This window comes from Ranitomeya variabilis, chromosome 6 (assembly GCF_051348905.1).
Source record: "Ranitomeya variabilis isolate aRanVar5 chromosome 6, aRanVar5.hap1, whole genome shotgun sequence".
In the NCBI taxonomy this organism is placed as follows: Eukaryota; Metazoa; Chordata; class Amphibia; order Anura; family Dendrobatidae; genus Ranitomeya; species Ranitomeya variabilis.
The window spans coordinates 415,631,925-415,776,103 of record NC_135237.1 but is presented as its reverse complement, the minus strand read 5'-3'; the positions used below and the strand labels follow the sequence as shown (position 1 = coordinate 415,776,103).

Below are 144,179 nucleotides of genomic sequence, written 5' to 3'. Positions count from 1 at the left end.
TTTACGTTATGTACACAATTGAAATCAGTAGATCTAATACGTAAGCCAAATCATTTTAGTGGGCATGGAACAAATATTTTTTTTCTCAGAAAATCTGTGCCAAAAAATTATGAAAGAAGGGGTCTATTCAGCCTTCTCAGGATTTTGATGGACTTCTTTCCTTAAGATTTCCAGCTTCATTTGACAGCTAGGAATTTTTAATCTTCTTTGTAGCAAAACCAGATGTGAGCATTTTGGACTTTGGACAATTATAAATTTCCAAATATAATTTGTGCAAGTGATATATGGAGAACGTGACTGTCTTTTCAATTAGAATATTTCATTGCTCAACATGATTTTGTGAAATGTAGATTGAAGTATCTGGTCTTTGGTGTCCTAACTGGAAGTATTTCTGTTCTTTCACATTATTTTACCGCCCAGTTGGCCTTTAACGCAATTTTTTACTAGGCTGTAAGCAAGCTGGACCAATCACTGATTCATTTTTATGTAACATTAATAGGTTAATAGGGTTAAATTGATGATCCGAATTTAGCAAATTATTAAGATTTTATAAAACTAGATGCATAGTCTTTCCCATGGATATACTTATTGGAATCTCTCCATTTACATATAGGAACGATCACTTAAACGGGATATCCTCGACTTTGTAAAAAATAAGTACCCAAGCACTAATGGGTAGGTAGTTGCAGCAGTACCTACTGTTTTTTTGTGCTTGTCGCCGTTCCTTGCAGGCACAGAGCAGTCATAGACCGCTTTTGCCAGAGATTCAGCTGCTTCTGCTAATGTCATGTCGACAGAGTGGCAGCTTCTTTTCCTCTCTGCTCTGTCAACGGAGCATGACTTTGATGTATTCTGATTGACAGTCAGTTTCTTCAACTAGGCAGCGAGGAGCAGGCTGTCATTCAGCTCGACATTGGCAGCCCCACCCTGTCAGCAAAGCAAAAGAAAAGCCACTGCTCTTTTGACAAGAAGTCAGCAGAAGCAGCTGAATTGTTGGCAGGAGGATGTCTGTGCTCGCTCTGTGCTGGTAACAACTACCTACCTCTTATTGCTTAGGCACATTTTTTTAACAAAGTCTTGGATATTCCTTTAAATAGATGAAAAGCTACAGGTTAATTATCTTGTGCTCTTTGGCCTAGCTAAGGACTCTCAAAATAAGAGCAGCTCAGTCGTGTAAGACCACAGGTTACTACTCATATTTTGCAGATAACTTTCCTCCTAGTTTCCCAGTATCTCCATAGTTCTGCTCACTCATTGCTATAGTTTTGAATAAGTACCTTGGAAAATATGAAGCTAAGAAGATGAAATGTAGTGACTCCAGGTCAGAAATTGTGCGGATCATGTCTCATCCTTCGTGTGAAGGTACCTCAATAGTGGATGTAGGAGATGATTGCTCTGTTACTGAAAGTCTCTATATAAAGACCAACATGGATATTACTGCCATATAGTCAGTGGTAGATGGCAGTCCTGCAAAACATATAAGTGATTACTTACTGTGCAGTAATAGATGGTGACTTACTGCTGACATTCTTTCTGATGGAGTCACTCATTTTTCACGTCTTTTTAATCAGGCCCAGACCAACATGACACCTTCTTCCAGACAGGACTCAGCTGCAGAGAATACAACAAAGACACGTTTCACGTCTCATATTTTCAGCCCCTTCACCATCTATTCCCAACCTGCACAAACTCTTCATCCTGCTGATACCCAGATACTGAGCTTGTTCTGCCGTATGTGTCCCTATTACTGCACCTACTGTGTGGTTCTCTTTGTCCTCTAAATTCTAAAGCACCCCTCTATAATATAGTAATGCCGGGTGCAAGTGCCCTAGAAAACAGCCCACAGTTTGTCCCCTGGAAAGTAATATTGCCCTGTGAGCCCCTTTGACAGTCACAGTAACCTGAGTTCCCCTATAACAATAAGTGCCCACTTTCCATTTAATAATATCCCGTGTTTTCCCGTGTACAGCTCCCCTATACACAGTATGATGCTATCTTATACACAGTATAATGCCCCCTCGCTGTATATATACTGACCCCTTAGTATCCCCCAAACTGTTTGATGGCTCCAACATTGTATGATGGACCCCTCACTGTAATCTCCACACTGTATGATGGCCCCCTAGATAGCCTCCATATGGTATAATGCACCATAGTCCTTAATATAGTATAATGCACTCCCCATAGGCAGACTCTCTATAGTATAATTCACCCCCCATAAGTAGACTTTATATAGTATAATGCACCCCATAGGCAGACTATTTTGTATAATGCATTTTCCATAGGCAGACTCTATAGTATAATGCACTACCCATAGGCAAACTCTATATAGTATAATGCACCCCCCATAGGCAGACACTATATGGTATAATGAACTCTCTATTGGCAGACTCTATAGTATAATGCACTCCCCATAGGCAAACTCTATATTGGCCGCGCAAGGCCGCGCTTAGTAACCCGATGTTTACCCTGGTTACCATTGTAAAAGTAAAAAAAAAAAACACATACTCACATTCCGGTGCCCGGCGTCCGCTTCCCTGCACTCCTCCTGCATCCTGTGTCAGCACTGAACATCTCCGGCATCTCCCACAGAGCAGAGCGGTGACGTCACCGCTCTGCTTTATGGCCGGCACTTACACAGGATGCAGGAGGAGTGCAGGGAAGCGGACGCCGGGCACCGGAATGTGAGTATGTGTTTTTTTTTTTTTACTTTTACAATGGTAACCAAGGCACAGGAAACTTGGTCAAAGTTGAAGGAAAGATGAATGCAGCATGTTATCAGCAAATATTGGAGGCAAATTTGCACTCAACAGCCTGGAAACTGTGCATGGGATGCACTTGGACATTTCAATATGACAACAATCCAAAACACAAGGCCAAGTCGACCTGTCATTGGCTACAGCGGAACAAAGTGAAGGTTCTGGAGTGTCCATCTCAGTCTCCTGACCTCAATATCATTGAGCCACTCTGGGGAGATCTCAAGCATGCAGTTCATACTAGACAGCCCAGGAATTTACAGGAACTGGAGGCTTTTTGCCAAGAAGAGTGGGCAGCTTTACTGTCATGAATCCCCAATGGCTAGGGATAGCACAGGACAAGCAAAGTACAAATAGATAACGGACGAGCTCTAGGGTGATGGAACCTGGGCTGACCGCTGCCCTACGCCTGACAAACGCAACTAGAGATAGCCAGGGAGCGTGCCTACGTTGGTTCTAGACGCCACGCACCAGCCTAAGAGCTAACTAGTACTGCAGAGAAAATAAAGACCTCACTTGCCTCCAGAGGAATGAACCCCAAAAGATATAGTTGCCCCCTCACATGTATTGACGGTGAAATGAGAGGAAGGCACACACATAGAGATGATATATATAGTTTTAGCAAATTGAGGCCCGCTGTAAACTAGAAAGCAGAACGATACAAAAGGGGACTGAGCGGTCAGCAAAAAACCCTAATCAAAAAAAACCATCCTGAGATTACAAGAACCCATGTGCCAACTCATGGCACATGGGGAGAACCTCAGTCCACTAGAGCTACCAGCTAGCATAGAGACATAATAAGCAAGCTGGACAAAAAAACCAAACAACTGAAAATCAGCACTTAGCTTATCCTGAAAGATCTGGGAGCAGGTAGGCAGGAACCAAACAGAGCACATCTGAATACATTGATAGCCGGCAAGGGAATGACAGAAAGGCCAGGTAAAATAGGAAACACCCAGCCACTGATGGACAGGTGGAAACCAAAGGCCGCAACCCACCAAAGTCACCCAGTACCAGCAGTAACCACCAGAGGGAGCCCACAAACAGAATCCACAACACTTTACCATCTGAGAAAATAAAGAACCTCATCCACAACTACCGCTCTGTACCAGTCTGTCACTGTAAACGATATCTATAACCGTGCATGTAACCCCTTTCTCATGTACAGCACCATGGAATTAATGGTGCTATATAAATAAATAATAATAATAATAAAGCTGTCATTGATATCAGAGGGGGCAATGCACGGTATTAAAAAATGGGGTGTCTAAACTTTTGATCAGGGTAATTTGGATGTTTTTGGTTGTCATTATGATTTAAAAAGAGAAAACATAGTAGTTTGACAATAAATGGCTTAACCCAACCACTAACCATGAGTGGAGAAAAGGTTTTGGTGTTATCTGTTGTGAATTTGCTTTTTGCTCCCTCTAGTGGTTACTAGTTTTTTGACTCTGGTTTTTCTGTCATTCCTTTTATCCGCACCTGGGTCGTTAGTTAGGGGTGTTGCTATATAAGCTCCCTGGACCTTCAGTTCAATGCCTGGCAACGTAGTTATCAGAGCTAGTCTGCTGTGCTCTTGTCTACTGATCCTGGTTCCAGTTATATCAGCTAAGTCTGCCTTTTGCTTTTTGCTATTTGTTTTGGTTTTGTATTTTTGTCCAGCTTGTTCCTAATCTATATCCTGACCTTTGCTGGAAGCTCTAGGGGGCTGGTGTTCTCCCCCCGGACCATTAGACGGTTCGGGGGTTCTTGAATTTCCAGTGTGGATTTTGATAGGGTTTTTGTTGACCATATAAGTTACCTTTCTTTATTCTGCTATCAGTAAGCGGGCCTCTCTGTGCTAAACCTGGTTCATTTCTGTGTTTGTCATTTCCTCTTACCTCACCGTCATTATTTGTGGGGGGCTTCTATCCAGCTTTGGGGTCCCCTTCTCTGGAGGCAAGAAAGGTCTTTGTTTTCCTCTACTAGGGGTAGCTAGATTCTCCGGCTGGCGCGTGTCATCTAGAATCAACGTAGGAATGATCCCCGGCTACTTCTAGTGTTGGCGTTAGGAGTAGATATATGGTCAACCCAGTTACCACTGCCCTATGAGCTGGATTTTTGTATTCTGCAGACTTCCACGTTCCTCTGAGACCCTCGCCATTGGGGTCATAACAGTTTGCCAGGCCAGTATTAAATGTTTAATGCATTGCAGAAGAGGGATTATAAGAAAGAAGATTCTGAGTTTTTTTTTTTTTTTCTTCTTCCCCTTTACCTCAGAGTGGCTATGCTTGCTGCAGACATGAATGTCCAGACCTTGATTACAAGTGTGGACCAGCTGGCTACTCGTGTGCAGGGCATACAAGACTATGTTATCAGAAATCCTAGGTCAGAACCTAAAATACCGATTCCTGAACTGTTTTCCGGAGACAGGTTTAAGTTTAGGAATTTCGTGAATAATTGTAAATTGTTTTTGTCCCTGAGACCCTGTTCATCTGGAGATTCTGCTCAGCAAGTAAAAATTGTTATTTCGTTCTTACGGGGCGACCCTCAGGATTGGGCTTTTTCGCTGGCGCCAGGAGATCCGGCATTGGCTGATCTTGATGCGTTTTTTCTGGCGCTCGGTTTACTTTATGAGGAACCCAATCTTGAGATTCAGGCAGAAAAGGCCTTGCTGGCTATGTCTCAGGGGCAGGACGAGGCTGAAGTGTATTGCCAAAAATTTCGGAAATGGTCCGTACTGACACATTGGAACGAGTGTGCACTGGCCGCTAATTTTAGAAATGGCCTTTCTGAAGCCATTAAGAATGTTATGGTGGGTTTTCCCATTCCCACAGGTCTGAATGATACTATGGCACTGGCTATTCAAATTGACCGGCGGTTGCGGGAGCGCAAAACCGCAAATTCCCTCATGGTGTTGTCTGAACAGACACCTAATTCGGTGCAATGTGATAGAAAAACCGCAAATTCCCTCATGGTGTTGTCTGAACAGACACCTGATTTAATGCAATGTGATAGAATCCTGACTAGAAATGAGCGGAAAATTCATAGACGCCGGAATGGCTTGTGCTACTACTGTGGTGATTCTACACATGTTATCTCAGCATGCTCTAAACGTATAGCTAAGGTTGTTAGTCCTGTCACCGTTGGTAATTTGCAACCTAAATTTATTCTGTCTGTAACTTTGATTTGCTCACTGTCATCTTATCCTGTCATGGCGTTTGTAGATTCAGGTGCTGCCCTGAGTCTCATGGATCTCTCATTTGCTAAGCACTGTGGTTTTACTCTTGAACCATTAGAAAATCCTATTCCTCTTAGGGGTATTGATGCTACACCATTGGCAGCAAATAAACCGCAGTATTGGACACAGGTTACCATGTGCATGACTCCTGAACACCGCGAGGTGATACGTTTCCTGGTTTTACATAAAATGCATGATTTGGTTGTTTTAGGGCTGCCATGGTTACAGACCCATAATCCAGTCCTGGACTGGAAGGCTATGTCAGTCTCAAGTTGGGGCTGTCGTGGTATTCATGGGGATTCCCTGCCTGTGTCTATTGCTTCGTCTACGCCTTCGGAAGTTCCGGAGTATTTGTCTGATTATCAGGATGTCTTCAGTGAGTCTGAGTCCAGTGCACTGCCTCCTCATAGGGACTGTGACTGTGCTATAGATTTGATCCCAGGCAGTAAATTTCCTAAGGGAAGACTGTTTAATCTGTCGGTACCTGAACATACCGCTATGCGTTCATATATCAAGGAGTCTCTGGAGAAAGGACATATTCGTCCGTCTTCTTCCCCTCTTGGTGCGGGATTCTTTTTGTGGCAAAAAAGGACGGATCTTTGAGACCTTGTATTGATTATCGGCTTTTAAATAAGATCACTGTCAAATTTCAGTATCCTTTACCGCTGTTGTCTGACTTGTTTGCCTGGATTAAGGGTGCCAAGTGGTTCACCAAGATAGACCTTCGTGGTGCGTACAACCTTGTGCGCATTAAGCAAGGTGATGAATGGAAAACCGCATTCAATACGCCCGAAGGTCATTTTGAGTACTTGGTGATGCCTTTTGGGCTCTCCAATGCGCCTTCAGTTTTTCAGTCCTTTATGCATGACATTTTCCGGAAGTATCTGGATAAATTTTTGATTGTTTATCTGGATGATATTTTGGTTTTTTCTGATAATTGGGATTCGCATGTGGAGCAGGTCAGGTTGGTCTTTAAAATTTTGCGTGAAAATTCTTTGTTTGTCAAGGGCTCAAAGTGTCTCTTTGGTGTACAGAGGGTTCCCTTTTTGGGGTTCATTTTTTCCCCTTCTGCTGTGGAGATGGACCCAGTCAAGGTCCGAGCTATTCTTGATTGGACTCAGCCCTCGTCAGTTAAGAGTCTTCAGAAGTTCTTGGGCTTCGCTAACTTCTACCGTCGTTTTATCGCTAATTTTTCCAGCATTGTGAAACCTTTGACGGATATGACCAAGAAGGGCTCCGATGTAGCTAACTGGGCTCCTGCTGCCGTGGAGGCTTTCCAGGAGTTGAAACGCCGGTTTACTTCGGCGCCTGTTTTGTGCCAGCCTGACGTCTCGCTTCCCTTTCAGGTTGAGGTGGATGCTTCGGAGATTGGGGCAGGGGCCGTTTTGTCGCAGAGAGGCCCTGGTTGCTCTGTTATGAAACCTTGTGCCTTTTTCTCTAGGAAGTTTTCGCCTGCCGAGCGAAATTATGATGTGGGCAATCGGGAGTTGTTGGCCATGAAATGGGCATTTGAGGAGTGGCGTCATTGGCTCGAGGGTGCTAAGCATCGTGTGGTGGTCTTGACTGATCACAAAAATCTGATGTATCTCGAGTCTGCTAAACGCCTTAATCCGAGACAGGCCCGCTGGTCATTGTTTTTCTCCCGCTTTGATTTTGTTGTCTCGTATTTACCAGGTTCAAAGAATGTGAAGGCCGATGCTCTTTCTAGGAGCTTTGTGCCTGATGCTCCTGGAGTCGCTGATCCTGTTGGTATTCTTAAAGATGGAGTTGTCTTGTCAGCTATTTCTCCGGATCTGCGACGTGTGTTGCAGAGATTTCAGGCTGATAGGCCTGAGTCTTGTCCACCTGACAGACTGTTTGTCCCGGATAAGTGGACCAGCAGAGTCATTTCCGAGGTTCATTCCTCGGTGTTGGCAGGTCACCCGGGAATTTTTGGCACCAGAGATCTGGTGGCCAGGTCCTTTTGGTGGCCTTCCTTGTCAAGAGATGTGCGGTCATTTGTGCAGTCCTGTGGGACTTGTGCTCGAGCTAAGCCTTGCTGTTCTCGTGCCAGCGGTTTGCTCTTGCCCTTGCCTGTCCCGAAGAGACCTTGGACACATATCTCCATGGATTTCATTTCTGATCTTCCGCTATCTCAGGGCATGTCCGTTATCTGGGTGATATGTGATCGCTTCTCCAAGATGGTCCATTTGGTTCCTTTGCCTAAGCTGCCTTCCTCTTCCGATCTGGTTCCTGTGTTTTTCCAGAACGTGGTTCGTTTGCACGGCATCCCTGAGAATATTGTGTCAGACAGAGGATCCCAGTTCGTTTCCAGGTTCTGGCGATCCTTTTGTAGTAGGATGGGCATTGATTTGTCGTTTTCGTCTGCTTTCCATCCTCAGACTAATGGACAGACGGAGCGAACCAATCAGACTTTGGAGGCTTATTTGAGGTGTTTTGTCTCTGCTGATCAGGACGATTGGGTGACATTCTTGCCGTTGGCTGAGTTTGCCCTTAATAATCGGGCTAGTTCCGCCACCTTGGTTTCGCCTTTTTTCTGCAACTCTGGTTTCCATCCTCGCTTTTCTTCGGGTCATGTGGAGCCTTCTGACTGTCCTGGGGTGGATTATGTGGTGGATAGGTTGCAGCAGATCTGGAATCATGTGGTGGACAACTTGAAGTTGTCACAGGAGAAGGCTCAGCGCTTTGCCAACCGCCGCCGCGGTGTGGGTCCCCGACTACGCGTTGGGGATTTGGTATGGCTTTCTTCCCGCTTTGTTCCTATGAAGGTCTCCTCTCCCAAATTTAAACCTCGTTTTATTGGGCCTTACAAGATATTGGAAATCCTTAATCCTGTATCTTTTCGTCTGGATCTTCCTGTGTCGTTTGCTATTCACAATGTATTTCATAGGTCCTTGTTGCGGCGGTACATTGTGCCTGTAGTTCCTTCTGCTGAGCCTCCTGCTCCGGTGTTGGTTGAGGGCGAGTTGGAGTACGTGGTGGAGAAGATCTTGGATTCTCGCCTCTCCAGGCGGAGGCTTCAGTACCTGGTCAAGTGGAAGGGCTATGGTCAGGAGGATAATTCCTGGGTGGTCGCCTCTGATGTTCATGCGGCCGATTTAGTTCGTGCTTTTCATGCCGCTCATCCTGATCGCCCTGGTGGTCGTGGTGAGGGTTCGGTGACCCCTCACTAAGGGGGGGGTACTGTTGTGAATTTGCTTTTTGCTCCCTCTAGTGGTTACTAGTTTTTTGACTCTGGTTTTTCTGTCATTCCTTTTATCCGCACCTGGGTCGTTAGTTAGGGGTGTTGCTATATAAGCTCCCTGGACCTTCAGTTCAATGCCTGGCAACGTAGTTATCAGAGCTAGTCTGCTGTGCTCTTGTCTACTGATCCTGGTTCCAGTTATATCAGCTAAGTCTGCCTTTTGCTTTTTGCTATTTGTTTTGGTTTTGTATTTTTGTCCAGCTTGTTCCTAATCTATATCCTGACCTTTGCTGGAAGCTCTAGGGGGCTGGTGTTCTCCCCCCGGACCGTTAGACGGTTCGGGGGTTCTTGAATTTCCAGTGTGGATTTTGATAGGGTTTTTGTTGACCATATAAGTTACCTTTCTTTATTCTGCTATCAGTAAGCGGGCCTCTCTGTGCTAAACCTGGTTCATTTCTGTGTTTGTCATTTCCTCTTACCTCACCGTCATTATATTTGTGGGGGGCTTCTATCCAGCTTTGGGGTCCCCTTCTCTGGAGGCAAGAAAGGTCTTTGTTTTCCTCTACTAGGGGTAGCTAGATTCTCCGGCTGGCGCGTGTCATCTAGAATCAACGTAGGAATGATCCCCGGCTACTTCTAGTGTTGGCGTTAGGAGTAGATATATGGTCAACCCAGTTACCACTGCCCTATGAGCTGGATTTTTGTATTCTGCAGACTTCCACGTTCCTCTGAGACCCTCGCCATTGGGGTCATAACAGTTATCATTCACATTCTCTGAAAAAAGGACAAGAAAGCAAAATTTCTGCAAGGGTACGTAAACTTTTAAGCACAACTGTATGAGAAACCGCCAACAGACACCTCTTCTGGCGGTTAATGTCTGGGAGAGCAATGCGATTAGTAGTCCACAATCAACATCTTCTCTGAATATCAGTTGGTTGTTGCCCCCATACACACTTTGTCCATACATGATCAACTGAACCTCTTGATATGAGCAGGTTTGTAAGAATAGTCTAATGTTTATGGAGGTCTCTAGTTTGTGGGTTTAATGTGATTGTTGATTTCCACTAAGTTTGTATATACATGACAGTACCTCACCAAACATTTTGACTAAAATGACTATGCATGTTGTTCTAGGTAAAAACACCCCAGTACACAGTAGTTAGTTTGTCTTCCAAAGAGTTCAAGTTTGGCATTTTACAGGATTCTAAAGAGTTCTTTATTTCGGCTTTCCAGTGACTGGAGCTTTTCTAAATAATTTGATACCTAGCCAGAGAAAACAAAAAAATACACGATGTAGAGATTGGTAGCAGCCAATACATACTGTAGATTTTTCAGTTTATTACACTGGATAGAATAGTGCGGATTGCTTGGCTATTTTGACCGTCTGAAAAAGGTTTGACTGCTGCGCTTGCCAACAAAGGTTTTACCACCAAGTATTAAGTCTTGTTTGCCAGAGGGATCAAATACTTATTTCTCACTGCAAAATGCAAATACATTTATATAATTTATACAATGTGATTTTCTGAAATGTATTTTTTATATTATATCTCACAATGTTAAAATTAACCTACCTTTAAAATTATAGACTGTTCGTGTCTTTGTCAGTGGGCAAACTTACAAAATCAGCAAGGGATCAAATACTTATTTCCTTCCCTGTATAATTGGTCATCAATTGTAAAAGGAGCTACCAACATCAGATTTTGTGCGCCCAAGTGCATTCAGAGCAGCAGAACATTCCTCAGATAACCATTAATAACCTCATTGATAAGATGCTAAGGCATGAACACTGAATAAAATATGACTTGATACTGAATACATTTAGATGTTTTGAATTTATTTTGTTTCCAATGTTTCTTCAACTGCACATCATTAACATGTCTATTGATACCGTGATTTTCATGCCTCCACAGCTTTTCAATGTTGAGGAGTGTTTTTAATGTAATTTTAGTATTTGTTTTATTATATTTTTGTTTTGTCTTTTTCACCTATAATAATTTTCTTCTCTTTAGAAAGCTGTAACTATTCCTTTCTACATTGACCAGTTTTGCTGTTTTTTTCCACTATCTCACTATAACTTCTTTACAGCTTTTACGCTTCTTTGTGGGGGCAGTTTTCCTATAAAATAACTCTTCCCAAGCGTATGCTCTAGATTCTAGGAAACACTGTCATTTCTATATCTTCAACAAGCAAAGTATAAAAGAACACTGGTTGACCTTCCAAGAATCAGCATTTTACATCTGGTACTGATTCTACAAAAATGTAGGTCTCCCTTCAATTATCAACCCTGCATAAATTGCAATGGTTTTCTTAAATACCATAAATTCAACTTCATATTAGACTATTCTATAATGAAAACTATACATTTCTTACAAAAATGATAAGGATACCTGAACAGTTAACAGTATTATTCCAATTCTTTCATATGTAGTTGTGCTCAAAGTTATTCAACCTCCATCGCAAATTAGGTTTGTTAGAAAAATTTACAAACTGTAAATAGCTCAACATTAATTTAACAAATGGTTTATTGAAATTCAACACAAAATGCCATTTTTTTTATGACTATTGTAGTCTCTGAATTATTTAGCTCCTTCATAACAAGCATCTTTATTATTTAATAGACCACATTTAGGTTGTTGCAACCTGCTGCAAACAAGATGTATAGCCAGAAACCAGCTTCTGGCAGCGTTCCTGAGCCATCATGGCTCATTCAAAAATGAAAAAGACAGCGCCTCTCATGTTGGTGAAATAAATCACGCTTTATTCTGCCTTCTATGGCGAGTCACGTTTCGATCCTAAAGATCTTTATCAAGCAAGTGCTTGAAAAAGATCTTTGGGATCGAAACGTCGCCACAGAAGGCAGAATAAAGCGTGATTTATTTCACCAACGTGAGAGGCGCTGTCTTTTTCATTTTTGGATACTGGACTTTATGCTAAAAAGGACTACTTGGCTGAGACGTGCGCATCATGTATGGGTAATGCTGACCCTGTTCTCCCCATAAGGTGCTGTGTTCTAATTTCTAAGTAATATCTTGGCTCATTTGTCATGGACAATAGCTTCCAGTCCATTAATATTCTGAGGTTTGCCTGCTGTATCCAGATGTCTTCTTCAAATCCAAATTTTTGGTTCAAGTCAGGAACGTGTAACAGTCACTCCAGAAACTTTCTGGGCTCTTTCTTGTTGGACCCGAGGAAAGCTTGTGATCATTGGTCTTTTCTTTGGTTCAATGACGTCAAAGCTTCAGCTTCCCGACAGAAGGCGAGAAGTTTTCTCCTAGGATTTCCTGAAACTTGATTGAATCCATCTCCTCATCTATACACTGCAGGCAGGGCCGTATTTAGAGTTTCTGCTGCCCTAGGCACTTTTAGTGCTGCCTCCCCCTTTGGTGAGTATGACACTATCGGCAGTGATTTTGGCAAAAATCGCTGATGTGAAAGTAGCCTTTTGCAGCAGATCCGGCAGTTTTTCCGCATCTTCCGTGTAACGGATCACTTACAGCAACACTGCGTTCGGACTCATTCATTCCCTATGGGACTTGCGGCACTTGCTGTGATCCGGCAAATGCGGTACCATACCTCCCACTTTTGAAGAAGGGAAAGAGGGGCAAATTTTATGCCATGCCTCTGACCACACCCATTTCACAACTAGTCACACCCATATCCACTCCCCAACCACACCCATTTAGTACTGCTGATCACACTGTTTACTAAACAATAATTATAAGCAAAAAAATATGGCCACACAGTGCTCCATACTGTATAACGACCCCACATGATGCTCAATCTATTATATAATTGTCTAAGGGTCACTTCCGTCTGTCCTTCTGTCTGTCTGTCTGTCACGGAAACAGCCACGACCAATCAGCGACGGGCACAGTCCGGCGGCAAAATGGCCGCTCCTTCCTCCCTGCAGTCAGTGCCCGTTCCATACTCCCCTCCAGTCAGCGCTCACACAGGGTTAATTGCAGCAGTAATGGACCACGTTATGCCGCGGTGTAACGCACTCCGTTACCGCTGCTATTAACCCTGTGTGACCAACTTTTAACTATTGATGCTGCCTATGCGGCATCAATAGTTAAAAGATCTAATGTTAAAAATAATTAAAAAAATAAAAAATCGTTATATACTCACCGTCTGTCGGCCCCTTGGATCCAGAACCGGCCTTTCCCACTCCTCGCGATGCTCCGGTGACTGCTCCATGCATTGCGGTCTCGCGAGATGATGACGTAGCGGTCTCTCGAGACCGTTACGTCATTATCTCGCGAGACCGCAATGCACTCTTGGGTCCGGAGAGCCCGAGGAGCGTCGGTAACCGCTTTGCTTGGATCCGGGGCCAACGGAAGGTGAGTATATAACTATTTTTTATTTTAATTCTTTTTTTTTAACAGGGATATGATTCCCACATTGCTATGTACTGCGTGGGCTGTGCAATATACTACGTGGGCTGTGCAATATAATACGTGGGCTGTGCAATATACTACGTGGGCTGTGCAATATAATACGTGGGCTGTGCAATATAATACGTGGGCTGTGCAATATACTACGTGGGCTGTGCAATATAATACGTGGGCTGTGCAATATACTACGTGGGCTGTGCAATGTACTATGTGGGCTGTGCAATATACTGCGTGGGCTGTGCTATATACTACGTGGGCTGTGCAATATACTACGTGGGCTGTGCTATATACTATGTGGCTGTGAAATATACTATGTGGCTGTGCTATTTACTACGTAGGCTGTATTATACTACATAGCTGGCCGCGAACAATCAGCTGAATCCTGTGTATTCAATGTATTATTCTAAAATCTTCATAAATAAACTACATACATATTCTAGAATACCCGATGCGTTAGATGATGCTGCTTACAGTATAATGGCCACACAGTGCTCTATACTGTATAATGGCCACACAGTGCTCCATACTGTATAATGGCCACACATGATGCTCCATACTGTATAATGGCCACAGTGCACCATACTGTATAATGGCCACACAGTGCTCCATACTGTATAATGGCCACACAGTGCTCCATACTGTATAAAGGCCACACATGATGCTCCATACTGTATAATGGCCACACAGTGTTCCATACTGTATAATGACCACACAGTGCTCTATACTGTATAATGGCCACACATGATGCTCCATACTGTATAATGGCCACACATGATGATCAATACTGTATAATGGCCACACAGTGCTCTATACTGTATAATGGCCACACATGATGCTCCATACTGTATGATGGACACACATGATGCTCAATACTGTATAATGGCCACACAGTGCTCTATACTGTATAATGGCCACACAGTGGTCTATACTGTATAATGGCCACACATGATGCTCCATACTGTATGATGACCCCGCATGATGCTCAATACTGTATAATGACCCCACATGATGCTCCATACTGTATAATGCCCCCCTCCCATCTTGTATGCATGGCTCATCTCCCCCCTCCCATCCTGTATGTATGGCTCATCTCATCCCCCCTCCCATCCTGTATGCATGGCTCATCTCCCCCCCTCCCATCCTGTATGCATGGCTCGTCTCACCCCCCTCCCATCCTGTATGCATGGCTCTGCTCCCCCTCCTCCCATCTTTGTATGCGTGGCTCTGCTCCCCCCTCCTTCCATCCTCGTATGCATGGCTCTGCTTCTCCCTCCTCCCATCTTTGTATGCGTGGCTCTGCTCTCCCTCCTCCCATCCTTGTATGCGTGGCTCTGCTCCCCCTCCTCCCTTCTTTGTATGCGTGGCTCTGCTCCCCCTCCTCCCATCCTTGTATGCGTGGCTCTGCTCCCCCCTCCTCCCATCTTTGTATGCGTGGCTCTGCTCTCCTTTCCTCCCATCTTTGTATGCGTGTCTCTGCTCCCCCTCCTCCCATCTTTGTATGCGTGGCTCTGCTCCCCCTCCTCCCATCATTGTATGCGTGGCTCCATTCCCCCCTCACCTCCTTGTATGCATGGCTCCGTTCCCCCACCTCCTCCCATCCTTGTATGCGTGGCTCCATTCCCCCCATCTCCTCCCATCCTTGTATGCGTGGCTCCGTCCCCCCTCCTCCCATCCTTGTATGCGTGGCTTCGCTCCCCCATCCTCCCATCCTTGTATGCGTGGGTCCGTTCCCCCCTCCTCCCATCCTTGTATGCGTGGGTCCGTTCCCTCACCCTCCTCCCATCCTTGTATGCATGGCTTCATTCCCCCACCTCCTCCCATCCTTGTATGCGTGGCTCCGTCCCCCCCTCCTCCCATCCTTGTATGCGTGGCTTCGCTCCCCCATCCTCCCATCCTTGTATGCGTGGGTCCGTTCCCCCCTCCTCCCATCCTTGTATGCGTGGGTCCGTTCCCTCACCCTCCTCCCATCCTTGTATGCATGGCTTCATTCCCCCACCTCCTCCCATCCTTGTATGCGTGGCTCCGTTCCCCCCTCCTCCCATCCTTGTATGCGTGGCTCCGTTCCCCCCTCCCATCCTTGTATGCGTGGCTCCCCCATCTCCTCCCCCACCCGTCATAGTCACCCTCCTCACAGCTCGCTGAACGGACTCTTCCTCTTGCACCTCTGTCCCGACTCCGAAGCTTCTTCCTGTGTGAATGGTCACATGGTACCGCTCATTAATGTCATGAATATATGTCCATATTCATCACCTTAATGAGCGGTACCACGTGACCGCTGAGCACAGGACTTGCTGCCGGCGCTGAGACCAGGCACCGCTGGAGGAGGGTGAGTATATCGTCTTCAAGGAGGTGGGGAGGAGGTGGTGGGGGGATTAGGATTGAGGGGGGAGGGTTGAGGGGGGTGGGCGAACCCCAGCTTTAAAAAAAAAACCTTGCTCAGGTGCCGCCCCACGCATCCTCGCGCCCTAGGCACGTGCCCTCACGTGCCTAGTGGCAAATACGGCCCTGACTGCAAAGTTCCAGTGTCAGGGGAAGCAAAGCAGCACCAGAGAATCAGAAAGTCACCACCATGCTTCACTGTAGGCAAATGTTCTTTCAGTGTATGTTTCATTCTTCCTTCAGACTTACCACTGACTGTAGGCCTGATAAGTTCCAGCTTTGCTCCATTGCTCCACAGAACAAAAACTTCTGTGGCTTATTGAAATGGTTTTCTTTCGTGTATAAGGCTACTTTCACACTAGCGTTAACTGCAATACGTCGCAAATGTGTCGTTTTGCTGAAAATACGCATCCAGCAAAAGTTCTTGCTGGATACGTTTTTTCGTCATAGACTAACATTAGCGACGCATTTGCGACGCATTGCCAAACGTTGCGTCCGTTTTGCGACGCTTGGGCGTGTGGTAGCGACCGTCGGGAGAAAAAAACGTTACATGTAACGTTTTTTGCTCCCGACGGTCCGCTTTTTCCGACCGCGCATGCGCGGCCGGAACTCCGCCCCCACCTCCCCGCACTTCCCCGCACCTCACAATGGGGCAGCGGATGCGTGGGAAAAATGCATCCGCTGCCCCCGTTGTGCGGCGGAGACCACGCTAGCGTCGGGAACGTCGGCCCGACGCACAGCGACGGGTTGTTCCCGACGCTAGTGTGAAAGTAGCCTAAGAGTGCTATTTCTGTCTTATTTACAGTGTTTAGTATGCTCCTTACTGTGCAAACTACATCTCAGTGCCTGTTGCCACCAAATCTTGCTGCAGGTCTTTTACTATCACTTGAGCGTTATTGACCATCTGCCTCCTCAGGCAGTGTTGCTTTAACTTTGATCTACCTAACTATGCCTTTAACTGTATATAGTGGGGAAAAAAAGTATTTAGTCAGCCACCAATTCTGCAATTTCTCCCACTTAAAAAGATGAAAGAGGCCTGTAATTGACATCATAGGTGTCCTCTCTTCCAGCACACCTCTACCCGCTGATGCACCTTACCATCTAAGATGATAGTCACAAAATAAAGGACTATTCATTCAGGCTGCTATGGTGAGTGCTGCATTCTTTTTTCTGAATCATTCATATCTACATGTTGATATATGCTGAGCACCTCCAAATTGGACATTTATGCTGATAAAGGCTCTATAATTCAGCTCAACTCCTCCGTACAAAGGATTATATGTTTTAACACTGGTGCCGCTATTCACATTTCTTTGTGGCTTAGAGAAAATAAGTATTTGGTCATTAACAAAAGTTCATCTCAATATTTTGTTATATATCCTTTGTTGGCAATGACAGAGGTCAAACCTTTTCTGTAAGTCTTCACAAGTGTGGCACACACTGTTGGTGGTATGTTGGCCCATTCCTCCTTGCAGATTTCCTCTAGAGCAGTGATGTTTTGGGCCTGTCACTGGGCAACATGGACTTTCAACTCCCTCCAAAGGTTTCTATGGGGTTGAGATCTGCAGACTGGCTAGGCTACTCCATGACCTTCATATGCTTCTTACGAAGCCACTCCTTCGTTGCCCTGGCAGTGTGCTTGGGATCATTATCATGCTGAAAGACTTATCCACCTTTCATCTTCAATGCCCTTGCTGATGGAAGGAGGTTTGCACTCAAAATCTCATGATATATGGCCCCATTCATTCTTTCATGCACACGGATCAGTCGTCCTGGTCCCTTTGCAGAGAAACAGCCGCAAAGCATGATGTTGCCACCCCCATGCTTCACAGTAGGTATGGTTTGTTCTTTGGAGGAGACAGAATGCTGAGTTGCATCCAAACACAAAGAGTTTTGTTTCTACCAAACAGTTCTACTTTGGTTTCATGAGACCATATGACATTTTACCAATACTCTTCTGGATAATCCAAATGCTCTCTAGCAAACTTCAGATGGGCCCGAACATGTACTGGCTTAAGCAGGTGGATACGTTTGGCACTGCAGGATCCGAGTCCCTGGCGGTGTAGTGTGTTACTGATGGTAGCCTTTGTTACGGTGGTCCCAGCTCTAGGCAGGTCATTCACTAGGTCCCCCCGTGTGGTTCTGGGATTTTTGCTCACCATTCTTGCGATCATTTTGACCCCACGGGTTGAGATCTTACGTGGAGCCCCAGATCGAGGGAGATTATTAGTGGTCTTGTATGTCTTCCATTTTCTTATTATTGCTCCCACAGTTGATTTCATCACACCAAGCTGCTTGCTTATTGGAGATTCAGTCTTCCCAGCCTGGTCAAGGCTACAATTTTGTTTCTGGTGTCCTTTGACAGCTCTTTGGTCTTCACCATAGTGGAGTTTGTAGTGTGACTGTGTGAGGTTGTGGACAGGTGTCTTTTATACTGATAAGTTCAAACAGGTGCCATTACTACAGGTAATGAGTGGAAGACTGAGGAGCCTCTTGAAGAAGCTATAGGTCTGTGAGAGCCAGAAATCTTGCAGGTTATTAGGTGACCAAATACTTATTTTCCACCATAATTTGCAAAATAAATCTTGCCAAATCGGACATGGTGATTTTCTGGTTTTGTTTCCTCATTTTGACTTTCATAGTTGTGGTTTACCTATGAGGTCAATTACAGGCCTCTCTTTTTAAGTGGGAGAACTTGCACAATTGGTGGCTGACTAAATACTTTTTTTCTGTACTGTATCTAGGAACATTTAATACCATTGTCATCTTTTTGCATCCTTTTCATTGCACAAGGTAATGATCTCCTCTCAACTTTTTGTATCCTGCCTCAAGAACCCAAACAATGGATTGGCTAAGACTCCTCAGGAACGCTGCCGCATTCTCGTTTGCAGCAGCTGAAAACCGTCAAAGAATCTCTACTAAGTACTAAAGATGCTTGTCATGAAGTTGTTGGATAATTATGAGACTGCAGTAGTCATTCAGTCGTATTATGTGTTGAATTTGGAGAAACCACATGCTATATTAGTTGTGTTGAGCTATATAAATTGTTCTCATTTGGTTTATTACAAACAGTTTGTAAATTTTGCTAATAATTTGCAATGGATGATTCATTATTTTTATTGTAACTGTATTAACTGATAGATCTTCGTGAGGAGAGTGGTGTTTTGGGAAATGCAATGCAAATATTACCGTATCATGATGCTAATGTGTGTGTGTAATTTTTAGGTTCATAAGAGTGTCTGGATGAGCTGTGAAAGACAATTCAATGACAAAATGGCAACATTTAAAAAAAATAAATAAATTCAACCCCCTCAAAAACTCTCCTAAATGTCCTCAGAATGCATTATCAATAATAAACCAATAAAACTTTAAGTTGTACATAGTGGGGAAAATATGTATTTGATACGCTTCCTAATTTGCAAGTTTTCTCACCTACAAAGAAGGGAGAGGTCTGTAATTTTTATCATAGATACACTTCAACTGTGAGACAGAATCTAAAAATAAAAAACACATTGTATAATATTTACATAATAAATTTGCATTTTATTGCATGAAATAAGTATTTGATACAATAGAAAAACAGAAATTAATATTTGGTACAGAAACCTTTGTTTGCAGTTACAGAGATCAGACATTTCCTGTAGTTCTTGACCAAGTTTGCACACACTGCAGCAGGGATTTGGCCCACTCCTCCATACAGATCTTCTCCAGGTCTTTCAGGTTTCGGGGCTGTCGCTGGGCAACACTGACCTTCAGCTCCCTCCAAAGATCATGGTCATGATTAAGGGAGCTTAGTCTCCAGAAACGCGTTGAGATTCTTACCCGTATGGTTTGTGCTGAAGTCTGTATCCCCTAAGTTTAAAGATTGTAAATAAAGAAAACTCTTTTTTACGGATTCGGTGAAGCTGGACATTCTCTTCTTTTTCATGCTTGGATAACACCTTATCCAAGCACGTTCGCTCAACACTATTTAACAGTCATTCAGAGTCCCTTTAATTTTTGCATGGGTCTAAAGTAAATTTTTTGTGAAAAAAGTTAAATGTTAATTTTTTCCTTCTACATTGATTTAGTTCCCGTGAAGCACCTGAAGGGTTAATAAACTTCTTGAATGTGGTTTTGCGTACCTTGAGGGGTGCAGTTTTTAGAATGGTGTCAGTTTTGGGTATTTTCTGCATACTGACCCCCCCAAAGTCACTTCAAATGTGAGGTGGTCCCTAAGAAAAATGGTTTTGTAAATTTTGTTGTAAAAATGAGAAATCGCTGGTCAACTTTTAACCCTTATAATGTCCTAACAAAAAAAATGTTTCCAAAATTGTGTAGATGTAAAGTAGACATATGGGAAATGTTAGGTATTAACTATTTTGTGTGATATAACTCTTATTTAAGGGCACAAAAATTAAAAGATTGAAAATTGCAAAATTTTCAACATTTTTGCCTAATTTCTGTTTTTTTTCATAAACGCAAGTCACATTAAAGAAATTTTACCACTAACACGAAGTACAATATATCATGCAAAAACAGTCTCAGAATCAGTGGGATCCGTTGAAGCGTTCCAGAGTTATAACCTTATAAAGGGACAGTGGTCAGAATTGTAAAAATTGGCTTGGTTATTAACCCCTTTCTGACATTGGACGTACTATCCCGTCGAGGTGAGGTGGGGTGGGGTGGGCCCGTATGACCACCGACGGGATAGTACATCATGCCCTTTAATGCTACACCGCAACTTAAGTCGCGGTGATCACATTAAAATTCTGACGCCATCTTACCTTACGGAAGATGGCCTCAGCATCTTCGGGTATGTCGCCGCCCCCCCGGCCTCCCGCTCGCTGTGATTGGCTGTTCAATTCTGAACAGCCAATCACAGCCTCTCTCATTGTTTCAGCCAGATTGGCTGAAACAGTGAGGTCCCAGGCTAGGATCGAGTACCGATGTACTCGATCCTGGGGCCGGTGCCTGGCAACGCCAGGCATCGGCCAAAACCCCCCGGATTGGCGCGATCGACGATCACATCGATCGCGCCAATCGCAGGGCACAGCGGCAGTGTTACCGCGCTGTGCCCTGCCGGTAACTACCTGCTCCGGAGCCTTTAGGGTGCCTGCCTCCTGTGCCCTGCTTCTGTGCCCTGCTCCGAAACCTGCAGCTCTGATTGGCGCAATCGATGTGATCGTCGATCGCGCCAAACACAGGGCACAGCAGCGGTGTGACCGCGCTGTGCCCTGATGGTGACCTGCTGGTGACCTGCCTATGATCGGAGCTGTGAGCTCCGATCATAGGCTGGTGCCTAGCAACACCGGTGTCACCAGGGCCTCCTCTGATTGGTGGGATCGATGTGATCATTCGATCCCACCAATAACAGGTCACAGCAGCGGTGTGACCGCTCTGTGACCTGTCTCACCTGCCCCTGACCTGTCTGACTGCTCTGCAGGAATCCTCACACTTGGTGAGTATTCCTGCAGAGCAGTCACGCCGAAAGAGATCCCCTCCTGTGCTGAGACTTGTGGTGCCACAGTAGCCTGTGACACCACAAATCTTGCTAAAGAAAGAAGACAGAAGAAAGAAGAGAGACTACAACTGTAAGTGTTCATCCCCGATCCCGGCCCGATCTTACTTCACCCCCCCCTTCCCCCTCCACCCCCACTTTGCGCCGCATCTGTCCGTGCCCAAATTTAGCAGCCGCCGAGCGTTGATTGGTGACGCAGTTCACCGATCAACACTTGTGCTCACTTTTTTTCCCACATCCCCTTGCGCGCACCCAGCAGCCGCGTCTAAACCCGAGCCTTTAGTTTCTTTTTTTTCACATCCCTTTGCGTGCACCAGCCACTGCGTCTAAACCCGTGCCTTTCATTTCTTTTTTTTTTCCCCACATCCCCTTGTGCGCACCCAGCCGCTGCGTCTAAACCCGTGCCTTTAGTTTTTTTTTTTCACATCCCATTGCGCGCACCCAGCCGCTGCGTCTAAACCCGTGCCTTTCTTTTCTTTTTTTCTCCCACATCCCCTTGCGCGCACCCAGCCGCTGCGTCTAAACCCGTGCCTTTCGTTTCTTTTTTTTTCCCACATCCCCTTGCGCGCACCCAGCCGCTGCGTCTAAACCCGTGCCTTTCGTTTCTTTTTTTTTTCCCACATCCCCTTGCGCACACCCAGCCGCTGAGTCTAAACCCGTGTCTTTAGTTTCTTTTTTTTTTTTCACATCCTCTTGCGTGCACCCAGCTGCTGCGTCTAAACCTGTGCCTTTCGTTTCTTTTTTTTTTTTTTTTTTTCACATCCCCTTGCGCACACCCAGCCACTGCGTCTAAACCTGTGCCTTTCGTTTATTTTTTTCCCACATCCCCTTGCGCGCACCCAGCCACTGCGTCTAAACCCGTGCCTTTTGTTTCTTTTTTTTTTCCCACATCCCCTTGCGCGCACCCAGCCTCTGCGTCTAAACCCGTGCCTTTCGTTTCTTTTTTTTTTTCCACATCCCTTTGCGCGCACCCAGCCACCGCAGCCAAACTTTGATAAGTGACGCGCTTTACTTATCAGAGCTCTCGTGCCTGCCTTTTTTTTTTTCACATCCCCGTTCACACACCCAGCAGCTGCCGAACTTTAATAAGTGACGCAGTTCACTTATCAGAGCTAGGGCCTGCTGTTTTAGACTTTTCCTTTCACAGGTATTTTTTTCTCCCTATTTGCTTTTTTTTCCCTTTAGCTTTTTCTTTTCAGAATAGTTTGCACCAAACACTATCCCCCCCACACTTACACATAGTTACCAATAAAGTACACCCAAGCACCATACTCACAAAAAAAATGTCCCGTTCGTCCCAGCAGCGCTATTCAGCGGAGGCATATTCTTTCCTTGCCTCCGACACCGATAGCGAGGGAGAGGATCCCACATTCCTTTACTCTTCAGATTCTTCATCCTCTTCCTCATCCTCATCTTCCTCCTCGGGTCCTGCGGAACCGCCACGCAGACGCCCCAGGACAGAAGATGAAGCAGCGCCCACTCCTGAAGATGAACCAGCGCGCCCCTCTTCTGACCCCATATGGACCTCGCCCCCCGAAAATTACGAGCCACTGATTTCTGATTTTGTGGCAGAATCAGGAATCAAGTTTGACACCACCGGCCTCACAGAAATAGACTTTTTTAAAGTCTTTTTCTCTGAGGATTTTGTTAACCTCATGGTGGAGCAAACTAATTTGTATGCTCGGCAGTTTTTGGAGCAAAACCCCGGTTCGTCATTTTCTAACTGGTCTCCTGTAGACGCAGTTGAAATGATGCAGTTTTGGGGCCTGGTCCTTCACATGGGGATCGTGAAGAAGCCAGAAATTCGGCAATATTGGAGCGTTGATTTTTTTATATAACACTCCAGTGTTCCGAATGGTCATGGTTCGGACGCGTTTTGAGGCCATCCATAAGTTCCTGCATTACAACGATAATGCACGGTGTCCCGCACGAGATGACCCCAATTTTGACCGTCTGTTCAAAGTTCGGCCGGTCATCGAACACTTCAGCAAAAAGTTTGCTGAAGTGTACGTGCCCAAAAGGGACATCTGCGTGGATGAGTCCTTGGTTCATTTTAAGCGGCGGCTCAGATTCCGTCAATACCTGCCCAGCAAAAGGGCCAGGTACGGAATCAAACTCTACAAGCTGTGTGAGAGTATCTCAGGGTACACCTACAGCTTTAGAGTGTACGAAGGGAAGGACAGCAGGATTGAACCACCTGAGTGTCCTTCCATCCTGGGAGTGGGAAAATTGTGTGGGATTTGGTGCACCCACTGCTGGATAAAGGTTATCACCTCTACACCGATAACTTTTATTCCAGCATCCCACTCTACAAATCCCTCTCTGCGCGAGGTACCGCAGCCTGCGGTACTGTCTGCAAAAATCAGAGAGGCCTCCCGAAGATGCTACTTGGGCAGATGCTCAGAAAAGGTGAGAGCAAAGCCCAATGTAGCGACCACCTGCTGGTGGTCAAGTACAAGGACAAGAGGGATGTCCTTCTCTTGACCACCATACACGGTGATGGCAGTGCCCTCAGCAGTGTACGGGGTACCTCTACACAGGTCAGCAAACCGGACTGTGTACTGGGGTACAACAAAAACATGGGGGGCGTTGATCTCTCTGATCAACTCCTCCAACCATACAGTGCTTTGAGAAAGGCCAAGGTGTGGTACAAAAAGCTGTCCGTGTACATCGTACAAATGGCAATGCTCAACGCTTTCCTGCTGTCACGATGTGCACGCCACACCGATACGTCGTACCTTCAGTTTCAGGAGGTAGTGGTTAAGGCCCTGATGTTTGGCACGAGGGAAGGAGCGGGCCCCAGTACTTCCGGAACTGAGGGTGCTCGTATCGTACCAGGTCAGCATTTTCCGGGGGTGGTCCCGCCAACTGATAGAAAAGGTAAGCCACAAAAAAGGTGCCGAGTGTGCTACAAATGAGGAGTACGCAAGGACACCATCTATCAATGCGACACCTGCCCCGACAAACCTGGCCTGTGTATGAAGGATTGCGTCAAATTGTACCACACCTCCATGCACTACTAATTTACTTTACAGGAACGAGTAGATTAATTCCAAACAGGGGGCACATCTAAGTAAGTTCCTTGGGGGTCTAGGTTCCAAAATGATGTCACCTGTGGATTTTTTTTATTTTTACTGTTTAGGCACATCTGCATTCCATATAGTCACTGCTTCCCTTCTGAGTCCTGAAGTGCCAAGACATTTTTTTCCCACATATGGGGTACCAGCGTACTCAGAACAAATTAGACAGCAACTTTTGGGGTCGAATTTCTCGTTACCCTTGGGAAAATAAAAAATTGGGGACTGAAAGATAATTTTTGTGGGAATAAAATAGAATTTTTTATTTTCACGCCGGGCGTCATAAACTTTAGTGAAGAACTTGGGGGTTCAAAATTCTCACCACACACCTAGGTAAGTTCCTTAGGGTGTCAAGTTTCCAAAATGGGGTCACTTATGGGGAGTTTCTACTGTTTAGGCACATCAGGGGCTCACCAAATGTAACATGATGCCCGCAGACCATTCCATCAAAGTCTGCATTCCAAAACGTCACTACTTCCCTTCCGAGCCCGAAGTGTGCCCAAACAGTAGTTTTCAATCACATATGGGGTACCAGCGTACTCAGGACAAATAGGATAACAACTTTTGGGGTCCAATTTCTCCTGTTACCCTTGGGAAAATAAAAAATTGGGAACTGAAAGATAATTTTTGTGGGAATAAAATAGAATTTTTTATTTTCACGCCGGGCGTCATAAACTTTAGTGAAGCACTTGGGGGTTCAAAATTCTCACCACACACCTACATAAGTTCCTTAGGGGGTCTAGTTTCCAAAATGGGGTCACTTGTGGGGGGGTTTCCACTGTTTAAGGCACATCAGGGGCTCGCCAAATGCGACATGGCGTCCGATCTCAATTCTAGCCAACTTTAGATTGAAAATGTCAAACGGCGCTCCTTTCCTTGTGAGCCCTGCCATGTGCCCAAACAGTGGTTCCCCCCCACATATGGGGTATCAGCGTACTCAGGACAAATTGGACAACTTTTGGGGTCCAATTTCTCCTGCTACCATTGGGAAAATAAAAAATTGGGGACTAAGCGATCATGTTTGTGGAAAAAATAGGAATTTTTATTTTCACGCCCGGGCGTTATAAACTTTTGTGAAGCACTTGGGGGATAAAAGTGCTCACCACACATCTAGATGAGTTCCTTAGGGGGTCTAGTTTCCAAAATGGGGTCACTTGTGGGGGGTTTCCACTGTTTAGGCACATCAGGGGCTCTCCAAACACGACATAGCGTCCGATCTCAATTCCAGCCAATTTTAGCTTGAAAATGTCAAACGGCGCTCCTTTCCTTCTGAGCCCTGCCATGCGCCCAAAAAGTGGTTCCCCCTCACATGTGGGGTATCAGCGTACTCAGGACAAATTGGACAACTTTTGAGGTCCATTTTCTCTATTTACCTTTTTTTACCCTTGGGAAAATAAAAAAATTATTGCTGAAAGATCATTTTTGTGACTAAAAAGTTAAATGTTTATTTTTTCCTACCATGTTGCTTCACCTGGTGTGAAACACCTGAAGGGTTAATAAACTTCTTGAACGTGGTTTTGAGCATCTTGAGGGGTGCAGTTTTCAGAATGGTGTCACTTTTGGGTATTTTCTGCCATATAGGCCCTCAAAGTGACTTCAAATGTGAGATGGTCCCTAAAAAAATGGTTTTGCAAATTTTGTTGTAAAAATGAGAAATTGCTGGTCAACTTTTAACCCTTATAACTCCCTAACAAAAAAAAATGTTGCTTCCAAAATTGTGCTGATGTTAAGTAGACATGTGGGCAATGTTATTTATTAACTATTTTGTGTCACATAACTCTCTGGTTTAAGAGCACAAAAATTGTAAGTTGGCAAACTGCGAAATTTTCAAATATTTTGCCAAATTTCCATTTTTTTCACAAATAAACGCAAGTTGTATCGAAGAAATTTTACCACTGTCATGAAGTACAATATGTCTCGAGAAAACAGTGTCAGAATCGCCAAGATCCGTTAAAGCGTTCCAGAGTTATAACCTCGTAAAGGGACAGTGGGGGTAAAGGGGTTAAGGTCAAAATTGGCTCGGTCACTAAGGGGTTAAATAACTACCACCGCTCACAATACATCATGGCCTACTTAACAGGGAGCTTATTAGCTGCTTATCATATCACCGTGATCCATTTTCCATGTTTGTAAAGGCAGATTTCTTGGCTAAATGCTGGATTGGTTACACCTGCGTTAATGGGACCAAATGAGAAACCTGAATTCAGTGCTTGTGATTTATGCCCCAATAATTTAGTCTATATCACATGTGTTTTTTAAATATGAAAAATAATGTATCACTACCACCAAGTTATGTCCAGCCAACTAGTTTCCCAAAAAACTCTTTTCATCTTTTTACTATCTTATAATCCATCCCTAGTTACTAAATTATGCAGAATTATTGGTTATAAAGGCAATCGAGTACTCAAATGTTCCTGCTTGGAATTTCACAAGTGTATACTGTATTCACAAGTAGCGCCTACAAAATGTGCAAGGGCCGGCGCAGACGACCATATTTTCAGTCAGATTGCAATTCAACAAATCTTCGGATCGCACTCTTCCCAATCTTAGTCTAGGGGCCATATCCGATTCCTTTGTCTGTCAGATTGTTGCTTGCCTGAGTATGATATTCATGGAAACCATCAGACTGCACTTGGATGTCATCTGAGTGCAGTCCGATTACCAAAGACTGACACAATGGAGAAATATTTTCCTCCATCTTCTCCCCATAGTGTGCTCTGATTCTCTCATCCGAGAGAATACGAGCAAAACTATGATCAAACTCCAATCATAATTTGATCAGAGTAAAATTTGCATAACCGGCCCAATTCTCACAGATGAGAGAATCTACGGCCATCTGCACCTGCCCTAAGGCATAGCATTACCGGTTTAAAGTGGTATTTCCAAGCTTGGAATTTATCCACTATGCTATGGATAGGGTGTAACTTCCTAAACGTTCGGGCTCCCAAAAATCCAGAGAACTGGGACACTGAAGAACTCCATGTAATTGGACTGGTGATCAGTCATGAGTGCCGTCACGCCATTCATTTTAATGGCACCGACAGACCTAGCCAAGCTGGGCTGGACTTCGGGACTCCCATATGCAGAGAGGCAGTGTGTGGGAGATATGGAGGGGACATTATGGGGAAGGTCAGTGTGACAGGCAATTATTCCGTGGCACAACATGGGAGATATTTATGGGGCGGTCTAACAATACCTTTATTTTTAAAGGCACAGTGTCGGAAAATGCCTACTGAAGACAGAAAAGAGAAGTTTGCAGAGAAGTTTTGGCAGTGAAATCTCATAATGGCATATGCAGTAGTACATGGAGACAAAAGGGATAGCAACTACTTCAATCAGAGATGTCACCTGTAAGGTACCTGGATGTAAATGAATATTTCTGATACGGACTACATCTCATCAGTACTGTGGTTCCTGTGTGAGGACTGGTAAAAGCAACTCCCAGTATCTCCTTATCACTGTTAAGGAAACACTGACAGTTAAAGGTTCATGTAAAACAACTAAATATGGGGCTGACCTGACATTGCAATTGATCTCTGTACAAAGCTTGGTGCTTGCTACATGTCTTGATGGGGCTTCTGGTGCTACATTCATGTACTGATGGTGGTTCTGATCTTGTACATGCATAGCAATCCATAACAATCTTAAGAGATATGAGATTATGAGGAGGATTTATCAAGTTTCTGCTTTGCATTGATTGTTTGTTTTTTTTGTTTTTTTAAGTAGAAACTCTCAAAATCCTCAAAATTTGGTTCTGATTGTATTCATGTACTGATGGTGGTTCTGGTGATGTATTAATGCAAGTACCCCTTTCAATTTTTTGTGGCCCTTGGGTCAAAAAAATGTTGTGCACCCCTGCCCTCGCTCATGGATAAGGCATATCTTGCTATATATCTATATATATATATCTATTTTATCCCACAGGTCCTTGAATGCACATGATCACCACTACAGCTTTATATGCCAATGAACTCAACGTGATTACAGGAGTTCCTTTGAGGTCAATGTCCATGAATGTTCTAAATCAGTCTTAAAGGAACCCTTTCATGGATAACTACCAAGAGTTTGCACATTTTCCCTTCTGTTACAAAAATCAGGAAGGAAAACAGAAGCACTGTAAAAATATAAAAACAGATAAAGAATTCTGTCACAGACACCATTACCACAACCCCACTGCCAACATCTAAATGATCGCAAAAGACTCAAAAGTTAATAGTTGATTGTAATACTACAATCAAGTTGAGCTCCAAACATAGTAAATCTCCAGAATGCAAGCAGTACATTGATATAGTGCTCAATATTACCAGGGATCAAGAATGGTTCGATCTCAACGCTCTTCTTTCTGTATGCCCTCTGCGGGATCAAACGAGCGGGTTAGCAGCTTGCAAAAAGGGTTTTTTTGTACTGTCCCTGTTGTGCCCAGCGTAACTCCCGCACTTACAAGGGCAGTACCCAACTGTATATCCTATAAAGAACCGTACCCCTACAAAAAATCCCTCCAACGCGTTTCAACCTCATTCATGAGGTCTCATCAAGGGAGTATATTTGCAATAGGGCAATAGGTCAAGCAGATCCACAAATAGCAAACAAGATGGGGTAGAGTCGGGCATGCAGTGGCCCCGTAAACCCAGTGGCTATACAGTTGGGTACAGCCCTTGTAAGTGCGGGAGCTGCGCTGGGCACGACAGGGACAGCAGAAAAGAACCCCTTTTTGTAAGCTGCTAACCCGCTCTTTCAATCCCGCAGGAACCAAGGGCGTACAGAAAGAAGTGAGGCGAGATCAAATCATTCTTCTTGAGCACTATATCAATGTGCTGCAGGCATTTTGGAGATTTACTAGGTTTGGAGCTCTCATTGTGCATTTAATCTTTGCAACCTGCTGAAAACACTGATAGTAGTGAGCACCTTATCTACCTACGTATGCTGTTAGTGTGAATAAGTGCTTGTTCTGAGCTCAGCTCTTTTACTGTTAGAATTCTTATAAATATTTGATCAAAAATTAATTTATAGTAAGTTAATGAGATCCTTCCATTGGAGATTTTCAAACGCCTTCTGAAGTGATATGGATGCCATTTGGATAACTGGAATAAGGCTTGATACAAGCAAGGTGGAAACAAAAACAGGGTAAAGAACCTAATCCCTGTTAGATCTTGGGTAAGTTACAGGGTTTAAATGGTTGAGAGCACTGACAACAGTAATACATGTTAATTTTAAATTGGATGGAAACCATTTTTTTGGAATTTTAAGAAGCTAAAATAGACAAGTAAAATATTGCATAGTAGTAAAGTCAGGATGCAAATATTTGGAAAAAATTGAATATTTTAGAGGTCTAAACTTCAAAAGAAAAGCATGGTAGCCAGATGTTCAGGTCAGGCAGCAAGGTTTTATGCTACCAATATCTGGAATTGGGGGCCCATGTGCTATAGTGTGCAGCGTCCTAACAGACAAGTAATCAGCGTTATATTAGCAGCAGATCACTGGATGACGACTGGCCTCGTGCCTCCTAGTCCAACCATTGATTAGAAGATTTCTGTCACTATACAATGTACATAGAAAGCTGTGGTGTGGGCAGGGTTATACACAGCTCAAAAACGGAGCTCTGCTAGATCTGGAGCAGAGAAAACGGACTATCATAGCTGGTGCTCTCAATTAACCTAGTGATACATTCATGGAAATCAGTCTCTGTGCCCAACTTCCGTTGCTGTCAGATTACATCACAAAAACCTGCTGACAGATTCTATTTCAATAGGACTAGAATTAAAGGGACTCTATCACCTGAATTTGGCGGGCCCTCTGTCCGGTCCGATGGGCGGTGTTTTCTAGTCTTTCATTCACCCCTTCTTTTCCCGCTGGCCGCAATATTTTCTTGAATATGAGTCTTGTTTCCTCCGTAGTTCACACGTGCACAATGCAATCTTGCCTTATGCGGGCCAACTGCGGGCAAAGCCGAAAAGCATTAGTTCGCATGCGCCGCTGCACTATGTCCCGGAAGTATTTCGCTGTGTCCCGGGACATAGTGCGGTGTGCGCACCAATGCTTTTCGGCTTTGCCCACAGTTGGGCAAAGCATACTGCGTGTGCGCAAGGCAAGATTGCATTGTGCACGTGTGAACTACGGAGGAAACAGACTCATATTCAAGAAAATATTGCGGCCAGCGGGAAAGGAAGGGGTGAATGAAAGACGAGAAACCACCGCCCTTCGGACCGGACCAGACCGCCAAATTCAGGTGACAGTCCCTTTAAGAGACAATTAGGAACTAAGCAATAGTTACATTATCACATTTGTCCAGGTTTTTATAAGATTATGTCTATATAGCTCCATAGTAATCAGTCTTGTCACTTTAAATTCTTAACCCCTTCCTAACGAGGTCTTTATTTGGTTTCTTCCTAACCTTCTTACAAGAGCCATAACTTTTTAATTTTTCTGTCCCAAGACTTATGAGGGCTTTCTTTCTGTGGGACAAGTTGTACTTTTGAATTATACCATTCATTTTACCATATAGTGTACTGGAAAACATGGGGAAAAAAAGTGGTGAAATTGAGGAAAAAAACCCAGAAACAAACAAAAACACAATTTGAACATTTCTTGGGAAATGTTTTGATGGCGTGCATGGTGACACAAAACATTTTTCTCCACAAAACTACAAAAACTGGACAAGTTTCAAATCACTGTAATCCTACTGATGAGAAACCTACTGTCAGGTCACTGTTACTGGCAATGGGTTTCTCCTCCTCAGTAACAATGACCTGGCAATAGGTTTCTCCTCATTAGTAGGTTACAAAACTTGTCCAGTTTTTGCATTTTAGATGTGAAAATTTTTGGGTTGTGTTGCCATTTGAGACTCGTAACTTTTTTCGGTTGATGGAGCTAGGTGTGTACTTGTGTTTTTTTTTGCAGGTTGAGGCCGTTACCATTTTGGGATAGAGATGATATTTTCGTAGAATCATAGGATGTTCAAGGTGAAGGGGACCTCAAGGTTCATAGTGTCCAACCCCCCGCTCAATGCAGGATTCACTAAACCATCTCATACACAAATTTGTCCAGCCTCTGTTTGAAGACTTCTATTGAAGTAGAACTCACCACCTCTTGTGGCAGCCTGTTCCACTTATTGATCTACGTCACTGACAAAAAGTTTTTTCTAATATCTAATCTGTATCTTCCCCCTTTCAGTTTAATTCCATTGCTTCTCGTGTTTCCATGTGTAAATGAGAATATTGATCCCACTACACTGACAGCCCTTCAGATATTTGTAGACAGCTGTTAAGTCTCCTCTTAGGCTAGTTTCACATTTGCGGACGAGAGCTTTGCGGAGGGCTGCGTAGTTCCTCCGTTAAGCCCCTCCCACTGTCGAGCCTCTTGCTTCAGCTCTGCCTACGTCGGCATGCATCCCCTATCTTTAACATTGGGTACGCAGGCCATGCAGATGTATGCGGATGCCTCCGAATGCGTTTTCACGCTGTGCCGACCGCAACAAAATGCAACATGTTGCGTTTTACGCATGTCGGCACAGCGTGAAAACGACGCATGTGGAGGCATCTGCATGGCCTGCGTACAGAATGTTAAAGATAGGTTACGCAGGAGCGTGCCGACGTAGGCGGAGCTGAAGGAAGAGGAGCGGCAGTGGGCGGGGCTTAACAGAGGAACTACGCAGTCCTCCTCAAAGCCCTCATCCGCAAATGTGAAACCAGCCTCAGCCTTATTTTGTGCAAGCTAAACAATCCCAGATCCTTTAACCGTTCCTAGTAGGACACACTTTGCAGTCCGCTCACTATCATGGTTGCTCTTCTCTGAACTTGCTCAAGGTTTTCAATGTCTTTTTTTTAAAATGTGGTGCCCAGAACTGTACACAGTATTCCAGATGAGGCTTCATCAAGGAGGATTAGAGGGGGTTAATTACTTCATGCGATTTAGACTCTATGCTTTTCTTAATACATCCCAGAACGGTGTTTGCTTTTTTTTGCTGCTGCATCATACTGCTGACTCATGTGCAGTCTGTGACCTATTAGTATGCCCAATTCTTTTTCATACGGATGTTGCTCAGTTCTATTCCTCCCATTCTGTAGATGTAATTTTCATTTTTCTTGCCCAAAAGTCGAATTTTGTATTCCTACCTGCCAAATATCATTCTCCACAAAAATACAAACTGGACAAGTTTTGATTGCTTCTTACAGTTCTTTTTTGCAATGCTGCGGTGACCAAACCCCCCCCATTATTTGACTTAATTTTTTTCTGTTTTATGAGTGTTTTTTTTATTATCTGTATTTCTAATGGTGAAAAAGGAAGGTGATTCGAACTTATGCCTTCATAATAATTATGCATTTTAGACACTTTTTTATAAAACACAAGTGCCCCTTAGCCAACATTTTGGTGAAAATCAGATCAGCTTTATAAAAGGGTATAACCACATGTGATGGGCCTAATTTTGCTGTTAATACTGCAATTTTACCCTCAAAGACACACTTTCCAATGTGTTAATTGTATCTGTATTTCTAATTTGTGTAGTGTGGTATGCTTCCATGCACCTTTCTTAGCCACCTGCTTTATCCCAAATTTGGATATGTGTATATACAGTGCCTACAAGTAGTATTCAACCCCCTGCAGATTTAGCAGGTTTAATAAGATGCAAATAAGTTAGAGCCTTCAAACTTCAAACAAGAGCAGGATTTATTAACAGATGCATAAATCTTACAAACCAAAAAGTTTTGTTGCTCAGTTAAATTTTTATAAATTTTAAACATAAAAGTGTGGGTCAATTATTATTCAACCCCTAGGTTTAATATTTTGTGGAATAACCTTTGTTTGCAATTACAGCTAATAATCGTCTTTTATAAGACCTGATCAGGCCGGCACAGGTCTCTGGAGTTATCTTGGCCCACTCCTCCATGCAGATCTTCTCCAAGTTATCTAGGTTCTTTGGGTGTCTCATGTGGACTTTAATCTTGAGCTCCTTCCACAAGTTTTCAATTGGGTTAAGGTCAGGAGACTGACTAGGCCACTGCAACACCTTGATTTTTTGCCTCTTGAACCAGGCCTTGGTTTTCTTGGCTGTGTGCTTTGGGTCGTTGTCTTGTTGGAAGATGAAATGACAACCCATCTTAAGATCCTTGATGGAGGAGCGGAGGTTCTTGGCCAAAATCTCCAGGTAGGCCGTGCTATCCATCTTCCCATGGATGCGGACCAGATGGCCAGGCCCCTTGGCTGAGAAACAGCCCCACAGCATGATGCTGCCACCACCATGCTTGACTGTAGGGATGGTATTCTTGGGGTCGTATGCAGTGTCATCCAGTCTCCAAACGTCACGTGTGTGGTTGGCACCAAAGATCTCGATCTTGGTCTCATCAGACCAGAGAATCTTGAACCAGTCAGTCTCAGAGTCCTCCAAGTGATCATGAGCAAACTGTAGACGAGCCTTGACATGACGCTTTGAAAGTAAAGGTACCTAACGGGCTCGTCTGGAACGGAGACCATTGCGGTGGAGTACGTTACTTATGGTATTGACTGAAACCAATGTCCCCACTGCCATGAGATCTTCCCAGAGCTCCTTCCTTGTTGTCCTTGGGTTAGCCTTGACTCTTCGGACAAGCCTGGCCTCGGCACGGGAGGAAACTTTCAAAGGCTGTCCAGGCCGTGGAAGGCTAACAGTAGTTCCATAAGCCTTCCACTTCCGGATGATGCTCCCAACAGTGGAGACAGGTAGGCCCAACTCCTTGGAAAGGGTTTTGTACCCCTTGCCAGCCTTGTGACCCTCCACGATCTTGTCTCTGATGGCCTTGGAATGCTCCTTTGTCTTCCCCATGTTGACCATGTACGAGTGCTGTTCACAAGTTTGGGGAGGGTCTTAAATAGTCAGAAAAGGCTGGAAAAAGAGATAATTAATCCAAACATGTGAAGCTCATTGTTCTTTGTGCCTGAACTACTTCTTAATACTTTAGGGGAACCAAACAGAATTCTGGTGGATTGAGGGGTTGAATAATAAATGACCCTCTGAAAATACTTTTCCCAATTTAAAAAAAAAATAAACAAAGAAATAACATTCTTTTTTGCTGCAGTGCATTTCACACTTCCAGGCTGATCTACAGTCCAAATGTCACAATGCCAAGTTAATTCCAAATGTGTAAACCTGCTAAATCTGCAGGGGGTTGAATACTACTTGTAGGCACTGTATATATCTATATACACTCACCGGCCACTTTATTAGGTACACCTGTCCAACTTCTTGTTAACACTTAATTTCTAATCAGCCAATCACATGGCGGCAACTCAGTGCATTTAGGCATGTAGACATGGTCAAGACAATCTCCTGCAGTTCAAACCGAGCATCAGTATGGGGAAGAAAGGTGATTTGAGTGCCTTTGAACGTGGCATGGTTGTTGGTGCCAGAAGGGCTGGTCTGAGTATTTCAGAAACTGCTGATCTACTGGGATTTTCACGCACAACCATCTCTAGGGTTTACAGAGAATGGTCCGAAAAAGAAAAAAAATCCAGTGAGCGGCAGTTCTGTGGGCGGAAATGCCTTGTTGATGCCAGAGGTCAGAGGAGAATGGGCAGACTGGTTCGAGCTGATAGAAAGGCAACAGTGACTCAAATCGCCACCCGTTACAACCAAGGTAGGCCTAAGAGCATCTCTGAACGCACAGTGCGTCGAACTTTGAGGCAGATGGGCTACAGCAGCAGAAGACCACACCGGGTACCACTCCTTTCAGCTAAGAACAGGAAACTGAGGCTACAATTTGTACAAGCTCATCGAAATTGGACAGTAGAAGATTGGAAAAACGTTGCTTGGTCTGATGAGTCTCGATTTCTGCTGCGACATTCGGATGGTAGGGTCAGAATTTGGCGTAAACAACATGAAAGCATGGATCCATCCTGCCTTGTATGGAGCATCTTTGGGATGTGCAGCCGACAAATCTGCGGCAACTGTGTGATGCCATCATGTCAATATGGACCAAAATCTCTGAGGAATGCTTCCAGCACCTTGTTGAATCTATGCCACGAAGAATTGAGGCAGTTCTGAAGGCAAAAGGGGGTCCAACCCGTTACTAGCATGGTGTACCTAATAAAGTGGCCGGTGAGTGTATATCCATATATATATCCATACATGCACGCATGACACTTCTAGTACCCATACAATGAAGCACAATACACAGATCAAATATATAAAATATTAGAACACTTTATTTGGATTGAATTGAACAGAATACCTACCACAATTAAATTCTTTTCACAATTTTTCACTTTGTAAAAGTAGACTCATACCTCATGTGAAGTTAAGACATTTAGAAAGAAAATAATTGTGCACAATGAGTTCTTGCTGGCTGTGAGGAAGATTTATTGCATACTTTCTGCAAATAACCACAGCCGGCACCAGTGAAGTGTAGGTTAGTCAGGCAATGTTGGCTTGTACCCTGTAATTATGATACAGAACCTTCCAAACTGCTTTCCTTTATCTTAATCCAAAATTTCCCATTAGTCATATTGCTACCACTCTGCAACTTTTATAATTGCAGAACTTTCAGCTTAATTCTAACTCCAATATATATTTCTTTAAAGTAATATAAAAATATTTTTTTTTTCAACAGGCGAGTTTCAAAAGTAAAAATGGATGGGTCTACTTCAGGATATCAAATATCATTTTTTACCACTGTAAAACAGGCAGTACCTAAACAGATGAGTAATCAAAGAGGATCACTTACCAATATGGCTGGGAGGGGATCACTAAATCACAGCAACTGATCAGACACTTACGGCCACTGTCGAACTTGCACCAGACAAATGAAACGCAGCAGCTGATGGGTTGCCATTGGTTACTTCATATACTATTATACATTTCTTAGTGTTACTGGCTCAGTGTGTTCTTTCTCTACAGCTGATTAATTTAAGGCGTTGTACACCTTTGTGCATTAGTACAAATAAAAGATTTTCAATTCCCTATTACATATCGACCATTTCTCACAGAGCTTGCATGTAATATGCTACAGCGCATGCTGCTTTATCTAGTGCGGCCCATCTTCCATTTAGCAAGCTTTCTGACTTCTAAAGCCGGGGTCACGCGAGCGCATGTTCTCTCGTGCGGGAGAATCAGAGCCGATTATGCAAATGATACTCGGCCCAAACTGTCAGTTTGAGCCAAGTGTCAGTGCACTGTGATCAGATCCTCTTGCATGACAGAATCGCAGCACGGGTACAGAGGAGACGGAGAAAGTACATTCTCCATCTCCTCTATTGCCAGCATCTGCAGTAATCGGACTGCCCTCGGATGACATCAGAGTGCAGTCCGATGTTTCACACGCACCTATAGACTTGTAAGGGTGAGTGTGATCCAATTCTTGGATACTCACAGCATGCTGCAATTTTTTTCTCGTGCTAAATCGGCATGAGTAAATAATCGCAGGTCTGAGCTGCCCCATAGAATAACACTGGACCTAATGCTATGTGATAAAACATCCTATAGCACTCAGCCAAGTTATACATGAGCCCTTCAAATAAGGACAAAAAAAAAAAAAAAAAAAAAAATCGAGCTGCCTGCACTGAAGTGTATTACATGCAAGCAGAATTACATTTCACAGGTAGAACATTTCCTGTTTAAAAAAAAACAATTGTAAATCTTTTATTTGGGAAAGCACCTGTAACAATCTTAAGAATAGAGTGTTCAATAGTGGACAAAGGAGACTTACTGCCTGATACTAATGGTATGTGAACACAATTCTGCACAAAAGACTCTGCCGGCAGTCATTTCTTCATTTAGTACAACAGGGTGAAAGTTCGGTACCATGAGGATGAAATGTTAACTCAAAATCATAACATTTAACGTTTATGAAAAAAAAAAAAAAAAAAAAAAGTGTTTTTGCTTCAAATGACAGTCCTAAATCAAGAATTGCACACACAACTTCATAAACAGTGCATGTGTTAGAGGCTTGAAATGCAGGTAAAATAAATAATTGCATTGTTATACATATTTGGATGAAGCATTTTCACAGATGTCGAAAAATTAATTATTGTCTAGGAAATAATAATAAGCGCACGCCGTGCTGTTTCCGCTACGTACTTAAAGTCTCCATCGCTTGTGGGTCCTGAAGCGTATTGCCCTGCAATAGACGCTACACCCCAATGGCTTTAAAGATGGAAAAAAAAAAAAAAAAAGGTCAAAGAGGCACAACATGACCGAGAAAGACAATTCCACTTTAAGGTATGCTTGAACACAAGATAAAATGTGCAATGCTTCTTTCACAGGAACAACTGAAATTACAGTGAATTAAGATATTGTAATAAAAACTAAATCATTTTTTTTCTAACATTTTCCCTGAATATATTGATAGGATACAATATCTGTACTGGCTACAAATTACTAATCGACTGTAAGACAAAGTGAGATAAAGGCATTGGAAACAACAGACAATAATACTCCGGGTAAGCGACTGCCGACCGAAATGATTTCACGTCCACTAATAGTCCCAGACATTCTCGGGACGGATTTACGTCAAGTCCGCCATGTCCAGTTCTGGCAAGGGGTCTCTCCAGTAACAAAAAGAACTAAATTCCGGGCAAGAGAAAGCACAGTTCTGCTCTTTGTCCAGCAGAGGAAACACATGTTCGACAAGCTCACTTAGTCGGGTGTACCTGGACACGGGGAGAAAGCAAATGGTCAAAGAAATGTTCACGCTCAAACTAATATTACAAGCACGATGGATTCCATCATGATCAGTTATAAGACTCTCCCCATCTTGGATACTTCTGGCTCAATCACTAGGTATGCTATAAATGTCTAACAAAAACACGTTACCTGCTCGGAAATTTTCAGTACTCCTGAGAAAATGAACAGAGGGCTGCAGCACGCGGCCTCTCTCCATTTCAGGTGGAACAAAACCGGCCCATGTTCTACAGATGGAACCGGCGTCTATCATACCCCATGGATATTCCCTAAATATCCAAAATACAAGTACTCCTTTACCTCTGGGAGGACTGGATTGAACTAGATTAAATAAATGGATCAATAAAGGCTCAACCAATTACCGTATGTGTAAAATATTTTTGCCACTTTTTTTCTATTACAAAAAAAAATACAATTTCTTATCTATTCCTATTATACCTTATAGAAACTCACTTTTCTATAAAAAAAACAAACAAACAAAAAATTTAAATATACCGTATATACTCAAGTATAAGCCGAGATTTTCAGCCCATTTTTTTGGGCTTAAAGTCCCCCTCTCGGCTTATACTCATACCCAGGGGTCGGCAGGGGAGGGGGAGCGGGGGCTGTCTAATTATATTCACCTGCTCCTGGCGCGGTCCCTGGTGCCGCAGCTTCTTCCTGTACTGAGCGGTCACATGGTAAAGCTCATTACAGTAATGAATATGCTGCTCCACCTCCCATAGGGGTGGAACCGCATATTCATTACTGTAATGAGCAGTTAACGGTGACCGCTCAGCACAGGAAGCAGCTGCCGGCGCCGGGGAAGCAGGGACTGCACAGCGCCAGGAGCAGGTGAGTATAACGGGGAGGGGGAGCGCTGCGTGATATTCACCTGCTCCTCGTTCCGGTGGCCGCTCCGTCTTCAGAGTCTTCTGCAGTGACGCTCAGGTCAGAGGGCGCAGTGACGTGGTTAGTGCACGCCCTCTGCCTGAACATTAGTGCAGAAGACGCTGAAGATGGAGCAGCGCCGGAACTAAGTCAGTGCCGGGGGCCTGAGCGACGGAGAGGTGAGTATGTGATTTTTTTTTTTATCGCAGCAACAGCAAATGGGGCAAGTGTCTGCATGGAGCATCTTATGGGGCCATAATCAACATTTGTGCAGCATTATATTGGGCAAATGTGTCTATGGAGCATCTTATGGGGCCATTATTAACCTTTATGCAGGATTATATGGGGCGTATTTTAATATGGAGCATCTTATGGGGCCATCATAAACTTTATGGAGCATTATATGGGGCTCCAGATTCAATATGGATATTCAAAAACACTTAACCTACTGATGTCTCAATTAATTTTACTTTTATTGGTATCTATTTTTACTTTTGACATTTACCGGTAGCTGCTGCATTTCCCACCCTAGGCTTATACTCGAGTCATTAAGTTTTCCCAGTTTTTTGTGGCAAAATTAGGGGGATCGGGTTATACTCGGGTCGGCGTATACTCGAGTATATACGGTAATATTGTAAAATGGGTAAGAGATTTGCTCATTTGAGTGAGTTTTTGTCTTTGCTTTAACTACCGTATATACTCGAGAATTTCAGCCCATTTTTTAGGCTGAAATTGCCCCTTATACTTGAGTCATTCTCAGGGATCGGCAGGGGAGGGGGAGCAGCGGCTGTCACATACTTACCTGCTCCCAGCGTGGTCCCTGCACGTCCCTGGCTCTCCGGGCGCTGACAGCTTCTTCCTGTATTGAGCGGTCACATGGTACCACTCATTACAGTAATGAATATGGACGCGACTCCACTCCCATAGGGGTGGAGCCGTATATTCAATACTGTAATGAGCGGTACCATGTGACCACTCAATGCAGGTAGAAGCTGTCAGCGCCCGCAGAACCAGGGACATGCAGGGACCGCGCCAGGAGCAGGCGAGTATGACGGGGGGCAGTACACGATATTCACCTGTCCCCCGTTCCACCGTCGGCGCCGCTCCATATTCCGCATCCTCTGCAGTGACACTCAGGTCAGAGGGTGCGATGATGCGATTAGTGTGCGCGCCGCCCTCTGCCTGAATGTTAGTGCAGAGGACGCGGAAGACACAGCGGCGCCGGAACGAGGACAGGTGAATATTGCAAGTGCCGGGGGCCTGAGCGACGAGTATGTCAATATGTATATATATATATTTTTTTAATTGCAGCAACAGCATATGGGGCATAATAGTCTATGGAGCATCTTATGGGGCCATAATCAGCATATGTGCAGCATTTTACGGGGCAAATGTGTCTATGGAGCATCTTATGGGGCCATGTGCTGCATTATATGGGGCAAATATCTCTATGGAGCATCTTATGGGGCCATAATCAGCATTTGTGGAGCATTATATGGGGCAAATGTGTCTATGGAGCATCTAATGGGGCCATAATCAGCATTTGTGGAGCATTATATGGGGCATATTTTAATATGGAGCATCTTATGGGGCCCATCATAAACTGTATGGAGCAGTATATGGGGCATCTTATGGGGCCCATCATGAACTGTATGGAGCATTATATGGGTATATGGGGCTCCTGATTCAATATGGATATTCAAAAACACTTAACCTACTGATGTCTCAATTAATTTTACTTTTATTGGTATCTATTTTTATTCTTGACATTTACTGGTAGCTGCTGCATTTTCCACCCTAGGCTTATACGCGAGTCAATAAGTTTTCCCAGTTTTTGTGGCAAAATTAGGGGTCTCGGGTCGGCTTATACTCGAGTATATACGGTAAGTTAATTGTTGCTGATCCATCAATGTGCAGACATCAAAATCTAGAAGAAACCGCTAGTTTATGTACCTTAATGGCACAGTTCAGGAGCATCTAAATTTAGGAGTGATCACTGTGATCCTCCTGAGTGTTATTTTCTTCATAAATCTGGCATTTTGATTAAAAACAGGAATAAGTTCCATACAGTGCAGAGTAAAAACAAAAACAAAACCTGATTCTAAACAGTGTGCCGGCTACAGTTACAATTTTCATGAAACACAGGAAATATCTTCTGGCTAAATCCAGGATAAATGTAATCACAATCGCAATATAAACTCCAAAAAGCCTCGACACTGGGAAGCCCTTCTGCAATAGTCCATCCGTCCAATGTGTTCAGCAAATTACGAGATCAGGGAAGAGCAAGAAACCGTGGCTGCCTGGTTTTGACTCTGGTCAGTAGATCAATAGAAAACCTCAACTCTAACGCTATGACATCCATTACACACATATTAGCCGCCCAAGAGGAGACTTACGATGTCTTGTTTCCTTTTGTCCTCTCTTGTATTAATTCGCCTTTTGGATTGACAGTAAATATTCGACAATCTTGGACTCCAATTTGCATATAAGCAAAAACATCCTATAAGACATATACACTGTATATTAGAGTCTGTTCCTAAGATGTTCCAATTCAAAGTCACAGTGAATTAGATTAAACTGCCATTCCGTACAGTGAAAAGCACAGGCAAAGTTAATAGTCAGCGATGAGGAAATTATTTTTAAGAGCATCCAGATATAAACATTTCAACACAGAAGCTGGACAGCAAGCCAGAGCCATAACGTCTATTCCCATGCGGCGGGCCTCAGGAAACACTGAGTCATGGGGAAATGGGAAGACGCTGAACACCACGTAAACTTCCAGGGGGATCCCTTGTGTTTGATAAGCTTTGGCTTCCTTCCACTTTTGTTCGAGATAGTACTAGAAGAAATAAAGCCCAGCTTGGAAGTCTCTTCTTGCAGTCTCTGGCAATATAACTTTCACATCTATTTATCTCATTTATTTGGAATACATGCATGGGCGGTGAGAACATGTATACTTGGAGAATGACACGGACATATACACAGCAGTTAATGTAATGATCTGCGCACATATGGATTCTATACACCAGACTGCACATTTGTCATACACACGTCCACAAACCACAACCAATATTTCAGTGGGGTTTTATAATATTGCAGCTCAGGGAACAATTTATTTTTTAAAATCACACTTTATATAAGGACACAATGGTTCCTCCAGCACACAATCTACATTCATAACACAGGCTATGAAGCGGCCACGCTTTATACGGACATGGAAGAATGAAACAGATTTACTGAACAAACATATTTAGGAACTGCGGAATCAAACAATTACGGTAAGTGCACCGTCACTACAAATATACGCTACTAACACAAATGTATACCAGGAGTAATTAAAAACAGATCCCACAGTCGCTATACATACCAACAAAAGGAACCTTGGATCAAAAAAATCATCACAGCTTAGATCCAAGAGTATTTATTTTTGCTGGTATGTATAGTGACTGTTGCGATTGTGGTGTCCCATAATCATGGGTATCGCTTTTTAATTAGTGATATTTTTTATGTGATGAATTTATGTATCATTTTATAGACTACACACTCAGACGCACTCAAACCAATGTAATATGCTGTTCAAATTGTGACTTTGGGGGGTCAAAGCTTTACTGTGGGGCTTTGGTTTGCAATTCGGGGGATATCTTATCATAGGCTGCATTATTAATTCATTAAAATAAACACCGATATGGAAAATATTACACAGCATTGCTATATGGACCATCTTCAAGGTTCAACAATTCTTTTCATCTGCAAACTCTTCTGTTGCGTTGATAGAGGTTATATCCCTTTAGTGAGAGCACAAGTTTCTAAGAAATAAGTATACCGTATCTTCACAACCGATAACTATGGCAGAGCATTGCGGCCTCAATGTGCCAATAGCATTAGCTGCCGAGACACCAGCGGCTTATGTGGTCTACAACAAGCAGAGCTGCTGAGCTCAGTGATTGACTGCAGAGCCGTCAGTGACGCCACTGCTGCAGACAAACAGATGGGAGAAGAATCGGAGACTCAGCATTGGACCCAGGAAATGGTAAGTAAACGTCTGTCTTTTTTTTTTTTCTTTGCAGGTACATGAGCCTATGGCCAAATCTTTTGAAAGGGGATATGCCCTTTAATGACTAGCATAGGAAAAAAAAAATGCCAGCAGCTCCACAGGCACAGGGAGAAAATAATTAGTACATAGTTACATTAGGTTGAAAAAAGGCCTAGGTCCATCAAGTTCAACCTTTAAGTACAGTACTTACATTAGAACGGTTTCCGAAAGCCGCATAAAAGGGCTGTTGATGTGGACCAAACAGGTTTTTAATATCATTCAGGCAAGCAATCTTGAACTTTTCAGGCTTCTTTTCTATGACCTCCCTAAAGGAAAGAAAAATAATAATAAAAAAAAAAAAAAGGATGAACAAGTTACAGTATAAGGGTTTGTGCACACGTTGCGGATTGGTGTGCGGATTTGTCCGCACTGTTTTTGGTAAATCCGCAGGTATTTCTATTGTGGAGCAGGTGTAAACCGCTGCAAAATCCACACAAAGAAGCAACATGCTGCGGAAAAAATACCGCTGCGTTTCTGCGCGTTTTTTCCGCAGCATGTGCACTGCGGATTTTGTTTTCCATACGTTTACATGGTACTGTACAACGCATAGAAAACTGCGTCAAACCCGCAGCAAAATCCGCAACGTGTGCACATAGCCTTAATCTCTGGTATACGGTATAATTCTAGCAGGCATTGTAGAATCACAAGCAAATTTTCCACTCCCGTGTCCTATTGACTTCCCATTAATAAAGGACTTCTGAACCTCGATAGTTAGAGAGTCTTGCTTGTTTGTTAAAATTGTCGATCCTAAGAGAGTAAATGCGAAGAGATGGCAGCTGATTTGTTGTAGATGGTATGTAGTGCTTCTCCAGGAGCAGTAAGTGGCTCTACTCCATAATCATGCATACTTATAAACATACTCCATGGCATAGCAAACTTTCTGCACTGGAATGCTGGCAATAGACATAGTGTGAATACTCAGCTCCGCGAGGTCATGAAAAGCGGCACCCAGTTTACTCACATATGAACGTTGGTCAAGAAACTACGCACTGCCACAAAGTTCTGTGTCAATGCCAGATCAAGGTCCTGCAAAACTCTACTTGAAACACATTTTGTAAATGGTACCAGTGGGCTGACTTGCTAATGGTGTTTAACTTTTAGATCTTGAAAACTACTAATTTTGGTGCTTTTTAAAACTCTAAGTGTCCCGCGCCGTTCACTTCTGTACTGCCCATTGATTTTATACATCCAGGCGGTCCACACTTTACCCTGTTCTGACGTTCTGAAACAGCAATGCAGTCTAGGTAGCTAACACAAGATGTTGCACCTGTGGGGATGGGAAGTTTCTGTCACACACAGCCAGAAAAGAGAAGATAAACAAGATTTATTACTAGGTTTACTGTCTAAATCGCAGTATACACATACATATGTGCTGAACCAGCGCTTGTGTACACAGATTAGGAAGCAGTCAGTACTTTGTCCTCCGCAGCCGTGTGGTCATTTTAACACAGGGTGTCAGAAGACGACAGGAGCTAAGGTGTCCTAGGAGAGCCAGTCATCAAGGTGAAATTCCCCTGTAACCGGGGCTAATATACCAACCCCAGTTACAGGAAAAATGAGCAATAGATACAATGTTTTAATATGGAACAGAGGAACACAATTCAAGTTTTTTTAGTGGTCCTTTGAGGATATAAAATATATGAAAAACAGATATATTTTCTTATTTTTCTTTAACCCCTTCACCCCCAAGGGTGGTTTGCACGTTATGGACCGGGCCAATTTTTACAATTCTGACCACTGTCCCTTTATGAGGTTATAACTCTGGAACGCTTCAACGGATCCCGGTGATTCTGACACTGTTTCCTCGTGACATATTGTACTTCATGATAGTGGTAAAATTTCTTTGATATTACCTGCGTTTATTTGTGAAAAAAACGGAAATTTGGCGAAAATTTTGAAAATTTTGCAATTTTCCAATTTTGAATTTTTATGCAATTAAATCACAGTGATATGTCACACAAAATAATTAATAAGTAACATTTCCCACATGTCTACTTTACATCAGCACAATTTTGGAACCAAAATTTTTTTTTGTTAGGGAGTTATAAGGGTTAAAATTTGACCAGCAATTTCTCATTTTCACAACACCATTTTTTTTTTAGGGACCACATCTCATTTGAAGTCATTTTGAGGGGTCTATATGATAGAAAATACCCAAGTGTGACACCATTCTAAAAACTGCACCCCTCAAGATGCTCAAAACCACATTCAAGAAGTTTATTAACCCTTAAGGTGTTTCACAGGAATTTTTGGAATGTTTAAATAAAAATGAGCATTTAACTTTTTTTTCACACAAAATTTACTTCAGCTCCAATTTGTTTTATTTTACCAAGGGTAACAGGAGAAAATGGACCCCAAAAGATGTTGTACAATTTGTCCTGAGTACGCCGATACCCCATATGTGGGGGTAAACCACTGTTTGGGCGCATGACAGAGCTCGGAAGCGAAGGAGCGCCATTTGACTTTTCAATGTAAAATTGACTGGAATTGAGATGGGACACCATGTTGCGTTTGGAGAGCCCCTGATATGCCTAAACATTGAAACCCCCCACAAGTGACACCATTTTGGAAAGTAGACCCCCTAAGGAGCTTATCTAGAGGTGTGGTGAGCACTTTGACCCACCAAATGCTTCACAGAAGTTTATAATGCAGAACCGTAAAAATAAAAAATCATATTTTTTCACAAAAATTATCTTTTCACCCCCAATTTTTTATTTTCCCAAGGGTAAGAGAAGAAATTGGACCCCAAAAGTTGTTGTACAATTTGTCCTGAGTACGCTGATACCCCATATGTGGGGGTAAACCACTGTTTGGGCGCATGGGAGAGCTCGGAAGGGAAGGAGCGCCGTTTGACTTTTCACTGCAAAATTGACAGGAATTGAGATGGGACGCCATGTTGCGTTTGGAGAGCCACTGATGTGCCTAAACATTGAAACCCCCCCACAAGTGACACCATTTTGGAAAGTAGACCCCCTAAGGAACTTATCTAGAGGTGTAGTGAGCACTTTGACCCACCAACTGCTTCACAGAAGTTTATAATGCAGAGCCGTAAGAATAAAACAAACATTTTTTTCCCACAAAAATTATTTTTTAGCCCCCAGTTTTGTATTTTCCCGAGGGTAACAGGACAAATTGGACCCCAAAAGTTGTTGTCCAATTTGTCCTGAGTACGCTGATACCCCATATGTGGGGGGGAACCACTGTTTGGGCGCATGGGAGGGCTCGGAAGGGATGGAGCGCCATTTTGAATGCAGACTTAGATGGAATGGTCTGCAGGCGTCACATTGCGTTTGCAGAGCCCTAATGTACCTAAACAGTAAAAAAAAAAACCACAAGTGACACCATTTTGGAAAGTAGACCCCCTAAGCAACTCATCTAGATGTGTTGTGAGAGTTTTGAACCCTCAAGTGTTTCACTACAGTTTATAACGCATAGCCGTGAAAATAAAAAAAAAATATTTTCCCCCCAAAATTATTTTTTAGCCCCCAGTTTTGTATTTTCCCAAGGGTAACAGGAGAAATTGGACCCCAAAAGTTGTTCTCCAATGTGTTCCGAGTACGCTGATACCCCATATGTTGGGGTAAACCCCTGTTTGGACACACGGGAGAGCTCGGAAGGGAAGGAGCACTGTTTTACTTTTTCAACGCAGAATTGGCTGGAATTGAGATCGGACGCCATGTCGCGTTTGGAGAGCCCCTGATGTGCCTAAACAGTGGAAACTCCCCAATTCTACCTGAAACCCTAATGCAAACACACCCCTAACCCCAACGGTAACCCTAACCACACCTCTAACCCAGACACACCCCTAACCCTAATCCCAACCCTATTCTCAACCGTAGATGTAATCCAAACCCTAACCCTAACTTTAGCCCCAACCCTAACTGTAGCCTTAACCCTAACCCTAGCCCCAACCTAACCTTAGTCCCAACCCTAGCCCCAACCCTAGCCCCAACCCTAGCCCCAACCCTAGCCCCAACCCTAGCCCCAACCCTAGCCCCAACCCTAGCCCCAACCCTAGCCCTAACCCTAGCCCTAACCCTAGCCCTAGCCCTAGCCCTAACCCTAATGGTAAAATGGAAATAAATACATTTTTTAAATTTTTTTATTTTTCCCTAACTAAGGGGGTGATGAAGGGGGGTTTGATTTACTTTTATAGCGGGTTTTTTAGCGGATTTTTATGATTGGCAGCTGTCACACACTGAAAGAAGCTTTTTATTGCAAAAAATACTTTTTGCATTACCACATTTTGAGAGCTATAATTTTTCCATATTTGAGTCTACAGAGTCATGTGAGGTCTTGTTTTTTGCGGAACGAGTTGACGTTTTTATTAGTAACATGCTCAGGCACGGGAGATTTTTTGATCGCTTTTTATTCCGATTTTTGTGAGGCAGAATGACCAAAAACCAGCTATTCATGAATTTCTTTTGGGGGAGGCGTTTATACCATTCCGCGTTTGGTAAAATTGATAACGCAGTTTTATTCTTCGGGTCAGTACGATTACAGCGATACCTCATTTCTATCATTTTTTTTATGTTTTGGCGCTTTTATACGATAAAAACTATTTTATAGAAAAAATAATTATTTTGGCATCGCTTTATTCTGAGGACTATAACTTTTTTATTTTTTCGCTGATGATGCTTTATGGCGGCTCGTTTTTTGCGGGACAAGATGACGTTTGCAGCGGTACCATGGTTATTTATATCTGTCTTTTTGATCGCGGGTTATTCTACCTTTTGTTTGGCGGTATGAGAATAAAGCGTTGTTTTTAGCCTCGTTTTTTTGTTTGTTTTTTTTTTACGGTGTTCACTGAAGGGGTTAACTAGTGATATAGTTTTATAGGTGGGGTCGTTACGGACGCGGCGATACTAAATATGTGTACTTTTATTGTTTGATTTTTTTTATTTAGATAAAAAAATATTATTTCCATAAATACATTCCTTTTTTTTCTTTATTTAGGATTTTTTTTTTCTTTTTCTTTTTTTTTTTTTTTACACATGTGGGAATATTTTTTTTAACTTTTTTACTTTGTCCCAGGGGGGGACATTACAGATCGGTGATCTGACAGTGTGCACAGCACTCTGTCAGATCACCGATCTCACTTACAGCCGTGCAGGCTTACAAGCACCTGCACGGCACCCGGAAGTAATCCCTGCAGGACCTGGATGCAGCCCCGCGGCCATTTTGGATCCGGGGCCTGCAGGGATAGGAGGTAGGAGACCCTCGCAGCAACGCAATCACATCGCGTTGCTCCGGGGGTCTCAGGGAAGCCCGCAGGGAGCCCCCTCCCTGCGCAATGCTTCCCTGTACCGCCGGCACACCGCGATCATGTTTGATCGCGGTGTGCCGGGGGTTAATGTGCCGGGGGCGGTCCGTGACCGCTCCTGGCACATAGTGCCGGATGTCAGCTGCGATAGGCAGCTGACACCCGGCCGCGATCGGCCGCGCTCCCCCCGTGAGCGCGGCCGATCGTGCTGGACGTACTATTCCGTCCTTGGGAATTAGGGCCCACCCCACATGGACGGAATAGTACGTCTAATGGCAGAAAGGGGTTAACTACCCCATCTCCCTAGATATCAGAAAAAGCATTAAAAAGTGACAAATTATGTGTCCAAAAAGAAAAGTTAAAAATTATTTGAATATCCAAATGAGAAAGTTTTTTTGTTTTTTTTAAAGAGTCGTTAAAAAGCCCATGTATGATAAAACCTGAATATGTGCCTTGGTGGGAAGGGAGAAGAACGACCCAGTCATAAAGCATATAGTATAGCAGATAGTAAATTTGCAAATCTTTACATCACTTATTTGTTGGCTTAGTTTGGTTCACTAAGTTATGCCAACTTTTGGCCCAATTTTGGAGAATGGGATCACCATTTCGGTCACCCTCCTTTCTTGGCCAAATTTCCAATAGGCCTCATCCCTCGTCGAGCCTTTAGAAGGCAAATCTTTAAATCACATAATTGTGGTACACGACAGACAGGTTTTTTGTATACTAAGTAGGCATTAGGCCAGAATCCTGGTCCAAGTAGCTTAAAATATGAGCCCCAGTGACTCTCACACACATTATTTAACTAATATTGTGCCTTCACATTCAAGTCACTGAATAGCAGTAGGTAATGTAGGTAAAATGGACACGTACCTGTGGAATGCAGAGAACAAGCTGCTTGGTGACAGCATTAAGGGCCCTCTGGGAAGTATGGTGCCTCTGTCATTCACCCAGGACAAGTACCCTCTAGTCATGTCTGCCATACCAATAGCACGGGCAGAGCAATACAGAAATTTATATCCATTCCTGAAATTAGAACCGTAATGTGACAATAAGCAAATAACTGGACAAGTCTTGCTTCAATAGAATTGGTTTAAACACAGAGTACAGGACTACTAATACCTATATGGACATTGGATACAGACATTTCTGCTGCTCTCTAATGATTCTTACAGAGGTGAAGTAATGTGATCTTCTACGACCCGAGGATTCATTAGGAGCACAGTCACTCCTGACATCTGATGAATAACGCTACTTGAGGCTTACCTGACAGATTACAATTTCTTACTGTTAATGGATATTCTCACATTTCAAACAAACTGAAGTCCTATGGTAACTTCAAGGTGACAGAAACGTGCCAGCATTCATGGAAGACATAACAGTGACCTCATTACTGTCTACAGCTTGGTACAGGAAGATACATACTCGTGTATGGAGTGGTAGAGCTTGGCGATGCCCTGATGTGTCCAATCCTTCCCAAGCTGAGGAAGAATCTGGCCTAAGGCGTCTGACCTAAAATAAAACAGAGATAAGGTGGATGTATAAATGCTCACAATTCGCATAGAGTTGCATATCAAGTCGCCATTTTTCTGCATTATTTTATGGGGTTACACAGCTCAGTAAAGTTCCACTTTAGAAAACTTTAGAAAATAAATCTTGGAAGCCAACCATGCAACATTAGATGAATATTGGTCAGACAATCTGAATTTATACAGGAAGGTGGCATGGGGGCCTCATGGCTGTTCCCTGATGGAAAATGTGGAGAGACACAAGGAACCATCTGTTGGACTACTTCCAGATTTATTTATTTTTTTACTTTTGGAGAGATAGCCGAGGGGGAATATTAGAACAACTTGCTTCCTTCTTCCTACTGAGAATACGTGAATGCTCCGCCATGCTGAGGGTGTAGGATTATGGTTGGAAGAGTTCGCTGGCAGCCAAACAAGAGTTGGGCTAGCCACACACAGCTGTGAGCTGAAGAGAAGTTTTGAGGAGCCACATTTGTATCTCTAGCCCTGGTACGATATAGTGAGATAGTCTACGTCACACATCTACGGTTCACTACATGGAATACTGAGGTGGGATGAATTATAACATACAGGCCATAACCTAAACAACATCTATTGCAGTCAGTAAATTCTGACATGATCGAGTGCCATAACTACCTGCACCAAAACAGGAGAACAGGCAGGATTATAACTAGTCGGGGCACATTAAAAGCATAACTTACATTAGCACATATCAACAAATTACATTTTTTTTTTTTTTTTTTTTTTTTAAATCCCCCCCTTCCCTGAGAAGTCAGACTATTAATATTACTGGAATGAGGCATGTGCTTCACGTATCTGTCACTTATCCAGACCACATTCTAAAGATACGTTCTGTGCCAGCAACTGCACTAAAACATAGACCATCAGAAAGAACATAATTCGCTCTCTGGAGGAGGCCGCAAGAGGCCGTGGGTAAAGGTGTTGTCCATTACTTGATGGCTTAACCTTAAATTATGCTATCAATACCAAATTGGTGGGGGTATGACACTTATTAGCATCTATTAGCAGATGTGAATGATTGTGGAGCAGCACAGCTCCATCACCTGCAGAGCGGCCACAGCTGGCTAAGGCACATTTTCCCCCATTCGATCTGCAGTACCCAGATGCAGCCACTATGTATAGCCGGCCGCTACCGGCACCGAAAACCACTGATGTTTCAAATCTTCAGGAGCACAGTGCTCCACTGCCTTGCAGCTTCCCGCTTGTCAGGTGGCGGTGTGCTCCTAAAGACTGACCTGGCAGGCCACACAACGGAGGCGCTGGCCTGAACTGTATGCTCTTCGCTGCTGAAGTTTTGTCTCTGCAGCATGGGGAGAAGCACAGACATTTCAGAGTAGCGTTTGTAAGCTATATAACCAACAGCTTGGAGATGCAGGCTTCCAGCCTAGGAGACCGGCCACTTCTGGGGTGGCTTGTCACCTTGGCAACAAGCAGTTCTACAGAATTAAGAAAGTTAATTTTGCTTTATTAACCTTTATTGGTGGAAATGCCAGTAGGAAACGATTATTAGCTACAAACTAATAGGACGTCTAGAATTCACTAGCGCTCACTTGAAAACCTTAAAATACCTAATCTATTGCTGAAGGCAGATTTACTCACAAGAGTCAAATAACAGGAGGAACGTATAATTCACTGCTCTTACAAACCACATGACCTCATTGCAGTACTAGTACTGGAAACTGTTCCCACAGTGAATAATTTGTGTGGGAAGTGATGAGTGGGCACCACGAGAGCAGAAAGTCAGACCACGTCTACAAATGATACATACATAGACTTCTCATACACTGAAGTGTCAAGATGGTAAAAAAAAAAAATGAAATAATTTGTTTCTAGGCACAAAAAGGTATATACTTACTTCGTTATTGTTCCATCAATGTCAGAAATGATGATCTTGTCGTTCCAGCTCCACAGATAGATGGTTCCCTCACAGCGACACGTGCCCTGATACTGCGTGGTTATGCTAAACATGATGTCATTGGGACCATCACGGAGGTTCAACTTTTCCTGAAAAAAATTAATTACACAATTTGTGCTCTAATATTCTTTCCTCGCCAACAAATGCCTCACATTGTACATGGACATGTCTAAAGGGTCAAAAGACAGAGGTCCTGATCAGGATTCTCATCAGTACAGAGTGGAGATCGGTTCTCACTATGGATCTGATCTGTATTACACAGACAACCCACTGATGTGTGTGAATGGACACCAACACTTAACCCCTTCTCGACCACTGACGCACTATTAAGTCTTGGATCATGTGCAGGTATACGGCCCTTGAGCGTGCTCTACACAGAGCTAGGTGCACATAGGCTTTCATGGCAGTCAAGGGCCTGCTGGATGTAACTGACCAGCGTGGTGCTCCGGAAAAGCCCTGAAATAGGTTGGGTCTCCTAGCAATTTGTGATTTTTATTATATATTGCAATACAATACAATATAATATTATATAAAAAAAATTATATATATATATATATATATATATACACATAATGTAATAGAGAGAGAGAGGCCGCAGGATGAGAGCAGCATATGACATGATGGGAGCAGCACATGACAGGATGGGGGACCAGGATGGGAGCAGCACATGACAGGATGGGGGCACAGGATGGGAGCAGCACATGACAGGATGGGGGCGCAGGATGGGAGAAGCACATGACAGGATGGGAGAAGCACATGACAGGATGGGAGCAGCACATGACAGGATGGGATGGGAGCAGCACATGACAGGATGGGGGACCAGGATGGGAGCAGCACATGACAGGATGGGGGAGCAGGATAGGAGCAGCACATGAAAGGATGGGGGCGCAGGATGGGAGAAGCACATGACAGGATGGGAGAAGCACATGACAGGATGGGAGCAGCACATGACAGGATGGGAGCAGCACATGACAGGATGGGGGCGCAGGATGGGAGAAGCACATAACAGGATGGGGGCGCAGGATGGGAGAAGCACATGACAGGATGGGGGGGCAGGATGGGAGCAGCATATAACAGGATGGGGCGCAAGATGGTAACAGCACATGACAAGATTAGGGCGCAGGATGGAAGCAGCACATACCAGGATGGAGACCATATACCAATATAAATGCTCACCCGGGCGTAGAACGGGTTCAATAGATAGTATAAGCTGGATGCTATAAGCAATCTGAATTGCTCTGTGGAGCCAAAACGTTGCCTCTTGCACGTATGGCTTATTAAAAGCTGGACTGGCCACCTCCTTTCTTTTAAGGAGGCGGCAATGCCAAATATGATAATTTTTTTTAATGTCTGTATTGAATGGGGAACAAGAGAAAGGATTCAGATTGTTGGAAGAATTGGACTCGCTCCCCTTGTTCCCCCATCCAATAATTTAGACATTAAAAGAATGGACTTTTAAGGAGGCAACAATGCCAAATTTGATTCATTTTTAAAAAAAAGTGTAACAGGATTTAAAATAATAGCATAAATGTAAAAGAAAAAAGAAAAAAGGATCACGTTGCCAGGAAAATTTTAAAAGATAGCCAATGAGTTAATTACTTTATTTGCCATTTCACCTTACTTAGAATTTGGTTTCCACGTTTTCAGTATAATGTATGACAAAATTATTGGTGCCATTCAAAACTACAACTCCCCCAAACAACATCAAAAAATCTCTCATGTGGCTATGTTGAGAAAAAAAAGTTAGGGTTCTTGGAGGAAAGAAAAAATTAAAGCGAAAAAACAAAAAATGTCTGTGTCCTTGCGGACATTCCCTAATTTTCCCTGTGGTGGTGACTGGTAATTGAACAGTGCCATGTTTCCTCACAGTTTGGATGATTGGAGGGCTTATTCTCAAAGGACACACAACAAGTAAGAACATTTCAAAGCAGAGGACCCCTTTATATATGTTTTACATACCTGCGCTGTGCTAATTGAGGGGCATGACCTATAAATGGCTGCTAATTAGCATTTCAGGGCTCTTTAAAATGTATTACACATCTGAAAACCAGCATAATCTGAAAGAGCCAAACCGATGGTAGTGGGAGAGAATCCAGTCTATGAGAAGCAATAGATGGATGGATGAATTACAGATGACTTTAGGACCCAGTAGCAGATGCTCCAAGAGCAAATAGGATTTTGTATGAATAGCTATAATCCATTTGTATATGTATAAGCAGATTGGTATGTGTATGTGTATGCTACCGGGCTCCTGAGAATTCTTCAGCCCAGAAACAAGCCTTTGTTCACACTGGTGGCATAGCTTTCTGACAGATATGATGGATCTGTTCAATAATGGATCCCAATTACTTATAATTAGGCCGTCAGGTTACTGCTTTTCTAATTTGTACATTCTGATTTTAGAACTTCGCTCGCTATTCAATCAAACACCACCTCGATTTCTGCCAGCTCCACTATGAACATGCACACTCAGGGAATTGCGGAAACAAAACTTTGTTACATGTGAAATGTTGCTTCAAATGAAGTGTAGCACAGAGGAGAGATCAGAAAATCCATCCTATCAGTCACAGTATTTGAGTGTGAGCGGCCGGATGTACAAAGTCTTTAAATTTATGAAGAAAAGTCGTGTACCAAGATCAAAATGATTTTCCTGGTGATTTCATGGACAAGCTCTGCCTCTAACATAAGGAAGATACTTCAGCTTTCTAGCTGGCATCGGTACAAATGTTGTTTGCTCAATGTGGATGAAAAAGTCCTATCAGTGCTTGCACAGCTTCCCTGGAGAAAGCTTGTGGTTTGATAAAATGGATGGAATCTCATCCTGATATTTTCTCAGGCATCCCAGGAGTAGGCTCAGCTAGCAGGGGATATTCCAGCCTTTCTTCTCAGCCGTATACATGTACAAAGTAGAAGTTAACGCCAGTTGGACATGGTAACATGTTACTTTGTTTGCCAAGCCTCTGCTGCTGGGTCATGTTTTTAATTTTATAGGCACTTTTCACAATCTACAAAAGGAAAAAACAAAAAAATATCCAAATAGTGAACAGGAAAAAAACAACTGTGGGACATTTATCACTACCTTTACGCTAGGTTTCTGGTGCAAAAAGTTGACATTATGGCACACACCATATATAAAATTAGTATTTATTATTAATCTTATTATTGGCCTTCAGCCTGTAGGCAGATGGATCTCGTGTAAGACTAGATAGGTCTGCCAGGGTCTTCCCCGCCATTATCTGACAGTATGAAGCCAATGGGTTTTGCTGGTCTTCATCTTCGACTTGTTCTTTCTATTCCTCCGACCATGATGTCCTTCTCTAGTGATTGCTCTCTTTGTATGATGTGTCCAAAGTATACAAGTCGTAGTTTGTTGATCCTCTCTTCGAGTGACATGTCTGGCTTGATTTGTTCCAAAATTGGTTTGTTCTTCATGGTATTGATAACATCCTTCTCCAGCACCACATTTTGAAGGTGTTGATTCTTCTTTTGTGTGTTTTTTTTATCATCCAGGTTTAATATCCATATGTTACTACAGAAAATTCCAGACTATGTATGAGCAGTGTCGCCAGTGAAATGTTCCTCAATTTGAAGACCTTGTCCAGTGACTTCATTGTTGATTTTATAATTTGTGATAGTTTAAATTTTTCTGCTTCTCTCGCCACTTTGAAAAAAACTGTGCTGAGTGAAGTAGAAGGTGGAGGGTCAAGCACAACGCAAGTGCGAATTTATGATCGTTTGATGCAGAGCAATAAATATTCCCAATGTATTACGAGGTGAACACCTCTTAAAAAATTAGGAGCACCGTATTTCAGCATGCTTACTTCTTTATTTTTTTACATGGGATAAGAATCCCAGTCATAATAAAATGTATGCCATGATTATTTTGAGCAAAGGACCACTAAGTGACTTCTCTATCACCTGGGTAACTTTCCATCCTAAGTGCTTATACGTAATGAAGTTGTCCACTTTCAATTTTTCTTTTTAGCCCACATCATGTCTTTGGGTGCTTTCACATTGCGTTTAGGTGGCCTAGTCGGAGAATACGTCTGAACCCCCCTCCCCACAAAAAGATTCGGACGAATGCGCCGACAGAGCCTTGGACTGCAATGGTGCTGGAAAAGTGAACGAGCGCTTGGACGTGCATCATTCCTGAGAGTATATGCCTACAGGAGGAGGACACCCAGCCACAGTCTACTACATCTGAGTGTCCGTTTCCAGTAGGTGTACACTCCCGAAAATGATGCACATCAGAGGCAGGTTCCTTCTTCCGGCACAAGTGCAGGCTATGGCACAGTCGGCACATACGTCTGAACCCAGTTTTGCAGGATGGGTTTGGATGTATGACCAATGTACCAGCAAGTGTCTAAAGTAATGTAAAACCACCCTTACTCCCCCGCTGCTTCTGGTCTTTGTGGCCATGGATGTAGCAGTGATGTCGTAACTACACCATGTGACCACTGCAGCCAGTCACTGAGTTCAGTGGTTGGTGGGCACGTACTACAGCCACCACTGCAGCCATCAATGATGGGGAGGCGGAAGGAAACTTTTTAGCACAAACTAAGTGAACTAATAGGTGGGGTAAACTTGCTGCATCTGTAAACTATCTAGCCTAGCATGAACCAATTAGAGTAAGGCTACGTTCTCCCGATGAGCTTTTGATGTTGCAGCTTTTCTGTACTCATTAAGTACGGTAAATCAGGTAAATTGCACTTTTTTCATTGCATTTTGATGCTGCATTTGTAACTTGTCTGTACACAAGGTTTTAAAGCTGCTTTGTTTTTGATACTTCCTGGTACTTGGCTTTGAGAAAACTTTATTGATATAGTCTTTTAGATTACATGCCTTTTTGATGAGTTTTTGCTGCAGGAACGCAAGAAAAATGTATGTGTATATTTTTTTTTACTTGACAACTTTCCGCATCTTATGCAAATTTATGGGAAAAATCTGCACATAACATAGCTGCAGGAGAAATTGACATGTTACGGATTTGAAAACACGCAAAACAATTCAGTTTACACAAAAAAGGAAAAAAAAACAAAACACAGATTTCTATAAATCCCATCCACCTTGCTGGAACTGTAAGATACTACATTTTAGACACACTGAAAATATGCAGAATCAAAAACCCACCATGGGCACACAGCCTATTGTCTTAAAAAAAAACAAAAAAAACACCAAATTTATCAAGGTTTGCACTGCCTAGCATTGAAGAATGTCCCTAATGTGTCCCTCCTGCTTTGCCAACTTAATTTAAAATATTTTAAGTATTTAGGCTAAAACCCCCAAGTCGTGAAAGTGGCTTTATTTAGTACAGTCTGCATTATGACTGCTATGCTTGCAAACCTAGAGCATCAAAGGCCCGTTGCTGAGACAGATGGATATAACTGTCCACAAGGCTTGTTAATGCAGATCTTCTCCAAGATACTTCAACACTACAGTTTTGTGACTAACTGTTCGACATGTTAACACTTCTCTATTTCGGTTCCCCCTAAAGCCACACCTATCGCCCCTCTCTTCTTCCCATGATGCACTAACACCTGGTCATTTTGAGCTGAGCAGCTGTTTGTGGTTGACAGTCCTATAGATCGGAGTGCAGAACTCCCAGATGATGAGTAATGGAGACACTACAGCTGTTCGGGTTATCAGACTTCTCTGTGGTCTCTAATCTCCGGGCTAAGAACAAAGGCACTCACTTCTGGATTTTTCTACAAATGTAATAACCCAAATGATCATTCCTTATCTGCGACGATGTACAGTCCTCCTCAAGTATTACAACTATGCCAAACAAAGAGTTCTCATTCATTATAGAGATCAGAGTTCATTGGGGTCGGGATTAGGAAACTGGCAGTAGTTGACTACAGCAATCAGACTGCAGGGTGTGTTTCAAAGATAATCTCCCAAAAACTAGATCAAAATGATTTGTGACAACTGCCCCACTCTTCCTGTGCAAAGGTTTGAGAAGTAATTCTTATGCATCCTATAGAAAGGAAATTGTATAGAAATTGGCAATGCTAACAGATCTTCAGTGTGAAGAGGAGTCCGCGCATGGTTGCATCCCCGCAAAAGACGGAGGGGCTTTGCCAAAAGATGCAGAGGGGCTGGCGCCATCCCAGTTACACTCATCTCATGGACACGGCGATTCTAATTTATTTATTTTACTGTAGATCTACACAGTAATCCAATTTGACGCTCCACATAGCACTTGCCATTTACGGATATGTTTTGCGTCTCTACAGAGAATTTGCCTATTGTGTATTATTACAGCAGTGATGTAGTTCAGCATTTCTCCAGTGTCTCCATTTCTTATCACTATTTACTACTGACATATTCAATAACGCTTTTATTAGTTTTACACGTTGCTCTGTGAAAAGCCAATCTTAATAAATCACTCCCAATTAAAGAGTAAGAGAAGCTATGAAAAATCTAGAAAGGTTTACGCATTTTGTAAGAACCATAACCAAATAGTTGCACTGTAGACATCAGTGATGTGACGCGGACTGATGTTACCTACTGTAACTCACTTTTTATGATCGCCAGCATATGTCTGCCAGGCACGCGTTATACTGTAGGTTGCAGATTTATGCACAGCTCTCTGTAAATCACACCAAGGAAACCTACAACTGAGCCATGTGTCCAGGCCATGTAAAGGGCCTGTGTGTCAGCGGTCAGGCCACGTATGAAACCTATGTTCTATATTTACTTTGTGAGTCCATGTGAAAGTCTTCCACCACCAAGAAGGTCTTAATCTTCCCACTGTGGCCAATTATTGTTTTTCAGCTTTTTTTCTCTACCACTTTCTTCCAAGAGCCATAAGTTGTTTTTTTTATTTTATTTTTTGTTTTTGTTTTGTGGGACGAGTTGTGCAAATGGCACCATTCACTTTACCATTTCAGGAGTTTACCACGCATATAAAAAAACAAAAACAGAACCCCAACTATTAGAAGAGGTAAAGCATCAAAATAAAGCCACAAGTCAGCCATTGCTGTGGATTTCTTATTACTATGTTCACTTTGGTAAGAATTACATGGCAACTTTATTCTTCAGAACTATTCAATTACATATAACAAACTAGAGTTTCAGAATACACAGAGATACAGAATTTTAAAAAGCAGTAAATAAAAGCTATATAAACTATACAACTTTATTTTTTTGGCCAGTGAAGCTGTGTGAGGGCTTATCTTGCTGGGTGAGCTGGAGTTTTAGTACCGATTGGAATACATACTACTCTGGGTATGTAAGGTAACTAAAAATCTGTAAGCCCAAGATGCCCTGATCGCCCCTATCCTAAAGCCATCATGTCTGGAAATAATTGACCTAACCACTTAGTTGCTGCTACCAATTGCTAAAAGTTGCATTTAAAAGGTTACACAGAAGAGACTGGCGCTAGTGGCTCCTGTTAGGGTATGTGCAGACGATCCAGAACTGGCACAGCTTGGACACAGCACATGATCGCTGCGTCCAAAGTGCAGCCAGCTATTGAACACAGGTGATTCCGCATGTGATCACTGAACCGTGCAGATTCACCGTGTCCAATACATTGTATGGGTGAAATTTGGGTGCGGAGACTCAAATCTCCACAAGTGAATTTGCATGCTGCAGTCTGGACAGAGGCGCCACATGTGCATCTCCGCAGGTAAGCCATGGGAGTCTGTGGACGCATAGTGGGCATGGGATTTCTTGACATCCCAACCACTTTGCTGTAACAAGTGACTGCTGTGGTTTGGACACTGCACAATTACGCAGCATACTACCAGCGGCGTTTACTGATCGTGTGAGCCTACCCTTACAGGCAGGAGGCACCTGCAGAGTATGACCCACTCCATAGATCAGCATCCAATATCAGAGGTATATGTACGTCACATGGTGGGAAGGGTGTAAAGGAAAAACAAAGATATGGATGAGAGGTTCTTGAAAAATAATAATTAGTCTGTTTTTTTATAATGTGCTTTGTGGGATGTGACAATTGTAGATTTCCATTTGTGATCAACGAAAATGTAACATCCCAAAAAGTTTGTGAATACAACACCTAGACAAAAGGGATTGCAGTTTAGATCAAGATAAAAACATTGCAATACCCAAATCATTCCCTTCTCTTACAAAAAATAAACCGTAAGCTTAAAGAGGTTGTCCAGATATATACATATATTTTTTTAAATAAAAAAATATAAAATATGATAGAAGACTTCGGACATACGATTTGGTCTGAAGACAGACGGAGGGTCTTCCGATAAGATGTGGTTCCACTATGACTCTGATGCTCCACAGAAGCCGACTCAAGGTTTATCTGCTTCAATTCCAAGGATTCTTCATCGCTCGAGGAGTGGTCTTCAGTATGCAGCCTATTGAATGTTATGGCACAGAATATAGTGGGGAGAATCATTTATCAGCTAAACAAATGGCATTAGATAAATTGCAGTGTTCTGTCTTTTGGGACTATAAACCATTTCATGCAACATTTAGTTTAAACTATGGGAAAGCGCACAGCTATTCCCAGGTGAACCTTAGGCATTCATGAACTTCACTTAGGAAGCAAAAGGTAAGAGGTACATAGAGAAAGGCAAAAATACAGTAGAAGTGCACATCGTAACTGGATGGAAAGGTTTCCCGTGCTCTTATGCTTGCACCCAACCTTCATAACGTGTATCTTAATTACAGAGGTACTGGGCCTCTGGCTGCAGCTACATTTTCAAATCAGGAATAAAAAATGGAGGGGAGGTTTCCATATTCACGCTTCAGTATTTGAACAGTATGTTTAATCAGTTTCTTTTTATGCCAAAAAGACAAGTGAAACCTAAACTGAGAAATATTCTCTAGGGCCTTGTTCACACTTCAGTATTTAATCAGTAGTTTTTTTATATCTTTTATTTTTCCCCCTTCTAAGCCATAGTCAGGAGGTAATTCAAAAAAGAGAAGTGTTAGGGTATGTGCACACGTTCAGGATTTCTTGCAGAAATTTCCTGACAAAAACCGGACATTTCTGCCAGAAATCTGCATGCTTTTTTTTGCGTTTTTTTTCCGGAGCTTTTTCTAATGCATTAAATAGCGGAAAAAACGCAAAAAATCTGCAAAATTAATGAACATGCTGCTTTTTTTTACTGCGATGTGCACAAAAATAGCGGAATGCATTCTAAATGATAGGATGCATACGCATGTGCTTTTATCGCGTTTTTATAGCGAAAAATCCTGAACGTGTGCACATACCCTAAATGTCTAATATATTATTCAGATGAGGTATAAGGGAATCTGTCACCATAAACAATGACCTGGAACTACAGCTCTGGCAAAAATTAAGAGACCACTGCAAAATCTTCAGTTTGTCAGATTTTTCGCTTTATAGGTATATTTTTGCGTAAAATGTACTTTGTTATTCTATTCCATAAACTACTGACAACATGTGTCCGAAATTCAAAGCTAAAAATGTTTTTTTTTTTTTTTTGCAGCGAATGAAAAATCATCAAAATAAAAAAGGAACAGTGCTTTCAGACCTCAAATAAAGCAAAGAAAACAAGTTCTTATTCATTCAGAAACAATATATGTAAGCTGGGAACTAATCCAAAAAGAATGATAATAAATAGCGATTGGATAAAACTTAACCTTTACTAGGTGTGTATAAAATTACTCAAGATAAACAACATAACATAGCAAAAAGCAGGGAAAAGAAAAAAACCTGTGTGTGTAAGTGAACCCTGACAAACACAATAGAAAAGAAAAAAAGGGGGATACTAAAAACATACGTATCCGACAGTACTATAGAGTAACTTAGGCTATGCGTATCATCTGGACAATGATTCAATAAACATCAAAACTCGTGCGCTCCATGTAGGACACGCACAATTTGTTTGTGTTTCAGTGGCTGTGCCCAAATACTCTGTATATCATGCCCGTGTACCTAAGGACCATTATCAATATCTATTGGCAAAAATGAATGTAGTGGATATTTGCCACAATTCACAACAATGTTATCCTTTGTTCAATACGCATATGTGGCAGTACATCGTGACAATGGTCATGTATAGTGATCACTTGACCCAATTGTCACTTAATGTTAGTTTCTTGTAAACCTAAACTGATCATGCTCAGTCATGGACAAATGTGGACCATGCCGTAGTAGCCACATATATCACAGTCATACAATAGATACTGTCAGAGATTTATAGCAGCATAGGAGAGTCTATACAAACAAGATGTGACCGAACAACAAGTCACTGTATTGCAAACATTCCGGGACCATGCTACAACGCATGCAAAACGCATTGTTTCGTGACGCATGCGTCCTTTTTTTGCATGATTTTGGACGCAAAAAAAATGCAGCTTGCTGCGTCCTCTGCGCCCTGACGCGTGCGCCCAAAAAGACGCATGTGTCACAAAACGCAACACAACGCATGTCCATGCGCCCCCATGTTAAATATAGGGGCGCATGCGGCGATGCTGCGGAGCACAACGCAACTGTGAACGTAGCCTAATGTAGCCTGTATGTCTGAAAAGCTCCCCAGAACACGGGTCTGTAAAGTGGGTGTCTTTTTTGGATTTTTGGATTTTCATCCCAAGTCAGGTGGCAAGGCTGATTAAATTGCGATATTGACTTGTAAGATTCCTATCCCCAGCAGCGCAATGATCAGGGTCGCACAGTGAGCGATTACGTCCATGGAGTCAGTGGGCCTGCTGACGCCAGCGCCCCTTTCAGCTGAATGTGTCCTCAGACTCCTACTCAGCTGAAATGTTTTGTGCCGCAGAGAGCCGCCAGCTCCCAGCACCACAATAGCTTTATAGATTGCGGCCAATCAGTATGCCAGATAAGGACGGCACATAACATCACTGACATGCACAGCCCCAATACGGCTGTGGAGCAGGTAGAGGACACTGCCCACCGCGGGATCATAGACAAGTAAGAAGAATAGCTTGTTCAAAGAGAAGAGCGCCAGGATGGGGGATATTATTCTAGGATAGAGGATATTACCGTATGTAAGGAATGAGGCCACCAGAAATCATTTTTGTGAACTGAGCACATGTTGTGATTGCGGACCCTGTGCCTCCTTCAGTCACAGCCTACTGGCATGCAGGCTTACTGAAGAGCCTCTCTGATCTTTGTGTACAGTATTCCTTTCTTACCATATGCATTTCTTCTGAGAGTTTTTTGTGAAGAACATCTGTAACGCATCATTATGCAGGAGGCAAACAATGTGGGAAAGGCATTCCACATCAATGCGTTTGAGTGAATTTAGTTAAGATTTTTTTTGGCATTTTATATACAAAAGGTATTCATATCAGTGAATGTGTTTTGTTAATCAGATGCTTTGCCAGCTTACAGAATCTCTTCCAGCTAACCCCAAATTGTAAATCAGTGTAGAAAAAGTGGGATTTTTGGTACTTTCTGTAAAATCTCTCTTTCTTGGAGCCTTCATTGGGGGGACACAGGTAACCATGGATGTATGCTGCTGTCACTAGGAGGCCGACACACACACACACACACAAAAAAAGCTCCTCCTCAGCAGTATACACCCACCGACTGGCACAAAGCACATCAGTTAGTGTTAAAACAGTAGGAGAAGCAACCAAAACTCAACATATGTACCAATCCAATAAACAAAAGCACGTAGGCCCAATATACGTACAGCCGGGTAGGAAGGGTGCTGTGTCCGTCCTCCAATGAAGGCTCCAAGAGAGATTTTACAGTCAGTACCAAAAATCCCTCTTACTTTATCGCTTCACTGGGGGACACAGGTAACTATGTGATGTCCCAAAGGAGTCTCAAGGGTGGGAAAGCGGAAAAAAAGACAAAGAAACGGACTCAGATAGGCTGGCGCACAACCGCCGCCTGCAGCACCTTCCTTCCCAGTTCTGCATCAGACGAGGCATGGGTATGAACCCTGTAAAACCTCGCAAAGGTGTGCAAAGATGACCAGATCGAAGCCTTACAAATCTGCAAAGCAGAGGCCTGGTGAACAGCCCAGGAAAATCCCACCGCCCGGTTGGAGTGAACCCTTACCCTCGGAGGATGTTTGCCCTGAACGCGACATGCCTCCAATATTGCCGAACGAATCCAAGGAGCAATAGTGAACTTAGAAGCTGGAAGCCCTTTATGACAACCTTCAGAGATGACGAATAGGGCATCAGAGTGAAGAAAGGAAGCTCTGACCAGATCCAGCTTGTGAAGAGACTTCTCCAGGGGATGGACCGAAGAGGGGCAGAGAGAAGAAAGGATAATTTCCTCATTAATGTGAAATGAAGAAACCAACTTCGGCAGGAAGGAAGGAACAGGTCGGAGAACCCCCTTATGCTGATATAAAAAATGAGGAATGGAGAATGGCATGACAGTGCCGCTAACTCAGAGACTCTCCTGATGGACGTAATAGCAACTTAAAAACCTTCCATGACAGGAGAGAAGATGGAATGTCCTGAATGGGTTCAAAGGGAGGGCGCTGAAGTGCCTCAAGAACAAGGTTAAGATCGCACTGATCTATCGGAGGACGATAAGGAGGTGCCAGGTGGGCGGCTCCTTGAAGGAAAGTGTTTACCTGGGGACAACAAGCCAGGTTTCATTGGAAAAGAATCAACAGTGCAAAGACTTTACCCTTAAGGGTACTGAGTGACAGTCAGGCCTGCTTGGAGAAAACCAAGGATGGAAGGAAGGAAAAAGACATAGGGACCAAACCGATGCTCTCACTCCACTGAAAGAAGGCCTTCCAGTACCTGTGATCGATACACGAGGATGCTGATTTTCTCGCCTTAATCATCCTTAATCATTGTCTGAATGACCTGATGGGAAAAACTGGCCTGTGTTAGGACTGCGGCCTCAACAGCAATGCCGTTAAACTCAGATTGAACTCTGGTGGAAGAGGGGACCTTGTGAAAGAAGATCTGGCGGTCTGGAAACCTCCAGGGGGCATCCATGAGCGTGTTCACTAGTTCCGCATACCAGGACCTTCTTGGCCAGTCCGGAACTACCAGAATTACAGGAATTTCTTCTGCCTTTATTTTTTCCACGTCACTGGAATCAAGGGGGCAGAGGGAAAGAAATAAGGAGTCTGGAATTGGGACCAAGGGATTACTAGGGCATTGTAACCAATGGCTAGTGGATCTCGGCACCTTGTGGTTCATCCAAGACGCCATCAGATCGATGTTCACGGTGCCCCATCTTTGACATTCCTGTTTGAAGATGGCTGCATTGAGAGACCACTAGCCCGATGCGAGACACTCAAGACTCAGAAAATCTGCTGCCCAATTGTCCACTCCCGGAATATGCACGGCTGATATGGCGGGAACGTGAAGCTCCGCCCAAATTAGGATCCTTGCCACCTCCGCCATGTTCTGTTTGCTGGCAGTAGAATGGGCCGGTCCAAGGACGCGGTCCTCTTGCCCCATGCAGATAAGGCCAGGTGAAGGGGACGAGTATGAAACTGGGCAAAGAGCACGGCCTCCATGGCAGCAATCATTTTCCCCAGAACTCTCATTCCCGAGAAGCGCTTCACAGGGTGTTCCCAGTGCTTAGACACAATTGCATCAAATTCCTAGTGGTTTGAAAAGGTCAGGGAAAGACGTTTCACTCGTTTGAAGGAAACGGAGTGCTCCTGGGCAGGGCCTCATCCTCTTTCAGATTAAGAGTTTGGCTAATCGCCAAGATAAGGCTTTCGACCATATCATGCAATTTAGAGTTCTGGTCCGCATCAGACTCAAAATCTGACTGAGAATCCACATCCGACGCAAAAACCGCCTCGGAAGAGTGGGAATGGGATAAGCAAGGCATCCTGGAAGATGCAGAGAGGCCCAGGGAACTGGAAGAGGAACTGGAAAAGGTCTGCTTTCTTGACTTTGTAAGGCTACTTTCACACATCAGGTTTTCAGCATCAGGCTCAATCCGGCGAATGTTGCCGCCGGATCCATTTTTTTTCCCCATAGACTTGTATTAGTGCCGGATTGAGCCTGGTGACATTGCGTTTCATCCGGTTTTCGCCGGACCCGGCAAATCTGCCGTTTCCGGTTTCTTGAAAAAACGTCCATAGCAACGTTTTTTTTTGTCTTCAGGAGCCCTCGGGTGGATGAGGGTCACTGGAATGAGATATCCGCCTTCCCGCACCATCTCCAGATGGTGCAGAAGACGGCGTTGACCCCTTATAAGAGGGAAGGCCACCACCAGTGACCACCCTCTTCCTCCCAGCCCTCTCCGATGAGAGGGGTGGGTTGGGGAAAAGGCTAGGACCGGCCACCGGGAATCACCCTGAAGCACCTGTGAAAGATGGCAGGGGATTAGGTCCTGCCTTGCAAGTCCGAGAGTGGGTGATATCACACTGCACTCTCGGTCGCATAAGTGTGGGAAAACAGGGTGGGAAACTACACCCTGTTACTGTAAGGAAGAAGAACCTGAAAAACAAAGGAAAAAAGATTAATAAAACACAAGTGACCTGAAAGAGAAAATGCGAAACTGGGATCAGATCCAGGTCCGCTTCCTACTGACACTAAGCTAAAACTGATGTGCTTTGTGCCAGTCGGTGGGTGTATACTGCTGTGGAGGACCATTTCCCTTTTTTTGCCTCGTGTCAGTCCTCTAGCGACAGCAGCATACACCCATGGTTACCTGTCTCCCCCAATGAAGCGGTAAAGAAATAAGCCTTGTTTTTTGGTATGCACACTGCTCAAGAATATAAGGGAACCCTTAAATCACAGATCTGATTAAATTAGAGAAGACGATCTAGTGGCAACACAGGGTGGAGATCCTCAGGGGAGGGAGGATCAGCATTGTTTTTTCTGGATGGCAGAACAGCATGGCCTGCTATGGTAAAACAAGAGTTATTTTTATTTTTTTCAATATGTCTGGACATGCTTTCTTTTTCAACCCACTAACAGAAAATCTGGTCTCCAAATTAGCTACTTTTCACATTAAACTTTGATGTTAAAACTGCAATGTTTAAAATGTATGCTCCACTTATATTAAAGAAAAAACTGAGTCTTGTTTTCCTGATATCACTGGAATTTTGCAATTTCTCTGATAAATTGCAAGAGTCTGAAAGACTATTTCTTTGCCAAGTTTCAGATGCGACATGAAAATCTACACATTTGTATTAAAATTTGTGACTTCTAGTCCAACCTGGAACCTGGCAAAGGTGCAAAGATACGGTATCCAGAAAGACGTAATGGAAGTCAAATTCATTAAAAGGAAACCAGTGACCATGGCTCAAAATTAAGGCACAAACCTGCACCGGTTCTTGGCAGGCAATTGCTTTACCTGACAATTGAACAGGGTACTATGCAATAAGTCCAACAAGTTGTTTTCTAAAAAAAAATAAAATAAATAAAATTGTGTGATGGGGCATTTGGCAGTGCTGGGATCGTTTTTTGGATGCAGGATGACTGTGCACCAACATATCGGTGGAGCAATGGGTATATTGACATGATCTGATGAAGCCAACGCTCTAATAATCAATCGTCTAATGATCTGGTCAGCACTGAACTTTTATTCAATTCATCCTGGTGCTCCGGTAGAGGACCACTAACATACTAAATGTACGGTATTTGAATACAGAATGATTAAGGCTATGTTCACACGATCCTTTTTTTGATCCTTTTTTTTTCAGGTCCTTTTTCCATGCAGGGTACAGTCCAATGTTACTCTATGGAAAACAAAAACTGCTGTGCCCACTATCCTTTTTTTCTCAGGCAAATCCGCGAGGATTTGCCTGCAGAAAAAAAAGAAGTACCATGTCACTTCTTTCTGCGGATTCAGCTCCTGTTTTCAACAGGCACCAATAGGAAAGTGCTGTTGAAAACCCGCAGAGGAATCTGCAGAAGAAACTGCAGGAAAATCAGCAGTGCAGTTTTGCACTGCGGGTTTTCCAAATCAGGACTTGAAAAAAAAAGGATCAAAAAAAGGATCAAAAAAAGGATTGTGTGAACATGGCCTTATACACATTTAAAACTGGATCTATATTTCCCCTTGTAATGGTTTACATTTAGGATATGGTATTTTGTCATATGGCAGGGGTATAAACATATCCAGTTAACCGGTCACATGAGGCACGGAATAGGTGTAACCTGGGACGTGAAAGGTCTGCAGTGTCAGATGAAGGAGCACTGCTGTAGTAAGTCCGCACAAAATGACTGTTCAAACCAAGCACAAGTGCTTGGTGCATCTCAGGCGTGACCAAGCAGCACAGTCCCGCTGGTTTTCCATTCATCTCTGCTCTCATCTGGCTCCTCTAAAGCCACAGCTGCTAATCAAGCAAAAGGGGGCAGATATGGAACCAAAACAAGTAGGTGGGAAGGTACACTAAACTGTTCAGCCTAATTTGCAACAAGCGCTTGTGCTCGGTTTGAACAGTCATTTTGTGATGATAGACTAACTTTAACTTTCATTTTGCAAAAAACGGTAAATAATAAAGATACAACGTTATATTGTTGTGTGCAGCATCAGTTTCCACTCTCCAACATGTGACAATTACTTTGTAGCAGCCTAAGAAAGCGCCAGGCCCATTTCCACATCTTCAGTCCATGTCATGTATGGTTATAACCGCACGTGGAAACATGAATTTACCTAATACGGTTTGCAAAAAAACACAATCTGCCAAAGCGTAACAAAAAGCAGCTGTAAACATCGAGCACAAGCGGTTCCCAATGTTTAATGCTTTTAACAACCGTCTTCTATCAGGTACATGGACTCTGGCCAGACACGAAGTACGCGAGCCAATGTATCCCAGGAGCCAATTAAACGCCAACCATAGACTTATTAATCACTCCAGACAGGGCAGCAGAGAAATGCCTACGTTCTGACTGCTGCGTGTCAGCCACCAGACAGCCCATACTCACAATGATATCAAATACCAATGATCCAATCACTAAGAAAAACTGCAGATCTCAATAAAAGGGCGCAACGTCGCTCCAGATTCACAAGTAGGAAGTTCCGTCACGTAACCATCACGGTGGCAGACAAATGTAACACAGAAGGTTCTGACCCATCATGGTGCGGGACATGCTGAATGGGCAGAAATTTAGATGAAAGTGAACCTGACACTGATACATGCTGCCCAATCCACGGACGGCATGCATCAGGCCCTGGCTGATCTCAGGCCAGGTATGGTAGACTACAAAATCATGCAGCGTTTCAGAGAAACCAACTGTAAAAGCCGCCAAGGACTGAGCCGCGCTGGAGCCCTGTCAGACAGGCGGTGACCAGCGGCTTCTCCCCACCCACAGACTTGGATTGACAGGTCTCTCCCTACACATGCAAGTAGGCAGAGACCTGTCACTCCAGGGGAGCGGTAGGGGAAAAGTCGCCAGGGACCCGCCTGCCTGACTAGTCTCCAAGTCCTGAGCGGCATTTAAAGCATGTTGCTCTCTGAATCCTGCAGCATTTGAGAGTCAAACATACCTGGTTGAGATCACACAACCGGTGCCTGATACAGTGGATCCCACTACCTACCCCTACAAGCACTCTGGCTGCATCACCACAATGACAGGGTCGTAGTCCTCGCATCCATCATACATTTATGATTAGTGATGGTGAGTGTGCTCATTACTCGAGATTTCCGAGCATGCTCAGAGTATTTTGGGCTTGCTCGCAGATTATGTTTGTGTCACCGCAGCTGCATGAGTTGCGGCTGCTAGACAGCCTGAATACATGTGAGGATTCCCTAACAAACAGGCAATCCCTGTATGTGTTCAGGCTGTCTAGCAGCCGCAAATCATGCAGCTGCAGTGACACAATCAATCTACGAGCACGCCCAAAATACTCGGAGAACACCCGAGCATGTTTCGAAACCTCGAGTAACGAGCACACTCGCTCATCACTATTTATGATCTATTCTAATATGAAAAATAACCCTATAACATGAAGTAAGATATATACCGGACTTTAGGTGGCTCCTTTACATCCGATATTTGCTCGGTGTTCAATTCTGTATCCAGCTTATCTTCCTTTGTGTCTGGCTACACAAGGCAAAGAAAACAGCGGATGTGAGGCCTCATGTACAAAAAGGTAACAATTACATATGGCAGCAAATTATTCATATAATATATACAACAGGTTAAAAGATCATCCCTTCATTACCTGCGCAATCATACTGTCCTTCTTTCTCCAGAACCACCATCTCCTGGATTGTTTTGGCATCTTTTCCTTCACCCATGATTCTACTGTGTTCTGTAAAAGAACAAACTCATCAGGAAGCCATTTTAAAGCTACGTGAAAGAAATCCCTACAAATGTGTCAGTTTTTTGCTATAAATACAAGCCCGATTCATTAAGCCTGACATTACACACTCCAGTCTTAATGATGGGCGTGCAAATGTAAGACACCTAATTCATTATGCGACACAATGAATCTCTTGGATTGAGTCCTAAGCTGGCATGCAATTGCCTAAATCTGCAATGTTTTTGTGCAACTGTGGGTTTCTCCAAGAATGTAACATTTGGAGGAGTTTTAAACGCCATGATGAATTAGGGCTATACAGTCCAGCTATAAATACAATAAGTAGGACTTACCTTGGGTAAGCTCTTCTGGAATACTTGTAGACTCAAGATCATAGGAGCCGCCAGTACCCAGTTATAATATCTGTATGGGAAAAAAACAAAAGTCAGCAATCACATTACAATCCTTATCAATTATCAAAACTGCAGCAAGAAGCTCCGTAAGTGGCAATGCAGTTATAATGATTCCTACATTATGCTGCTCTCTGGTTAGGTGGTAAAACTTGGTGAAAGATTTTGTTTACACTAGAACAGCAATCAAGTGTCTATTGGGCTGATTCAATGCACGTCAGTCTTAGCGATTGGGACCATGAGAATGAGAGGTACATTAAGAGGTACACAACCGGTGTGCCATTAGGGGATACACAACCAGCGTGCTATTCATTAGGAGGTACACAACCAGCGTGCGTTTCATTAAGAGGTACACAACCGGTGTGCCATTCATTAAGAGGTACACAACCGGCGTGCCATTCATTAAGAGGTACACAACCGGCGTGCCATTCATTAGGCGGTACACAACCGGCGTACCCCTCTGTCTGTACATATCTGGGAAAATTTACGCCACTAAGGAGGCATTCTCATTAGACGTGGGGGTTAACTACGCTTGGTCCTGCATATTTTGGGAAAGTTGTTTCACATTTCATTCTGCGTAGTGCTGCATGTCTCCAAACCGGTCCCCCAAATACTGCGGCAACTGTGCATCACGGTGGTAGAGATTTAGGGGCACGGGTATGATATCACCCCTGTTTGGTTAGTTCTCTTTTACCTGTTATAGATCCTCACAACAAGATTGGGATTGTCAATGATTCCTGGGTTTTCAGCAAACTGCTGATAGGTAATTAGATGCTCCTTGAATTTCTCTGTATTAAATAAAAAATATCAATAGATGAATTAAACTAGCAGCAACATGTCACAAAACATCGACTGACGGCACTGCTGTATGGGCCAACATCTGGTCCCCCGATCATTGCCTTGATGAGCAGTGATCAGCTAATACTTAGTCTGCAGGACACGTAACCAGAACGTACTGCAGACAATGAGGAAACTGTAAGGGGACAACAAGTGCAGTAATACTTCCTGCACAGTCTTCGTTTACTTGTGTGAAGGGGCTTTAAGGGAGTGCCGATCGGCTCGCTGAAAGTGCTAGTTTGGGCGGGTGTAAGACAGCCCTCACTTCTAATGTCAATCTCATACTGCAAAAACCAAGGGAAACATTAGATAGAGCACATGTCCCGTGATTACCAAACCCTGCATGGCACATCTAGCAGTGAAGTATAGCAGTCACATCTCTCGGGCCTAAGGGTGCTTGCAGAAAACCTTACTGATACTGCGTGTGGCCAATCTGTAGCAGGGAATAATGATATAAGCCCTATTGCTCTATTACCCCAGCAGCTGCACTTGTGGCAGTACCCAATTTTTTTCAGGTTACTTAAAGGGAAGCTGTCATCAGGTGTTTGCCCTCTCATCTAAGATAAGCATGATATAGGGTCCTGATCAGAGATCAGAATTATATAGGGGCAGAGATCCGGATTCCAATGATGTGTTAAGTGTGCTCCATGCTGCAGTTTCTATAAAATAACTGTTCTCTGACTGCTGAGCTCAGTTATAACCCTGCCCACACCACCGATTGACAGCTTTCTGTGTACACTGTGCATAGGCAGAAAGCTGCCAGTGGTGTTTCAACAAAGCTCATGAATATGGAGAACTACTTAGCAGTAGGTTTAGTTTTCATCTAGTGAATCTCCTGCTGATAAAACAGTGATTCCTTTAAAACTACAGTAAGCAGCCAAGTAAGTTACATATCACTGGAACTCAGTTTCTACTTTATGCTGCTCTCAGATTATGTGGCATAAACCTGATGACAAATTCCCTTTAAAGCTCCCATATAGATGAGATGGCTGTCAGCAAAGGATGGGTCAGTAGATTGTTTGGCCGGCTGTCTCTCCCATACACAGGAGCACTCGCGTTCTCTGTGAGAACCACAGACAGACATACCTGGCGGCAGCTTGTCTCAGGAGGAACAAAGGGACAGGCAGTCCAAAAATCTGTTATGTTGGGTCTTTAACTCCAGACAATAATCTGTCGGCCGAATCAGTCAATATTAGCTGGTTTAGCCAATGTCTCCTAATGTGTATGAAGGGGGTCAGGCTTTAGCCCCATTGTGGACTCACCTAATTATTAGGTTTCTAACCCCTAATTAGCACATGGTTTTTAATTATGAACACTACATGAAGACGTCTTCAGGAAGCAGATATCCGTTGCACATGCTGTGCTGCATTTGTTGTTAGGGTCAATCGCCTTCTACTGGCGGCATCGCGACCATGACACTCACCTTTAGAGATCTCTCCATTTTCACTCAGTCCACCACAGAGAGAAAGTGTGACATCCGGCAAGTCCATGGGAGAATCAGAGAGGCACTCAGTGCCACTGTCTGCGGCAGCGCTACCAACAGACTGTGGCGACTGTGAGCCAGACAGCATCTCAGACTCCATCCACTGCCTGGACCCAGCGTCCAAGTCACTGCAATACAGAAGGTTCCTCACATTAGGGATACAAATTAGTGACGAGCCTTCCATCATTTCTCTTTTTAAGTTGAGGCTGTGCTTGAAAACATTGGGTCATGAGAATGCAGTAATAAGAGTAATTTCAGGATTTACAATTGTACATGTTGTATCTATGGCGCGTGTTCACCTAATACTTGATGTGATGGGATCTTAGGCCATGTTCACCCGCAAATAAACATGCTTTAAAAAATAAAAAAATGCAAGTGAAGTATTAGAAACTTAGAAACAAATTGCAGATATTATTTAAGATTTGGGTGCTGAGTTTGGATCACACATTGCCTTTTACAATCATTTTTTTTTTTTTTTTAATATACCGGAAGTGTAAGGTCAATTCTACCTACTGAAACCATGCAAACAAGCATTTAAATAGAGATGTCAACTTGCCATAGAAATTTTCAGCCAGATCGTGGCCAATACACGCGCCCTTACTATAATGAAGCTTACCTTTTGGGGAAGTAAAGTGCGGCCACTTCAGGCTCCAAAACATTTAAATCATCCAGATAAATGTCGCCCGGACCCTGATGTTGGCTTCTCTTACGGACACCTGTCAGGATTGACAACACAACTAATGAAAACCATGTTGTCTGACTTTTCCATAATGGAATATATATTATGTTGTACGGTGATTAATTCAAGAAAATCTGGATTTTATGGGAAAGTTACAGTTTTAGGTCAGACATCTTTTTGGTCCATTCTGCATCCATATACAGTTGTGTCAAAATGTGTTTGCTCCCTCCTGATTTCCTATTCTGTTGCAGGTTTGTCCTACAGATCACTAAACATAATGTAAATATTAGAGATAACACTAGTAAACACAAAATGCAGCTTTTAAATGAAGGTCTGTGTGATTGCCCCCACCACCTTAAAACAAACTAAGGCTACTTTCACATTAGTGTCATGCACTGCACGTCGCAATGCGACGTTGCGGCCCACCGACGCATACTGTGGAAGCGCCGCACAACGGGGGCAGCGGATGCTGTTTTTCAACGCATCCGCTGCCCTATTGTGAGGTGCGGGGAGGCGGGGGCGGAGTTCCTGCCGTGCATGCACGGTCGGAAAAGACGGGCACGACGCACCAAAAAACGTTACAAGCAACATTTTTTGGTGGCGACGGTCCGACGCAGCACGACGGTTGCGACGTGTGGCACTGCGTCGCTAATGCAAGTCAGTGGAGAAAAAACGCATCCTGCAAGCGCTTTTGCAGGATGCATTTTTTCTACAAAACGACGCATAGCGACGTGCAGTGCACGACGCTAGTATGAAAGTAGCCTAACTGTGGTTTATCATATCTTTGGGAAGCGGAGTTCAAATTTCCTAGTCAGACCCAGGCCTGATTACTGCCACATCTGTTCTCAATCAAGAAATCACTTAAATAGGACCTGCCTGAGAAAGTGAAGTAGACCAAAATATCCTCAAAATCTAGGCATAATGCCACTATCCAAATTCTGGAACAACTGAGAAAAAGTAATTGAGATCCATTAGTCTGGAAAAGGTTATAAAGCAATTTCTAAAGCTTTGGGACTCCAGTGAACCACAGTGAGCCATTATTCACAAATTGTGAAAACATGGAACAGTGATGAACCTTCCCCATTAGTGGCCGGCCGACCAAAATTAGCCCAAGAGAGCAGCAATGACTCATCCAAGAGGTCACATTTCAGAAAAGGAACATCATACCGACAGTAACATATGGTAGTGGTAGTGTGATGGTCTGGTGCTCTTTTGCTACTTCAGGACCTGGAAGACTTGCTGTAGTAAATGGAACCATGAATTCTGCAGTCCACCAAAAAATCCTAAAGGAGAATGCCCGGCCAACTGTTTGTGACCTCAACCTGAAGCGCACTTGGGTAATGCGGCAGGACAACGATCCAAAACACACCAGCAAGTCCACGTCTGAATGATTTAAGAAAAACAAAATTAAGACTTTGCAGAATTGATGGGTTTCCGAGCATGAACCATCAATACTTTGACTAACCCACTCCAAAGATGAGTGAGCCAAAATTCCTCCAGAGCATTGTCAAAGACTCAATGCCAGTTATCGCAAACACTTGCTTGAAGTTGTTGCCACTAAGGGTGGCCCAACCAGTTATTAGGTTTAGGGAGAGATCACTTTTTCGCACAGGGCCCTGTAGGTTTGGATTTCTTTTTCCCTTAAAGGGAAGGTGCCACCAGTTTTCTTGTAGTTTGTTTTTTTGTGAAATTAAGCTTAAAATAGTAAATAAAATGTATTAATGCAATGTTTGCACTGTTTGCAAACATTTCTATATGAAAAATATTATATATTTTCTTACAAATATATATATTGACCACTAGGGAGAGCATTGTCCGTTTTAGACCTCAAGCAGCTATAGTAAGACTTACCAGCTTTACTGTTAGCTGAAAAATCTGGGCAGTAACTGCTGACATCAGCATTTCCCTCCCCTTTTGGGTGGTCTAAGATCCCTGGGGCAGAAAGAAGAGCAGCATCACAGGGCAGAGCCATTTTGTGTGTGACTGCCCTGTGATCTGCTATCACCAGCAGTTACTGCATCAGAAGCACAGTAAGGCTAAGTTCACACGTTGCAGAATTGCCGCGGAAATTTCCGCGGCAATTCTGCGCCTCCTGCCGCGGGTATATCGCATGCAGAATTGGCATGCAGAATTGGCATGCATATACCCGCAGAAAACTAGCGTTTTGCAAGCATAATTAGCTAGATAGAATGTTAAAAATAATAATAAATTAAAAAAAAAAAAAAAGGTTATACTCACCTCAGCGGCTTCCGTTCCTAATGCTGTGTGTTCAGGACCTTCCATTGACGTAGCGGTCACGTGACCGCGACGTCATCGCAGGTCCTTCACACACACCTCGGAAGCCTCTGAGAAGGTCGGGCCGCCCGAAGGTGAGTATATCACTATTTTTTATTTTAATTCTTTTTTTTTTTACCACTTATATGGTGCCCAGTCCGTGGAGGAGAGTCTCCTCTCCTCCACCCTGGGTACCAACTGCACTTGATCTGCTTACTTCCCGCATGGTGTGCACAGCCCCGTGCGGGAAGTAAGCAGATCAATGCATTCCTATGTGTGCAGAATCGCCGCGATTCCGCAATTTTAATGAACATGCTGCGTTTTTTTCTGGATTGCGATTCCGCTCAGGAAAAAAATGCAGCATGTGCACAAAAAATGCGGATTACATTCTGTTACATAGGATGCTTAATGTTAGCGTTTTTTTCGCGGTTTTATAGCGTTTTTATAGCGAAAAAACGCGAAAAAAACGCAAAAAATCTGCTACGTGTGCACACAGCCTTACATAGTTTATGTGGTGTGTATGGAGCAGCATTGTCTGTGCAGAGCTGTCTGTGACTCATCCCTCAGTAAGATAAGAAGGAGCTCCAGGTCTGCAGTGAATGGCCAGGCAATGTGGAGGGAGGGGAGAGATACATTGTATGGCAGAGAGAGGTGTCAGGTGTCACCTCTCTCTGCAGGCTGGGAATGCAGCTTAATGGAGTGAATGGAGCTCCTGTGATAGAGAGTAAGTGGAGCTGGGCAGAGAGCACTGGGCTATAATAAAATGGCTGCTAGTCACACCTACAGCAGTGAGTTGTGCAGCCCACAGAGGCGTGCCCAGCTCACTGCTAACACCTCTCCAATGTTAAAGATAGGGTCAGCGCCGGTCTATTATCTCCTATGTCCATGGGGTGCTGTAAAATGACACTGTTAGTGTCGTGAACTGCTGTGAAACCAAGATGTCAGCCCTCAGTTCCTTCTTTAAACACATATAACACACGGAATCTGTTTCACATGCATTTAAAACTTGGTTATAGCAGCATGTTATGCTACATTACAGTGATTTATTAATGATCTATAAACGCGGTACCTTACCTTTAATAAAGTCCTTCATTTAAATACCGGTACTGCATTTTTTGTTTAATTGTGTTATCTTTGTCTAATATTTAAATATGTTTGGCGATTTGAAACATTTAAGTTTGACAAACATGCAAAATAGGAAAATCAGGAAAGGGCAGATACTTTTTCACACAACTGAATATTTCTTACCCAAAAACAAATCTGAAAAAGAGTGAAAGGCATGTCCTACTCCTCAATGGTTAAAATGGGGACCAAATCAGGCAAGAGAAATAGAAATATGGAATAAAAACATGACAGAATAAAATCCAACGTATCAGCCTCACATTTATGATAAGGATTTGCGGTTTATACTGAAGAGGATCTGCATGAAGATCAGCCCCAGTATATGACAATCCCCATCAAAAATCTTGAGAAGACATATTGGATATTAATCTGTCGTGTGAACATAAGCTTAGGGTGACATCGGTTGCGTTCTGGACAAATCAGAACATAAAAGCAGTATGAAATCCCAGTTATTCAGTTGGATATAACATCATGGAATGGAAAAATGTCCAAATCGTTGGCAATCTACCAAGAACAAGTCATCCCCTTAAATATAGCACACATGCTGGCTGAGAGATGCTGAAAGCATTACGAAATATCACAAGGGTAATATCAAACAGATCTAGAAGGACCTCTTGAATAAATGAAAGCTAACATCCGTGATTGGTTGAAGGTATAAAATGTATGTTCACAAATAGAAGGATTTGATGAAGAAGCTGCCATGCCTGAATCCATTCTATACATGTAAATGGGGAGGATACTGCAGCATGTGCATGGATCTCTGCTAACCCCACTCAGGTTAACAGGACGGTCATAGAAAATCCGACATATCAAAGACTTCACCTAAGGATTCACGAAGGCTGGCTGCTTTATATATACACATTACAGATACTGAGACAGAACACCAAGTCTACAAGTAAATTTGGTGTTGGCACCAACAATGGAGATCAGTACATAATGAAAACCCGATGTCATTAGTAGCATGGCTCTAACGAGTTTCCCTTTAAACAAGCTCCAATCAGGGAATGCAGTCAGTATTACAGCAGTCTAACACATTATCCTTTGCTGTCCGAGGAAAAAACTGCAGTCACAATTGTCTGTCAGCAGCTTGCAACTTTCTCTCATATTAAAAGGACCCTTAACCAGGCACAGCTTGTATGTGTATGGGGAAATCAGGGGATCTGTCAGTCAGGCGAGTGCCCGGCCTATAACCCTCCTACCGTATGTGCATGGGGAAATCAGAGGATCTGTCAGTCAGATGAGTGCTGGGCCTATAACCCTCCTACCGTATGTGTATGGGGAAATCAGGGGATCTGTCAGTCAGGCGAGTGCCCGGCCTATAACCCTCCTACCGTATGTGCATGGGGAAATCAGAGGATCTGTCAGTCAGATGAGTGCCCGGCCTATAACCCTCCTACCGTATGTGTATGGAGAAATCAGGGGATCTGTCAGTCAGATGAGTGCTCGGCCTATAACCCTCCTACCGTATGTGTATGGAGAAATCAGGGGATCTGTCAGTCAGATGAGTGCTCGGCCTATAACCCTCCTACCGTATGTGTATGGAGAAATCAGGGGATCTGTCAGTCAGGTGAGTGCCCGGCCTATAACCCTCCTACCGTATGTGCATGGGGAAATCAGGGGATCTGTCAGTCAGATGAGCGCCCGGCCTATAACCCTCCTACTGTATGTGCATGGGGAAATCAGGGGATCTGTCAGTCAGATGAGCGCCCGGCCTATAACCCTCCTACTGTATGTGCATGGGGAAATCAGGGGATCTGTCAGTCAGATGAGCGCCCGGCCTATAACCCTCCTACTGTATGTGCATGGGGAAATCAGGGGATCTGTCAGTCAGATGAGCGCCCGGCCTATAACCCTCCTACTGTATGTGCATGGGGAAATCAGGGGATCTGTCAGTCAGATGAGCGCCCGGCCTATAACCCTCCTACTGTATGTGCATGAGGAAATCAGGGGATCTGTCAGTCAGATGAGTGCTGGGCCTATAACCCTCCTACCGTATGTGTATGGAGAAATCAGGGGATTTGTCAGTCAGATGAGTGCTCGGCCTATAACCCTCCTACTGTATGTGCATGGGGAAATCAGAGGATCTGTCAGTCAGATGAGTGCCCGGCCTATAACCCTCCTACCGTATGTGCATGGGGAAATCAGGGGATCTGTCAGTCAGGTGAGTGCCCGGCCTATAACCCTCCTACCGTATGTGCATGGGGAAATCAGGGGATCTGTCAGTCAGATGAGTGCCCGGCCTATAACCCTCCTACTGTATGTGCATGGGGAAATCAGGGGATCTGTCAGTCAGATGAGCGCCCGGCCTATAACCCTCCTACTGTATGTGCATGGGGAAATCAGGGGATCTGTCAGTCAGATGAGCGCCCGGCCTATAACCCTCCTACTGTATGTGCATGAGGAAATCAGGGGATCTGTCAGTCAGATGAGTGCTGGGCCTATAACCCTCCTACCGTATGTGTATGGAGAAATCAGGGGATTTGTCAGTCAGATGAGTGCTCGGCCTATAACCCTCCTACTGTATGTGCATGGGGAAATCAGAGGATCTGTCAGTCAGATGAGTGCCCGGCCTATAACCCTCCTACCGTATGTGCATGGGGAAATCAGGGGATCTGTCAGTCAGGTGAGTGCCCGGCCTATAACCCTCCTACCGTATGTGCATGGGGAAATCAGGGGATCTGTCAGTCAGATGAGTGCCCGGCCTATAACCCTCCTACTGTATGTGCATGGGGAAATCAGGGGATCTGTCAGTCAGATGAGCGCCCGGCCTATAACCTTCCTACTGTATGTGCATGTGGAAATCAGGGGATCTGTCAGTCAGATGAGCGCCCGGCCTATAACCCTCCTACTGTATGTGCATGAGGAAATCAGGGGATCTGTCAGTCAGATGAGTGCTGGGCCTATAACCCTCCTACCGTATGTGTATGGAGAAATCAGGGGATTTGTCAGTCAGATGAGTGCTCGGCCTATAACCCTCCTACTGTATGTGCATGGGGAAATCAGAGGATCTGTCAGTCAGATGAGTGCCCGGCCTATAACCCTCCTACCGTATGTGCATGGGGAAATCAGGGGATCTGTCAGTCAGGTGAGTGCCCGGCCTATAACCCTCCTACCGTATGTGCATGGGGAAATCAGGGGATCTGTCAGTCAGATGAGTGCCCGGCCTATAACCCTCCTACTGTATGTGCATGGGGAAATCAGGGGATCTGTCAGTCAGATGAGCGCCCGGCCTATAACCCTCCTACTGTATGTGCATGGGGAAATCAAAGGATCTGTCAGTCAGATGAGTGCCCGGCCTATAACCCTCCTACTGTATGTGCATGGGGAAATCAAAGGATCTGTCAGTCAGATGAGTGCCCGGCCTATAACCCTCCTACTGTATGTGCATGGGGAAATCAAAGGATCTGTCAGTCAGATGAGTGCCGGGCCTATAACCCTCTCACTGTATGTGTATGGCCAGTTTCAATGGGTTATTTTTTGTTGTTGAACAGGCGTGCACCAGTACTACCCTCATGCCACCCAGCACCTGCTTGATTGACAGTCAAGACCAGCGGAACAGCTGGTATTGTGCGCTCCGGATTTGAGACTCAAGCATCAGAAGGGCACACTGGCAGAATAAAGCTTCAAAGCAAAACTTAGCTCCACTTTTGAAAAAAGCGTGTAAGTGCAGGCTACAACGCTGAACTGTGAAAAAGAAAAAAAATAAATTTTTTACATGGACAATCCAATTTGTTGTGCAAATGCTCCTGAGTGCACAGATACCCCATATGTGGTCGAAAGCTACTTTTGAGGTATAGTACAAAGCTCAGAAGGGAAGGAGCACTAAATTACAGTGCAGGTTTTGCCCTTATAGTTTGCGGGTGCCGTGTCACACTGGCAGATCCCTAGAAGTGCCAGAACAGAAGAACCCCCATAAGAGACCCTATTTTACAAACTACACCTCTCAATGAGTTCATCTAGGGGTGCAGTAATCATATTGACACCACAGATGGGCCAGAGAATTTTACACCACCAAAATTGTGTGTTAACCCCAGATTTTACATTTTCATATTGGGAAAAGGGTAAAAATGGCATCAAAATTTGTCCTACAATTTCTGCTGAATGTAGAAATACCCCATATGTGGCTGCACAGTACTGCTTAGCCATACAGAGAGACTCGGGAGGGACGGAACGTCATTTGCCTTCTGGAGCAAAGATTTTCCTAGAATAGTTTGCGGACGTCATATACAGAGCCCCTAATTGCTAGAAGATCCCCCCTCAAGCAACCCCATTTTGTAAATTATACGCATTTTGGAATTTGTGTAGTGATGATTCTGACTCCATGGCTGTTTTCCAGAAACAGACAGTAGTGGATGTCACTGAGTGAAAATTGCAAACTGCCGCTGTAGTGCCCAGTACATTGCAGTCACCAGTACATTATGCCCAGCTCGTGCTTCTGGAGACATACACCTGTAAATTAGGTGGGCTCTCATCACTACAGAAATGCCAAACATGTGGACAGTAAATATGGTTTAGGTACACTGAGGCTGCTGAATTTATTTTTGGGGAAGATGAGCTATAGCACTTTTCCAGAGCCTTTGTACTAATAGTAACATGGAAGAAGTCCCCTATATTTCCATCAACAGATGACGGACCTGAGTTGGGAATTTTTTTTTTTGGATTGAGTTGAAGCTTTTATTGGGAACATTTTACATAACATTTTGGATCACATTTATCTGGTGCTCTACGCTGAGCACTTACATTGGGGTTTCCATGTAATTCTCCAAGCGATGCGATTCAGATGAGACCCCCGAGGGATCAATCACTATAATGAGGCAGCAGAATTACTCTGGACTCCGTCTGGCCTGCAATAGCTTTCGCTCACAGAATTTAGGGGGTTAAACTGCTGGGAGCAGTGCGGGGAGCCCGCTCCTGGAAATGAAAGCCGGGTGTTAGCTGTCAGATTTCACTAAATACCTTGCGGCCATAGCACAAAATCGCCAGGACATATCTATATGTCCAAGGTCGGGAAGTCCTTCCCACCATAGACATATGGATACATCCTCGGTCGTGAAGGGGTTGAATAAATCTGTGCATATAATGTAGTGTGTGTGTTGTTAATAATAATAATAATAATAATAATAATATACTCAGCTAGTGCTGCTTTCTCCAGTATCCAGCACAATTCTGCTTTTCTTCTTAGTGCCGTCACTTCGGCTTACGCTATGCTCTATGTGTGAGCCACAAGTCTTTTACAGTGCACGCCTATGGGGTCTCGTTCAGACGCTCCATATACTTACATTGTAAAAGCCACTTTCAGGTCATGCAGAGTGGTAACGTCACTGAGGAGCAGAAGATGAGTATATTAACGCACACTAGATATACAAATTTAGTATATATTATGGGAGTGCTTCTTAAAGATGAGACAACCCCAGAGTAGAAATAATGGCTCACATCCACGATTGTGGCGATGCCAGAAATCTGACACCATCTTTTGCCACAAACCAATTTACACAAAATTATTGATTTGTACCAAAAACAAGAGATGTTTTCACCACACTAGACTGTTTCCAAAGTGTGTGGAAAAGGTGAGGTGGCTTCGGAGAGTCTAAAAACGTCCCAATATATACACGAGCATGCATTAGTGCACCTTGCTGTACATAGACAATAAGTAACAGGCAGTCCTGGGCACAGAGGAACTGGGCCTATCACTGGTACGTGTCAGCACCTCTACTGACACTGTCGGAACACGTGGCTTGCGTTTGGGGTCTTACATACCTTTTTTCTTGCTTGGGGAGTCTGTTTTTAGTGAAGGCTTCACCTCAGAGATTGTATCAGCAGCTTCGAGGGAGAGGATCTCCTCCATACTTGGGGAGCATGGGTCGGTTTCCAGGGCGGGCGGCAGGTCGGACTCAATCTGAACACTGATTGAATGAGGTCGTGGTTCTGGCTTATACACCGTGCAAATGGCGTCCTCTATAGACGTTTCTTCCTCCGTAGACGCAGACAGCGCCTCGGAACTGATCACCCTAAAGTGCGTGGTTTCAGATGGTGTAATCGTGGCCGTCCGTGGGTGGTCTGTCCTTTCCTTTTTGCTGACCTAAAACAATAACCAGTTAGCCATTAATGATCTAAACCCATATTTACATTTGCTGAAATGTAGCCGAGCTGTAATATGAAAGCCAACCGGAGAATTATGGTCTACAAGCCGCTTCGTTGGCCTGTAGCAAGATCAGGTTAGTGTTAACCCTTCACTCTTCCCCTGTACCCAACAGGCCCGGACATTGCATGCATGTTCAGAATCAGTGAAAGGCGAACACACAAATCAGTTATGGACGCACGGAAAGGTTATTTAAAGTGAATTTGTCACAATGACTTTACTACTGAAACAAGGCTGTATAGGTCCTAGTACTAAAATAGTTTTACCTGTTTTGTAGTAATCCAATCTGACAGTGCCCAGAAATCAAGTGTTGAACCCACAAGCAAATCAGCCTAAACGTGCATTGGAGGTGTGCCGATGCCCTCCAAATGTTTTGACCCTCCTCCCTAATATTACTATTGTTGTTCTAGTACCTACACAGCCAGACTAGTGATGAGCAAACGTGCTCGGATAAGGTGTTATTCCAGCATGCTCGCGTGCCAACCGAGTGACTTCACTATGTTTGAAAAATATGTTTGAGTGCCCTCGGCTGCATGTTTCGCGGCTGCTCGACAGCCCCAACACATGCAGGGAGGGATTTTGCCTGTTTGTTAGGCAAAAGGAAAGGGAAAATTTAGAGCTTGATGATAACTTGTGTATTTTTTGCATCAATTTTGGCACCAGTTATTTCAGGTTCCAAAAATGGAGCTGGGTGCAACTGATCTAAGAGCACAAGTGCACCCAGCCCAAGTCTTATTCATGGGAAAATGGAAAGAACCTTTAAAATAATGCAGTCAATGGATGAAGATGCGAGAAGCCACGTACCTTGGCGGACTCTGGGAAACCACCCCATGTCCACTCCATCTGGGGCTCTGCTCGGAGCAGAGGGTCTGTCGCTTTAACTTCCAGCTCAGAATCACTCTTTGGACCCATGGACTGGCAAAAGCCACTAAGTGAAAAAGAGAAGAAGATAAAAACAATGTGCACAATCCAGACTCCAGAACACTACACTCAGAAATTATCTCTTTAGGAGATCTCTTATGTAGTGAAGCACACCACCCGAGTGAGCACTGGGGTGCCATTTACGCATCCGTGTATCACTGGTGCAAGAAAGAGTGTCAGCCCTGCATGTTTCACGGCTGTTAGGAAACCAATAAACATGCAGGGATTGTACAGCCGCGGAACATGCGGGGTGTCGAGCATGGCGCACTAGCACCAGCGATACGCAATGCCTGAGGACCCAGATGCTCACTCGAGTGGCGAGCATGCAAGGCTCATCACTAGTCTTCTCCTTAATAAGCACATTCTTACACATATAACCAAATATTCATCCACGTCTAATGTAGATACCTGTCCAGTGGAGAATAGTCTCCATCAGATAGGGCATAGCGATCTGATGAATGGCAGATGAAAACTTCTCTGTACTCCTCCTCCTTTAATACAGAGCTTGAGGGGGACCTGGAAAGAGAGACACAAGTTTCAACATTCACATAATGTCCCCAGACAGCTACACGAGAATCAGGAGCTGGAGGACGAGGGGTAGAACAAGGGGTGGTTACTAGCCAACCAAGCACACTGCGCAGAAGTAGCAGAATCTTTCCTAATTCCTTCACAAGGTACAAGATTGGGATAGATGGGATCCACGTAGGGGTTAAATAGTCAGGTATTACTTATTTAGTGTCGACCCTATGGCTTGCCATGTATTACGGGAGGCTTCGGCCAATTTCAATCACATGTGAAACATGAATAGAAGACCCGGTCCGACCTGATCGGAGCCGACTGCTTCATACCGGCTATGTCAGCTCAGGTCGGGAGGTTCAGCGGTCAAGTCGGGTTTGTTGAGGCGAGAAAAGCCTGTGTTTCACTGACACTGGCCTAGCTTCTCCTAACTGTCCAAAATGGGCATGCATTTATGTGTGGAGGTCAGGAAAAGCAACCGTGAGCTGTGTAACGCCTCCTTAAAGGGGTTGTCTCACAAGAAACATTTACAAATGCACAGGCTCTCTCTATTCATTGCCATCGGAATGTGGGGAAATCGGGGGACTCCCATTCTGTAGATGGTCACACACTTAGGATCTGCACCCATCAGACATTTAGGAGACAACCCCTTTAAGGGGTTATTCCACCAAGCCACAAAACAGGTGTTAACTTGCTGAACACTTGGGGGCCCACTGCTGGGAATACCATCAATTCTAAGAATGGGGTTCCGAAAAGGCTCTATTTAGTGTCAGAATCAAAGGTATTATTTAATACACCTGTGTTAACCCCTTTTGCTTTTTCGTTTTTCGCTCCCCTTCTTCCCAGAGCCATAACCTTTTTATTTTTCGGTCAATATGGCCATGTGAGGGCTTCTTTTTTTGCTGGACAAGTTGCACTTTTGAAAGACATCATTGGTTTTATCATGTCGTGTACTAGAAAATGGGAAAAAAATTTCAAGTGTGGTGAAATTGCAATCCCATACTTGTTGTTTGTTCACTTGTTGTTTGTTCATAGACACCAAACATGTCTAGGTTCTTTTTTATCTAAGTGGTGAAAAAAAATTCCAAACTTTGCTTAAAGGGAATCTGTCACCTCATTTTGGCCCTATAAACTGCGGCCACCGCCATCAGGGGCTTATCTACAGCATTCTGTAATGTTGTAGATAAGCCCCCAAAGTAACCTGAAAGCTAAGAAATACAGAGTGTATTATACTCACCCAGGGGCGGTCCCGGTCCGATGGGTGTCGCAGGTCCGGGTCCTCCCATCTTCATGCGATGACGTTCTCTTCTTTGCTTCCTGCCGCAGCTCTGGCACAGGCGTACTTTGTCTGTCCTGTTGAGGGCAGAGCAAAGTACTGCAGTGCGCAGGTGCCGGGAAAGGTCAGAGAGGCCTTTTAATGCAATGTCGTGGTAACCCAAAAAAACGTAATTCTGACGTTCTGAACTTTCTCACTACGCCGCTTAGAGATCAGGTTAATCCTTTTTTTTTATTGAGCAATCGGGCAATTGAATGCAGCGATACCAAATATGTGTATGTTTGATTTTTTTTTTTTTTTTTTTTTTTTACTTTGAATGGAGTGAAAGGGGGGTGATTTGATCCTTTATTTTTTTTATTTTTTTCAGATTTCTAAATTTATTTTTTTTCTACTTTTGCCATGCTTCAATAGCCTCCACGGGAGACTAGAAGCTGCCATAACTCGACTGGCTCTGCTACATAGAGGTGATGCACAGATCGCTCCTATGTAGTGGAATTACAGCATTGCTATGAGCACCGACCACAGGGTGGCACTCACAGCAATCCGGCATCAACAACCATAGAGGTCTTAAGGAGACCTCTAGTTGTCATGCCGATGACCCCCGATCACGTGACGGAGGTCACTGATGTGCATATTTCCAGCCGGATGGCCAGAATCGCTTGTTAAATGCCACTGTCAGAGTTTGACAGCGGATCTTACCTAGTCAATAGCGGGCGGATCGCGATCAAAACAGCCGACATGTCCCGGCTTTGATGCGGGCTCACGCCAGAGCCCACATCAAAGCGGGGGTTTTGCCATCGGACGTACTATTCCGTTCGATGGCATAAAGGGGTGAAAAATTCCCTATCCTTCCACAACTACAATATCTCACTGCTATTCTACTTTTTTCCTATGATGACACTTAGCTTGAGAATCCCAGTGCATGCAGTGTATACTGAAGGAAACGTCATCAGAGCAGGCCGAAGCTGCAGTCCCTTCCCTCTCCTTGAAATGAAGCGGTCATCTGTAATGCTCGGTCCAGGGGTTGTGCTCCTCCCTGCCGTGTCCCTCCCTGCGAGCTGTGGGATCTGCACAGTGGCAGTGCACGCTCTTGTCAGCTCAGATAAGTAATCAGCTGGCAGCAGAGCAGTTGTGTGCAGGAAACTAGCGCCACCCTCGCTAGTGCCATCACTGATCTCCTGCACGCCCGGTATTGCAACACTACTCTGTTTGCGGCAGATTATTACTGATCTGAGTCGTCAACGTAGAAGACGCAGACAGTGGACATATCACTCAGCTCACAGGGAGGGACGAGCACAGCCCCGGACACGAGCGTCACCGCTTCATCTCAGAGAGGGTGCAGGAGCTGTGGCAGTGACTGCATCCTCGGCCCCCTGCCCTGATGACGCTTCATCTGAGTTCTCCAGGATGTGTCAGTTACTTGTCTCACACTGGTAACTCCCCTTCATGAAGAATCATCTCTGGAGGCAGAGTTATCTTCCAGGCAGCCTCCTCCCCCAGAGTGCTGCACAGCTTATATATAAGAAAAACGTGGACTGGAATGGGACATTAGACCACAGATATCAAGGTATCATTTCATTCAGCTTCCTATGCCCGCCCCATACCTGGCAGGTGATGGCTGCATATTACAGCCAGGATCTGCCGCCAACAATCATGGGTGGAGTGGTGCTGCACCTGCGATTATTAAAATCACCCCTCTTTTCCCCTACTGAAAATAAAGATATTAAAAAATAATACTCATGTGGTATCACCATGTTCAGAAAGGTCCGATCTATCGAAATATAAAAACAACTAACCTGATCGGTAAACACTTAAAAAGTGAGGGAAAAAAAAGCGATATAAAGAGTCACATCTATCCCAAAATGTTATTAACAAAAAAGTACTTCCCCCACGAAAAAAAAGAAAAAAAAAAAGCCATCAAACAGCTCCATCGGCCGAAAAATAAAAATGTTATGGCTTTTAAAGACAACAATTTTTTTTTTTTTTGCAAACTTGATTTTTTTTTCACCAATAAAATAATACTGGACATGTTTGTCATCGCCGTAATCATATTAATGAGTCGAATCATGTGGCATGGTCATTTTTACCATAAAATGTACAATGTGAAAAAAATTCGCAAAAAAAAAAAAAATCTCAAAGGCATTTTTTTCCCCTCTATTTTCCAGTACACTATTGTAGTATAGTGACCCCTGTGGCAGCTAGGGGGCGCTGTGTGTGCTCCTTGGGATATGCATGGAGGCATATCTGTTGTGATAATGGTGGTAAAACAGTGACTAGCAGTGTTGTGAATGGCCGATGTGTCGCAGAGGAAGTATGCGTGGTAAGTCTGATGCAATGTTATTCTGGGACCTGTAGTCCCTCAAGAGTGTGTATATCTATGTTGTAGTTGTAAGGGAGACTTATTAGGCTAGTTGTGTGAGATGGGTGGGACAAACTAGCCACACAAACGCACTCCCATCTAGGGGAGTGGTTGGTAGCATATAATGTGACTGAGGTCTGGTCACATGGGCTCTGAGTGTGGATCTGAATGGTCTGTGCTGGAAGGTCCTGGTGGGAGCCCCATGTGTTGGGAGTGTCGGCTCCCTGAAGAGCACATGGCAGGGGCTCTGGACTTCGCACAGACCAGACTGTGGAATGGATGGAGATCCTTGTTGTACTGACCGGGGTCAGCGTGAGAATGTCGGAAGGATGCCTCTAGTGAAGAGAGGTATCCGAGAACCAGTGCGGCAATGGCAGGTAACGAATGGAGATTCGTGTTGTACTGACTGGGGTCAGAGAAAAGGAAAGATAGAGTGTGAACGTCTGAAGGATGCCTCTGGTGAAGAGAGGTATCCGAGAACCTGTGCGGCACCAACAGGTAACAAATGGAGATTCGTGTTGTACTGACCGGGGTCAGAGTGAGAGATATTGTGTATGGGCACCTCAGAGGCCAAGAGGTGTCCAGGAACCCGTGAAGACGGGTAACGGTCTGAAAACCGTGTGTAATGCTGACCGGGGTCAGAGACGAACTGTGGTAAAGTTGAATATGTCCAGATACTGTTCAAGCTGTTACTAAGTTCCTGTGGATGTGGTTTATGTTGTGCGAAATAAACCTAAGAGACTGTGTTTTTGATAGAAAACCGAGCCCGAGTGCGTTAATCCCGTGCCAAGCGAGTGTCCTCCAAGACACGTAGTAGGCGCTATGCTACACTATGTAGTAAAATGCACAGTGTCATTCAAAAGTGCAACTCGTCCCACAAAAACCAAGCCCTTATGTGAACAGAAAAATAAAAAGTTGTACTGTACCTCTGGGAAGGAGGAGAGAAAAAATGGAAATTGGTGCTGTTGTGAAGGGGTTAATTCCGCCTCATCAACAGGTGTGGACTTGACAACCATCCGTAATTTTAAATTACTGCGCTGTTCAGAAATAATCAGATAAACAATTGATAAAAAGGAGATTATGGAGGTACAGCTGCCATGTTATGGCATCTTTGAATCTAGATTCTAAAAATATATAAAAAAAAACATGGAAGGAGCAGATTACAGGAGTTCATGAGAAGACGTAAAAATAAAACAAAAAAACCCAGAAGACAGCAGAAAACAGAACTGGAGAACAGAGGAAAAACTGCCAACATGCAGCTGCAATAAGTCTTTAAAAGTTTGGAGAGAGCGCCCTCGTGTGGTGAAACAGTTGAACTATTGGGACCTCGATGCCAGAATTGCAGGCATCATCCAATTTAGGCATCTCATTTGTATACTGGTTCAGCATTTTACATATGTGGATTTTTGCTTTTGTTTTGTTTTTTTTTTAAACAAAAAGGTGGATGCAAAAAATGTAACATCTTTATATTTAAAAGTGAAGCAGTCAGGAAAGAAAAAAAACAAAACAAAAAAGCTCCGACTGCACTACAGTTGGTTGCATTGCGGACACACATCACACTGAGCGAGAGGACGCAGCTACGTATGACCGGCGGTGACATCATTAAGGTTATCGCCGTCACACGAAGCCAGCTTCTCACGGTCAGCTCAGCGTGACCTGGGTGCCAGGGTGAGCAGTCCATTACTTATGTCACCGCTCAGCAATGCATCCAGATGTAGCAGAGTTGGAGCTCGTCATGGGACAGATGGATTATCAGCGGAGAGTAGTGTTTATTTCAATTAAAGGGAACCTGTCAGATCCCCCGTGCCCCTAGCACCACCAGCGGTTGCGTCTGCATATTGAGACACATTAACAGTCCAGTGTTAGATTACATAAACAGATCTTTAGAAAAAGGAGGTATTTGTAAGGTCCATTTATGATCTGTAAATGCGGGCTTTGAGTAGTGTCCCCAGACTAGCCAGCCCATTAAGCATGTTATGCCCCAGGGCGAGATGGCATGACATACCTACCAGCGCTATGCTTACATCGTGCAAGCACACAGCTTTTCCCCCGCTCATCACTGATCCTCTGCAGCCGGTTGTATGCATTCTGGCTTCAGAGAGGCGCAAAGTGCATGTGACCGGCAAGAACCTTAATGATGTCACCGCCGGTCAAACACGGCCGCGTTCTCACGCTCAGCGTAAGCTAGTAGCTGAACTGCAACATTTGTCACCACTCAGCAATGCAACCAGATGTAGCAGAGTTGGAACAACCCCAAAAATATTACCCTACTTGCCACCGCACCAGGGCGAGTGGGAAGAGTCGGGCAAGGCACCAGAATCTGAGCAACTAATACATACGCCTTTTCTGGGGCGGCTGCTATTTTTAAGCTGGGGAGGGCCATTAACTAGGCCCCTCCTCAGTCTGAGAATACCACCACCTAGCCGTCTGCTTTAGTTTGGCTGGTTAGCAAAAATTGGGGGGACCCCAAGCAGTTTTTTTAATGATTTATTTAAATAGTAAAGAAAAAAAAAAAGCTGTCTGCTTTACCTGCGCTGGTTATCAAGAATATAAGGAAGACCCCACATCATGGCTGTGATGGAGCTGGAAGTGCCCACACAGGAAAAGCTTGCAACCCTTCAACAAACTGTTCGGGCTGCAAAACCCAAACAGTAACATGGCCTTCAGGGAGAAGTCCATGTTCAGAGTCCATGCATGGCCAGTAAGTGTTGGATACGGACCCCCTGGACTTTACCACTCGGGTTTGCCGATCACTAGTTATGACACGTTTTGTGCTTAGGGGATCCTGAGTGAGCAAGAAAAGCATCAGTTACGATGCTGCACCAAGTAATTTTTTTGTGTTTGCTCACAGGTACAGTGGTTTTAAACGTTAGAATAAAAGCTGGACTTTAACTTAATGGAGGTGCTGGATTCCCTCTACAATATAGATGCCTATAGATGCCGTGTATTGGATGTGATGCCTGCCTACAATGATCATGCACAGAGAGGACCTCCTCTACTCCTCGGCATCCATTAAGTAACCCTCACGCTGCTGGCCAATATGTTCCATACTGGTGTTGGCATTACTCTATAGTCACCTCTGAGGATGAACTGGACTTTCTTCATCAGAGCTTAATTCAATGTCAAAGATTTCCTCTACTCCTGGAGGAATGGGGACTTCTTCCTTTTTGTCATGTCTTATTCGCCTTCTCTTCCTTTTTTTCTTCTTCACGGATCCAGTTATGAAATTCTCAGCCTCCAAAGTATGAGAGGACAGGGAGGTCTTCAGGTCTTCTGGAGGGTTTGGCACGTGGCTGTGGACATTCTTAAAAAAATGAATCTCTGTGGGAATAGGTGAGGTAGCCAAGTATGCGGGGACTTGTTCCTGGAGACACAAGCAGACACGTATTAAAGGGATGACGTACGGTACTTGTTACACCACTCATCAGAAGTCACCGCACAATGAGAAATCCATGATGTAACGGCACCGGCTATGTGCACATGCAGAGTTTATTTCTGAAAATTAAAAGCTGCTTTTTACAGTAGCAGTATAAGCGGAGATTTCAGAAACCTCATGCACGCTATTTTTCCCCTGACAATTTGAAAATTACAACGTTACATCTTTCAGCGCTTTTTTTTTCTAGTAGAAAGAAATGAAGAAAGAGAATGCTGCAATACAAGCAGAGCTTTTTTTGTGTTTGAAGCGTTTTAAATGAATAAAACAAACTGTAATCACATGTAATCAGAATCTAAAAAAACACTGCATCAAAAGGAGTAAAAAATGCTTTGAAAACGCATTATTTTTTACTACCAAAAGCACAGGTTTGGCTGCAGAAAAAGACACTGCTTGTAAACACAGCCCAACTGCCTGCAGACAATGGATTAGAATGATGGTGCTGGTCATTTACACAGAAATAGCAGCGCTCCAACATTAGTCATCTTGAAAACAACAACGTCTGCAATGTAAATGTATCTATACTGTCTAACATATTTCTACATATTCTGGAAAAATGACCATTGCAGTGTGACTGGCCGCTACAGGCAGCAAGGCCACATTTGTTAGGCTTGATAAATTAGGCTCATTATTTTTTAATTCCGTTTAATTGACCGGGTTTGCAAAATGGAAAACCGTGAGGGCAGTGCCTGTAATTGTGCCCTGTACACACCAATGCCGCAGATCCTGTGACCATCTCTGTCCCAATGGGCCTAAACATTTAGTTCTGTGTTTTGGCCAGAAATATTAAACTGCGACTGAATGACTCAAGAATTATTGTTAATCATTCAGGACAGGAAATATGGAGGCACAGCTCTACACACTTGTGTCAGAGGGTTAGACAAGCAATGACCTTCAGTATTCTGACACCAAAGCTACTTACATTTTCTTCTTCAGTTTCTTGCACAAAAAAAGCTTCGCCGTTGTCTCCGAGTTTCATGTGCAAGTCCACGGGTTCGCCATTGATTTCAATGTCAATCTACACAGGGAAAAAAAAAACAAAAACATACTTGATAAGTAAAACCTTGTTTTTCCCATAGTGGACTGGTTTATAACAATCAGGGATTGTACTCGTGAACATACCACTTTTTCCTTGGACCGAAGAACTCCCAACTTCCCAAAGCGGACATGGAAAGGTGAGCACAGGTAAGTGCCATCCTGCTGACGGACAACGATGATATCGATGCAGCCCGAGAGGGTCGCCTGGTTGATCCCCTTGTACAGCTCCCTCACGGTGACCAGGACCTGCCCGGCAAGCTGACCAACATAGTTCATAGTTTGAGACTAGAAAGAAAGAAAACGGGAAGAAATTAGAAGAAATTAGAATGACCTATAAACCAAGACTTATAAACGCACACACGGTATACACAACCCAACTGTGCTTCATGTCAGTCACAGAAGCCAGATTCATCCCATGATGGACCCCAATCACACATTGTAGAGGGGTCTGTCTGCCCTTTCACCAGTGTAAGTTGGGCATGTTGAGCTGGTATCTGCTGCATCAAAGCCTCCGATGTAGCTACGTTCTGCGCGTTATATTACATTGTCACAAATGTCCTTTTCTTTTTCATCTAGCTCATTCATGACAATACAAACCCACCGAGAATTCATCAATGATTTCAAGGGGCAAAAAACCATCCACAGTCTGAGGACCACATCCCTCCCTTCTGAAGTTTCAGATAAAGTACTGCAAGTGCCAACGCGCGAGAAGATCCCCCTTCAGACTTTGCCTGTGCACAGTCTTCGCACACGGCCAAAAATTCAGCTGCTTATCTTCACACTCCAGTTCCCAAGCAGGAAGACAGCAACATCAACATGAAATCCAACGTCTTGTAGCTTGGGGCACCACCAGAACACTGAATGTAATGGGATTTTAGAGGGGTTAATCTGTGACTGAAGTATTACAGTACTAGCCTCTACTGGTCTTATCAGTGGAAGACTCGCCAATGTTCGGTGACGGGAGCACGGACCCATAACTAGAGAGTAGTGGAGCTTTTTAATGTACATCTGGTTTGGATCTGATTTTTACCAGTTTTCGGTCAGTGTCCTTTTTCCTTACAAATTCAGTAGAGTGGTTTTGCTTTTGGGTACACATTGCTACAGTACAGTGAACAATGGTATGATGCCAGTAGAGCAGATGTACACCCCAGAACCTGCGACAACGCACAAGAGCAGAAGGGACAAGCAGGGCAATAAGAGAAACCAATGCAATAGTTTCCTACTCCAGGTCTGGAAGCTGGTGAGCAAGCATTGGGAGCCAGCGATAGTCAGATTCTACCTGGGGCAAAAACATGTGAATCCATGCGAGCAGTCTAAAGTAAGGTGTATTCACACAGTTCGGATCCGCTTCAAAATCTACGGTATATCAAATTGTCTAAATCAGTTTTTTATGTGGATTTTGGAGCAGATCTACTAAGTGTATGTTTTGATTTATTTTGCTCACTTAAGTAGCGCCATTAACTCCACAGCGCCCACTGGGGCTCACAATATAGACTCCCTATCAGTAAGTCTTTGGAGTGTGGGAGGAAAACCACACAAACACTGGGAGAACAAACTCCTTGGAGATGTTGTCCTTGGTGGGATTTGAACCCAGGACCCCCAGCATTGCAAGGCTGCTGTGCCACGGTTCACACATCAAAACCTATATAACATACACTTTGCATCTAAAAGAAGTGAAGGTCAAGGGAATAGATAAAAAAAGGAATTGCTGAATTTAACTCCAGACAGTCAGATAAGTTTTATCTTTTCCTTCCAGTTTTTTCCCCTTCCTTATGCTACGTCTTAGTAAGTTTACTTTAAGTTTTGTTGTTTTTTTTTTCTTTTGCTAAATGTATGTATGTAGTGTAATTGTACAGGTACTTCTCACAAAATTAAATTATCAAAAAGTTCATTTATTTCAGTTCTTCAATACAAAAAGTGAAACTCATTACAGTATATAGAGCCATTACAAACAGAGTGATCTATTTCAAGTGTTTATTTCTGTTAATGTTGATGATTATGGCTTACAGCCAATGAAAACTCAAAAGTCATTATCTCAGTAAATTAGAATAGTTTTACAACACCTGCTTGAAAAATGATTTTAAAATCAGAAATGTTTGTTCAGTAAATGCACTCAATACTTGGTCAGGGGCTCCTATTGCATCAATTACTGCATCAATGCGGTGGGATATGGAGGCGATCAGCCTGTGGCACTGTTGAGGAGTTATAGTGCAGCGCCCCAGAGACCTGGTCGTTGCAGTAATGTTGCTCTGCCGCTAAGGGGAGTGATGGTACGTCTGATTGCACTAAGAGAGTTCACCTGACCAGGTATCACAGTCACACATTACACTTCACACTCCGGCCACCAGGGGGAGCAAAAGGTCCCATGTATTAGGCCACTCCTCACACTCTGGTAAAACTGGGGGTTGGATAGGAAGTTAGAGAGAAGCTGACTGGGTTTTGCCCAGGTAACATCTAGTGAGAGAAGAGCGTTACTTGGGAAGATTCAGGGGGGTCCCTGTTAGGGGTGGGATCCTGGCAGAGGCCTAGCAACGGACAGATTGTTACGGAGCCGTGCCTGTACCTCATTGCGGCGGTATCTTAAAGGACACGAAGCAAAGGATATTGTGGAGAAGTGAGAAACGAGATCACAGCACAAAGGCGATAGAACCAGTAGGAGTCGTGCCCAGAGATCGGCAACCTCCTACTGAGGCGCGTAGCCAGCGGCCGGAACGCCGAGGAAGTAATAGACTCTACGCATTACTTCGAACCAACGGCAGGGCAGTTAACTTTAGGTTGGCTGTCTCACCTTTTACACCTAATGAAGACAACGGAGGCAATTGTGGGAGAGGGGCGTCTCTAGGGTCCCTATACAATAACTCCAGGCCTACCCCATCATACGGGTGCGTCCTATCCATATCATCTGGGGGACGGAGAGAAAGAACAGAAACATACACGACAGTTGTGAGGACTATCCCGTGGTGCTCAGCAGGGAAGTACTACAACACCCAGGCGCTAGTAGGTAGGCACTGATTTCCACCTGCAAAGGGAACCCTGGATGTGCCTTCGGACCGGCCGGTCTCAGCCAGCCCTGTTAGCAGTGCTCTGGATTGTGGATGCCGAAGCTTTCAGTAAAGAGGTAAAGAGACTGCAACCCTGTGTCCTCGTTATTTACTGCGACCTACACCGTCAACTACATCTTTAATTAGGCGCCCCTTAGCAGGGCCACGGACCGGGTCAGGCCACCGTGACATCCCCAGAACCGAGAGAGACCCGGTACCGAGTACCCCGCTGCCCTGCATCTGGGGGCCGCTCCAATGGAAACCCAGGTTGCTTTGATAGCAGCCTTCAGCTCGTCTGCATTGTTGGGTCTGGTGTCTCATCTTCCTCTTGACAAGTTCAAGTGAGTTTGCTGGCCAATCAAGCACAGTGATACTGTGGTTTTTAAACCAGGTATTGGTACATTTAACAGTGTGGACTGGTGCCAAGTCCTGCAGGAGAATGAAATTTCCATCTCCAAAAAGCTTGTCGGCAGAGGGAAGCATGAAGTGCTCTAAAATTTCCTGATAGACGGCTGCGTTGACTTTAGTCTTCATAAAACAGTGCTCTCAACAATGTCTGCGCATATTCCAGTTAGATAGAGATGGTGTCCTAGGAGAGTAGTCTCCTTTAAGACCTGGATCAGGCCATCAGTGAGCTCCTGGACAGCCTGTAATGCTACTTGTGTGCTGCGGAATAATGATCTGGTGAATCTCCATTACTTTCAGGTCAAGGGTACATGAGGGCCAGTGGCATCAATGCCTTCATCCAACACACTGACCAAATGAGAAAGGACCATGCCCAGTACTAAAAGAAACCCAGGGCCCACTACAACAGTGTACTGTTAGACAAAAGTACCGAGATCAACGCCTCAAACACAAACAGCAGTCAGTTGACAATGTGGAGGTTTGTCTGACCCTCCAAGGATATGCCTACCCAGACCATCAGACGACCACTCCACGAAAAAAAAAAAAAAAAAGTTATGCTGGATGATAGTGTGGTAAACATGTCGCCTGCAACATCTCCAGTCTATTTCACATGTCTCATGTGCTCAGCATGAAGCTGCTCTCATATGTGAAGAGATCGGGACACCAATGGTGGACCTGCCGAATGCTGCATTCTCTGGCGATTGCCATTTGAGCTTCATTGCGAGAACAGGTCTCATTACAGGACCTTACACCCACCTCATACAGTTTTTTTGGATAGTTTGGTCAACATTCACTCCAAATTCCCACTGAAGGTCATTTTGCAGGGATCTGGTCATTCACTGCACATAGGAGCAAACACTAGTTCTTCTATGGCGCTGAACTTATGTAATCGCCTATGTCGTGTTTGCTATATCCTCTTGAGACTGTGCTAAGACACACAGCAAAGTTTGATATGTCATCAATGAGGACAACCTATGCTACCTGAATGGGCTGCAGGTACAGCCTCATGTTACCACTAGTTACAAAAACACCAGCAAAACTAGGTCAGAATCAGTCACGAAGATTAAATGGAATCTGTCAGCAGGTTTATGCTATGCAATCTGAAGACAGCAGGAGACAGAGGCTCAAACACGGAATTCAGGGATGTGTCACTTGTCAAAGTGTGTGTTTACTAACTGTGAAGGAATTATCACTAAGATTAACATTGCCAGACTACACTAGTCCGGCAACGCCCCTTCCTGTGATAAGCAGCTCACAGTCTATGGACTTTATACATGGAGAGCCTGGTGTGGGAGTGGTTAGCTTTCTCAGCTCTGCTTAATTCAAAATCTAAAAGGCACTGATCGTGTCAGAACTAGTGATGAGCGAGTGTACTCATTGCTCGGGTTTTCCCCAGCACACTCGGGTGGTCTACGAGTATTTATTAATGCTCGGAGATTTAGTTTTCATCGCGGCAGCTGAATAATTTACAGCTGTTAGCCAGCCTGAGTACATGTGGGGGTTGCCAGGTGGCTAGGGAATCCCCACATGTATTCAAGCTGTCTAGCAGCTGTAAATCATTCAGCTGCGGCTACGAAAACTAAATCTCCGAGCACTAACAAATACTCGACCACCCGAGCAATGAATATACTCGCTCATCACTAGTCAGAACTGCTGCACCCAGTAATCTAAGTGATACATTGTTGGATTCAGCTTCTTTTACCTGCAGTAAGCTGCTCTCAGATGAGGTAGCAAAAACCTGCTAGAGATTCCCTTTAAGAAGAGAGTAATTGTCTGAGGCCATCACTGGTATCGTCATTCCCCTTTTGAAGGTGGTCTTCCTGTTGACTCTCCAGTGCTCCTGTTCCTTCCATTTTCACTGAAGCAGGTGTAATTCATCCCTTCTGCTTCCAACCTGGACACATGGATATCACTGAAGTGTAATTGTAGTTGAGCCTCATTCAGACGTCAGAGTATGGACCGTGATGCACAGACTGGCCAAGGGTCTCCTGACCTGAACTGGAAAGCCTCATATATTCCTATGACAGTCAAGTTCAGATCAGTAGACCCACGCGCAGCCTAGCATCACAGGCCGTACACCGACGTCTGAATTAGTGATGGGTCATTCATGAACGATCCGGTACAAAGAGGCGGCTACCTGCTGTGAACCATGGGAGCCAGCACCCCAGCGAGACCCACTGAATTCTCTAAATAGCTCTCACTGAGCGTAAAATTCCAGTGGTCTCTGGATGCAACTCCGCCCACCTGACCCAAAGTCCACCCATTCATTAAAGTAATTGGCTCCCTGCAAGTGTGCATAGTTTCGGTCATGGGTGGGCGGAGTTTCGGCTACATTCACTTTTTTTTTTTTCACATGTTGTGAACACATTTAATAGGGATCCATTTAGGACCCGAAGGAGCCGACTCTTCTTGGTGAGCGGAGCCGGATCACCAAAAAGAGTCGGACTGCCCAGAACTAGTCTGAATGAGGCTTTCTACAAGTTCTGTTAGAGATTGTGATCTAAGCAAGCGCCAACAATGTTCAGTGGAAAAGAAACGTTCAAGTCATCAGGTAGATTCTGTGGTGCAGTTTATGACCTATACACAAGAAGTGAGGATGTAGTCAGGAGGTTATAGAAGTCCAGCATGTGCTACTTTATCTGCAGGTTATACAACATTCACTTTTCAGTAAACACAAAGGTCATGTTTTTCTCTCGGAGATCAGATTATCTTCTGTACATGGCAATCACAACAGACATTTCCCTTATATAATATTTCTAGGAGCCAGAGGAGGAAAGCATCTACACTGAATACATAACAGGTAGAGAAGCAGTGAGGCCAAAGAGAAGCATACGCTACTGCTGAGCGAGCGTGCGCGGATAAGGTGTTATTCCAGCATGCTCGTGCTAACCCAGTGTCTTCGGCGTGCTAGAAAAATAAGCATGTGCAGAGTTAAAAGGTGACCAACGATTTCTCATTTTTCCAACAAAATTTACAAATTGTTTTTTAGAGGACCCCATCACTATTGAAGTGATTTTGAGGGGTCTATATGACAGAAAATACCCAAAATTACACCATTCTAAAACTGCACCCCTCAAGGTGTGAAAAACAACACTCAAGAAGTTTATTAACCCTTCACATGCTTCACAGGAATTAATGGAACAAAAAAAAAAAATGAACATTTAACTTTTCTCACTAAAATTTTACTTTAGACCCAACTTTTTTTTTTTTTTTTTTATTTGCGCAAGAGGAAAAAATGGATCCCAAAATTTGTTGCGCTACTTTTCCTGAGCCTGCAGATACCGCATATGTGAGGAAAAAAAAACTACTGTTTGGGTGCACGGCAGGTCTCAGAAGGTAAGGAGTGCCATTTGACTTTTTGAATGCAAAATTTGCTGGAATAATTAGTGGATGCCATGTCGCATTTGGAGAGCCCAGATGTGCCTAAACAGTGGAAACTCCACACAAATGACACCATTTTGGAAACCAGACCCCACAGGAAACTTTTCTGAATTTGTGGTGAGCACCTTGGGCCCCCAGGTGCTTCACAGAAGTTTATACTGCAGAAAATAAAAATCAATGATTCCAATAAAAATGTTTTTAGTTCCAATTTTTTTCATCATAAGGGTGCGACAGGAGAAAATGAACCCCAAAATCTTTTGTGCAATTTCTCTTGAATACACAGATATCCCTTATGTGGGGAAAAACTACCCTTTGGGTGCACAGAAATGCTCAGAAAGGAAGGAGTGAAGCATTAGAAAGCAGACTTTGATGGAATGGATAGCAAGTGGCATGTTGCGTTTGGGGAGCTCCTGATGTACCTAAACAGTGGAAACCACTGTGGGCAACAATGCCCACAGTATCATATGTGAATATTCAAGCAATACCAATCAATCGCCTGACACTCCCAGCAGGCAGAATCTACATATTAAAATGTTATTTAAAGTGCCAGTGCAAATGTAAGTATATAGACAATATAACTACCGTACAAAATGTGAAAACGTGTATACATATGCATTACCATCAAATGATAATATGTTGTTAATAAATATAAATAATTATTAACAAATAATATAATAAAAAAATAAACAAAATAACATAATACAAACAAATATATATATGAAAGTGCTGTGATATTAAATATGGGCATTGTTGCCCTTACAAAGTATGGCGACTGCATTATCTATAATAGACTAGTATATTACCAGTGTGCATGTTCCCGACGCTGGCATTGGCCGCGGCATAATTTCCGGCGCCTCATAATGAAGTGTGCGGGTCAGTGACGGAACTCGGGATTTCCCCGTGACCCGCACCGCCATATATTCTGCCTTATATCTACCGTATGTATTAGTAGGGAATTATAACCTCCTTCATACGGATTTATGCACTGGCACTTTATTATCTTGTAATAGCTGGTTATGTTGACTCTTTGGTACCTCTTTGCCCATATCTAGTTCCTATGGTGTGACTCCTGTCATTGGTGCACCTGTACCTTATATTCAAATAGCTGTTTTTGATATTTATTCTTGAATTGCAACTGACGGTGTTTTGTATTTACATCGTGTATCTGCTCAGATTACAATATAATGGATTTCCCAACTCCTCAGTTATGCATATATGAAGAATGCTTTCAGAGGTTTAGTAATGGTAATTATCTGGGTAAGCGTCAGCAGTGTGATCATAGTTCCTGTCCTCGGGGCGCATTGTGATTACTGTGAGAACAATATTTACAATATCCTGATGAACATGAATGACCTCAGTGGCAACAACAGCATCACTGATCACTGTGCCTGCTCCCATCAGAGGCTTTTAGGAGCAACATGTCCTACTATAGAAGTACATCCAGAACTCATAAATTCAGGCATTTTGCAAGCCAACATTAAAGGGAACCTGTCAGCAGATTTTGCCACTATAAGATATGGCCACCGCCTCTCAGGGTTTAGCTACAGCATTCTGTTATGCTGTATATTACCCCCCGATCCGACCTGCAAGATAAGAAAAATAAGCTTTATTATACTCACCCGGGGGACGGTCCTGTGCCCTCCGGTCCGATGGGTGTCGCAGGTCCGGGTCCAGCGCCTCCCATCTTCTTGTGACGCCGCCCTCCTGCTTCTTCATCGCTCCCCGGCATCAGCGCTCCTACGCAGGTGTACTTAGCTGTCCTGTTCAGGGCAAAGCAAAGTACTGCAGTGCGCAGGTGATGGGTCTCCAGGACTTGTACTGCAGTGTGCAGGCGCCGGGAAAAGTCCTGGAGACCCATCACTTGCACACTGCAGTACTTTACTCTGCCCTCAACAGGGCACTATGTGAATGCAGCCTAGTAGAAGGCGCAGTGTGCATAGGCTGCCATTGTTCTTGGCAGTTTACACAGGATGATGGGATGATGCACCACCGAGAACAATGATCTTTTGTGCTGTGCTTTAAGTTAACGCTTAAGCCTTAGGCATCATAAAATAGGTCCGTTTTTTTTTTCCATATTAGAAGAAAAATGAAAAAAAAAATAAAAAAACCCCACAAAAACGTGTTCTATACACATTATGTATCAGGTGGGGTTGGGGGGAGTCCATGCGCTTTAAGAGATACCTGGTGAATCCTTTCCAATATCTCTAGCCATTGCCCTTCTATTGGACCAATCTCCGCTTCCCACCTCTCCTTACTATGTACTGGATATTTACTTAGTGTTCATGTTAAGGATCTATATAACAGCCATATTACTACAGATGTGTTTTTAAGTTTACTAATTAACTGTATAACAGTATTTTGCTCATATATTTTCAAGACGGTTTTTGTGACGTCATCATTAAACACATAACTGGAGGGATTTGTAAAAATCCTTTGAATTAATATCAAACTCATTGTCTGAAACTATCCGGCTCTCAACCTCTCAAAGCCAGCCAAAATTATCTGATTGACCAACCAAGGGGTTTCCCATTTTGCAAACATTCCTCTATTTGCTGCAATTAATCTTGTGCATTAATAATAAGATATGGTGGAAGATTTAAAGGTATTACTCTCCAGGGTTTAGTACAATGACGGTTATTTACCCCTGCTGCAAAAGAAGATTTAGAGAATTTTTACCGGTTTCCTCCTATCCTGTAGTCCAGTGTTCCCCAAGTTCGGTCCTTAAGAGCCACCAACGGGTCATGTTTTCAGGATTGCCTTTGTATTGCCCAGGTGAGAATTCCATCATCTAGACAGGCAATAATTCCATCACCTGGGCCATACTAAGGAAATACGGAAAACACGACCTGTTGGTGGCTCTTGAGGACCGAACTTGGGGAACACTGCTCTGGTCTATAGTGTGTATCGCCAAACCTTCCCTCTACATTTTTGCTCTGTAAAATTTCCAGTTTAATAAGGGCAGTCCCCCCTTTCCACAGCAATGATCTGAATATACCATTAATAACTTTAAATGTGATGGGATCCAAACTGGTGAATTGTGAAGACGGTAAAGCAGCTGAGGCATCCATATCATTTCAATTAAGTTAGCTCTTCCCACGACTGATAAAAGAAGTTTAGATCATGTGTCTTTTTGGCAATTTAGTTTTCCACCAGTGAAAAAACACTGATAACAGTAATGGTGCGTGCCCACTGTCCGGATTGCCGGCGCTTTGGACGGAGCGGAAAACCCGCTCTGCCTACAACGCCACCCCTTTGGTACACGCTATGAATCTCCGCACCCCATACATAGGGCCCTGTTATTTACCTTGCAGCAATGGAGCGTCGCCGCAAGGTAAACAGACATGCTGCGTTCTAAAAAGACGCACCACATGTCCGTAAACGCAGGGCCGCTGGGTGCATGTTCGCACACAGAGGAGACTGGATTTCATAAAATCCCCTCCACTATGCTGTAACATCTGGACGCTGCGGTTGTATGCAGCGTTCAATCCGCAGCTGATCCGGATGTAATCCAGCCCGTGGACACATACCCTCATGGTTAAAACAGAAACTGACCAAACCCTGGTGAAACTCCGATCCAAAATTACGGTAATAACATTCGAGTTTTTAAGTACAAGAAAAATCAAGGTCAGAATGACCTTAGGCTGAATATACTCCAATCCATTAGGTCAACTTCCAAACACAAGAGAAAAAAAATTGCATGAAGAGAAAAATGGATTTCAATTGCATATATGGGACAGACAACTGCAGAAAACATCTGGGAAAAGCAGAGTTTCTTCTGTACAGCACAATTGTGTGATTTGTAGCACTAAACACGGAGCAGTTAGCGAAGTGCCAAGATGGTATACTTCAGAAATGGTCTGGCCATGTTTGACAACACCATTATTGCCATAAGAACACAGCATAGCATCATGTAGTGACAGATTAAAAAAAAAGCCTCTTCCTTAAGAGCATCTATAAGATGAAGGCATATGAGAAAGTAGTGATCAAGTCCGGGAGCAACCAGATCCATCCAGGTCTACTTGTGGAAAACATACAGAGCCAATATGACTTCTTCCAGTTTCTGGTCCCTCATAAAATACTACACCTATTGCAAGTCAGACTACTGTTGTCTCAATGTGAAAGTAAAAGTAGAAGTTTCAGAATGAGCATTAAGTAGAGATACGTGACCCAAGACATGGGGCGGACAATGCTCTGTCCCATGAAGTAACACTACTTAGAAAGAAATAGACCACGGAATAGAGGAGAGAGACTCACTGTGCACTACACCAGGCTGGCGATAGACAAATACTTTTCGACACAGACTATTCTGCTCTACGTGGATTTCTAAGGCTAAGCTCACACTAATGCTGTGCTGTCCGCTGAGCACTGTGTCGACTTCTGTAGGAATCTCTGAAAAACTAAAATCAGACATGAAACCCAACACAGCCTCGTCTTTTTCAGACTACACCGGTTAACGTTTTTGTGCATTACTGAAGACAAATTACTGCCAGGATGGAGGCCAAACTCAACATGTGGCTACATTATGCAAAATTACAGCAGCATCAGAGCGAGCAGAACCCACCCAGGCCAGACTTCAGGCTAGAAACGTGACAAAAGCACCCGAGCACTAACGGGACATGATGACCCAGTATGCAAGTGTCCATTCCTACAGCTAACAGAAGCTCTGATCATTCCCGAGCTGGTTCGCCATAATGGACATGAAGACTAGTGCACAATTATACCTGATATTAAAACAGCAAAAAACCCAAACAGACCCTACTGTAAGGAAAAGACATTGTCAGGTCCTCTGCATTCTGTTTTGAGTCTCTGCTTCCACAATAGTCAGATAATATGGTGCAGAGGTTAGCAATCCTACAAACTTACATGACCTTGCATAATAACGTAATTAAGCTGGCTTGCACTACTCGGGTCACCATTCTACAAAGGTTATTTTTTCAATTATTGACTTTCTTACATAGCACCATCACTATCCACATCAGTTTTCACTAGCTAAATTCCCTATCAATGTTCTTGCGTGTGTTTCAATCAGTTCAAAATCGCACACTCCAAACATGGGGAGAAACTCCTTGCAGAGGATGTCCTTGGTGGGATTTAAACCCAGGGCCACAGCACTGCTAAGCATCAGTGCTAACTACTGAGCCACCGTGCAGCCCAGAGGTTTGAGAAGTTGGAGGGTGTATGCCCTATTAACATTATTACAGGTTCTACCAAAACTTAGAGGTGTACGGGCAGTTTAGACTTCAATTACAGTAAATAAGACTAAAAAACCCTTGAGCCAGGTTCTAAGCACTCTTACCAGGCTTTGGTGATGTGCTATACAGACCAGTCTACGATCCAGCTGAACTTTTAGTGACCTCAACCAAAAACATCCCAGAAGTCAAAACGGGTAGGCACGGTAGTTACCTGGCTGCAGAGAATGGTCAGCAAAAGGTTAAAGGGTAATAGATATGGAGAACTTACCAGCAGACTAGAAGAGACTTGGTCATCAAACTCAACATCCGACTCATGCTCACTATCCAACTGGAACATTGCGCATTGTATCCAGAACTACCAGACCATATGTCCGATCATACACCATATGTCTGATCATACACCGTATGTAGGACCTGTCCTCACGGCCCCCATTACATGACTGGTGAGAAACCGGCTCCTACTGCCCTGCAAGCTCTCGCTGTGGCTTGTGTAGGAAATAATAGCATGTCTCAATACAAAAGTTATCTGAGACGAGGAGACCAATAGTTTCACTTTCCACCAGAACCTCCTTCATGTATGAAGAGACAATAACCTGAGCATGTTCTCTTAGGTAAAGGGCATGGCCTTGTACTCGTCACATGCTGTGTGCCTGCACTTCTAGGAAAGCTGCAGATAAGTTAATGATTCTTCCCTGCTTCTTGGCACCACTTGTTTCCCCATTAATACAATAAATTGATAAAGTCATCGCCCTGTTATCTTGTATGGCCGTTTGTATGTTGTCCGCAGATGATGGGTTATTATTATTATTATTATTATTATTATTTATTTATAAAGCACCATTGATTCCATGGTGCTGTACATGAGAAGGGGTTACATACAAGTTACAGATATCACTTACAGTAAACAAACTAACAATGACAGACTGATACAGAGGGGCGAGGACCCTGCCCTTGCGGGCTTACATTCTGCTGGATTATGGGGAAGGAGACAGTAGGTTGGGGGTTGCAGGAGCTCCGGTGTAGGTGAGGCGGTAGCTTCGGTGGTGATGAGGAGGCAGCGGGGTCAGTGCAGGCTGTAGGCTTTCCTGAAGAGGTGGGTTTTTAGGTTCCGTCTGAAGGATCCGAATGTGGTGGATAACCAGACGTGTTGGGGCAGAGAATTCCAGAGGATGGGGGATATTCGGGAGAAGTCTTGGAGGCGATTGGATAAGGAGCGAATAAGTGTGGAGGAGAGAAGGAGGTCTTGGGAGGACCGGAGATTACGTGAGGGAAGATATATGGAGATTAGTCCAGAGATATATGGAGGAGAGGTTATGGATGGCCTTGTAGGTCAGTATTAGTAATTTGAACTGGATACGCTGAGGGAATGGGAGCCAGTGAAGAGATTTGCAGAGGGAGGAAGCGGAGGAGGAGCGAGATGGATTAGTCGGGCAGCAGAGTTAAGGATGGACTGGAGAGGTGCAAGGGTGTTAGCAGAGAGGCCGCAGAAAAGGATGTTGCAGTAGTCAAGGCGGGAGATGATGAGGGCATGCACAAGCATTTTAGTAGATTGAAGGCTGAGGAAAGGACGGATTCTGGAGATATTTTTGAGCTGGAGGCGACAGGAGGTGGAAAGAGCTTGGATGTGCGGTTTGAAGGACAGGGCAGAGTCGAAGGTTACTCCGAGGCAGCGGACTTCCGGTACGGGGGGAAAGCATGATGTCATTGATTGCGATAGATAGGTCAGGTAAGGAAGATCTGTGGGATGCAGGAAAGATGATGAGTTCAGATTTGTTCACATTGAGTTTGATGAAGCGAGAGGAGAAGAAGGAGGATATAGCTGATAAGCACTCTGGGACAGCAGAGCGGTGACGTCTGGGCCAGAGAGGTAGATCTGAGTGTCATCAGCATAGAGGTGGTACTGGAATCCATGGGACTTTATGAGTTGTCCCAAGCCAAGTGTATAGATTGAGAAGAGTAGGGGTCCTAGAACAGAGCCTTGGGGGACTCCAACAGAGAGAGGGTGGGATGAGGAGGTAGTGTGGGAGTGGGAGACACTGAATGTGCGGTTGGAAAGGTACGAGGCGATCCAGGATAGGGCGAGGTCTTTGATGCTAAAGGAGGAGAGGATCTGTAGTAGGAGGCAGTGGTCAACTGTGTCAAAAGCAGAGTACAGGTCTAGAAGGAGGAGTACAGAGTATTGTCCAGTAGCTTTGGCGGTAAGTAGGTCGTTAGTGATTTTGGTCAGGGCAGTCTCAGTTGAGTGATGGGGGCGGAAACCAGATTGTAGATTGTCGAACAACAAGTTAGATGAGAGGTGGGAGGAAAGTTCAGCGTGGACGTGCTGCTCCAGGAGTTTGGAAGCGAATGGGAGCAGCGATATTGGGCGATAGCTGGACATAGCAGTTGGATCGAGGGTTGGCTTTTTAAGGATAGGTGTGATTGTGGCATGTTTGAACGCAGAAGGGAAGATGCCAGAAGTTAGTGATAGGTTGAACAGGTGGGTTAGGGATGGGATAAGTGTGGTGGTGAGGTTGGGGAGGAGGTGGGATGGGATGGGGTCGAGCGCACAGGTGGTGAGGTGCGATTTGGAGAGGAGACAGTTAAGCCCCCATTCAGTGATGTTGGATAGGGATGTTATGGGGTTTGGGCATTGGTCTGGTATACAAAGGGGTTGTGGTGGTTGAACAATGAAGACTTGCCTTGTCTGGTCGATCTTATTTTTAAAGTGTGTGGCAAAGTCCTCAGCAGAGATGAGGGAGGTAGGAGGGGGCAGAGGAGGGAGTTAAAGGTTTTGAATAACTGTTTGGGGTTGTAGGATAGGGAAGATAAGAGGGTTGTGAAGTAGGCCTGTTTAGCAGAGGTGAGAGCAGATTTAAAAGTGAGTGTTGCCTGTTTGAATGCAGTGAAATCGTCTTGCGAGTGTGTTTTCTTCCAATGCCGCTCCGCAACCCTGGACACTTGCCGGAGCTTTTTAGTGGTGTTATTGTGCCAAGGTTGTCTATTGATGCGTCGCACTCTGCCATGGACGAGAGGGGCAACCGTGTCAATAGCTGATGCGAGAGTGGCATTGTAGAAAGCAGTAGCAGTGTCTGTGTCGTGGAGTGAGGATATGGATGCCAGTGGTAGGATGGAGTCAGAGAGTGTGTGGGCGTCTAGGTGTGCAAGGTTTCTGCGGGGGTGCGCATGTTGTTGGACGTGGATGACCGGTGAGGAGGACAGGGATGAGAAGGTGAGCAGATGGTGGTCGGATAGAGGGAGAGGGGAGGTGGTGAAGTTAGATAGAGAGCAGAGACGGGTGAATACCAGGTCTAGTGTATGCCCGTCTGTGTGGGTGGCTGCGGAGGACCATTGAGTAAGTCAAAAGGATGAGGTAAGGGACAGAAGTTTGGAGGCTGTTGACTGAAGGTTATCAATGGGAATGTTGAAGTCACCCATGATGATGGTGGGAATGTCAGCAGAGAGAAAGTGAAGAAGGCAGGTGGAGAATTGGTCAATAAAGGCAGTGGCTGGGCCTGGAGGTCGGTATATGACTGCCACTTGGAGGTTGGAGGGAGAGTAGATGCGGACAGAATGGACTTCAAAAGAGGGGAGAATAAGACACATTATGGGGTCATGACAAGTGCTGTGTCTGGAAACACACAGCTAAACCAGGGGATGAATGTACAGGTCCTTCTCAAAAAATTAGCATATAGTGTTAAATTTCATTATTTACCATAATGTAATGATTACAATTAAACTTTCATATACTATAGATTCATTATCCACCAACTGAAATTCGTCAGGTCTTTTATTGTTTTAATACTGATGATTTTGGCATACAACTCCTGATAACCCAAAAAACCTGTCTCAATAAATTAGCATATTTCATCCGACCAATCAAATAAAAGTGTTTTTTAATACCAAACAAAAAAACCATCAAATAATAATGTTCAGTTATGCACTCAATACTTGGTCGGGAATCCTTTGGCAGAAATGACTGCTTCAATGCGGCGTGGCATGGAGGCAATCAGCCTGTGACACTGCTGAGATGTTATGGAGGCCCAGGATGCTTCAATAGCGGCCTTAAGCTCATCCAGAGTGTTGGGTCTTGCGTCTCTCAACTTTCTCTTCACAATATCCCACAGATTCTCTATGGGGTTCAGGTCAGGAGAGTTGGCAGGCCAATTGAGCACAGTAATACCATGGTCAGTAAACCATTTACCAGTGGTTTTGGCACTGTGAGCAGGTGCCAGGTCGTGCTGAAAAATGAAATCTTCATCTCCATAAAGCATTTCAGCCGATGGAAGCATGAAGTGCTCCAAAATCTCCTGATAGCTAGCTGCATTGACCCTGCCCTTGATGAAACACAGTGGACCAACACCAGCAGCTGACATGGCACCCCACACCATCACTGACTGTGGGTACTTGACACTGGACTTCAGGCATTTTGGCATTTCCTTCTCCCCAGTCTTCCTCCAGACTCTGGCACCTTGATTTCCGAATGACATGCAAATTTTGCTTTCATCAGAAAAAAGTACTTGGGACCACTTAGCAACAGTCCAGTGCTGCTTCTCTGTAGCCCAGGTCAGGCGCTTCTGCCGCTGTTTATGGTTCAAAAGTGGCTTTACCTGGGGAATGCGGCACCTGTAGCCCATTTCCTGCACACGCCTGTGCACGGTGGCTCTGGATGTTTCCACACCAGACTCAGTCCACTGCTTCCTCAGGTTTCGGTCACCTCTTCTCGTTGTACAGCGTTTTCTGCCACATTGTTTCCTTCCAACAGACTTACCATTGAGGTGCCTTGATACAGCACTCTGGGAACAGCCTATTTGTTGAGAAATTTCTTTCTGGGTCTTACCCTCTTGCTTGAGGGTGTCAATGATGGCCTTCTTGACATCTGTCAGGTCGCTAGTCTTACCCATGATGGGGGTTTTGAGTAATGAACCAGGCAGGGAGTTTTTAAAAGCCTCAGGTATCTTTTGCATGTGTTTAGAGTTAATTAGTTGATTCAGAAGATTAGGGTAATAGGTCATTTAGAGAACCTTTTCTTGATATGCTAATTTATTGAGACAGGTTTTTTGGGTTATCAGGAGTTGTATGCCAAAATCAAAAGTATTAAAACAATAAAAGACCTGACAAATTTCAGTTGGTGGATAATGAATCTATAGTATATGAAAGTTTAATTGTAATCATTACATTATGGTAAATAATGAAATTTAACACTATATGCTAATTTTTTGAGAAGGACCTGTATATTTTCACATAAAACCTGAGACAAAGCAGGATCTTTGAATTTTCTTCTAAACTTCTTTTGGTAATCCTACCCCTCTAATGGATACACAAACTGTCCCGATTTCCATCTTCTGTAGCTGGTCATCTGCTCTTTTTCAGTAGCCGGTTCCACTTACGGTAATCAGTATTTGGCCAGTACTATAGGTGCTAGAATGAACATTCCACCATGCAATTCATCTGCCACTGACTAATGGTAGGAGCAATTTAACTAATTAAGGCTGATTTCACACTTTTTCTCATAAATGACAAACGGCAAGTATTTTCAGCGCGCTGACATTTTTGATCAGTGTGTCAGTTTTTACAACTCTTTGCTGCATTCATTTTGACTTTTAGTGTAATGGATCCGTTATCAATCTCCTCGCTCTGGCAACAGACATGGTGGAGGAGTGGGTATCCTGCTTTCTAAAAAATGTTTTTTCAACCCTATCCAACCCCCACCCTCCCTTATCCTTCCTTCTTTCGAGGTTCACTCTGTCCGTATCTATGCTCCCTCCAATCTCCAAATGGCTGTCATACCGACCACCGGGCTCAGTCACTGCCTTCATCGACCAATTCTCCACCTGGCTCCTTCACTTTCTCTCCGCTGACATCCCCACCATCATCATGGGTGACTTTAATATCCCTACTGACACCTGCCAGCCAGCAGCCTTCAAGCTACTGGCCCTTACTTCATCCTTTGGACTCACCCAGTGGTCCTCCACAGCCACCCACACAGACGGACATACACTAGACCTCATCTTCACCCGCCTCTGTTCTTTATCTAATCTCGTAACCTCTCCCTTCCCCCTATCTGACCACCATCTACTCACCTGCTCATCCTTGTCCTCCTCACCTGCCCCCCATGTCCAGCCATTACCACATCCTCGCAGAAACCTCGCACACCTAGACATTCACAGACTCTCAGACTCTCTCCTACCCCTGTCCTCCATATCTTCACTCCACGATACGGACAGCGCCACAGCGTTCTATAACACCACCCTCACATCAGCCATAGACTCAGTCACCCCTCTCATGCATGGCAAAGTGCGACGAACCAATAGGCAACCTTGGCATAACAATCTCACAAAAAAACTTCGACAAGCATCCAGGGTTGCGGAGCGACGTTGGAAGAAAACACGCCTGCCAGACGACTTCACTGCTTTCAAACAAGCTACATTTGACTTCAAATTAGCCCTCACCTCCGCTAAACAGACCTATTTCACTAACCTTATATCTTCACTATCCTACAACCCAAAACAACTGTTCAGCACATTTAACTCCCTCCTCTGCCCACCACTGCCACCTCCAACTCCCTTCATCTCCTCCGAGGACTTTGTCACCTACTTCAAAAACAAGATCGACCAAACAAGGCAAACACTAACTGTTCCACCACCCCAACCACTCCATATATCAGACCTCTGCCCTTCCCTAATAACCTCCCTCTCCAACGTCACTGAAGGAGAGCTTACTCGCCTCTTTTCCAAATCACACCTCACCACCTGTGCACTTGACCCCATGCCTTCCCACCTGCTCCTCAACCTCACTAACATGCTCATTCTAGCCCTAACCCATCTCTTCAACCTATCGCTATCTTCTGGTACCTTCCCCTCTGCCTTCAAACATGCCACCGTCACATCCATCCTCAAAAAAACTAACCTTGACCCAACTGCTATGCCCAGCTACCGCCCAATATCACTGCTCCAGTTTGCTTCAAAACTCCTTGAGCAGCATGTCCATCTAACTCTCTCCTTGACAACCTCCAATCTGGCTTCCGCCCCCACCACTCCACCGAAACTGCCCTGACAAAATTTACTAATGATTTACTCACAGCCAAAGCTAACAGACAGTTCTCCACCCTCCTCCTTGACCTGTCCTCTGCTTTCGACACAGTCGATCACTGCCTACTGCTACAGATTCTTTCTTCCCTTGGCATCAAAGACCTTGCCCTGTCCTGGATTGCCTCATACCTTTCCGACCGCACATTTAGCGTTTCCCACTCCCACACTACCTCCTCATCCCACCCTCTCTATGTTGGAGTCCCTCAAGGCTCTGTCCTAGGGCCCCTACTTTTTTCCATCTATACCCTTGGCCTACGGCAACTCAAAGTCCCATGGCTTCCAGTACCACCTGTATGCGGACGACACTCAGATCTACCTCTCTGGCTCAGATGTCGCCTCTCTTCTGTCCAGAATCCCGGAGTGTCTGTCAGCCATCTCCTCCTTCACCGCTCACTTCCTAAAACTCAATGTAGACAAAACCGAACTCATCATCTTTCCCCCATCTCACGTATCCCCCCTACCTAATCTATCTATTATGGTAAACGGCATCACGTTCTCTCCCGCACCTGAAATCCGCTGCCTCGGGGTAACTCTCGACTCTGCCTTGTCCTTCAAACCGCACGTTCAAACTCTTGCCACCTCCTGTCGCCTCCAACTGAAAAATATTGCCAGAATCCGTCCCTTCCTCACCCCACAATCTACTAAGACCCTTGTGCATGCCCTTATCTCCCGTCTCGACTACTGCAACACCCTCCTCTGTGGCCTCCCCGCTAATTCTCTTGCACCACTCCAGTCTGTCCTCAACTCTGCTGCCCGGCTAATCCACCTCTCTCCTCGCTACTCCCCTGCTTCTCCCCTTTGCAAATCCCTCCACTGGCTCCCAATTCCCCAACGAATCCAGTTCAAACTACTAACACTGATCTACAAAGCCATCCACAACCTGTCCCCTCCCTACATCTCTGAACTAATCTCCCAATACCTTCCCTCACGTAATCTCCGATCCTCCCAAGACCTCCTACTCTCCTCCACACTTATTCGGTCCTCACACAACCGCCTCCAAGATTTCCCCCGAATATCCCCCATCCTCTGGAATTCCATGCCTCAACACGTCCGACTACCCTCCACCCTTGGATCCTTCAGACAGAACCTGAAAACCCATCTCTTCAAGAAAGCCTACAGCCTGCAATAACCATTCTGCCGCCTCGCCATCGCCAGAGCAGCCACCTCACCACCGCCAGAGCTGCTGCACCTCCGACCTTCTGTCTCTTCCCCACTATCCCATAGAATGTAAGTCCGCAAGGACAGGGTCCTCTCCCCTCTGTACCAGTCTGTCACTGTAAACTTGTTTACTGTAAACGATATTTATAACCCTGTATGTAACCCCTTTCTCATGTACAGCACCATGGAATTAATGGTGCTATATAAATAAATAATAATAATAATAATAATAAATCTGCAAAAATAATTGACTGCACATGTACAAATGTGTGGAACCGGCCTAATAATCATATTTACAAGATGCATCAAGATAAGAATACACTAAAAAAAAAAAAAAGAAGAAGGAGTGTGTGGTTGCCACCACTGGTTTCACGTTCTGGCTTTGTCAAGGGGGCCACTCAAAAGACCAAGCTGAATGTGAACTGCACAAGTTTATTTAACTCACTTGTAAATTAATTAGGCACCATTCACACATCTACATATTGTGCAAAATGCCGGCTTACAGTCTAAGGCTGCCGTCACACTAGCAGTATTTGGTCAGTATTTTACATCAGTATTTGGAAGCCAAAACCAGGAGTGGAACAATCAGAGGAAGAGTATAATAGAAACCTATGCACCACTTCTGCAATTATCACCCACTCCTGGTTTTGGCTTACAAATGCTGATGTAAAATACTGACCAAATACTGCTAGTGTGACGGCAGCCTAACAATCACAGGAGTAGTCAGGAGGGCTGCATAGCACTTTTTAAAAAGAACCTGTCACCATGAAAATAGAGCCCAATCTGCCGGCATCATGTTATAGCGCAAGAGAATATGAGCAGATTGAGAAATTTTTATGAGAAAAGATGCAGATTATTTTATGGTTTAATCAGTTAAAACCTCCTGCTCTTTCTGGGATCTGGGGTCCAGTGGCTGAAAGCTTCCTTTGTATAAGTGCACATACAGACATTGCAGTCAATCACTGATCGGACCACACACTGGACCAAAAATCAGCGCAGTGGTGTAACTGAGGAGGGAGAGGAAAAAACAAGGTTTACACTAAATCTTTGCTCACAAAACTAAGCATCAATTAGAACTGTTCTATGTATAACAAGATGCCTGGAGATTGGACTGAATTTTCAAGGCGGCAAGACAAAATATTGATACTTTGATCAACTACTGGAAAATATGGCCTCTTTCTTCCTGCAACGTGCCCTGCTGAATAACCACATGGTGTAATATGGGACACATAAGGTCACATGAGACTAATCTGTCTACAGTAGAGCACAACACTGAAATGTGAAACAACAGTAAGGAATGTACGAGTGCAGAGACTCCTGCTGATTCACAGCACGCACACCCGTGTCATGCAGGCCACGGGAGCACTCACCTATATATAGCAGGAATGGGACCTAAACAAGTGAGCTCATTACTCAAAGACATAAGGGCTTATATTGTGCCACTTCACAGCTGATCATCAAAAATACCCATCACAAGTTACATTTTTAATTTACTATTGTACAGCTTAGAAGAAGCAAATTGCACAATAGGTGACTATTTTCAGCTTTGCTGTGTCAAAAAGCACCTCAGAAACATCAGTACACCACCACCGATCGGCCACGAAGCCAAGGTCCCCTGTCATAAAACTATTAGCGAATCCTGAGCAAGGACTAGGGCTGCATTCACACAACCGAGGTCTGTAGTACAGACCCCAACATCCAGCCTGACCATTGGTCTCCTCACCTGAACACAGCCCCCTAAGCATATAAGAGGCTGTCAACCAGATCAGGAGAACCAGGGTCAGGCCGGCGCTGCGGCTCAAAATAAGGTCATATGTAACCTTATTCATGTCAGGGTCTCTAAACATCATTAGCCAAAATCAGGAATGAACATACAGAAATAGTATAATGGAAAGATTCACATCTCTGCTGTGTTTTGCAGCCACATCCGATTTTGACTTACAAATACGGACGTGTGAATAAGGCCTAAAAATTGGGGTCTCATCTCTTCGTAAAAGTGTACAGCACTTACAAAATCACCTGTCCTGTACCACATTACCAGGGGAAACCTATTAATTTGAATCAACACTAATATTTAAAGCCTTAAAAGGGTTTTGCCTTTAATTAAAATGTTCTTACTGTAGATTTCAGAATATAAAAACTGTATATTTTATTACAAAGGTCGCAGACCTGATGAGGCAGATCCTGGCAACCCCAGTCATCATGGTAGATAGGGAACAATAACTAACTACTACACCCCATTTGGTCCCGACAGTTACGCAATGTATTATATGGACAATCAGCAATTTGCATCATAGTGATTGTTATTCTCATCACTTGTCTTTGTGCACTATCCCCTGATGAAGCACGGTGTGCTAAACGTGTGTTATGTGGGGTGGGCACCTTGATTATTTTGGAAGGTGCCATGTTTAAGTTTGTATGCAAACAAACAAATATAGTTAGTGGCGGCCTCACCTCTTCATTGTGTGGATTCATTCTAGTCTGCTTTTAAAATGTTTATATTTGATGTATTTCCAATAAAGCTCATAATATTTATGCTACATTAGTATAGTATTACTGGGCTGTTTCCAGGCTTTCTATATGGGGTTGTAACGGCACGATTTGTTACACTAGTGCCAAGTTTACACAGAGTTTGAGGCATTGAAATTACGAATGTTTTTCTCCTGAAGCGTTCTTTACAGTACCTACTGTGGAGAGGTTTCCTCCAAGATTGACTTCAAAGACGTGACAAACTCTTTTCCAACAGGTGGGTTTTTGTTTTGTTTTTTTAAATCACTTCTTAGGAAAAAAAAAAATTTTAAAATCTCCAGATGCAGATGCGAATGTGTCTGCTCTGTAATACCAAGATGGAGCTTTTGTTTTGTGTAGTTAGTATCCATTACCCACAGGATTTATGGACTGCTAAGGTTTTCTTTCCCCTGTGACAATAGATAAATGAAGGCAGTCGGAATTTCTGGGCTGTAATTGGAAACTCAGGGATTTTTCCAAGATCTCAATTTACAACCCAGATGAATGAAACAAAGCCGGAGGCTACAGACCGGGGAAAGTCACAATAAATGCAGCACGGATAGAACTTGTGATTTTCCTTTCTAACAATCCCTTGGTAAACTTGTACGACTCTTACCTCCAAAGTTTAATATCTAGCCACAAAAAAGTGTGTGTGTGTGTGTGTGTGTGTGTGTGTGTGTGTGTGTGTGTGTGTGTGTGTGTGTGTGTGTGTGTGTGTGTGTGTGTACACAAGCAGGCGTCCATGTAACGAAGATGTGGTGGAAACTGGAAGCACAAGACCTGGCTAGCGTTCCATCCAGAGAGCAGAGATGGGAGAGTTCCCTGTGGCTCACAGTGAGCACTGATCATAGATCACCACCGCCAGCCTGTAGATCCCTGGCTTCACACAATCTTTAGTTACACAGGTATTTTTTTCTGTATTTAATTAATGCGATAGAAAATTAAAAAAGAAACCTACCAGAATTATAAAACACTCTAAGCACAGGAAAACTGTGAAAGTTGTTTTTTTTCTAAAAGACTTCCCTCCCTCCACTGGTACCGCCATCAAAGGGTTCTTCTCAAGTTTGGACAGTAGATCCAGCTAAAAGCCATCCCCTACTAGGATAGATGATAATTTCATGATCACTGGAAACCAAAAATACCTTCAAAAGTAAATATAGAGGTTCGAGCTCAGTTTAGGCACCACAAAGGAAGAAACCTCCTAAAATATACCTTTTAATATTATAATTAAAAATTCGGGTGACAAAAAAATAGCACTCATGTACAGTAGTAACAAAAAATTAAATAACAATATAATTAGCATATGTAAAAAGACCAGGGGACTAATTTCACCCTAGCAGGCCCTAGTGATACCCTACCTGTCTGCGGAGGTTGGCACCTTAGTTGTTGACGACATAGCGCCCTGTTATGATCTGGTGACCTTGGAGCCGCATGAAAACTTTCTCTGGAGTCGGTGGAACCTGTACTGACCGCAAATCCTGAACTAACACCGCAACTAGAAGTAGCCGTGGGGTGTGCCTAACAAACCCTAGACACCTCGACACAGCCGGAGGACTAAATACCCCTATAGATGGAAATAGGAATGCTATCTTGCCTCAGAGCAGACCCCCAAAGGATAGGCAGCCCCCCACGAATAATGACTGTGAGTAGGAGAAGAATAGACACACGCAGGTAGAAAACAGGATTTAGCAAAAGAGGCCACTCTAGCTAAATAGGAAAGGATAGGACAGATTACTAGGCGGTCAGTATTAAAACCCTTCAAAAAATATCCACAGCAGATAATACAAAAAGTTCCACAATCTAACTAAAGACATGGAATGTATATCTGCCACTCCAGAGAATCCAACAAGACTGAGAAAATACTGACACAGTCTAAGCTGGACAAGAAAACACAAAGAAGAGCACTGAATTGTGAAGAACACAGCATGTGTGCCACAGGAAAAAAAAAAACAGACACTTATCTTTGCTGATTTGGCAGAAAGGCAGGAGGAACCAGGCAGAGGTCCAACACCTCCCAACAACAATTGACAACTGGCAAGGACTAATGAATCCTGCACACCTAAATACCCCAGTCAGAACTGCAATCAGCAGACACACCTGACCAGGACTGCAACCCAGGGACAACTGCATTACCACCTACTACCACCGGAGGGAACCCAAAAGCAGAATTCACAACAGTACCCTCCCCTTGAGGAGGGGTCACCGAACCCTCACCAGCGCCCCCAGGCCGATCAGGACGAGCCAGATGAAAGGCACGGACCAGATCAGCAGCATGGACATCAGAAGCAAAAACCCAAGAATTATCCTCCTGGCCATAACCCTTCCATTTGACAAGGTACTGAAGCCTCCGCCTCGAAAAACGAGAATCCAAAATCTTCTCAACCACATACTCCAACTCCCCATCAACCAAAACAGGGGCCGAAGGATCAACAGAGGGAACAACGGGCACCACATATTTCCGCAATAAAGATCTATGGAAGACATTATGGATAGCAAAAGAGGCCGGAAGCGCCAATCGAAAAGACACCGGATTAATAATCTCAGAAATCCTATAAGGACCAATAAACCGAGGCTTAAACTTAGGGGAAGAGACCTTCATAGGAACATGACGGGAAGACAACCAAACCAAATCCCCAACCCGAAGCCGGGAACCAACACACCGACGATGGTTAGCAAAACGTTGAGCCTCCTCCTGAGACAACACCAAATTGTCCACCACATGAGCCCAAATCTGCTGCAACCTGTCAACCACAGAATCCACACCAGGACAGTCAGAAGGCTCAACCTGCCCAGAAGAAAAATGAGGATGAAAACCAAAATTACAAAAAAAAAGGCGAAACCAAAGTAGCCGAACTAGCCCGATTATTAAGGGCAAACTCGGCCAATGGCAAAAAGGCCACCCAATCATCCTGATCGGCAGACACAAAGCATCTCAAATAAGTCTCCAAAGTCTGATTAGTTTGCTCGGTCTGGCCATTTGTCTGAGGATGAAATGCAGAAGAAAAAGACAAATCAATACCCAGCCTAGCACAAAAGGCCCGTCAAAACCTAGAAACAAACTGGGAACCTCTGTCGGACACAATATTCTCCGGAATACCATGCAAACGAACCACATGCTGAAAAAACAACGGAACCAAAATCAGAAGAGGAAGGCAACTTAGGCAAAGGTACCAAATGAACCATCTTAGAAAACCGGTCACAATAATAACACAACCTATTCTGACGTCTGAATCCTTGTCGTTCCGTTCTAGACAAAATCCTATCACACTGCATTGGCTCAGGACTTTGCTCTAAGGACGACGCCACAGCGCGCACAGTTTGACGCTCCCGCAAGCGCCGATCAATCTGAATGGCCAGAGACATAGAATCACTCAGACCGGAAGGCGTGGGAAACCCCACCATAACATCTTTAACGGATTCAGAAAGACCCTTTCTGAAAATTGCCGCCAAAGCATCATCATTCCATTTAGTCAACACAGACCATTTTCTGAATTTCTGACAATACAATTCTGCCGCCTCTTGACCCTGAGACAGGGCCAACAAGGTTTTCTCCGCTTGATCCACAGAATTCGGTTCATCATATAATAATCCTAAAGCCTGAAAAAAGGAATCTACATTAAGCAAGGCCGGATTCCCAGATTCCAGGGAAAATGCCCAATCCTGAGGATCGCCACGCAGCAGGTAGATGACAATTTTAACCTGCTGAATGGAATCACCGGAGGATCGCGGTCTCAGAGCAAAAAACAGTTTACAATTGTTTTTAAAACCCAAAAATTTGGACCTATCACCAAAAAACAAATCAGGAGTAGGAATCTTCGGCTCTAAAGCAGGAGTCTGAACAATATAATCAGAAATACCCTGTACCCTAGCAGCAAGCTGGTCTACACGAGAAGCTAATTCCTGAACATCCATGCTGGCACAAGACTCCTCAGCCACCCATAAATAAAGAGGGAAGAAAAGACAAAACAGACAGCAGAAAAAAAAATGGCTCAACACCTTTCTTCCCTTCTTCTGAGATGCATTTAACTCATTATGGGCCAGTTGTACTGTTATGATCTGGTGACCTTGGAGCCGCATGAAAACTTTCTCTGGAGTCGGTGGAACCTGTACTGACCGCAAATCCAGAACTAACAACGCAACTAGAAGTAGCCGTGGGGTGTGCCTAACAAACCCTAGACACCTCGACACAGCCGGAGGACTGAATACCCCTATAGATGGAAATAGGAATGCTATCTTGCCTCAGAGCAGACCCCCAAAGGATAGGCAGCCCCCCACGAATAATGACTGTGAGTAGGAGAAGAATAGACACACGCAGGTAGAAAACAGGATTTCGCAAAAGAGGCCACTCTAGCTAAATAGGAAAGGATAGGACAGATTACTAGGCGGTCAGTATTAAAACCCTTCCAAAAATATCCACAGCAGATAATACAAAAAGTTCCACAATCTAACTAAAGACATGGAATGTATATCTGCCACTCCAGAGAATCCAACAAGACTGAGAAAATACTGACACAGTCTAAGCTGGACAAGAAAACACAAAGAAAAGCACTGAATTGTGAAGCACACAGCATGTGTGCCACAGGAAAAAAAAAACCAGACACTTATCTTTGCTGATTTGGCAGAAAGGCAGGAGGAACCAGGCAGAGGTCCAACACCTCCCAACAACAATTGACAACTGGCAAGGACTAATGAATCCTGCACACCTAAATACCCCAGTCAGAACTGCAATCAGCAGACACACCTGACCAGGACTGCAACCCAGGGACAACTGCATTACCACCTACTACCACCGGAGGGAACCCAAAAGCAGAATTCACAACAGCGCCCCCGCTCAACGTCGGTGTCCCTAAGGTCCCTAGGTCACCCTACCATAACAAAAGAGGTGACACACAGAAAACACACACACAAAAAAAAAATAAATGACCGAGAAAATATCTCAAACACATGTGAAAAATGGCTTATCTCGTAATAAAAAGATGTGGGTCCCTCTCAAAACATTATTCTCTGAACTACTTGAGGCATTTAAGGAGAACATTAAATCCTGGTGGGAAATACAGCCTTTAGAAAATTATATTAAACAGAAGATTGTTCCACGGGGACTGAGTATCTATTTGATTCCGGCCCCAAGGTGCAGAACTCCAACATTGTTGAATGCTTGGGAGGATGAATTAACATCATCCTCTCTACGTCTAATGCAGATACTATTAGATGAAGAGAAAAAAAAAAACTTCTTTGAGAGTAAAGGATCTAACAGAGTATCGAAGTTCAAATCAGCCCCTGATTTTGCCACGAAGGAAGAAAATCTAAAAGTGGCAGTAGAGAAGTATCAACTAAATATAAAGGATAGGAAACATAAAAGATTCCTGAGGGATACAGCAGAATTCAGAGAAAAGAGGGCCTATCCTTTATTGTCAGGGAATAAGGGTGTACCAAGGAAAATTTTCCTCCTCTGACAATGAATCATCTGACGCAGAAGGCGGATTAAAATTTTCAACCTCTAGGACCCATCCGAGGTCCAGAGGACATAGAGGTGGTTTCAGAAAATGGCAGGGACAAGGGACGGACCGGTGTCCCCCAAATACTTATGTAAATACACAATCAACCATGGGGAATGGTACAGCAAATTATCCATCCTCCACTGCCTCCTCATCCTCATCTTTTTTAGAAACCAGTGGGTTAGTCCCCTACAAAATACGGGACAGCACCCAAAAATAAATAACAAGGAGGAATGTCATGTGGGAGCACTAGGGACAATCAGGTCATAAATCTTTCTGTTTATCGGCTATCGGACTATGAGAAATCGGTTCTGAGTAAGGGACTCATTTGTCCCTACAACCAGATTTGACCCATTTGAATGGATAAAGGACATCAATCTATTCATACGGAAATTGAAATAGAAATTTTTTTTTGCCCAGAATGATAAGAAGAAATGCCTCTTCCCAGTCGTATACTCCTGTGGGCCCTCAGACTCTTGGCTTCAATCAGCGCACATGGGGCTGTAATCACGATTTTTTAGCCAACAGACATTCCCCATGAATGTAAGATATTAAAGTTACTTTGATATTTATCTTCTGATCTGCCCCTGCATTGTTCTATGCTCTTAGTGCCTTGGGGAGCAAAAATATAAACAGTAAAGTAAACTGATTGGATGAGTGGCTTTGAACCCACAAATTCATCTTTGCTGATGTAATCTAATGGGGGTCATTCCTGACAACACCCCACCACCACAATATTGGCACATTTAACTTTCAAAATCAAGTTTGGGTCTTTTTCTTTGGACTAAATGTAGTAGTTCCCCTCCATTGCATCGTCACATCTCCGCTCCCATCTCTGGCACCGACAGCCGTTTACTCCATTTCCGCGATCTGTTGTGACATTATACAGGACAAGTGAGGCTTTTTGTCTGGACCTTCCTGGTATGGTGGGATTTCTCCGTTTACATTTCCCACTGCTGCTGAACACTGGGCTCCACAGACCGAGCGGCCACACTGGAACAAGCAAGTCTTTGTTACCAGTGTAAGAAAACGACAAGAAACGAGGACTCCGGCTTCAGGACAAGAACGCTCAACCCAGACATGAACTTAAATCAGGAGACTCCACACAACTCACTAAAAAGCACCAATAATCAGGAGATCTGCAGAAAACGCAGTCATGACTGCAAGGCATCAACACCTGTCATAGGAAGTTATTATGGTCATCCTGTCAATGGCAAACATGATCCCTGCCAATTCAGGGACCCCACACCAAGCAGCAAAAGCCAGATGACATCCACCAATTCTCAGGGCAACGAGGGCCACACTACTCAGTAATGAACCAAATACCTTTCGGTGCTCACAGCAGTTAGACACAGATTTGGCATCACCCCCCACCTGGACTTTGTAACAGACGGCTTTTATCTCTCCACGATGCAATAACTGGGTCCCAAAGAATGAATGAGCCCCAGCACAGACAGGATTAATGTGAGACTAACATAGTAACATAGTTAGTAAGGCCGAAAAAAGACATTTGTCCATCCAGTTCAGCCTATATTCCATCATAATAAATCCCCAGATCTACGTCCTTCTACAGAACCTAATAATTGTATGATACAATATTGTTCTGCTCCAGGAAGACATCCAGGCCTCTCTTGAACCCCTCGACTGAGTTCGCCATCACCACCTCCTCAGGCAAGCAATTCCAGATTCTCACTGCCTTAACAGTAAAGAATCCTCTTCTATGTTGGTGGAAAAACCTTCTCTCCTCCAGACGCAAAGAATGCCCCCTTGTGCCCGTCACCTTCCTTGGTATAAATAGATCCTCAGCGAGATATTTGTATTGTCCCCTTATATACTTATACATGGTTATTAGATCGCCCCTCAGTCGTCTTTTTTCTAGACTAAATAATCCTAATTTCACTAATCTATCTGGGTATTGTAGTTCTCCCATCCCCTTTATTAACTTTGTTGCCCTCCTTTGTACTCTCTAGTTCCATTATATCCTTCCTGAACACCGGTGCCCAAAACTGGACACAGTACTCCATGTGCGGTCTAACTAGGGATTTGTACAGAGGCAGTATAATGCTCTCATCATGTGTATCCAGACCTCTTTTAATGCACCCCATGATCCTGTTTGCCTTGGCAGCTGCTGCCTGGCACTGGCTGCTCCAGGTAAGTTTATCATTAACTAGGATCCCCAAGTCCTTCTCCCTGTCAGATTTACCCAGTGGTTTCCCGTTCAGTGTGTAATGGTGATATTGATTCCTTCTTCCCATGTGTATAACCTTACATTTATCATTGTTAAACCTCATCTGCCACCTTTCAGCCCAAGTTTCCAACTTATCCAGATCCATCTGTAGCAGAATACTATCTTCTCTTGTATTAACTGCTTTACATAGTTTTGTATCATCTGCAAATATCAATATTTTACTGTGTAAACCTTCTACCAGATCATTAATGAATATGTTGAAGAGAACAGGTCCCAATACCGACCCCTGCGGTACCCCACTGGTCACAGCGACCCAGTTAGAGACTATACCATTTATAACCACCCTCTGCTTTCTATCACTAAGCCAGTTACTAACCCATTTACACACATTTTCCCCCAGACCAAGCATTCTCATTTTGTGTACCAACCTCTTGTGCGGCACGGTATCAAACGCTTTGGAAAAATCGAGATATACCACGTCCAATGACTCACCGTGGTCCAGCCTATAGCTTACCTCTTCATAAAAACTGATTAGATTGGTTTGACAGGAGCGATTTCTCATAAACCCATGCTGATATCGAGATAAGCAGTTATTCTCATTGAGATAATCCAGAATAACATCCTTCAGAAACCCTTCAAATATTTTACCAACAGTAGAGGTTAGACTTACTGGCCTATAATTTCCAGGTTCACTTTTAGAGCCCTTTTTGAATATTGGCACCACATTTGCTATGCGCCAGTCCTGCGGAACAGACCCCGTCGCTATAGAGTCCCTAAAAATAAGAAATAATGGTTTATCTATTACATTACTTAGTTCTCTTAGTACTCGTGGGTGTATGCCATCCGGACCCGGAGATTTATCTATTTTAATCTTATTTAGCCGGTTTCGCACCTCTTCTTGGGTTAGATTGGTGACCCTTAATATAGGGTTTTCATTGTTTCTTGGGATTTCACCTAGCATTTCATTTTCCATCGTGAATACCGTGGAGAAGAAGGTGTTTAATATGTTAGCCTTTTCCTCGTCATCTACAACCATTCTTTCCTCACTATTTTTTAAGGGGCCTACATTTTCAGTTTTTATTCTTTTACTATTGATATAGTTGAAGAACAGTTTGGGATTAGTTTTACTCTCCTTAGCAATGTGCTTCTCTGTTTCCTTTTTGGCAGCTTTAATTAGTTTTTTAGATAAAGTATTTTTCTCCCTATAGTTTTTTAGAGCTTCAATGGTGCCATCCTGCTTTAGTAGTGCAAATGCTTTCTTTTTACTGTTAATTGCCTGTCTTACTTCTTTGTTTAGCCACATTGGGTTTTTCCTATTTCTATTCCTTTTATTCCCACAAGGTATAAACTGCTTACAGTGCCTATTTAGGATGTTCTTAAACATTTTCCATTTATTATCTGTATTCTTATTTCTGAGGATATTGTCCCAGTCTACCAGATTAAGGGCATCTCTAAGCTGGTCAAACTTTGCCTTCCTAAAGTTCAGTGTTTTTGTGACTCCCTGACAAGTCCCCCTAGTGAAAGACAGGTGAAACTGTACAATATTGTGGTCGCTATTTCCTAGATGCCCGACCACCTGCAGATTTGTTATTCTGTCAGGTCTATTAGATAGAATTAGGTCTAAAAGTGCTGCTCCTCTGGTTGGATTCTGCACCAATTGTGAAAGATAATTTTTCTTGGTTATTAGCAGAAACCTGTTGCCTTTATGGGTTTCACAGGTTTCTGTTTCCCAGTTAATATCCGGGTAGTTAAAGTCCCCCATAACCAGGACCTCATTATGGGTTGCAGCTTCATCTATCTGCTTTAGAAGTAGACTTTCCATGATTTCTGTTATATTTGGGGGTTTGTAACAGACCCCAATGAGAATTTTGTTACCATTTTTCCCTCCGTGTATTTCGACCCATATGGACTCGACATCCTCATTCCCTTCGCTAATATCCTCCCTTAAAGTGGACTTTAGACAAGACTTTACATAGAGACAAACCCCTCCTCCTCTCCGATTTTTACGATCCTTTCTAAACAGACTGTAACCCTGTAAGTTAACTGCCCAGTCATAGCTTTCATCTAACCATGTCTCGGTTATTCCCACTATGTCAAAGTTACCTGTAGATATTTCTGCTTCTAGTTCTTCCATCTTGTTTGTCAGGCTTCTGGCGTTTGCGAGCATGCAGTTTAGAGGATTTTGTTTTGTTCCAATCTCCTCGCTGTGGATTGTTTTAGAAATGTTCTTACCTCCCTTCTGAGTATGTTTTCCTGGGTCTTCTTTGTTCGAGTCTAATGTTTTTCTTCCCGTCCCCTCTTCTTCTAGTTTAACGCCCTCCTGATGAGTGTAGCGAGTCTTCTGGCGAATGTGTGTTTCCCAGGTTTGTTGAGGTGTAGTCCGTCTCTGGCGAGGAGTCCATCGTACAAGTAATTCACACCGTGGTCCAGGAATCCGAATCCTTGTTGTCTGCACCATCGTCTTAGCCAGTTGTTCGCATCAAGGATCCTGTTCCATCTCCTAGTGCCATGCCCGTCTACTGGAAGGATAGAAGAAAAAACTACCTGTGCATCCAGTTCCTTTACTTTCTTCCCCAACTCTTCAAAGTCCTTGCAGATTGTCGGTAGGTCCTTCCTTGCCGTGTCATTGGTGCCAACATGTATCAGCAGAAATGGGTGGACGTCATTGGAGCTGAAGAGCTTTGGTATCCTATCAGTCACATCCTTGATCATCGCACCTGGAAGGCAGCATACTTCTCTTGCGGTTATGTCCGGTCTGCAGATGGCTGCTTCTGTGCCTCTCAGTAGGGAGTCTCCCACCACCACCACCACTCTTCGTTGCTTCTTGGCTGTACTTTTTGCTGTCACTTGTTGCTGTGTACCCTTTTCTTTTTTGCTTGCTGGTAGTGCATCATCCTTAGGTGTGCCATCTTCATCCTCTACAAAGATTTGATATCGGTTCTTCAGTTGTGTGGTTGGTGATTTCTCCATGGTCTTCTTGCTTCTTTTGGTCACATGCTTCCACTCATCTGCTTTTGGAGGTTCTCTGACACTTTTTTCACCTTCTGTGACCAGTAGCGATGCTTCTGTTCTGTCTAGGAAGTCTTCATTCTCTTTGATGAGTTTCAAAGTTGCTATTCTTTCTTCCAGACCCCGCACCTTTTCTTCTAAAAGGGCCACTAGTCTACACTTCTGACAGGTGAAATTGGATTCTTCTTCTGGTCGATCTGCGAACATGTAGCACATGCTGCAGCTCACCATGTAGGTTGTCACTTCTGCCATGTTGTTCCTAGATCCTGCTGACTAGCTGTGTGTTTTCCCTCTTGTGTAATCTACTCAGCCAAGCTTTCTTGCAATAATGTCTGGTTTGGTGATGCTTTCCAAGCAGCTGGTCCCGGCTGTACCCAACGATCTTCTTGCTGAGGGAGACTCTTCGCTTTTCCCAGAAGGCACCTGGAATATGCAAATTATCCTCCTCAAGCTTGAATCCCTGGTTCTAGCTTTGTTCTATAGCTAGCTTTGTTCTATAGATGGGGAATGAGGGGACGTGTAGCCAGTGCAGAAGGGGCCAGAGGGCCCAACGGTCTCCCTGAGGGCCTCGTAGTTTACACCATCATTGCTGACAAATTACTTCAGATGTTATAAAAATTATGAGCAAAATAAGCAACTTTGCAGTTTACCTGATTAATAATCATCTCCATTCTCAAGAAGAGGGATTTTAAATTCTACAGTTTACTGATCGCTGCCTCGATTGTCAGAGGTGGTGGGGTTTCTAGGCAAGGAGCATGAGCTTGTAGGCTCTGCGCTGATGCTGCATGGGCCAGTGTCAGTGCCCCTGCGCTGCCCAATGCTGCAGAGGCAGGGCACAGATCGGGCACGCAGCACAAGCAGTCAGCTGGCCCATCTATTAGGCTACGGGCCCACAACAGGGAATAGCACACAGTGCACTTACGAGACGCAGCAGGTCTATTTGTGCTGCAGAGACGCCAGTCTCCGCAGCAGAAATTTCCACTATAGATATATATTGGATGCGGTGAAACTGCACGTTCAGAGAACACATTTGGATTTATCTGCGTGATCAGGACACAGCGCTTTGCAAGCAGCAGAAATACACTGTGTTCAAAGCGCAGCTACTTCCTGATCGAGGGAACGTAGCCTTCAGGAGGGTGTGGTGTGCACCTGAAAATAAGCAGGGGAGAACATCCTTTTACCCCTTCACAGTCTTAGAACACAAAGAAGTCGGTAAAATAAGTTACTTGCATTTATTAAAAAATACAAAGCATGAAAAAAAAAAACTACGAAAAACTAATCGTAGGAATCCAGCCTAATGGAGAAGTTAACTCATGCATAGTTTGCAAAATAAAAGTAAACAAACAAAAAAAAAAAAAAACAGCTCATCATGAGCTATAAAAGTCACACACAGCTTCCCCCCTATCCTTGTGTACGGCAGACAGTGCGGCTTCCCATTTTGGAGTATCTCCCATTGGCAGGAACGTCAGGTATACTGAGCATGTGCAGCAGCAATGGGGCACCTGAGAGATCAGGTTACAGACATACCGGATGTTTCTACCAGCGTCTGTCTGCACGTGTTGTCTGCTGTGATTTCCAGTAGATGTTAATATGGCCAGAAGGAGGACAAAAGGTAAATGTTCTGGCCTCCGTTCAGTGACTGGAGACCTCTGGATATTAAGGCGTACAGCCAAGTGCAGACACTACACACACTTGGGCCTACTGACAAATGCAGGAAATATCTTGGCAATGGCGATTTCCTCTACCGTTTTATACAGAACATGGAGTCATCAAGTAGATAATTGGAGACATTTATATAAGCAGTTTGTCTGTGGTAGGAAAATTCATTCCTAATAACCTGAAGAAGCGTGTATTCCATGGAGGAGGCAGACATCATACCCGGGCTGTCCCTGGAAATGAAGGAATGTTTGCGCTTCTACCAGAAGGCCACGTTCACACGGTTTTGCTGTGGTTTTTAACACAAATTTTAAAGCTGCATTTTACAGTACCAGCAAAAGCTGAGATGTCACAAATCTGGGGTTTCTTCTGACTGAATAGGAAAACTGCGGCATTTTTTAAAAACAATGAGTAAGTGCAAAAATGCAACAAAAAAACCACAAATCAGGTTTTGCTGCAAAAACCTTAAGGAAGTAGCATCACAAAGTTTAGTGCCCCAAAAAATCATCAGGATGCACAAGAGACAACAAAAACATAGCAAAGCCTACTTTTTATAAGCAGATTCTTTACTGCCAAGAGAGAAGGTTTTGCCTGCAGAAAAAAAAAACAAAAACACACAGCAAAAACCCAAAGTGTGAACATAGCCTTACACCGCTCCAGCACAAGAGGGAAGAAACAGCAAAAAGGCTGACGGGGCAATCTAATATCATTCGTTATTTACCGAGAACGCTAAAGGTGGCAATATACCTCTCCATCGCCAACTACATATTCATGTTCAAGAAAGCACATAACTCTCAATAGGAAATACTAGCTCATCTCCCGTGAGTAAAAAGGTTGGAACCGCCAGCAGGCCTGATACCACCCTCCCTGATATCTGCTGTTGAGGAAGGCAACCCCATGCATATTAGATGGTAGCCCCTTCTGCAGTAGGTTTGGCCATTATTCATATAGGACACATGTCCGGGGTCACACCTGATTTTTATGAATGATAAAGAAAATAAAACCATCCATGCTACGTTAGACATGACACTAATCAAGATTAGGAGGGCTCTATGGAGATAACATCGGATTCTCAAGTAATCGTACCTTAGAGAGACCCCACTGAGTGCTCAGCGGCCGACTGCTATCCCTCCTTACTCCCCATAGACATGCAAGTTTTCATTGAAATGAACGGGAGCCGAGCTACTAGACCAGTATGTGATCACTACATAATACACAGTTCTGTCCCGGATCTGTACATGGTTTACTGCTGGCAGCCACAGGACCCTGGAGGTGCTTGGTCTCGAGCCCCCACAGTTTTGATATCGATGACCTACCAGAAGGGACTTATATTTTGCATATGAGAAGGAATACTCTGCAGTGCTGGGAGACACTCGGCTCTGTGCTACACTCTGAGGTCTGGATTTTTACTAATCCATTTTGTTCACTGCATATCTGCCAGGTGAGAACGTCCGGCTTCACGACAGGCCAGACAGGTGGAACTAATCCCCGTGGTGCTTTCCATACACCGTGCCCCTGTGCCATGAAGAGGCACAAGAGCAGCACGAAGGCATGACACTCAGGGAGCTTCACCACAAATGGGCTGAATCACAGAAATCCATTAATCTGACCTGGTCTATAGCTGTGCCCAGTGTTTATCCTGCCAGACTCAACCCTGTAGTGCCAGCATGTGGCACAGGCACTGGCTCACACTCACTTGTGAAGGATTGGGCCCGTCCATTATCATCCCAGTTCTGATATAATAACGACCTCCGCAGCAGGTTTAGTCTCCACTCGCTACAATGTGGCATCGAAGGTAAAATATTAGCCGGTGGAATGGAAGATGCACCAGCAGTCACAGATGGTTTGTGAGGCGCCAGCCTAAGGCCTCATGCACACAGTCCTTCTATGGTTCTTTCTGTACATAGGTGTGATAGAACAGCATAGGAAATTATGTATATTTGCATGCCACCAATTTCTTAAAGGGGTTGTCCACCCCAAGGATGTTTTCTGCAAGCCCTGTAGCTTTCTGAATCCGAGCAGTGTGTAACAGCTATACAGAGCCCTTCTCCTCTAGTAGCATGTACGGTACATATGGTGCCTTATGGCGGCACGCACACTGCCATACTGCCAAACAGCACAGCACTGTGCAGGCCTGTGGGTATCCACCCTGCAGTAAATGGGCTTAGCTCAATACCTTCCCTGAATTGTAATCAAACCCTTCCGAAAGAGCTTTTCTCCAAGGAAAGAAAGGAGCAGGCACATTGAGAACCACACAGGCGCTTTCTCTTTCCCACAGAAGACATCGGGGCACTGTTGGCTACAAGCCAGAAATATTTGATAATCAGCCAATTCCACCAGACTCTATTCTAACAAACTAAGACGTTGTGGCAGCCATGGGCCACCTTTAGCAAAGCTTAGGTCTCAGGCTGGACTCACACATTTCCTACTGAAAATCACTGTGGTAAGAGAAGAGGTGTACATTATTCGCCCCAGGGGCACAGTACTGCCATGTGTGGCGCCAGCCTCAGGCTTTGAGCAAGCTGTGACAGCCATAACAGATCCATTTTTACATGAAATCCTGACCGATCGCACCGACTTGTGAAAACGGGCTAATCCTGAAGGGCCACATTACATCTGAGTTATTGATGTCCATGTCACTGCTCTGCTCCTGAAACTCGTGTTGTATCTGTAGATCTGATACATAACTGATGCCTGGGAGTAGAAGAGCCCCGTAGACTATAATGGGCTCTGCGTGGTTATTGTTGTGTCCGTCTTTATGAAAAGCGCAGTGAGCAGAACCTGTGGGAATCACTTATGTAACAGATATGAATTTTCTTTGCCTTTTCCATGAAAAAAATGACAACTGGTCATCAAAAGTTCAGCTGTGAACTGGGCCCTAGAGGACTTGTCAGCACAAACTGCACTTCAGCCTTTAGAATACCTGAACCTCTGATGGAAAGCGAATAAGGCAAATATGGGAATAGTCAGACATACAACAGTAAGAGACAGAAACGCAGTCGTCATCACAGATCATTTGTATAACCATCTCAGGCATGGTTGACATGGAGGGGACAGAACTAGGAAACTAGCAAAGCCACAATCTGGTTTTTCTTAGGTGAAGTCGAAAGGGGTTGGCTACTACTCTGACAACCACTATGTACTCCAGTGTAAGAAAATGATCAGAAACAGCTCAAACTGGTGCAAATTCAGCAGCATCTGGTCCCCCGGGGCTCGTGTGACATGGCTATGCCACGTGACCACTGCAGCCAATCACTGTACAGTCAAAAGAAATGCGAGCAAAGCAACAGATCAGTTGCCAAACATACAGCGGACTACTGAAGAAAGTGAGAAGTGCAGCTTAATACTGGCTGTGGACTGTTATACCACATGAGCTCTGAAGCCAACAAGCGAGTATCGGGCGACATGGCGACAATATGGCTGAAATGGCATCGGTAGGAGAGATGGGCATCTGTTCGTTTTATTTGGTACCAGAGAATATCGTATTTAAGAAGGCAGAGCAAAAGTCTTGCACAAGCCCTCTAAAAAGTGTGCCAACACTACATAAGGGGGTGTCCTGGCTTGGAACAAAAGTATGCAATCATATCATAACATGACAGGTTGGCACATCCGCGTTCTCTTCACTTTGATTGCCAGAAGCACAGGAGTCTAATCGGCACATGACTACAAGTAACCCGCGGGCACCAGAACACCAGACCGGCATTGCACGCTGGCATGATTCAGCAGTCTGTACTTCCATTAGAATGACGCCATACTTTTGTCCCAAGCCTGAACAACCCCTTTAACAATTTTAAATTTACAACACACTGTCTGCACCCAGTACAATTATATCCACCCGTCAGCAGTGCGGCCATCAACAGGAACGTAGCCACTGAAAGAAAACAGGATTCCACAGGCAGCAAAAAAATGGCTAAAAAAAGGTAGAAGCACTGAAACAAAGTACCGTATATTAGAAAGTTGCAGAACTTCGCAAGCACATTACTGGCATCACTGTCACTAGTTTATGGTGCCTTCATCTGCTGTTAACTGGGCAGAACACAGGGGGCATACGGTAAATAGTTGGCACTTTGCTGATTTTCCCTAAAGAACTTACAGGCAGGTAGATTGGCACTGGGCAGAACAGGCTGGTAGTTGGCAATCTCTGACCACTCCTGATGGCGATTCTGCGGCTTCTTGACACATTGACGGAGCAACTTCTTCTCTGTCAATGGAGCATCACGGCCAATATTCTGCTGACAGCCGGCTCCCCATTGCCTGACTGTGAGGAGCCGGCTGCCAATCAGCAGAGGTGCCCAGTGACGCCTCGTCAACAGAGCAGAGCAAAGGAGGAAGATCTGAGCCCACCCTGAGCCGGCGGGAGAGGGGCACTGGGCAGAAAAGGCAGGTAACATATCTGCTGATAAGTGCCTAGCCAAGAAAGGGAAAAAAAACAGGCAAAGTCTCAGATAAACTCTTTAAAGAGTGGGCCTTTGTCCTTATTAAATTCTCAAGATAGAGATATATATAGATTTTTTTTACATCCGCCATATGGTTACAGAGATCTGGAACTTTTCATTTAGTGCCAATTATTAAAATCTTTACCAAGTGGGCGTGGCTCAGGATTCTCTGGGGGTAACGCACCTTTCGGCTGCCCCGCATTATTACCCTGAGAGCCACCCCCCTTGGGTACAGACCCATCAAGTAGCACTAAATAAAAAGGCCATCTCTCTGGGACCATATAGTGGAAAGTAATAAAAAGCAAGAACGGCTCGCTCTTCACCTGGTTACAGAACTTAAGGGATTTTACAGGGATATTTTTCCGGCTGTGCAACCTTTCAGTTATAGACACGTTAGATTTATCGTCAGCTCCCTGTAATTGGCCGCAGTGATGTGATATTTAGGTACCGTCGGGCGCTGTGTGCGGAGCGGCGTCTACAGGATCCATCCTAATGAAGCCACATACCTATAGGAGGAATATGAAATCCATCTGATACATGATCAGAGGAGCACCGGCCCCTGCCCTCGGCCGTATACACAAGGATCCCCACAATGACAACCGATGGCGGCCGGGTGACACCACAACCCTATGGGTGACGTCACTACGACCATTAGTCAGGTCTCCAGTCAGCCACTTTGACCTGCGAGGCAGGACAGAATGTGAACACTGCAGATGATTGGCGGCATCGGATTGTCTGCAGCGGTCATGTGGCACCCCTTCCTGACATTGGTGACCGGAGATGATCGTGGACTGGGGGGCTCTGCCCAATTCTTCCACCTTGGCCTCAATGACAAGAAGTGATGGAAATCCCCTTAAAGTGTGTGTACAGATGAGGAGACCACCGAGCTCACTATCAGGGGGCACGGAGAACTGCCCATTTACATCACAGCCAAGGGAACATGGAGGGAAGTGAAGGACTCCAACCCCCAGCAGACACCACACAACAACGTGCCAGGACACAAGTAATGGCGAGGCAGAGCCGGTGACAGGACAGGGTCCCGACTGTGTGCCCACCACCACCTGCCCTGCTGTACCGGGCACTCACACACGGCCGGCGGCCTCTCACCTGCTCACACGGCGGCTCCGCAATGAATGAATGACCCGTGTGTCGGCCCGTCCTCCCGGGAAGGCTGCCAGTGTCCCCGCTGCCTCCACAGCCCCCAGTGCCGACGCTGCCTCACTACCGAGGAGCAAAGGCTGGAGGGGGCGGGGAGCCGCTGGATGACGTCACGGCCCGCCCCTTCTATCGGCGGTGACCAGGCCGCCCTGCTCAGCCTCACGTGCCGGCACACAGGCCGGGGCTTTGGGGAGGGGGTGGTGACGTCACACGTCAGCTGTTTTGTGTGACAGAAAGCGACAACTATTTTCGGAAAAGCCGGGACCTAATGAATAAAAAACAGAGAAGTCAGTAAGTGGAGCAGTTGCCCATGGCAACCAATCAGCACTCGGCTCCCTTCTGTCTGAGGGCAGTTGTAGAATGTCAGACGTGCCGTGATTGGTTGTTTCTGCCGCGCTGTGTTGTCCCCAGTATGGCTGCGTGTGATGCTGGCAGTGCTGCGCCGGCCTGGTCTGTAACATTAACCCTTTCCCCCACCACCAGCTTTATTTATCTGGTCCGCGCTTTCATCCCCCTCTTCTGCATACAGACATGACATTGTGATTTCTCCATCCCGGGAGCGGTGTGATCGATCTCCACAACGTTTTGTGTTTTCATGTATCGGACTCCTTCAGACTTGGCCAAATATTCTCCTTACTGTATTTCTTCATCTCTACTTAGGGAAAAGAGACGTGATGCGAAATGTCGTTTCTTTTATATAAATATATATTTTTAAACTATTTTAGTCCCTATAGGAATCTTAAAGGGGTCGTCCTCTGCTCCTCTACGCGGAGAGCCCCTTCTCCATAGGATGCTGATAAAATGAAAACACTTAGACTCCCCTCCTGTGCCGGCTCCATTCCCGCGGTGTCGGTACTCGCTGTCCTGGGGCCTTTGTGCGGTTATGACACGTTAGCCCGGCACCCAATTAGTGATACCATTACTGTCTCCGCCTCAGCACAAACTGAAGGTCAAGAGGAAGTCAGAGGTCAGACGCAGCCCTCGCTTCCTGTGCCGCAGCCCTCGCTTCCTGTGCCGCAGTCTTCACTTCCTGTGCCGCAGCCTCGCTTCCTGTGCCGCAGTCTTCACTTCCTGTGCCGCAGCCTCGCTTCCTGTGCCGCAGTTTTCACTTCCTGTGCCGCAGCCCTCGCCTCCTGTGTCGCAGCCCACGTTTCCTCTGCAGCAGCCTCGCTACCTGTGCCGCAGCCCTCGCCTCCTGTGTCGCAGCCCACGCTTCCTCTGCAGCAGCCTCGCTTCCTGTGCCGCAGTTCTCGCTTTCTGTGTTGCATCCCTCTCTTCCTGTGCCACAGTCCTCCCTTCATGTGCCGCAGCCCTCACTTCCTCTGCCACAGCTTTTGCTACCTGTGCCACAGCCCTGCCTTCCTGTGCCTTAGCTTTCGCTTCTGGGACGCCGTCCTCGCTTCCTGTGTCGCAGCCCACACTTCCTCTACAGCAGCCTCGCTTCCTGTGCCGCAGTTCTTGCTTCCCGTGTCGCAGCCCTCTCTTCGTTTGCCGCAGCCCTCGCTTCCTCTGCAGCAGCCCTTGCTTCCTGTGCCACAGCTTCCACTACCTGTGCCGCAGCCCTGCCTTCCTGTGCCGCAGCCTTCACTTCCTGTGCGGCAGTCTTCACTTCCTGTGCCGCTGCCCTGCCTTCTTGTGCCATAGCCTTCTCTTCCTGTGTCACAGTCCTCGCTTCCTGTGCCACAGTCCTCACTTCTTGTGCTGCAGCCCCCGCTTCCTGTGCCGCAGCCCTCCCTTCCTGTGCCGAAGCCCTCACTTCCTGTGCCGCGTCCTCGCTTCCTGTGCCGCAGTCCTCACTTCCTGTGCCACAGTTCTCATTTCCTGTACTGTAGTCCTCGCTTCGTGTGCCGCGTCCTCACTTCCTGTGCCGCGTCCTCGCTTCCTGTGCCACAGTCCTCACTTCTTGTGCTGCAGCCCCCGCTTCCTGTGCCGCAGCCCTCCCTTCCTGTGCCGAAGCCCTCACTTCCTGTGCCGCGTCCTCGCTTCCTGTGCCGCAGTCCTCACTTCCTGTGCCACAGTCCTCATTTCCTGTACTGTAGTCCTCGCTTCGTGTGCCGCGTCCTCACTTCCTGTGCCGCGTCCTCGCTTCCTGTGCCGCAGCCTTCGCTTCTTGTTGTATGATTTGTCCAAAAGGCGGAGACAGTGACGCCAGTGCTGATTGGGCGCCAGGCACACATGTCATAACAACCACAAAAAAGCACCTGGACCGCAAGTGCAGACACCACAGGAACTACCCCAACACGGGAGGTGAGTATACGTGTTTTTATTTTATTGATGGCAAACATTTAGATTGAGAAGGGGTTGTCCTTTAAAGAGGAACTTTCACAACTTTTGACATTATAAACTGTTACATAGTGGCAGGAATGGAGATAAAAGTCCTTTTTTCCATTTTTTTGATTCATTACAGAGATTCAGAGTACCAAAAGGCAGCATCATTTGTGGTGCATAATGTCATATTTTTTTATCAATCAACTGGTCTTTACAGGAATAGCCAAGATGTCAGAGAAGGGTGCCATAGACCCTCAGCCCATGGCAACCCATCAGCACCCCATGATCAAGTCGAAAGGTAGACAATGGGCACCAAAACAAATGCCTTGTGTAGGATCGCACCATTCCCGCAAATCTATAAAAAAAATGCGGAATTCAAGCAGATTTGCGGAGGTACACAGTGCGGCCTACCGGAAGTCACATGGCCATCCCATCATGCCAGGAGCATCCCATAATCCAGGAAGATAATATCCGTCTTCCTGGATGATGGCTGCCAGCATGGACTGGTATGACCGGATGGCGCTGGATGTGCCTTTAATGATTAGTGTGGTAAGTGTCTATGTGTGTGTTTTGTGTGTGGTGTATGTGTGTTGTCAGACATAGGCCGATGAGACTACTACTACTCCCATCGGCCTATGTCTATTCCCTATAGTAGCAGCAGGCTCAGCTTGATGGGAGCAGTATTTCCCATCGAACTGTTCCTGCGTGCAAAAAAACAATTTTTTTATATCCACGATGCCCCCCCCCCCCCCTCCTCCCTATAAAGTTTCATTGGTGGCCAGTGGCCTGTATTAACCCCCCCCACCCCACCCCACCCCTATAAAGTTTCATTGGTGGCCAGTGGCCTGTATTAACCCCCCCCACCCCACCCCTATAAACATTCATTGGTGGCCAGTGGTTACCTGTGAAAATAAAATATACATACCTGTCCCCGCCGATCGCCACCTCAAATAAATTAAAAAAATAAAAAACCCATACTCACCTATACGCCCAATTCCACGAATCCCTCGTCAGAAAAAATAGTAAAAAAACAAACCACAACATATACCTACCCTCCGCAGCATCCAAATAAACGAGTGTCCCACGATGATCTACAGTTTAGAGCAGCCACATAACATGCGGCTGCTCTAAACCGCGGCCGCCGATACAATGAACGGGATCGTAAAGCGATCCCGTTCATTGTATACCGGAGTTCTCCCGAAGGCAGCTCGCGCTGTTCGGGTGAACTCGTTCGGTAGTCACAGCGGCTGCGCGGACTCACCGGCTGACCGGAGATGAACTTATCAGTCCATCTCCGGTCAGCCAGAATAGTTAACCCTTTGCCGTCAAATAAAAAAATTGTCAAAAACCTGTTGTGATCATTTAATTAAAATACTTTTTCCAGACTGTGTGTGTTTTTTTTAACCCTTTACTAGTATTGGATTAATAATGGATAGGTGTCATAATTGACGTCTCTCCATTATTAATTTGGCTTAATGTCACCTTACAATAGCAAGGTGGCATTAACCCTTCATTACCCCATATCCCACCGCTACAGGGAGTGGGAAGAGAGTGGCCAAGTGCCAGAATAGGCGCATCTTCCAGATGTGCCTTTTCTGGGGTGGCTGGGGGCAGATGTTTTTAGCCACGGGGGGGCCAATAACCATGGACCCTCTCCTGGCTATTAATATCTGCCCTCGGTCACTGGCTTTACTACTCTGGCGGAGAAAATTGCGCGGGAGCCCACGCCATTTTTTTCCCCCCATTAACCCTTTAATTGCCTGTAGCTATTAAATTTTAAGGGTTAAAGGCAAATTAAGGGTTAAATGGCAGAAAAAAATGGCGTGGGCTCCCGCGCAATTTTCTCCGCCAGAGTAGTAAAGCCAGTGACCGAGGGCAGATATTAATAGCCAGGAGAGGGTCCATGGTTATTGGCCCCCCCCTGGCTACAAACATCTGCCCCCAGCCACCCCAGAAAAGGCACATCTGGAAGATGCGCCTATTCTGGCACTTGGCCACTCTCTTCCCACTCCCTGTAGCGGTGGGATATGGGGTAATGAAGGGTTAATGCCACCTTGCTATTGTAAGGTGACATTAAGCCAGATTAATAATGGAGAGGCGTCAATAAGATGCCTATCCATTATTAATCCAATTTTAGTAAAGGGTTAAAAAATACACACACACATTATGTAAAATTATTTTAATGAAATAAAAACAAAGGTTGTTGTAATAATTTATTGAACCCTCAATCCATCTGAAGACCCTCGCCCTATGACAAAGAAAAATAATAAACCAACAATATCCTTACCCTCTGCAGATCTGTTACGTCCAACGATGTAAATCCATCTCAAGGGGTTAAAATATTTTGCAGCCACGAGCTTTGCTAATGCAGTGATGCTCATGGCTGCAAAAACCTCGGAGAATGTAGGTAAAGTTGGTCAATGACCTATATTTACCTGCATTTGTGGTGAGGCGCCCTCTGCTGGCTGTTTCTAGATCGTGGGAACTTTCCTAGAAAGCTCCCAGGCTCGAGTTCATATGAGGACATCCAGCAGAGGGCGACTCACCACAAATGCAGGTAAATATAGGTCATTGACCAACTTTACCTACATTCTCCGTGGTTTTTGCAGCCATGAGCATCACTGCATTAGCAAAGCTCGTGGCTGCAAAATATTTTAACCCCTTGAGATGGATTTACATCGTTGGACGTAACAGATCTGCGGAGGGTAAGGATATTGTTGGTTTATTATTTTTCTTTGTCATAGGGCGAGGGTCTTCAGATGGATTGAGGGTTCAATAAATTATTACAACAACCTTTGTTTTTATTTCATTAAAATAATTTTACATAATGTGTGTGTGTATTTTTTAACCCTTTACTAAAATTGGATTAATAATGGATAGGCATCTTATTGACGCCTCTCCATTATTAATCTGGCTTAATGTCACCTTACAATAGCAAGGTGGCATTAACCCTTCATTACCCCATATCCCACCGCTACAGGGAGTGGGAAGAGAGTGGCCAAGTGCCAGAATAGGCGCATCTTCCAGATGTGCCTTTTCTGGGGTGGCTGGGGGCAGATGTTTGTAGCCAGGGGGGGGCCAATAACCATGGACCCTCTCCAGGCTATTAATATCTGCCCTCGGTCACTGGCTTTACTACTCTGGCGGAGAAAATTGCGCGGGAGCCCACGCCATTTTTTTCCGCCACTAACCCTTTCATTAAGTAGATAGACAGCACAAATATTGCACATACACACTACTAACAATATTATTGTGGAATATGCCCAAAAATGGGGATATGAGATGGTTTACTGTATGTAACCATGTCACATATCATGTCGGGTTTAGGAAGGAGATAGCAAAAGTCGGGAATTGAATTACCGGCTTTTAAGCTAACTACCGCTGTATGAAATATATATATATGTGATAGAGAGAGAGAGAGAGAATGTTTATATTATTTTTGGAGCACATGGATCCATTGTATGTCCGTATGTTGGTTTTGCAAGCCTGCGAGAAAATATCGCAGTACGGATGCCATACGGATGACATACGGAGGATGCCATGCGCTAAATACGCTGACACACCCTGCCTACGGAGGAGATATGGACCAATATTTTGGGGAATAGTCACCGATTTACAGCTGTAAAATACGGACCGTATTGTCTTATGCCGAGTGTGACGCCGGCATATACTGCGTGTACACTGTTATGTACTGCGTGGCCTGTATTCACACATCGGGTATTCTACAAAATGTCGTGGCCTGTGCTACATAGTATGTGGCTACTATATCCAGAAATACATATGTATAATAACTGCTGCGTTAGAATTGTGCCACCATTTAGTGTACAGATTTTTTTATATTTCTTATCAAAATAATAACTTTATCAAATGTAGTGACTGGTTCTCTATCAAAATTGTAGGTAGAAAAACACCCGGAGGTCTGGGACCGTGCGAGTGAGGAGTACAAAGCCTCCGCCTCTAAACGTGATGCCTGGCCAGCCATCGTAACAGAAATTTATCCGCAGTGGCCTCAGCTACCAAAAGCGGGTCAAAAACTTATTTGTAAGTATGTTAAATTTGTGTTATTCTTATTACGTATGTACTATATAATTGTCTATTTGTGTCACTTCCCTCTTTCTGTCTGTCCTTCTGTCTGTCACGGATATTCATTGTTTGGGGGTTTTGTCTTTCATGTAATCCAAGTGGCTGGTTTGTTGTGTCAAAAAGCACACAAACATTGACACAACCAATGTGCGACGGGCTCAGACTGGCATCAATATGGCCGCTCTTTCCTCACCGCAGTCAGTGCCCGTTCCATACTCCCCTCTAGTCATGCCGCACACAGGGTTAATGACATCGTTAACAAAGCGAGGTGTTACGCACTCTGGTTTATGCACCTAACCCTGTTTGACAATGTTTTTACTATAGATTCTGCGTCTGCAGCATCAATAGTACAAAGAAAAGTAAAAAATAATGAAAAAAACGTTATTCTCACCCTCCGACCTCCCGCCCTGTCCTTGACAGTGCAAGCGGCAAGTTCGATGCAGCAGTACCTGTCGTGTCAGCAGTCTCTGCAAAATCACTGCACAACCTGATCATAAATCCCCTCTGTCCAGTGCCACTTGGGATTGGTGAAACTTGTGGACATACGTGGCTGGGCAATATAGTACTTGTCCTGTGCAATATACTACGTGTTCAGGCATATTCTGTAGTAGCCGATGCGTTAGAACTGGGCCACCATCTATTTCCTTACTAATTTTTATAAATTGTGCAATTTCAGTGGAAGATGTGAAAAAACGTTGGCGATCTGTGACCGACAGACTGATGAAAGCACAGAAGGTAGAAAGTGGCAGCTCGCCCTCAAAAAAAAAAGTGCCGTTTGCAGACCAGCTGCAATTCATTCTAACAAGCAGAAATTTGCGGCGGTAAGTTATTTATATATATATATATATATAACTTTTGGAATTTTTCACGTTTCACAGTACTCTTGTATTGACAAAGTCTTTTTTTATTCCTTGTACAGAACTGAAGGCAATGTAAGAGCCGAAACCCCACCGGTACAGGAAGACAACAGCCTGGAGCTGGGTGATGGAGAGGAGGACTATCCTATTTGCTCATCACCAAATCCACCCTTGGCTAGGCAGTCATCCTCCATGCATGCTGCAGTTATGTCCCCCACCTGTACTGTGTCAAGTTCGCCCTCTTCGGCGGATGCGGCGGTGTTGTCTTCCGCTGTTGTTGCTGCCTCTTCCGCTGCGTCCAGCTCCTTTGTTGGGGGTTCAAGGCCCACTGTGTTGGGGTCTGGTTCTGCCCGTCCTGTGCCAATGGTTAGGGCAGCACCCAAGAAGGGGAAAAAAAATAATGGTTCGGCTAGTGCCATTGAAGCACTCACAAGTCGAACCCTAAATATAATAGACCATTCATCTCCACAAGATGACATGGATAAATTTGGATCTGTGGTAGCTAGCCGCCTTCGGTCCATGACATGGGACAGGCAGAGCCTGTGCATGACAGCAGTTAATGCACTTCTAATGTGTGCTGCTGTCCCATCACCAATCCCCCCTCCACAAGATGTAGTTGTGGGAATTATGAAAGCCTTTACTATCCCCAGTGGGCCGCCACCACCACCACCAGCAGCTGCTACTCAACGGTTTTTCCATGCAGCACACAGGCCCGACGCTGCTGAAGGCTCTAATTCAAGCCACTGTCCAACTCGTCAAAGTTCTGGGCATAATCTTTCCCAAAACACGAGTATTTTGTCGCAAGATATGTTTCCGGGGTATGGTTATGAGCCACAGTACCAGCAATTTTGATTATTTATTTCCTAAACCCCCCTGTCCTGTTGACAGGTTGTTCGCAAATCCATTATTGATGCACTTTTGTCCTGTTAAAAGTTTTTGATAGCGTCCATTCTTGATGGACTGTTCTGGACAATGTTTGTCCTTGTTTTCTACAAGCTACGTCTGTTACCGACGTAACATTTTTATGTGTAGTACACATATTTTGTTTGGGATAAAAATAATACCTATATTTTTGGGGAATATGTGTGTCCGGAGAAAGGTGAATTTGTTTGGATTTCTGTCCCCAACCCAACTGTTCTGTTGACAGGTTGTTCACAAATCTATTGTTGATGCACTATTTTGTACTGTTGACAGGTTGTTATATTGTCCATTTTTGATGGACTGTTCTGGACAATGTTTGTCCTTGTGTTATAATACCTACGTCATTTTAAGACGTTTTGTTTTTATGTGTAGTACACAGTGTTATTTATGCATAAAAAATAAATTTGTATTTGCAAAAATGTCTGTTAATTTCTTATTCTATAAAAAGTTTATTTCAATTTGCAGATTATGAACTGTGAGTAATGGGATAATAACTGTCAGTGACTAAAGAGTAAGTTGCAGACACAAGATTTGATTTTTCAAACAAAATTCTTATTTATTAATTCCTAAAAAATTTTTTAAATGATAAAGAACAAAAGGACATTGAATGCATGGGGTTAGACATCCAATCTGCTCTGCTGTACTGATGAAGAACACAAGGGCCTTGATTGCTTTTGGGTTAGCCATCCGATCTGCTCTTCTGTACAGGCTGACATCTTGATGGGGGTTAGGTGTCGGATCTTCTCTGCTGTTCAGGCTGCTCAACACCGGCACAGGAGTATTGCCAGTGCACGGCACCTTCAGGACTCATGAAGTAGTCAGTGAAGGTTTCTCGCACACGCACACCAGAGATGGATTGCCTGCCTTGACCCAAGTTGTCCACTGCAATTAATTCAGACGGCTGCGTCTCCTCAACTACCTCTGTGCTGTAGTCCCGAACGTAGTTGTGGAGAACACAGCATGCCTTGATCACAGTGTCAACGGTCTCCGTATCTAGCTGGATGGCAGTGTGAAAGATCCTCCACTGACTACACATGATCCCAAAGGTGCATTCCACATATTTTCGTGCACGGCTCAGCCGATAGTTGAAAATCCTCCGCCGGTCATCCAGTGTCCTTCGTGGGTATGGGCGCAGCAGGTTAGTTTTTAAGGGAAATGCCTCATCCGATACCATCACAAAGGGTACAGGATGTGTGGAACCGGGCAAAGGTCTTGGGGCTGGGAGCGTTCCGCCATCTCGAAGAATTTGAAGTCCAATCTGTGATGATTGCAGCACCCGAGAGTCCCCAGAACTGCCATAAGCACCAACGTCGATGGCAACAAACTTGTAATGGGCATCAGCCACCGCCATCAGGACCACAGAAAAATACTTCTTATAATTAAAGAAGCGTGATCCTGATTTTGGTGGCTTCAGCACTCTCACATGTTTGCCATCGACAGCACCTACGCAGTTGGGGAAATTGGCCACAGACTGAAAGCCTGCTGCTACCTGCAGCCAAGTCTCCTCGGTTGGGCAAGGCATCACGATGGGCTGCAACTTCTGCCAGATGACGGCACATGTGCACCTCACAATTTGAGAGATGGTGGATTTGCCAACCCTAAATTGGAGGTGCAGGGATGTGTAGCTCTCTCCTGTGGCCAAAAACCTGCAAAAAACAATAAAAAAAATTTGAATATTTGTAATAACTATGAAAATATGCATGACAACATAAATAGTACGATTCAGGGGAACTAGATCTGTAAAAATTGTGGCGCAGTGGCAGCAATATGGGGGCACTGGCAGCATTATGGCGGCACTCTGGCAGCATTATAGGGGCACTAGCAGCATTGTGGCACAGTGGCAGCATTATGGCGGCACTGTGGTAGCATTAACTATGGGGCCAACGTGTGGAGTTTGTTTTTTTTTTATTTTTTTAAAAAAGGGCCTTACCGCAAGGTGATGAGCAGCCTTTCCTCAGCAGAGATTGATTTTCGCATGCATGTGTCTTCGTAGCTGAGTTGTGGAGCCAGAATTATCAGAAGGCGATCAAATGCCTGAATCGTAAGCCGGCAAAACTGGATAAATTTCTCAGGAAAACTGAATGTAGAAAAAAAAAAAAAAAAAAGATATATAACACAACACTGTATAGCATCAATAAAAAAAAAGTGCACACAGATGACAATATATCTTTTCAACCTATATCTTACCTCCTTAAATCTTGGTAAAGGACATGGAAGTGTCCCTTTTCCTCCCGCTCATTAATAATGGGATGAACCCACATACGTTTTGGACGTCTTCTACTCCTTCTCCGAGATTGCTCCTATGGGAGAATATAGTCTTTATTATTTACACTAGATTGTGGCCCGATTCTAACGCATCGGGTATTCTACAATATGCATGTCCCCGTAGTATATGGACAATGATGATTCCAGAATTCGCGGCAGACTGTGTCCGTCGCTGATTGATCGAGGCCACCTTTATGACATCGTCGACATGGCAACAATTATGACATCATCGTCGCTTGGCCCGTTGCTGATTGGTCGAGGCCGCCAGGCCTCGACCAATCAGAGACGCGGGATTTCCATGACAGACAGACAGAAAGACAGACAGAGAGACGGAAAAACCCTTCGACAATTATATATATATAAATGGTACTGTACAACGCATGGACAATCGCTGCTAAGGCTACTTTCACTTCCATCAGTAAAGTTCTGTCGCAATACAGTGGCGCCAACATACCAATGGACGTTGTGAAAAAACTGCATGACGTGGGCAGCAGATGCAGTTTTTCTACACATCCGCTGCCCATTCTACAGTCTGGGGAGGAGGGGGTGTATTTTATGCCGCACATGAGCAGTCAAAAAAGGCGGATGCGATGCACCAAGAAAGTAACATGTAGGTAAGGATTTTTCGTGTCGGCGGTCA

General features: G+C 44.3%; 2 protein-coding genes across 3 annotated transcripts; one reads left to right on the top strand and one right to left on the bottom strand.

The window, feature by feature from the left end:
- Window positions 1–35,663: 35,663 nt before the first annotated feature.
- On the bottom strand, window positions 35,664–133,306 carry LPIN2 (lipin 2). 2 transcript variants are annotated; one of them, XM_077270307.1, is made up of 20 exons: window positions 133,095–133,306; window positions 92,533–92,733; window positions 92,333–92,428; window positions 91,055–91,341; window positions 84,235–84,342; window positions 83,710–83,833; window positions 82,524–82,845; window positions 73,308–73,407; window positions 72,632–72,819; window positions 71,066–71,159; window positions 70,315–70,384; window positions 69,884–69,973; window positions 69,683–69,762; window positions 60,041–60,185; window positions 51,787–51,935; window positions 49,807–49,893; window positions 49,255–49,407; window positions 43,273–43,387; window positions 41,425–41,528; window positions 35,664–38,127 (listed from the first exon to the last, which is right to left on the bottom strand). In XM_077270307.1, the coding sequence occupies exons 2-20, from the start codon at window positions 92,722–92,724 to the stop codon at window positions 37,983–37,985; spliced, it is 2,649 nt and encodes an 882-aa protein (XP_077126422.1). In that variant the 5' UTR covers window positions 92,725–92,733; window positions 133,095–133,306; the 3' UTR covers window positions 35,664–37,982. The 2 variants fall into 2 exon arrangements, with proteins under 2 accessions (XP_077126422.1, XP_077126421.1); XM_077270306.1 differs by lacking the exon at window positions 133,095–133,306 and adding an exon at window positions 104,736–104,974.
- A 2,593-nt stretch (window positions 133,307–135,899) lies between these two features.
- On the top strand, window positions 135,900–141,657 carry LOC143783294 (uncharacterized). Its single transcript, XM_077271700.1, has 4 exons — window positions 135,900–135,962; window positions 139,313–139,454; window positions 140,173–140,317; window positions 140,416–141,657. Exons 1-4 carry the CDS (start codon window positions 135,900–135,902, stop codon window positions 141,203–141,205), a joined length of 1,140 nt encoding a protein of 379 aa, XP_077127815.1. The 3' UTR covers window positions 141,206–141,657.
- The last annotated feature ends 2,522 nt before the right edge of the window (window positions 141,658–144,179 follow it).

Excerpts from the sequence above, each read along its gene's own strand:
- LPIN2 (XM_077270306.1), bottom strand. The coding sequence starts at position 104,804 with ATGTTCCAGTTGGATAGTGAGCATGAGTCGGATGTTGAGTTTGATGAC. Across the intron at positions 84,343-91,054 it reads AGTCCAGTTCATCCTCAGAG|GTCCCCCTCAAGCTCTGTAT; the intron begins GTGACTATAGAG and ends CTCTCTTTCCAG. Across the intron at positions 69,763-69,883 it reads AGGACAGTATGATTGCGCAG|CCAGACACAAAGGAAGATAA; the intron begins GTAATGAAGGGA and ends TGCCTTGTGTAG.
- LOC143783294 (XM_077271700.1), top strand. The coding sequence starts at position 135,900 with ATGGCTGCCAGCATGGACTGGTATGACCGGATGGCGCTGGATGTGCCT. Across the intron at positions 139,455-140,172 it reads AGCGGGTCAAAAACTTATTT|TGGAAGATGTGAAAAAACGT; the intron begins GTAAGTATGTTA and ends GTGCAATTTCAG. Across the intron at positions 140,318-140,415 it reads ACAAGCAGAAATTTGCGGCG|AACTGAAGGCAATGTAAGAG; the intron begins GTAAGTTATTTA and ends TTCCTTGTACAG.